A 114,621-nucleotide genomic window follows, 5' to 3' on the forward strand; every position below is an offset into this window, starting at 1 on the left:
AGCATAGAAGAAAAGGGGTGTGTCATGTGATCAACAGACAGAGTTACCAGGAGCTTCATCAATTAATCAGGAGCGAAGCATTCTCCATCCAGCCAATAGAAGTACACCTGCATCACTGGAAGGGTGGAGTCACTGTGATGCTCATTAATTATTCATAGATTTGACAAGTGAGTGTTTCACTATAGGTGATTATTAGTAATAAGAAATATTAAAATGAAATTCAATGATACAGGAATATCAAAGCATATTTATATTGCATGCAACTTACAATTAATTTATGTTCATTTAAATCAATAGCAGTGAATGCAATGATCTTCTATTTCATTGGTTACTGTCTGAGAAAGAAAAAAAAAACTATTTAATTTGAGACCAGAATGTTACATGAACTTTCAAACCTGTCAGTATGGATAATATCACACATCAAACTTCTACAAAGTTTTTTAATTTTATTAAGAAATTAAAAGATGTTTGGTCCATGATTCATCTCTTGTTTAAGAATTCATTCACAGAAGATTATTTATTTTTCCACATTATTTTCTCATTCTCTTTTATTGTGTTGCATTCTTTATCATCTGCTCTTCTCTGGAGAAAGACTTAGTTTACACCTAGCTGAAATTAACTCTATTAAATGTTTGTTTACCCAGAAATGTGTTCTCATGACACTTTTTAAATGTTATACATTTACACAACTTATTAATTGTATTTTGTGTTGGTCAAAACAATGGTTTTGGTTTCATTAATTGTATCATGTTTCATAACTGTGAAAAGCCAATAATAGCCTGTTTAATGGCATGTTGACAATTTGCCCAATATTATATGTCAAAATGTCACATAAAGTGTCACTGTGTTCAATGAATGGTATTTTTATTATTCTGAACTGACATCCAAACATGCATTGTAACATGGCTGTTAGACCACTTGAGGGAGCTAATTTACTAGTAATACATGTTTTATCTCAGGCACAAAATCATCCCCACATTACCATCACGTCCCAATAGCTCAGGAGGCTTTAAGAAGCTTCAACCATGTTAATATATTCCTGTGAACATAGTTCAAGACTATAGATAAAGCTAAGGAAAGGTCAGTTAACAAAATCTTTGTATTTTAGTTTTTTTCTTTCAATTTCAAGAGCAACCCACGTTTGTTTCATGACTGTAGAGTCTGTTTGTGATGTAGTGTATTTATAGACACCACACGAAAAGAGTATTTCAACACAGAATGCTTCAGCTGTGCTCATGTACATTACAGCTTAGATGAAACCACACACACACACACACACACACACACACACACACAAGGCCTAAAGCTCATCCATGTACAGTCTGCCTCAACCCCCACAGCAGCTGATGAGCTGCAGCCGTCCAATCAGAAAACCCGAGCCTCTGTAAGCCTTATATGGAGTCAATGCAGTGAATAACCAAGATTGGTGAGCAGTTATGAAGAGTAGCCATTTAGCTTTTGTTGTGACACAAAATCTTCATTGCTCTGAGGGGGAACTTTTATATTACCAATGCTTTATATATGCCTTACACCCACAAAGCCACAAAATCCCTAGGAGGCCCGAGGTGAGTGAATGAAAAGATGAGTGACGTGCAAATACATTAGGCCTACACACTCAACCAACAGAAATTTGAATCCTCTAATCTGTACTTTGAGAAGTAGCCTACATTTATGGAAAACCGCTGTAATCTGAGGCAGACTTTGATTTGTAAAATTTGTTTTTCCATACGTCAACAGAGAAAAGTCTGTCGTTTTAACAGTTTAGATCCAGTTATGGCGTTTTGCCAAATTAAAAAAATTATTAAGTCAAAAGTTTTGTTTGTTTGTTTTTAAATGAACATACAAGGATCAATCGTTCACAATAAGATCTATAACATGCATTTAAAGGGTTAGTTCACCCAAAAATGAAAATGACGTCTTTTATTACTCACCCTCATGTCATTCCACACCTGTAATCCGTTCATCTTAGGAACTCAAATTAAGATATTTTTGATAAAATCCGTTTTTGATAATAACTTTTTGTGCACAAAAAAAAAAAGACTTTATTCAACATTATCTAGTGATGGGCGATTTCAAAATACTGCTTCATTAAGCTTCGAAGCTCTACGAATCTTTTTCAACGAATCTTTGTTACGTCATAAGCGTTACGAAATTTCAATAGTTCACGTGACTTTGTCAGTTTAGGTGCATCCCAATTCGCATGCACTATTCTATGACATTTTTAAGTATAAATAGTGCAAGTAGTGCGTTCACACTGAAAATTTCAAAAAACACTTTAAATACCCGGATGATGCACTAAATTAATGGAAAAAACGTGTGGAATGTTGGACACTTCGTGCACTCAGCTGTCGCAGTTTTAATTATGTAGCGGAGGGGGAGGGGGGATCAGACTCCGTTGTTAAATGACAAAATAACCTTATACAATTCACGCACTACATGGATGAGTACATAGTGCATAAGTGCATAGTGTATAGTGCGTTGTTTGGGACGCAACTTTTGATACGTGCACCGAACCATGATTTGAAACAAAAGATTCGCAAAGCTTCATGAAGCAGTGTTTTGAAATTGCCCATCACTAGATATTGTTGAATAAAGTCGCTATTTACTTTTTTTTGGCACACAAAAAATATTCTCGTTGCTTTATAATATTAAGGTTGAACCACTGTAGTCACATGAACTGTTTTAAATATGTTTTTAGTACCTTTGTGGGCATTGAAAAGAGGAAATGATCTTGCTGGCAATGCAGGCCTCACTGAGCCATCGGATTTTATCAAAAATATCTTAATTTGTGTTCCGAAGATGAACGAAGGTCTTATGGGTGTGGAACGACATGAGGGTGAGTAATAAATGACTTAATTTTTGGGTGAACTAACCCTTTAAGTAAATGAGGAACATGCTAAATCGATGACTTAAAGGATTAGTCCACTTTTAAATACACTTTTCCTAATAAATGTACTCACCCCCATGTCATACAAGATGTTCATGTCTTTCTTTCGTCAGTCGAAAAGAATGAAGGTTTTTGAGGAAAACATTCCAGGATTATTCTCCTTACAGTGGATTTCAATGGCTACCAACAGATTGAAGGTTAAAATTACAGTTTCAGTGCAGCTTCAAGGGCTTTAAACGATACCAGATGAGTAATAAGGGTCTTATCTAGCAAATCGATCGGTCATTTTCGAAAAAAAATACAACCGTTTATGCTTTATAAACAAAATATCGCCTTGAACGTACTTTCCGCTTCCGCATTCTTCATAACGCTTACGCTGAATGTTCTACGCCTTCCCTATTCTACTTACGGAACGAACGCGGCGCCAGTTTCGTTTTTTTCCGTAACTTGAATAGGGAAGGCGTAGGACATTCAGCGTAAGCGTTATGAAGAATGCGGAAGCGGAAAGTACGTTCAAGGCGATATTTTGTTTATAAAGCATAAACGGTTGTATTTTTTTTTCGAAAATGACCGATTGTTTCGCTAGATAAGACCCTTATTTCTCATCTGGTATCGTTTAAAGCCCTTGAAGCTGCACTGAAACTGTAATTTTGACCTTCAACCTGTTGGTAGCCATTGAAATCCACTGTAAGGAGAATAATCCTGGAATGTTTTCCTCAAAAACCTTCATTTCTTTTCGACTGACGAAAGAAAGACATGAACATCTTGGATGACATGGGGGTGAGTAAATTTATCAGGAAAAGTGTATTTAAAAGTGGACTAATCCTTTAAAGATCCACATCAATGTGGATCAGTCTCCATAAATTCATCAAGTAACCATTCAGAAACATCCTGTTGCATTCTTGTCACTGCTTCTTGAGTCTCCGGTTCGAACATATAAGGCTGAACAAAGCTACTGAGAGTTTCTGACATTTTCAGTGCATGAGATTGTCCTGTTTTGTTGTTGCCAGTAGGCCGGAGCATGAGCTCTTGAAGCTCCGCCCTTTTCTTGAAAGGGGCCTGGGAGCAGCAGCTCATTTGCATTTAAAGCTGACAGAATAATAAAACTCGCTCACCTAAACTGTCCTTTCTTTTTCTCACATTTGTAGGGTTAAAAAGCCCTATTCATTCTAGTGAATCGGTTCATGGTAAAAGGTCTCTTTTACGCTGGAAATCTGATTTATTATAGTGAATCGGTTCATTCTGAGGGTTCTTGTGAATGAACAGATTTTTTTTTTTTTTTTTAATTGCGACTCAAGTCCATGTACAATGCTTTCGACTCGGTTATATCAGTTGAGGGGGTTTGCTGTATTTAGTGTAAATGTACCTGTTCAAGATTGATAGTGATGCACTCACATTTTGCCAAACAAAAATACAATTATTAAACCACTGAATAGTTTTAGTATATTTTTGTATATCGACATTTTATATACAGAAATTTGAGGGTGATCTATACTTTGGAGAATTACTTTTATGGCATATTTTTAGTGAAAACTATGTGTAATGTGAGGCAGACAGATTAGTAAAACAGGTTTTGATCTGATTTTTCAAAATCTGACTAGATGTTAAGCAAGGTAACTTGATAAGCATGCTTATATACCTAAATATTACTTAAATTGATTTGGTCATGAAATACTTTGGCCCAGTTGTCCCAGAAAAATGCAGGTAACCGTAAACAGCTGTGTTACCCTGTCATCAAACCCCATAGGTCATCTGTAGACTGATCAATCGATCATTATTTCATCAAAATCATGGGGCTTAAGTCATTTTCATTGATTTAGCAAACTGCCACCACTTGAATGGTGGTCATAGAGAGAGAAACTGAGCGGATATGAAGACACTGAACTACAGGAAGTATATTCATTAACACATGATCACTAATTTAGGGTCTTTACAAAGCTATAATCATCAGTACAGTGTGCTTCATGAATTAAACATGAGAGGGCACACAGCACCAGCTGTTTTGAACCCACGGTTCGAGTGATCAGAAGCACAGCCTGCAATTATTGCTGAATCTCCTTTACTTTTTATCTAGAGAGAAGTGTTTAAGAGGATGTGAATTATTAAAGGGGATGTACAGCACAAACGTTGTTCATTAATGCAAAATAAGATAAAAGCCAACTAGAAATTGAAATATTCAATTGCATGTTTGATCAAGGTATAAAGAGACCAGTATCCTGAAAAGAGTAACTTTTGCGTTAACCCCTCAGAGTTGATTGTCCGAGTGTTTACATGCGGCGTGGCTCATCCTTTAAATATGCAAAACCCAGCATCTCTCTAAAAGCTCTCTGTTGTCATGTTATTTTTATAAGTGGCCATGTGCAATGTGCGCTGGTCTGAAAGAAATGACACATTAGGTTTGGGCCTTTGCTCTCCCAGAGCGCTATATAGAGTGTTTGTGTTTTATCATGTGGTATTAGTAAAACTGCATGTATTTTTAGCTCTGTTGCTAGCATCCGCACAATGCTCACACTGGGGAAAATCCTCTCTCAAAAGGAGGAAGCAATGTTATTGTTGAAAGGTGGAAACAGAGATGTAATTTGGAACTGGAAATAAAACCGGTGTCCGAGACGTATATTTTTAGCAGACTGAAAATCTGCTAGGGGTTATTGGTGCATGCCTGTGCTTGAGAATGTATTCATGTGACATTAGTCATAGTTTTTAAATCACTTTGTGAACAGCAGTGTTGGGGAGTAACTAACTGAAGGTTGCAAGGCTTTTAGTAGCGTGACATTAGTTCAGTTATATATAAAAAAAAGTGTGATGTAAGACGACCAAACTCTGTCACTGTTTTTAAAGGTGTGATGAAATGGAAGTAGCAACAGATCTTTTCTTCAGTATTGTGATGGATTGTGAAAGGGATTATCAACAAAGGACTTGGTTTTTTGGCATCTGCTGTTGATTGGATTTTGAGAAGAATACACCTCTACTATCTTCACTAACATGCAACAAAGGCTTTGTTTAAAAAAGGGGTGGGGTTTCAGCAGTCTAAATGATTGGAGAAGTCGTGCATACAGTTCTCACCTAAACTGTCTCTTTTTCCTCACATTTGTAGCACAGAAAATCTGATTTGTTCTAGTGACTCGGCTCATCCTAAACGGTCCTCCCTCTCATGTGTAGGCCTAATATTAAAAAATCTGATTCATTCTAGTTCATGCTAAAAGGTTGCGTCTTTCATTTTTAACGTCGGAAAGTCATAGTGAATCAGATCATTCAGACAGTTCATATAAATGAACAGATAAAATAAATTCACGATTCGATTCGATTCTCTGTACAATGCTTTAGTCTGAGGTCCTAAAGGGACATGCAGAGAAAAAATATGCAATGGTAGGAAAAAATATTTTTAAATGCTTTTGTGTTCTCTTGCAAAATGTTTGCATTCCGTTGAGAAACTTTGCATGCTGATTTTGATGCTCCCAAACAGACATTCAACTGACTATAAGTAACTTTGCAAGTATGTCATTTTATTTTCCTAACAGTCTACTAATACTCTAAACTCTTAGTAAATCTTGTGCATGATTTAGCAAATCGAGGGAACAAAATAGTAAATCGTGCGCACAATTTAGTAAATCAAAGGAATAAATTAGTAAACTGTGCGCATGATTTAGCAAATCGAGGGAACGAATTAGTAAATCGTGCGCATGATTGAGTAAATCGAGGGAAAAAAATAGTAAATCGTGCGCACAATTTAGTAAATCAAAGGAATAAATTAGTAAACTGTGCGCATGATTTAGCAAATCGAGGGAACGAATTAGTAAATCGTGCGCATGATTGAGTAAATCGAGGGAAAAAAATAGTAAATTGTGCGCACAATTTTGTAAATCAAGGGAATAAATTAGTAAATCGTGCCATGATTTAGTAAATCAAGGGAACAAAATAGTAAATTGTGCGCACAATTTAGTAAATCAAGGGAATAAATAAGTAAATCGTGCCATGATTTAGCATATTGAGGAAACGAATTAGTAAATTGTGCGCATGATTTAGTAAATCAAGGGAACAAAATAGTAAATTGTGCGCACAATTTTGTAAATCAAGGGAATAAATAAGTAAATCGTGCCATGATTTAGCATATTGAGGAAACGAATTAGTAAATCGTGCGCATGATTTAGTAAATCAAGGGAACAAAATAGTAAATTGTGCGCACAATTTTGTAAATCAAGGGAATAAATTAGTAAAACGTGCATGATTTAGCAAATCGAGGGAACAAAATAGTATATTGTGCGCACAATTTAGTAAATCAAGGGAATAAATTAGTAAAACATGCATGATTTAGCAAATCGAGGGAACAAAATAGTAAATTGTGCGCACAATTTAGTAAATCAAGGGAATAAATTAGTAAAACGTGCATTATTTAGCAAATCGAGGGAACAAAATAGTAAATTGTGCGCACAATTTAGTAAATCAAAGGAATAAATTAGTGAATCGTGCACATGATTTAGCAAATCGAGGGAACGAATTAGTAAATCGTGCACATGATTTAGCAAATCGAGGGAACGAATTAGTAAATCGTGCACATGATTTAGCAAATCGAGGGAACAAAATAGTAAATTGTGCGCACAATTTAGTAAATCAAAGGAATAAATTAGTGAATCGTGCACATGATTTAGCAAATCGAGGGAACGAATTAGTAAATCGTGCACATGATTTAGCAAATCGAGGGAACGAATTAGTAAATCGTGCGCATGATTTAGTAAATCAAGGGAACAAAATAGTAAATTGTGCGCACAATTTTGTAAATCAAGGGAATAAATTAGTAAAACGTGCATGATTTAGCAAATCGAGGGAACAAAATAGTATATTGTGCGCACAATTTAGTAAATCAAGGGAATAAATTAGTAAAACGTGCATGATTTAGCAAATCGAGGGAACAAAATAGTAAATTGTGCGCACAATTTAGTAAATCAAGGGAATAAATTAGTAAAACGTGCATGATTTAGCAAATCGAGGGAACAAAATAGTAAATTGTGCGCACAATTTAGTAAATCAAAGGAATAAATTAGTGAATCGTGCACATGATTTAGCAAATCGAGGGAACGAATTAGTAAATCGTGCACATGATTTAGCAAATCGAGGGAACGAATTAGTAAATCGTGCACATGATTTAGCAAATCGAGGGAACAAAATAGTAAATCATGCGCACAATTTAGTAAATCAAAGGAATAAATTAGTAAATCGCGCGCATGATTTAGCAAATCGAAGGAACGAATTGGTAAATTGTGTCCATGATTTAGCAAATCGAAGGAACAAATTAGTAAATTGTGTCCATGATTTAGCAAATCGAGGGAATGAATTAGTAAATCGTGAGCACAATTTAGTAAATCAAGGGAACAAAATATTTTTAACTTTTATATTTTTATTTAACTTTTATTTATTTTTTTAAATATGTGTAACTTTTTTTGTGTGCACAATTTACTTTTTTTCTTGCACGTCATGTGCAGGGCTCCATAAATTTTTAACATAAAAGTGGCACGGACATTTGTAACTTGAATGTGCAAGACTTCTGGTGTCATCAGTTATTTTAGCTGTACAAACCAGTGCATTATGCTGCTTGATATTGCAAACTGGTATTTCTTATATTATCTTATTTTAATGCATTGTCGTGATCAAAAACACACTGGTTGGAGCGCAAACAGTTTTTCCATTTACTGCACTGTTATTTATCTGTAGCAGCTAATGAATCAGAAGTCTTGCACATTCACAGAAAATAACAGATTACTTCCACTTTCCAAAATAAGGTGGATACTAGAGTATCAGCTATCGAAATTTTCAGCTAAAATAGCTATTTTCGGGTTCAGAGGGCCGAAATCAGTGACAGAAACAGACATTTAATTAGCGCTAGTGAATACCCAGCACTGCCACTGATAAAACATTATTTTAAGAATGACAATGTAGCCTGCTAATGTGGGTTTGTCCTCTATAGTGCACTGATATATTGATACCTAAATATGTAAATTAACCTAAATTCATCAGTGCCACCTTAATGATTTGATTAATTGAGCAAACATCACACCTATTAAACAAGGTATACACACCATACGAGTCCCCCACTGTGATGTGTTGTGTCTGATCTATTTGTGAATATAGGTCACATTTAACAACCATTCTTTCTAAGCCTTTCTCAAATGCAGAAATACAATTTTAGGGAGAGCAAGGCTATAACTATTTAGCTTCAGGCTTCAAACCCAAGAATGACGTCTCTGGGATGTCTCTATTAATCTATTTGAATCAGTAGAAGCACAGCAAAACCAGATGCTGCAAGGCTAATGAGTCACAAAGCAACAGCCCTACGCTCTCATTGGCCCAGATGAATCGGTTGCCTCAGTGTGAATCAGGTGTTGCTGATCATCCGCTCGAGTTCAAGCCCTGCATACAGAATAACCCTTCAGGACACTTCTGCAAGAATTTCAGCATTAATCCAATAAAAAATAAATGTGAAAGCAAAGCGGTCCTTCAAATGTATACCCGTCCTATCCTACATGTCATGTTGGATGCTGTTTTTTTGTGAGGAAATGTAGTGCTGATCCTCACAGGCCCCAGAGCTTATTAAGGATGGTGAGAAGTGAGAAACAGAGGGGAGTGGGATATAAATCATTTATTCTAGTCATGCAGCAGAACCAGTTCAGCATACGCATTAGAAAATATGTTTCTTAAGTAGTTCTTCTTGATTAGATTTGCCAGTTAATTGTTGTGAGGCAAAAATTTGCATTGCTTTATATTATACAATTCATATAGTGCATGAAAACAGAAGAAAAATATTGCAACATGAAGTTAAGAATACTGCATGTCAGAAATATTTGCAACGGGGTTATTTTAAACATTAGTTTCCCTGTATAATAACATTTTTGCATTCGCCATGCCACAGATCCTGATGATAAGATTTTGAAGCTCCACACAAAGAACTGGATTCATCATGGATTGGAACTGGGCCAACAGGATGACTCAGTTTTGTATCATACCCTAAAGTGTGTCAGTGATGTTTCACATGAGTACACTATGAATACTAACATGTATAGTGTATACAGGCTCTTACGTAGGCTGATGCATCTGAATGCATTAGATGCATCACTGAACAGATGTGCTACCCTACTGTAAAGCATTTGCTGCATTTAATATAATTATTGTTATTATCATCACCACATTATTTGAATGTTTTCTGAAGGATCATGTGACACAAAGGCTGCTGAAAATTCAGCTTTGCCATCACAGGAATATGTTACATGTAAAATATATTAAAATACAACGATTTTAGTTGTCACTTGATCAGAATAATCATCTGCCGCTGTTACGGTAATCCTGTTATACTGCATCAGTAAAAGTCTTAAAATGTTAAAGAAAATGCGAGATGGGCGGGTGGTAGAGCGACGAGGTTAAAAGCTGTACGCTACGATTTCTGCTAGACCTCACTTGGCCTTAAACCAAATTTAATTAGCTGTACGTTTTTGCAGTGTGAATAAGCTTTGCATGTTAAGCCTGGCATGCTGAACTCAAGCCTGCTTTGGATAGCTGTGGCCTAGATTACAGTCATAATTAATTTAGTGGTCTATGATTTATGCTCATTTTGTCATCTAATATGGCTAAAACTCTGGGCTTTCAGAACAGTCATAATCCAATGGGTACTTGTGTTTCCTAATAAAAACTGTAATCATGTGGAGCCATGTCTGCTGCAATAATAAACGTAGATGCAGTTCTTTTAGGGCACAAAACAGTGCACTGAGTATAGGGGCATTTGTTGACTCTGTTCACCCACCCACCTGATTTGAGCTCATATCAGTAACTGATGATCAGGCCTGTAATTATGACCTCATAATTACTATTCCTCCAGACAGTCAAAAGATGTTAATAAGCAGCTTCTTCAAACCACAATGTATCCCATTCATAGGTATTCTTTCATTAAATTCAGTACTGTAATTATTCAAAACAACACCAGGCCTCTAAAATGAGGGGGTCAACCTGCTTTATGAAAAATGAATCTCAGAGTGATGCAATTCAAGTGTAAGAGCAGTAACTGGCTAGATTCTCCGAGCAACAGAGCTTGTTTCTGAGGCATGTGGATACATTTGTTTGATTGTAAAAAGAAAAATAGTGTTATTTTGCTATCTTTTTGACTAATTTTGTATAATTAATAATCTAATTCTGCTATATTACCATTGTTAAATGAAAACATAGTATATAGGGAACATTTTGTTCAGGTTAATAGTAATTTGACTGGACAAGAGGAGTTCCAACAGTGCTAGTGTTGCCAATTGCTTTCAATTGAAAGTAGTTAAAACTGGTCGTTAAATGACGTCATACTGGCGAGTCCACTAATCTATATATATATATGTATATATATATATATATATATATATATATATATATATATATATATATCAGTGGGCAAGTCACAGAATCTAGATAAGGTTTGTCCAAGTTGCTATATTTGCCATTAGGCTTTTGAAAAAAGTCTCAAAAGGAGCGGGGAAGTCGCTAAATCTAGCGACAAAAACGCTAAATTGGCAGCACTGTGAATGACTCCAATTCTTTGTGTTCATACTAAAAAAAGCAGTTCACTGTTTTGAAAGACTAATATTCAAAAATGCATAATATTTTATCTGAATTGTGACTTCGTAGAAGACCGCTAAATAATGGCAGGAAAAATATTTCTCTGAGTTCTCCTCCTGCACGCGATAACGAACATACAATGCGACCCTGACAGCAACTTAGAGTCGGCCCACATCTGGATAGCATGTAGTCCACATGTACCAGATGTGGGCCGGATCTGGGCCACACTGGCTGCGTCCGAAAACTGGAAAATGCTGCCTTCTGAGGACACATTTCAAGGTAGTAAGGCATCAAGGCACGTCCGAATCCAATGTTAGCTTCACGTCCTGTCTTGTGAGATGCCTTCCTCAGATCAACTTTTGAAGGAAGCATAGATGTATCCCTAGCTGCCTTTGATATCCCACAATCCTGTGCCAGTTGAGCTAGAAAAAAACAGATGGCGTCCGAAAGTTGCGTTTGCTGCTCAGTTTGTGTATAAATGTACGATTTTGACCAACATATTTCAATTTTGATATAATTTCTATCGAGAAATTACTACTGTAATAATTAAATATTTGTTTAGTTCTCACCAAAGCTCGCGCTATATTGCTGTAGATCATTAAACTGTTACGCTGCCTCAGAAGTCTGTCCGAAATCAGTTTCGTGAGTGACCTTCATGCACAAACGCTGCCGTACAAGTCATTCTCTTATAAGACACAGAGGCAGCAAGACAGCTACCTAGGTTTTCGGACGCAGCCACTATGTTGCTGTCTGGGGACCGAACCGATTCACTAACAAATGATTCTTGTGAGCTGGCTCTCTTGTGAATCAGAAACAGCCTGCGTGGCTGCATCTCAATGTGCAAACTATCCATCCTAAATAGTATGCGACTAGTAATTTTCAATATTATTTAGGGCAGATAAGGTGGATAGTATGCACATTGGGATGCATGCAGGGATATACCAATGTAGCCCAATTCTCGAATCGAAAACGAATGACTCTTATGAGTCAAGTGACTTTTTACTCATCCTGAAATACTGCCCTGTTCATTTTACTTATTTATTTCTATATCTAACAATATGTAAGCAAAATGGACAAAATGAATCAGAATCGAATTGAAGAACATTATCGAATTGACAGCTTGTGAACTGTATTGTTATCTGTTGAAAAACCCAGAATATGCTGCTTAGGTACGTTTTGAAGCATGGAAGCTGGTTTGAGCTGGTTTATGCTGGTCCTTGGCTGGTTTAAGCTGGAGCTAGTTGCTTAGGACCAACACTTGACTATCTTAAACCAGCTCATGACCAGCTAAGGACCAGCATAAACCAGCTTCCATGCTTCAAAACATACCTAACCAGCATATGCTGGTTTTTTCAACAGTGTACTTTTATCACCAACACTTACTGCACTAGTTAGTTATTAGATACTCAAACTCCATCAAATAAAAACTAAGGTATAGCAAGAAAAAAGCATTTTATTTTTAAAATTTGTGCATCTTTAGTAAATTTTTTTTGGGGGGGGGATATTCTACAAATATCTTTTGAAATGCAAATTATGATTGACCCACCTGATACTGGGGAGCAGGATAGACTTGCCAAAAACCGTTAGTGTTTCCACTTTTACCTGAAACACTCTTTTCCACACAAATCCCAACATTGCCCTCTCTTTTTACCTGAGCTGTTTTTGCAAAAAGTGAAACATAAACCACTTTAATCATGATTAACATTACATATTACCAGTGCCAACAGAAATACTACAGCCTTAAAAGTGAAGTCACAAGTAAAAATACAGTAGTTCAAAGTGCAAAGACAAAGGGTTGAGGTGTCAGAGGAACAACAGTTAATATATAAACAATAGACTGTGAGATAAAACAGAACACTGGTTTGCTGTGGGCGAAACAGAAAGTTCCACATATTGTTCTCATTCCTTGCATTCAAATATTATGACTGACTAAAGATTTGGTCAGGGGCTTTTCTGTTTTCTGTTCTTTGAGGGTGTTGTGGGTGTTCTAGTTTTACTGTGCTCTGCCCGCTGCTGCCTGGCTTGCAGCTCCTTTACCTCAGCCAAAATCTCTCTAGCTTCTCGCCAGGAGGAAATGGCCTCTTGTAAGAGCCGTTCAGCTGCCGCCCTCCTGCTGTCCCAGTCCAAAGCCTCACTGAGAGGAGAATCAGTACCCTTCATGCTTTTGAAATGGGGTGAGTAAGAGATTCGAAAAAAAGCACCGTCTGTCGACTTCATATGGGGTGAATTTGAGCCAGTGGACAGAGGCGAGTCTGAACCTTTGATGTGGGTCAGATCGATGCATTTCATTTGAGGTGAAATTGATTCTTTTGAATCAGGTGAATCGAAGCTCTTCGAGCGAAGTGAGTTTTTGGAATGAGGGGATTTGACAACTTAAAACGGGGCGAGTCTTTTGATTTCACATGTGGCGATTCTTTCCCTTTGGAACTAGGTGAATCTTTCGCCCTCACTGAGGGTGAGTCTGTGCCTTTGCTGTGAGGTGAACTATGAGAGCTTGAGCCCTTGGAGTGTGGCGAGTCAGAGCCCTTGAGATGGCGGAGACGGGGGGAGTCAATGCCTCTCAGGTAGGGGTAAGATCCCATCCTGCCCCGATGGGGTTCCTGTTCTTGAATCTCAGCGAGTAGCTCTTGAGTCCTCTGCAGCCGCTGGGTGATCAGATCCTGCAGGTGGCCCGTGGGACTCTGGGCCAGCGTCGCCTGGTGCCCATTCCTTCTAGTTGGTTTTCGCTCTCCTCGGGACAGAGCGTCATCCATTGAAGCACATCGGTTACGGCCCTGAGCTAACGTCTTCTCACTTTGAGGTGTCTGAGGCTGGTTTTCATTGCTCCAGGAGAACTCTGTCCTGCGTGGCAAGCTGCTGGTTTTCACCTTGGCCTCTGTAACGGAGGACGGCGGCCTGGATGCATCGGTGCCAGCGCGGCGACGGCCAGGAGCCAGTTTATCCAAGTTGACCCGATGGTCCTTCAACCACTCATCCTGATCGTCATCGAGCATACCAGCATCTTCCTCATTCACCAAGTCCAGCATCAGCATTCCATCAGAGGAGGCAGAGCCCTACAAGAAGAAAACATTTAATACCATTTTATGTTTTTCTGGTGGATATGCCAGTATCTTGACACCTAGCAGCATGAATGCAGTATGGCTGGGACAATATATCAATGCATCGCGAATCGAGATTCTGGATCGATTTTGATAATTTCCGCATGTATCACGATTCTCTCTCCAATCGATTCTAAGTTTAGTTTTTAACAGCAGATGGCACTGTGTGCTTTAGAAACAGCTGTACTCTGCTTCCTTCCAAATTCCTTAAACACACCACTTGAATCTTCAATAAAATAATCATTCATAAAGTTTGGAAAAGTGTGTTTTGCAGTGCTTACATTAATCTTGCATCATAAATGCATTCTGAGGTGCAAATACATTCTTAGACTCAACGCACGAGGACTCTTCTTCATGAGCATTTGATTATGCGGTTAAAAACTAGCCTAGAGCACCATCTGCTGCTAAAAACTAAGCTCTGAATCGATTTGCGGTGCATTTGGAAAATATCAGAATCGATCCACGAATCGTGATGCACTGATATATTGTCCCAGCCCTAGAATGCAGCATCATGAATTAGTTTTCGGTTACAAACACCCTCAAAGAAATGCACCAATATTAAGTGAGTAGTATTCAGGTGGTTATATGATCCCAATATGTAAAATGCATCAGATATCATTTTAATTATTTATTTAAAATACTGAACTAAGTTTATCTAAATATACACTACCCTTTTTTAAGTTTTGGGCCGGCATGAATTTAAATTACTCTCTTATGCTCATACAGGCTGCATTTATTTGATCAAAAATACTTTTTCTGTTTTAATACGTTTTAAAATGTAATTTATTCCTGTGATCAAAGGTGAATTTTCAGCATCAGTCTTCAGTGTCACATGATCCTTCAGAAACATTCTAATATGCTGATTTGTTGCTCAAGAAACATTTCTTATTATTATCAATGTTGAAAACAGTTATGTTGCTTAATAATTTCATGGAAACCGTGATATATTTTTTAAGGATTCTTTGATGAATAGAAAGAAACAGCATTTATTAATTCATTGTAACAATTTAAAAGTGTTTACTGTAAGTTTTGATCAGTTTAATGCATCCTTGCTGAATAAAAAAATTCTTTAAAAAAAAGAAAAATCTTACGAACCCCAAAGTTTTTAGTTGCAAAATGACAGATAAATCTACTAACCCAAACTCAAAATGAAATAAATTCAAAGATAATTATTATTAACCTAAAACTGTTCAGTTGAAATAATTCTCACAATTGTTGAGAAAATTACTAAGAGCATAACCAATAATTTTGTTGAGATGAGATTTAGTAACATCTATGAAAAATGAAAGATGTTGTGGACATCTTACCCCATCTTATACTATTCTTTATGTGTAAAACTTTTTAAATGAGGAAAAAATAAGAGTGCACCTTTTAAACAGAAAAGATTTCTGGACAGCACTGCCTCTCTGTTATGCAGTCATGTTATAAATAGCTGCATATAAGTTTCATCACTATTGCAGCGAACAACCACCTAGTGCCATGAAGTCAGTATATTTCCACTGGTGCACAAAAGTATGAACAGACAAACAACAACAGTCTACTGAATCAAAGTCAAAACAAGAATGCCACCCACCACAGCCATGAGATGACCCCGCGTAGGCAAACGCCGCCCAAGTGGGATCTTGGCCCGATCGCGTGTAGGGTGAGCCAGAAGACTTTCCTCCTCAATCGTGACCTGCAGATATAAAAAAACCTCTGTATTAATGCACTCATTTTCAGCAGCAACCTTATCTGGTTTCTAATTTACACAACACAAAAGGCCTATATGACAAAAGGTGTTAATTAGTCTCACATTCATCTCAGTTTAATCCAGCAGTTGTTAGCGTGAAAACGAATTTGCAGATTTATAAATAGAAAGTGCCATATACAGATGATGTTAAAGTGGGTTCCTGGTATATGAAATGCAGTGAAATTACAAGTGGAAACAAGACTGTACTTCCCAGTCTGTAAGTTCCTGTCTCTATGAAGCCCCCCCTTCTGAACAGCACAATATGCTCAGATTGGTCAGCTGGACCAGTGAGTTGTGATTGGTCAACCACTTTGAGCGTGTTTGGGAAATGTCACGCCCCTTACTATAACCGCAAGTTTCAACACACTACTAACTCAACCAGGCCCCGCCCCTTTATTTTGCACATGCCTTGGGTGGGAATTATTTAAATGAGGAATATAATGACATGTTCGTTCTCTGAAAAAAACTCGAGACTACAATCGATGCGTTTCAGAGAGTTCAGAGACAGTGCACACTGATATAGAGAATAGATATAGATACAGAGATAAAGAGATTTTTTAAGCTCAAACAACAACATTACACACTAAAGAAAGCTGAACATGTAAAAAAGCATAATAGGTCCTCTTTAAACCCTCATTTGAATTTTTGTGGCCATAGGAATAAAGCATGATGTTGGCTGGCTTAACAGTGCTTAGCCGAAATATTTTTAATTTATTTAAGGTGCTAAAGAGGATGTTTTGTTTTATACATTTTTGCAATATTACTTGAAACTGTCTTTACTAACTGATAAAAGACTATTTATTAGGTGCACTGAAAGGAATAATATTAATATACATCATCTGTGCACGAGGTAGGGCCTTAAAAACATCAGCCAATCGTTTACGCGATCATCGCGTAAACGATTGGCCCTCTGGCTTGTCAATCACTGCCATGACGTTCCTTGTGAGAGACGTGCGCAGCTGCACGCTCCAGTAACTTTCCACACTCCACAGGCGCCGCATGCAATGTTTTTGTCAGGAGACAGGAGTAACAACTGCAGATTATGAGTTACCTGCGGTGAGTCCGACATAATGAATCCACTAACACGACACAGCGAATGCCGGTGGTAAACACTCGTGTTCCAATACTCGTGCACGAGTTTTGGGAGGCGTTCCCTTGAAATAAGCTGTGAAGGAGGGGGGCTGTTCTTACGCATGCGCTCATTTCAAAAACTCAGTAACAGTCTTTGGTTTCTCAGTCGACGAAAAGATCCTCTGTAGCACCTTTAAAAGTTGTATTTTCTGCTTTTGTGAAAAAATTACACAAAGCATTTCCAGTATCCTAAAAGTGCAAAAACCAAATAATGACAAGAAGATAGAAAAATCTAAAAGTGAAATGGAAGAGGGTTAGCACTAGAATATGAAAGAGAAAGAAATATATACAGATAGAGACTGACTAATGACAGGAATGAGTGTGGGAGTGGAAAGCTAAAAGATGAGCATTAAAAAACAAGGAATGAATAAAGATCTGTCCTTTTTAGGGTCACATCTATATGAAATGTCTGTGCTCACCTCATCCAGCACACGATTCTTAGCTCTGGTAATCGCTGTATTTAAAACATTGATCCAAGATTCCTTCTCCTCTGGACTCACGGCCAGAAACACAAGATTGGGACTCTAAAGAAGAAAAAGCACTTATTAAAATATCAACTATTAGAGTTTTTCAAATGAATGATTATGGTATTTAGAATTTTCAAACATACATTTTAAGTGTCTTTGAAAAACCCCAAAACAATTTTTATATTTTTGATCTTATTATGAAAGAATCAATTTCTTAAGGCAAAATCTTCATGTTTGTGACCCCTCATCAAAAAGTAGTCTGATGATGACTGACACAGATTCTGATTATTGAGCAAGAAACAAAGATTAAGGGTGTGTTTACAAATGTAGTTTGGTTCTCTTGGAACTTTTCATTTTTCACCCTGAACAATGAAACTAAAGATCCAAAACATAAAACAGCTTTTATGATGTATATTTCGCATCGGAACTTACCAACATCCAAAATAATGCTGTGTGCTGGACTAAATACGCTAGTTGTATGTGTGTATATACAGTACAGTCCAAAAGTTTGGAACCACTAAGATTTTTAATGTTTTTAAAAGAAGTTTCGTCTGCTCACCAAGGCTACATTTATTTAATTAAAAATACAGTAAAAAACAGTAATATTGTGAAATATTATTACAATTTAAAATAACTGTACTATTTGAATATATTTCACAAAGTAATTTATTCCTGTGATGCAAAGCTGAATTTTCAGCATCATTACTCCAGTCTTCAGTGTCACATGATCCTTCAGAAATCATTCTAATATGCTGATCTGCTGCTCAAGAAACATTTAATGTGTACAATTGTACAAAATATTTGTGTACAATATTTTTTTTCAGGATTATTTGATGAATAGAAAGTTCAAAAGAACAGTGTTTATCTGAAATCTAATCTTTCGTAACATTATAATTGTCTTTACTGCCACTTTTGATTGATTTAATGCATCCTTGCTGAATAAAAGTATTCATTTCTTTAATTTCTTTTCAAAAAAATAAAAATAAAAATTCTTACTGACCCCAAACTTTTGAACGGTAGTGTATAATGCTACAGAAGCTTTGTATTTCAGATAAATGCTGTTCTTTTGAACTTTCTATTCATCAAGGAATCCTGAAAAAAAAGTACACAACTGTTTTCAACATTGAAAATAATCATAAATGTTTATTGAGCAGCAAATCAGCATATTAGAATGATTTCTGAAGGATCATGTGACACTGAAGACTGAAAAAAAAAGTACACAACTGTTTTCAACATTGAAAATAATCATAAATGTTTATTGAGCAGCAAATCAGCATATTAGAATGATTTCTGAAGGATCATGTGACACTGAAGACTGGAGTAACGATCATGAAAATTCAGCTTTGCATCACAGGAATAAATTACTTTGTCAAATATATTTAAATAGTACACAGTTATTTTAATTTGTAATAATATTTCACAATATTACTGTTTTTTACTGTATTTTTAATTAAATAAATGTAGCCTTGGTGAGCAGACGAAACTTCTTTTAAAAACATTAAAAATCTTAGTGGTTCCAAACTTTTGGACTGTACTGTATGATGGTATTTTGACCAGCCGAGAACTCAAGAGGAGCTTATAAAATGTGCAAAAGAGTAAAAACAGTGCCACAAATTCCTCTGTCACACACATAAACAAAGATCTGCTGCAAGAAGACGCGGTTCTGACGTCTGAACCAAACTGTAATGGGCAACATCGCAACTAGAGTATTCTTGAGCATTCTGTCCTTTTTAGGGTCACATCTTGAGACTTCACAACCTGTTTTTGGATCGTTTAGATGTCTTTGGTCCATGTTGCATTCATATTTCAGTTGAACCGCACCAGAGTTCATTTGGAAGCGGACTGACAGGGGTTTCAGTCCGCTTGTTTGGTGCGCACCAGGGTTCAGATGGCAGCGTTCGCACGTACTCAAATGAACCGCACTAACAGAACAATCGCACCAGAATTCGTTTTAATCAAACCAAACCTGCCAATTGTGAACACACCCTAAAAACTGATAAACTCATTGTAGTAAAACAGGCACGATATGAATTGAACTCATAAATAATGTCATAATGTTTAGTCCTTACCTTGTTTCCAGGGTGTTGGCAGCGGAGCAGGGTAAATTTACTGTGGTTCTTCTTGCTGTGGCTCTTGGCCTTTCGCAGTTCCTCCGAGCGCTCGTACTGTGCCAGGTCAAACACTTCATGAGTCTTCCCATTATTCTTCATCTGAACACAAGAGCAGGAGCATCAGCACACAGACACAAGCCTGAAGCTATAAACAATTGCTAACATTAATTGAAATTATCAGCAGCGCTTTCCCAGGCCAACTGTGTCGACAACAGTGATTCATGGTGGGACATATTGATTTTAGCTCGAAGGATAGCAATAATTAATGTTCAACAGAACACTGCTGTGAGATCAGTCCATGCTGACAGAACACTAAACAAAACACCAACATTTGTTTTACAAAAAGTTACAAAAACATCTGTACCCTTATTTAAGGATATATGAAGAACACAAAGGACAAATACAGCTATAAATCAAATCTGCAGTAACTTAATACTCTATGGAAGCTGGTTATACCTCAAGTATAACATTAAAAGGTACTTGTAACTTTATTCCTCATATTTGTTTGTTTATTAGGGGTTCAAGCGAGTAGTGCTGAAACCCTATTTTAATTGTTACATTTTCCAAGGATCAGCATTCTCCCCTAAAAGTGATCGGGCAGACCAAACCGTAAGTCATAGAGACTTGAAACTTTGAGGGCTGGTAGCAAGGGCGTAGATTTGATTTCAACTTTGGGGGGGTTGAACGTTGGTATGGTTGTATTGTATTGGGGGGGTTGTAACTGATGGATTTGAATATTGGGGGGGTTACATCCCCCCCATCCCCCCCACAAACTACGCCCCTGGCTGGTAGTACTCACACGGCCTACAACATCACCAAGGCTCGACCCGATCGGCCTGATGGGGGCGCTACAGCAGTCAAAAGTATGAAATGGCTCATAACTCCTGAACCGTTAGGCGTAGGCTCAAGTGTCTTGCGAAATTTTCGGATTGGATTTTTTGTTTATATTTTGTTTGTATTTTGCATTGTATTTTGGATTTTTTGAAAAACCTACTTTTGTGAACTAGTCCTAGGTTTCTGGCCCGATCAGAACCAAACCAGTGCAGCGAGATTCTTTGGAGTCTAATTGTCAATAATTATATATATATAAAAAAAAAAGTTTAAATTTCGATTCACGGTCCCTAAGGGCCACCAAAACATTACGAAAAAGGCTATAACTCGTGAATGGAGTTTTTCACCAAACTTAGCACACCTATGCAAGAGCTCATTCTGTGGTCACGTGAAAAAGGACCCGGCGACTGGCCACTTGGTGGCGCTATAACAGCAAAAAAGCATGAAAATGGCTATAACTACTTCAACGTTAGTCCAATCGACTTGAAAATTGGCATGCAGTGTCTTTGCCTGAGGTGCCATGATTGTCTATGAGTACACTGACGTATCTCGAAAAACATGACCGCCATCGGCCAATGAAGTTTGAGCAGCTATCAGACAACATTAAAGGAGGCCGATCGGAATGAAACTCGCTGAGCCTGTTTGACTAACGGCCTAGAGGCCTGTGAGAAATTTGAAAGAAATCGGCCACTGGGGGGCGCCTTCGCATTTTTCACGTACACAAACGATCGTGTATCGCACGATTTTTCGCACACACCTACGAAATTCATACCACATGGTAGAACTCCTCATTCTGAGGAACTCTGAATAAATATTCGTTAAATATTGGAGATTATTTAAAAAACCAACTTTGGCGAACTAGTCCTAGGTTTTTGGCTCAACTGTGATAACTGTTAAAAAGCTTTAAAAACCATACATTTCCTATGGTAAATTGCCTGTATTGGCTGTACATGGTCTTTTCAGGTGGTTACAGGCTTGCTTAATAAAACATAATACCTTTTTACGCATGTGCTTAAAGGCCTTAAAACACTTGAACCCCGTTAATTGCTGCTTGCAGCTATATTTTGTAACTGTAATTGCAACTATATCTGACAACTGCTAATTTATGTCATGTAATTGTGGTTTACCATTTTATAATATGACTTTATACTTAAAAGTTTTGAAAGCTAGCTAGTGTATATATCAGAGTGTTATATTGTACCTCAAAATTGCCTTATATCTCACAATGTCAATTATGAGGCTTAAGAGCATTATTTTTTGATTATGTTTCACATTTTACAATGAAACCTCAAGACCAATGCAAACCACACACATACATAACCAAGCCTCATATTCTCGATTCATGCCAAATAGTACAAGAGGAAAAGAACTGTGTTCTTTTCCATCAGAAATCAAGACAGATGTTCCAAACGGTTTTCAGTTAGTTCAGCCCCTCCTCTAATCATTCAGCCAGTGACCCATCTGTGAAAATGCTTCATTTTAAGGCAAGTCAGTCATCATTATAGATGACTGTGGTGAAAAAGAGGTAAATTTCACTGAACCTGAGGGGGGAAAACCCACAGTGGGACTTTAAATCCCACAGAGCCACAATGAGGGTCACAAGGGTTTCTGCTGAGACGAACATAAAAACATATTAGCATGCATGTGATGTCACACAGACCAAAAAACGTAGACATTTTAGGTCAGAGTTCTGCATGGTTACCATGCATTCACCATAGCAATGGAAATACGCAACAAAGGAATCTGGTGTCAGTGAGCTTGAGATTAAAGTACAAAGATCAAAGTGATCCATGATCACAGACCAAACAGCAAGCACAAGCAAACCAGCCTGTTCATATCATCTCTAGTTAATATGACTCTACAATATTCCGCTTAAAATTGGGTCAAACTAAGACAGTTCACAAAGCAACCAGCTTTACGATAAATAGCAGCATTTAGGTAAAATCCCCCGTATGCCACATATGGCTAAAGGTAATGTGTGTAACCGTATGCCTCCAGATGGCCTCCTGGGGTCACACATTTAAATGTGAGTGAGTGCACACTCTGAGAAAGAGCGTACTAGTGATGCTAATATGGGGCAAAAGACCCCTGGAGGAAAAGAGCCTGGCCTCTCTTCACCACATCAATATTTCACTCCCCCACTGTTGGCACAGCACGTTCCCGGCAGGGGGCCATCCTGATCTCTGGATTAACCACCTCCAAAAATAACTCACTAACCCACCATCTTCATTCTGACGGAGGTAACTCCATCCACAACAAGATGTAAGGACTAAAATGCAGCCTTCGTAAAGAGTACACTTATGAATATTACATTCACTTTTGAAACGAACAGAGCTGGTTTTCAAGGCATTGTGAATTGGTAGTTTTAGAAAGCTGGATCCGGATGCTTCACTTTGCTTGGAGCGTAAACTCAGTCTCAAGATGTAAGGACCGTACAGTGTAGTAAAGATGAAGTGAATACTGCGATTACTTGCCCAGTTGTACTTCTACGAACTGGCTGGAATTAAAGGCGGAAAATAGATTTGCAGAATCCCCTCGAATCACGTGTTCGGTGTGTTCTGTAATCTGGTTGACTGCATTATTTTGAGGTCAATTTTCCTAAAATAGACATAATTAAAATAAACACAAGTAAACCTAACAGCCCTGACAATTAGATGAATGTTATGCAAAGTTAAATATCATAATTCAAACAGACACCAACACATTTACAGACATATCGGTGAATCCACACTGTTTATGAGTAAATCCTCCGAACATGTTTAAATATGATCCATTTGCACACAAGATGCAGCCTCAACCGTGACTGATCAACCTGAATACCGTGAATACTAGACTAGAGCATCAATTATTTACACTAGATGTATAGAGTGAGAGCTTGAAAAGAAGCACTTTGAACCCAGTTATAGATGCTCAGCTGTCTACATGTATAAACTTCAAATAATTCACTTGGGAATCAGAAAGGATCGTAGCTTTTACGACTAGAGTTGCATGAAGTGTGTCTCACTACGCTGCATGAGTGAGATCAATTGAAGAGTTATGTCAAGTGACATAATTCTGGCAAGAACAGGGCTACCTTGAGCACTGAAGCAAAGTCAAGTGCAGCGGTGCATAACGCTATCAGTACTAAGACAGCCACAGCAAACTCTACGCAGAGCCTGAAGGCATGCGATCACCAGCGGACAGACCTGTAGCGCACATACTCAGACTGATGCAACCTGCTGACATTGTATTCTGATACTATAAAAATAACCTTGCTTGTCTGACTGGTCGGATGATTCACAGGGCTAGAAGATGGGTATACAGAATGTTAATGTGATTTGCGGCTCCTTTGACGACTTTAATTTCTCTGAATACCAGGGGAATCTTGTGAAAATATAATGTCATGTATGCCAAACCGAAATATTTTGGGAATTCAAGCAGTGTTGACAGTGGAAAATGAAAAAAACAAATTATTTTTCCACATATTTGACATTGTTGCAGCACCTTTTTTCCCAGTCTGTCAGTAACACTCTGTTTAGTTCCTGTCTCTATGAAGCCCCTCCTTCTGACAAACGCAGTGTGCTCTGATTGGTCAGCTGGACCAGTGTGTTGTGATTGGTCATCCGCTTTGAGCGTGTTTGGGAAATGTCCCACCCCTTACCATAACCACGTGTTACACAACACAACTAACTCAACCAGGCCCCGCCCCTTTATTTTGCATATTCATTGGGCGGGAATTATTTAAATGAGGAATATTGTGACGTGTTTGTTCCCAGAAGAAAACTCAAAACTACAATGGAGGTTTCAGGAAGTTCAGAAGCAGTGACACTGATATAGAGAATAACTCCCTTTGCAGTGACTTTGCAACTTTGGAGACCTTTTTAATGCTCAAACAGCAACTTTACGCTGCATTCAAGCGGGGCGTCATTGCATGAAGGAGTGCGTGTCTGAAGCTTGGTGCTGATGCAACCATCATAGAGAGAACAGCAAATCAAATTACTTTCCGGTGTTGTATGAAACCAAAGACTATAGAATAACACAAGACGTGTCACTCGTATTGTTTTGAATGAGAGAAAGTGTAATGCGCAATATGGTGGAATAAGTCCCGCCTTCTAAATAGGAGCCAATCGCGGACTGGTTAAGTCATCGCGTCACTTCAGCGGCCGTTAGAATCACCGGTTTCTATAGAAACAGTCCAATGCGCGCCTCCGAAGAGACGCACATTTAGGTTTGCGCATTAGCTTGATCCAGCCTGAAAAATAGTTTTTTTTTGTCATGATTCAAGCGTTTAGAAACTAAAATTATGAGCCGGTTGTTGTTAGATTTCATTAGTGATTTCAAATATGAAATTTAATCGTAAGGTTGGCGAACAGTTTTGGAGAATTTGATGTTTCCCCATTCAAAGAGATTGCATGATGCCCAGGATGCCCGAGAGGCATTTCAAAGATGGCCGCCGAGTGAAATGACTTGTCTTAAAGGGACTTTGATGAAACGCAATTGGCTAGCACCTGCGCTAGGGTATTTGCATAAGGCGATCTGATTGGCTGATTGGGGCTTGAAAAGTTGATAATAGGCTTGTTCGACTTCATGTGGCACCGCAAAGATTGGCTGCCACCTGACAAAAGCAATGCATTCTGGTTAGAAAATTTGTCCGACTTTGATCGGCGCTGCAGCCGATGTGCCATCATTGTACCGCGAGAGCAAAACGAGACCAGCCGCCAAGGTCAGGCACTGCAGTTGCTCAAAATTGGCTGCGAAAGCATTGATGACGACACATTTTATTCTCATTGGTCAGTTTCTGTAATGACAAGGACGACGTGTGTTGCGTGTTTTTTCTTAGACAAGTTCCTGTATTTAACCAATCTTGATATTGAATATCTGATATTCAAAACATGGGAATTTCAATCGCATCCACTTAGTCTGCTACAATCAATGCAAAAATCATGTGGTCTGCCATGAATGACGATGGTTCAGCACACTACGGAAAGCACAAGGTGTCCGACTTGACAGCCGTCTCTGTATTCTGTACTGTTGAAAATGCATAATAATTCATCTTTAAAATAAAAGTAATCATTTATAAAATATATTAAATTAATTAGTAATATAGTAAAATACATTAAAATATATTATTAAAATTTTTATGTTCCTTTAGTACTTTTAATATTAAAGTTACATGCATATATATATATATATATATATATATATATATATATTTTTTTTTTAAGCATAACACTTAACTCAGGGTGCCGACTGCATCAGTGTCAGCAGGTCCAGTTTATGTCCATGTGGTCTGTTTCTGTAAAGTTCATGTTTGAATAATCCACCACATGAATAGGAAACATCCACACTCATTCTACTTCACTGCAACACCACAAGCATTTGTGTGTGTACTTGGTCTCTACATGTAAATCGATGTCTCTGAAGCATAGACTTTTGTTCTTCATCCATTCATTGTTTCCAAGTTCATTTCTAAAAACAAACTAGCAAAAAGACAGAATGCAATAAGACTTTCAATTAAATCTGACATTGATTTGAATCTGTCACCCAACAGTAAAGACTGTGTATAGACAACAATAAAGACTAAAGATCTCATAGTTGCATTAATATTTCTGTTCATGGTGAACTTGACAAGCGTATCTGTTTCTTATTTGTGTCACTGACAGAACAAAGCACATGGATGCAAATTGCTGCAACACTTCATTTAGATGTTGTATGTGGTTTATTTACATGTGTTTCTTATCATGATGGCGTGACACTGGATTCAGCGTCCTGGACATCTCCAGGGAGCGAGAGAGGTGCAGCTGAGCTTTGAATCTTTTAATGTAAATAACGTCGCTCATTCGAAAGACAGCAGATGTGTGAATGAGCGATGTGCAACTGCTTTCTCAACTCTTAAAACCAATTACTTCACTTTAATGGGAAAACCACAGCACCCCTGTACAGTTTCCCTTAATGATATGCTGTTATCTGACGGCTCTGTGAAAGTGATGAAAGCCTACGGGCAATGACAGAAACAAGCTGCTGCACTTCCATGAAAATTACAACCATGCCTCCACATGAGCTTCAAGTGAGCAAATGATTCAATTATAAAGATTTGTTGCTACTACATCGAACCGGAAATTGAATATTTGTAAGCAACTTCAGGAAGCTTCAGGGATCTTTGGTAGTGGTACTGACACAAAATCCATGACACAGGGAAATATTGATTGTAGCCACAAACCAGGTTCATTTGGGGCCACAATTGGGTTTCAATTTTCAGTGTTTACATAATACCCTTCAGAAAATTATAGCTTGTCAAAAGGATTACTTTGATGTTGCAAGAGTATGTCCTTTATATCAAGGACAGGAGGTTTTGGCAAACAATCATTACTCCTATTCAGTAATCTCTGTTGTTTATGTTAAAATCTGAATGGGTAGTTGATACGATATACTTCTGAGAGGTTGACAGCATGAAATCATTATGAAAATGTATTATAATTGTCTTCATAACTCACCTCTTTTTCAAAGATGAACAGATGATCTCCTTTAAGCATCACAAAGCGATTTCGCCATATTTCCCTGAATATTCCTTTGCCGCTGAACCTGCGGATCCAGCCTACTTTGTCTGGTTGGGACGACGGCTGGTTGGCATCCTGAAGACCCTGAGTGTGTCAACAGTGACTCGGTCAGTGTGTCGACCGTCTTACATAATAGTATTCAAGTTCAAACAGATCTCTGTCACGTCGCACTATGCTAAGCCATCATAATGTTTAATCCATATCTGTTATTAGTACTAAATATTAGTAAGTTGTCCAACAGTGACTAATATATTTTCACAGGTCCTAGTATGTGTCTATTTGAAGTATTCAGTTTACTAGATGTAGTTTTGTTAGTAGCTATTTATTAGATACTAGTGCATAAAAAAAGTTTAGTAACACTTTACGATATTAGGTAATGCATTAAATAAAATGAGCTAACAATATATATTTTACAGCATTTATTGACCTTTGTTAATGTTAGTTAATAAAAATGTTCATGTTAGTTCACGGTGCATTAACTAATATTAACAAATACAACTTTTGATCTTAAAAAATGTCGTAAATAATGAGACTGACATCAGCTAAAATTAATAAATGCTGTGGAAGTATTTTTCATTGCATCATTGCATGTTAACTAATGTAACAAATGAAACCTTATTGTAGTTTACGTGTAGTTACTAACATTTTAAAATATAATTAGTAAGATTTTTAATTGAGCCCTTTGTAGTCATATGACAAGTAAAACTATTGTAAGTAACTACAGAAAAAATGTACTAGTAGTAATAGGTTTAATATGAATAGGTAGCTATCTACTAGGCTACTAAGATAAAATAGGCTACTAGTAACTATTGAGTCCATAATTTAGTCCATAGTGTCTAATTAATAAGATCTCTATTGGAATAAGAAGGTAAAAAAAGATGTAAAAGGCTGCTAGTCAGTATTGGATTACTTACTAGTAGGTTAATAACAAAAAACAGTAACAAAATAAATAGTTAACGTTAATACAGCCTGACATACTGCACCCTAAAAATATAAATTTCAAAATGTTTTACTGTCAGTTGGCCAATTAAGGGTGTGGTCAATTAAAAATTCAGTTAAATAAAGTAAAATATGTAAATAATACGCGCGACTGAAGCATAATGACAAATGCGTAACGGACGCGCTCACATTCGGCGTTTCATAACAAAGGAGTCATTGTTAAATTAATTTCTACATTAAAAAGCAGAAGCTTTATTACATTCAGTCACCGTTCAATAAAACTATCATTCATTCAACATTAGCCTTTACACACCAGAGACTCACTGTATGAAATTCTCACCCTTTTGACCAAATGGCTTTTCTTCATGCTGTTCGCAAAATGTCTTTTCCGACGTATATTCCGCGATCTGTCCCGCTTTCCAGAAGAAACTGAGGTGTTTTTGTTTATCTTTTGATGTGAATTTGCCGCGTGCAGGTGTTGTATATGGCACGAGCTGTTGGCTCTCAGCACTGATGGACTGCCAGTCTCTACATTGACGATTTGCAAACCGCGGGCACAGGCTCTCCATTGGCTTGGGTGAGTCCCTGAGCTGCTGTGCTTCTCACCGACACGGATTTTCCCGTTTATAGAGCTCGACTGCTCCATCTATTGAAGGAGCACAGCTGTCGGAGTGATGTCACGGTGCATATTGAGCTTCAGTGGAGCTCTGTTTCCCCTCATCAGCCTGAACACACCGCAAATCAGCAACGGATATAGTGATTTTAAGTGATAATCAATATTACAGTGTGTTTGTTTATGTGTGTAAGTGTAACCTAATGCATTCAAGAATATGTCATGTTTTTTTTTTTTTTTATAATGTGATGCATCCAACTAGTGTTGGGTGTAATTAATTACTTGAATAATCTAATTATTGTAATTTAATTACTTTTACCTTGCAAAAGTACTCTGTAATTGAATTACAGTTACTTCTGATGTAATTGCATTAAAGTATAGAACAGTTCTATATAAAACAATAGTGGATTTAATATCAAAATTTAATGTTAAAATGTATGTTTTTAATGTGATCTTTTCCCTTTACATACTTTGGTCAGTTCAAGAATAATTTATGCAATTGAAAATTGTTTATTTGAAAGAATCAGAAGTGCAGTTGTATTGATCAACTGGTCAGGTTGATATGAGATTTAGAAAGTAATTAGTAATAAGTATCCAATATCTAATTAGTACATAATCTAATTACACTGTTGAAAATGTAATTACTAGCTAGTAATTAAATAATTTTTTAGAGTAACTTACCCAACACCAGAACTGATTAACTTGTATTTTCAACTGAGGAAAGTTGTCCTAAAGACTATAACAATAATGTCGATTCATTCATATTTTAGAATAATTTTTGTGAATGTTGTTCTGCAAACTAAAATGACAATATCATAGTTTTAGTTTTTGGGGAACAAGTTAACACAATGAAACCGCTACAAATTCAGGCAAGGATATTGTTCATAAATTGCAGGTCGGGGCAATTTCTTACATGTTAGTGCATCACATTTCTGATGATTCAAGCATCACTTTTCTTCATAATTGATTATTAAAGGGTTAGTTCACCCAAAAATGAAAATTCTGTCATTTATTACTCACCCTCATGCCGTTCCGCACCCACAAGACCTTAGTTAATCTTCAGAACACAAATTAAGATATTTTTGTTGAAATACGATAGCTCTGTGAGGCCTCCATAGGGAGCAATGGACACTTCCTCTCTCAAGATCCATTAATGTACTAAATTTTTCATTTTTGGAGCGCCAAAAAAACAAAATAACGACTTATTTAGTGATGGCCGATTTCAAAACACTGCTTCAGGAAGCATCCAACCATAAATGAATCGGTGTGTCGAATCATGATTCAGATCGCGTGTCAAACCGCCAGCCATGCCGCCAACGGCTGAAATCACGTGACTTTGGCACTCCGAACAGCAGATTCAACACACTGATTCATTTATGCTCCGATGCTTCCTGAAGCATTGTTTTGAAATTGGCCTTCACTAAATAAGTCGTTATTTATTTATTATTTGGCGCTCCAAAAATATTCTCGTCGCTTTATAATATTAATATTGAACCACTGTACTCACATGAACTGATTTAAATATGTTTTTAGTACCTTTATGGATCTTGAGAGAGGAAGTGTCCATTGCTCCCTATGGAGGATTTCAACTAAAATATCTTAATTTGTGTTCCGAAGATTAACAAAGGTCTTACGGGTGTGGAACAGCATGAGGGTAAGTAATAAATGACAGAATTTTCATTTTTGGGTGAACTAACCCTTTAATGTTCAATATATTTCTGACTAGACTATTACTTGTGTAATAGCTTTGTTTCAGTAAATCTAAAACGAAGTGTGGAGCAAAAGTTAAAAAAGACACAATAAATCTGAATATAGCACATAAAATTATTAGAATTGCAATAAAACAAAATGCATAAACAAACTTTAAAACAGAAAACATCTATTATGTAACTCAAGTATATAGGGGGATTTCCTAGGATATTCCTATCTACAAGCTCTGAGAAAACCACACACACACGATCACTATAATTACACTGCTCTAAGCTTCTTTTCCGTCTACATAAATTGACCACATTATTCTAAAACGAAGCAAGAAATGTTTCCCTTGGATTGACAAATCTGCCCAGGAGAGGTTAAGATCTCTTTTATCCAAATCTGGAAATAACAAACGGACACATTTTAGGCCTGATTTTTGTTCCACTGTATGAATGCGTATTTTGGTACAAAACATCACACGTGACATAATGTGGCTGGAAATCTACCAGGCCCTTTACGGACTCATCATAAGCAACTGTTAATGTTTTTAATCCACACACAGAAAACTGTGCTTGATGCAGTAAAGCCATTAAGTCGTTCAGGTCTGCCGGTTCTCTGGATGATGGTGAGGATTAATGGACGTGATTAGTGAGGGAGGAAGGGGAGTTATAGTGGAGCAACCTGAACTTGTCTATGGGGGTTTAAGCTCTGGAGGTTAAAGCGATGACCTTAAAGGTCAGGGCTAATTGATACATTTCATCAGTGAATCATTTGTGAGGTGTTACACAGACTGCCAACTGAGGCTTTGGTGGTAATAAAAACATGAAAATGCGTTGGTCTGAATTTATTGGATGAATCAATTGATAAGCATTTTTTCTTTCATTTATTGAAGAACATCATGAAATATTGTCACTTATTATGTTGTCAAGTTAATCAAGCTATGTACAAAGGTAAAGATAAATTAGTAGGACTTACGAAAAAAAGACATGCACGGACACACAAAGATGTTTTATACAAGGCTTTAAAGCTCGCTGAGTTTTTGAAACTTTTTGTCTACCAAGAACTGTCAGATTAATTGTTAAAAGCCTTTGATGGACATTAATATTATAGTAATTGTGAACTGATGAGCACTTCTTCTCGAGTTCAAGACATTAATGATTTTTCCAGCTTTGTTGGGCACTTTTGATGCAAAATTTCACATTATTGTCATATATATATATATATATATATATATATATATATATATATATATATATATATAAAAATTGTATTTTTTAATTTATATTATATATATATATATATATATATATATATATATATATATATATATATATATATATATATAAATTATATATAATATATATATATATATATATATATATATATATATATATATATTTAAAAAAAAAAATTTTATATATATATATATATATATATATATATATATATATATATATATATATATATATATACTTTTTTACTGAAACATACAGTAGTCATCTATCCAAAAATGATTAAATGCAGCATCACCAAGCCAATAAATAAAAATGTTGTCATTGTGATCACTTTTGGGGTATTTACATGTGATCATAAAAGTTATGCACATTTACAGTGTTTCACATACCATTATCAACACTTTGCTTATATATATATATATATATATATATATATATATATATATATATATATAAAATAACACTTTACAACACATTTCAACTCATTTACATTAGTATTAGTTAGCACATTAAGTCTCATAAACTAACAATGAACAAGAATTTTACAATATTTATTAATTTACGCTAATGTTTACTACATATTTCTGCACATTTCCACATATACTAACACATTTTTTAACAATTCAGATTGTTGCTTGTCCTTATGAACAAACATTTATGAACAATAGTATATTTATTATATTATTTATATGTAACCTAGATTAATAAATGCTGTACAAATTGTTGTTCATTGTTCATTAATGTTAAAGAATTGAACCTTATTGTGCAGTATTACCATTTACCTCCCTAAAACTGAAACATTTCAAAGGAATGTTAGGAGAGAGAAAAAGAGGGCAAATGTGTTCAGCTCAGGGTTGAGAGGACAGACAGCGCACATTAATATGAGTGATGAGAACAGCTCAACGTCGGCTCATCTGACGGCCTCTTCCTTGTGTCCTGTCTCCACCTGAACCCACAGAGAGCATCACTTCCTCCAGGAAGCTGTAACAGAGAACAGGAACATATTTGGTTTATAATGCACAAGTACAGTCAGCACGTTATTTGGCAGAATCCTCAGTGGGTAACAAAATATGTCAGACATCACTTATGTTGCATTACCTGCAAGGGAGAAATTTTAAACAAACAGAAAGCAAAATGATCATGCACATATTTTTTCAGGAAGTTTATAGTAGGTAAACTAGTGTCTAATGGCTACAAAAGCCCCAGATCTGGTTAAAATAGGTGGAAATAAATTGAAGCTTCATGAAATTTAGCTAAACTAAATTCATTTGGTTGAAAATATTAAGATTCATTCAGAGTTTACATAGCAGACAACATGTAAATACTGAACTAAATTAAGTAAAAAAGTAATATTGTAAATTATTATTACAATCTGAAACACAATTGTATTACTAATAAGAGTTTTCTATTGTAATATATTATAAAATGTAATTCCTGTGATCAAAGCTGAATTTTCAGCACCATTAGTCCAGTCTTCAGTGTCACACGATCCTAATATTAATATGCCAATTTGCTTAATATTTTTATGAAAAACATTTTTTTTTAGGATTCTTTGTTTAACAGAAAGTTCAAAAGAACAGCATTTATTTGAAGTAGAAATCTTGTGTAACATTATAAATGTCTCTAATGTCACTTTTTATCAATTTAATGTGTCCTTGATGAATAAAAGCATTATTTCTTTCAAAGAAAATGTGTTGACCCTCAAACTTTTTAGCAGTAGTGTATACAGAAAATCTATAATTCATATATTAAATAAGTAGTGCACATATCTAAGAGAAATCAAAATCATCTTATAAGTCAGAGCACCAAGAAACAAAACTCCATATAGTCCAGAATGAGACCCTGAAGGATTCAACAAAGTTATATGTGCACAACAAGTGTATGTTCTTTACACAACACCATTCTAGGGCTGATGTCACTGTAACCGGGATCTTTCTTGAATAAGGCATAAAGGCGTGTGTGCCAGAGGGCTAATGGACAGAGGTGAGATGGTGAAAAGAGCGTTAAGAAGCGTTAAAAACACTGACCTCTTAGTGTTGTGAATGGCCGTGCCCCCGAGTACGATGCGTACCCCCGGCATTGTGCGGTTCAGGTTGTAAACAGTTAATGCCTCCTCGTAAGTGGCCCCGCCAATTATGAAGACAATAATGTCTTGAGGTCTGAAGGGTGAAGACAGAGTGTGAAGGAGCACATTTATTTAACTGCAGTCTGTGTTAGTGCTGCACGATTAATTCTGCTCTGGATTCAAACACCCACGAGATCTTATTCCTTAATGACAATGATTCGCCATGTCTATTAAACCTTTGACAAGCACGATCACAGCGAACATTCAGATCTGGGTTCTGACCCAGAGAGAGCAGTTGTCATGTATAGGTATGAAACAGCTTGAAAGCACAGAGTATCATTATTTCTGTCTTACAATAATTCAAAATGAGTGAATCACCTTTTGAAAGTAACTTGATGCTTCAAATAAAGATTGTATCGATTACTTTGTTACACCAGTAGGTGGCGACAAGTGACTGTTAAAAATGTATTTGTCATTGAATCATTCATTCAAGAGATTTGTTCAAAAACACTGGTTTGAATTAATTTTTTTTATTGGTTTGAAATGAATGATTCAATGACTCACTCATAAAGACTTCACTTGTTTCAGTAATGAGTCATTGAATCATTCATTTCAAACCAATAAAAAAAATTAATTCAAATTAATTAAATACTTATTATACAATATAGACTGCAGCAATTAACATTTTGTCAGAACCTCTAGTAAATTACATGTTATTTTGTTTAGTTGTCTGTTCAGAATTGTGGGAGAATTGTGTTTCAATCCAAACACAAAGATTCTGAATTGCACATTAAACAGCCTATTTAAAAAAAGCATTCCGTAGTCACAGAAACGACACACTTCACCTTTAAAGCAGCAACAAAATGCTCACATTAAATGTCTTTAAGTGTGCCTGTACATTATTAATGCATGAGTGTGAATGGCAGTCTATTTATGTATCTGTATCACCTGTCTCTCAGAGAATTTGGCCCGAGGTAGGGGAACTGGCTGTCCTTCAAACGACCCTTGATCAGCTGATCCAGCGTGTCATGTAGAAGCGGCTGATGCTGTGTGTACACATTTTCGACTCCCTATTCAAACACATAAACAAGTTATAATCAGCATGTGACTATGGCTATATGACATGTTAAAGTGTACCTATTATGCACTTTTACAGTGTTGATTTTGTTTTGTTTTACTAGAATATATTTTAATGCTTGAATGTCTAAAAAAACACACATTATTTTCACATATTTTACAGTAGCTATGTTTCCATCCACCTATTTTTATGCACATTTTGGGGTATCGCATTTTAAATATATATAATATTATATTTTATAATATATATATATAATTTTTTTAATTTGCTAAATTTTAAAAATGCACATAAAAAACTTTTTTATCTGATAAGATATTCGTATAAACTATGATGGTAACATTTGCTGAATAGTCTCTCGATGTGCAAAAAAACCTCACGTGACTTTGCCTCAACAGAGGCTGTGATTGGACGACTGGACAAGTTTTATTGCACAGCATCTCATATATTGGTTTGATCATTCTGAATTGCCTGAGCCACAGTCTGTCATCAGAATGATTTGGTTTAATTCCCTTTCCCAAAGCATCTCACACGACTGCATTCATTAACACCTGTGCTCTCTGAGGCGCAAGTCCATTATGAGGTAGAAAAAAAGAGACATGATTTCTTCCCTGATTGCAGCAACTTCCATTTTTATTACAGATAATTTGCACCAATTTCTCAGGAAGTGACCATTTTGTCCTCTTGAAAACATGGGATGGAAACACTGCTTTATTCACGAATGTTGTACGTGATATTCCAATTTTGCGCATAAGTTAAATTCAGAATTTTGGATGGAAACATATCTATCTATATCTCTCTTCCCAGTCTATCAGTAACGCTCTGTTTAGTTTCTCTCTCTCTATGAAGCCCCTCCTTCTGAAAAGCACAATGTGCTCCGATTGGTCAGTTGGATCAGTGTATTGTGATTTGTCAACTGCTTCGAGCGTGTTTTGGAAATGTCACGCCCCTTACCATAACAATGCGTTTCAACACACTACTAACTAACTCAACCAGGCCTTGCCCCCTTTATTTTGCCTTGGGCAGGAATTTTTTTAAATGAGGACCCCTTTACGAAAACACATTGGTAAACAGATGATCTACCTTGAGTCCTTTGAAAAACTGCTTGGTAATGGCCACAGCATCTGTAGGAGCGATGAGGTCACTTCCTCTGACTCGTTTTCCACCATATTCCACCATGGCTTGCACCATCTACAGCACAGATGGAGGCAAAGTTGCTTTCCTTTTTAATAATAGTACTAGTAATAGTAGGACTTTACCAATCAATAACAATACACTGTGCTACAGGACAGATCTGCTGGCCCGCACCTTGCGGTGTCTCTCTGACACCCCTTTGCGATTGAGCTCTTCCATAAGGCTGTGCAGAATACTGCTGCTGTGTTTCTCATAGCGAAGCGCATACAGCATCACCAGCCGCACAGCGTCGATTTCAGAAAGCCGAGGGTTCTGCAGTAGCCGCCTCAAGCTCTGCAGGAAGAGGAACAAGTTCATCTTCAGCAATGGTGCAAGATTTACAGCGCTTATACTGAAGGCGAACACAAAAATCTTTGTGGATGGACATTCACTCGGTTCAAAGTCTCTATGCTTATTAAAGCTGCGTTTATTTGATCAAAAAATACAGTAAAAACAGTGATGTTGTGAAATAACATACTCTGTACTCTGACCTGTTGTGCGTTGGAGTGGTCATTCTGGCAGGCCAACTCCTGCTCCACCTCTGACACCTCCATCAGCTGTCTTTCACTGACCAGACGGGACAGCTCCCCAACCACGGTCACGTGTTTTGAGACCGTGCCTGACATTTTCTTAAACTGGGGGTAGTTATCCACAAATGCCTACAAAGGGGGCCAGAAAGTGGTCATAATACTGTAACACAATAAAGGTTCTTGATCAGGGGTCTTCATGGTTCACTCTTCATATAAGATGATGTGCTTCGATTGTTCTCCTCATTTGTAAGTCACTTTGGATAAAGGCATCTGCTAAACGGTTAAATGTAAATGTGCTACAGTGAACAGTATTTAAAGGGTTAGTTCACACAAAAATTAAAATTCTGTCATTACTCTCCCTCATGTCATTCCACATCCTTCGTTCATCTTCAGAACACAAATTAAGATATTTTTGATGAAATCTAAGAGGTTTTTTTTATCCCTAATAGAAAGCAATGTAATTACCATCAAATTACACTGTGTCTTTACTACTTTTCTGGACCTTGAATGACAGTTATTATGTTGCTTTCTATTGGAGATTAAAAAAAAACTCTTGGATTTCATCAGAAATGTCTTAAATTGTGTTCTCAAGATGAACAAAGGTCTTACAGGTGTGGAACGACATGAGGGAGAGTAATTAATGACAGAAATTGTGTGAACTATCCCTTTGACTGGTTTCAGCAGTGGTTCGCTCACCTTCATGTCAGATATGGACTCTAACTTCTGTTGGTCCTTGGGCTTTTTCTTCTGAAAATCCTCCATCAGGTTCTTGATGTTTGTTCCAATCTCACCAAAATTCAGGTACAAGTTCTTATTGAGAGAAAAAGAACGAAAGCAACATATAGAGTGGGGTCCAAAAGTCTGAAATCACTAAAGAAATATATATATTAGAGATAAAAATTTTCATTTGCTCTTTCTTTTGCTGTAATGACAGTATGTAAGGAGTTAAAGATGGACAAGTCACCTAGAAACCAAGTAACCTAGAAATTGTAAACAATTTGTATTCATGTTGTAATAACGTTTCTTTGTTTTAAATTTTTCAAAACCCTAAAACTTTATTATCATCTTACAAGACCTCATTGTGTACACTACATTAGTTTCTTTGAAACTAAAAATTACCTGGTAAATAATTTCATGATGTATTACGCTCTTTAATGGAATCTGTTAATGTACTTCAAACAATACGTTACTCACATTTGCATAAAACTCATCATTTTCAGCAGACAAGACCACCTCCCGTAGGTCCTTACTGATTCCAGGCACTCTGGACAGGTCTATGCGGTTGTTATTGAGGCCCAATAGCTCATGAACCATAGCCTGATATGTCCACTAGAGGAAGCAAACACAGGCACATGTAGCAATTACTGCAATATCAGCACACTAAATCATTATGTAATAATTATTTTGCTGCAGTAACATTTTTCAGCAAATGCAAGCAGGGTGCACTGGCTCATGTAAATCTCACAGTAGGGAAAAAGAATAAAATGCATCTTATTTAATATCTAGCACTAAAATTGAATACTGTTTTAGCAGAATTTTCCACGGGCTCTATCTCCCTCTGGTGGTCATGTCAAGGATTTTGCATAGAGATCTTGTTCTGTAATATGAGATTTGGATGTAACATTGTTTCTTGCCTGGTTGAGAAGGGGAGTAATGGCATCATCGCTTCTGTCTAAAATCAGGAGAAGAGGAGGTACTTCTGTTTTTCTGAAGTCAAACAGTTCATACTCTTTAGTAATGATTTGCTGTGGGAAACACAAACAGATCATTAGTTGATACATTTTTCTGTAGGGTAAATCAAACTAGATTAAAAAGTTTGAAGACAAACTTTAAGTTGGCTTGAAAAAGCCTAGCTAGAAAGTTTGAAGTAGTTTTAAAAGTTTGAAAGTTTTCAGTTTGAAAGTTTTAATTTAGTAGTTTTGATAGATAGATAGATAGATAGATAGATAGATAGATAGATAGATAGAGTCTCAAGGCTTGGGTACTCAAGGTGGTTGCTAGGGTGTTGCTATACAGTTGCTAGGGAACACGGGGTGGTTGCTAAGGTGTTGCTATGCGGTTGCTAGGGTACTCTGGGTGGTTGCTAAGGTGTTGCTATGCAGTTGCTAAGTTATTTTGGGTGGTTGCTATGAGATAGATCATATTAGAGATAGATAGATAGATAGATAGATAGATAGATAGATAGATAGATAGATAGATAGATAGATAGATAGATAGATAGATAGATAGATAGAGTCTCAAGGCTAGGGTACTCAAGGTGGTTGCTAGGGTGTTGCTATACGGTTGCTAGGGAACTCGGGGTGGTTGCTAAGGTGTTGCTATGTGGTTGCTATGGTACTCTGGGTGGTTGCTAAGGTGTTGCTATGCAGTTGCTAGGGTACTCGGGGTGGTTTCTAGGGTGTTGCTATGTGGTTGCTAGGGTATTCTGAGTGGTTGCTAAGGTGTTGCTATGCAGTTGCTAAGTTATTTTGGGTGGTTGCTATGAGATAGGTAGATCATATTAGATATAGATAGATATATAGTTTAAATTTGAATTTTGACAGTTGGAATTTGAAAGTCTTGGCTCATTTGAACATTCCGTCAATGAAAGCAAAGTCCCTTTAAGACAAGTCATTTCACTCGGCGGCCATCTTTGAAACGCCTCTCGGGCATCCTGGGCATCATGCAATCACTTTGAATGGGGAAACATCAAATTCTCCAAAACTGTTCGCCAACCTTACGATTAAATTTCATATTTGAAATCACCAATGAAATCTAACAACAACCGGCTCATAAATTTAGTTTCTAAACGCTCGAATCATGACAAAAAAACTGTATTTTTCAGGCTGGATCAAGCTAATGCGCATGCGCAGACCTAAATGCGCGTCTCTTCGGAGGCGCGAGTCTGACTGTTTCTATAGAAACCGGTGATTATAATGGCCGCTGAAGTGACGCGATGACTTTACCAGTCGGCGATTGGTTCTTATTTAGAAGGCGGGACTTATTCCGCCATATTGCGCGTTACACTTTCTCCCATTCAAAACAATACGAGTGACACGTCTTGTGTTATTCTATAGTCTTTGATGAACGTCAATGGGATTTTTCCGAGCTTTAATAGTCATTTTTAGGAAAACCATAAGTCGGATCAGTTAGAAAAGATATAGCACACTAAGTCAGAACAGTCTGAAGGTCTGACCCGATTTTGGAGTATGTAGAGTTAAAGCTCTAGTAGGAGTTAGAGTTGGAAATTTTAGTCTCACAAGAAAATAGCATAACAGTAAGTTGGCTTTTTCAAGCCAACTTAATTAATTATAAAATAATCACCTGTTCACCGAAATGCATACTACAGATCTATGACACAATTACAAAATGAAGTCTTACTTTGACACTCTCTGCCAGCCTTTTGGACATGTCAGAAGAGAGCTGATAGCGGATCATGGGGCATTTCTTCAGGGACAGCAGCACTGATGTCAAACCCTGAGTGACACGAGGCAGTACACTGGGCTCCCAACTGCGACCCTATAAACATGAAACGAGATATTCACAGAGAGCCTAAAACAGAAGGATTCCTGTTCACAAGAGTCCCTAATAGTTGTGAGATAATGATTAACTTGATGAAAGAAATGAAATAAAAAGATGAAAGGAAATAATTCCAAGCAGCACAAGTAGATCTTGTGAACTAACTTACATGCTTTGAACCAGTTTTCGGTTTGGTATCATAACATACCTTAATCCCTAATAACTCAAACTATATTTAAAGGGTCCTATTATGCTTTTTTACACGTTCATCTTTCTTTAGTGTCTAATGTTGCTGTTTGAGCATGAAAAAGGCCTGCAAAGATACAAAGTTCCTCCAGCAGGAGTTATTCTCTATATCAGTGTCACTGTTTCTGAACTCTCTGAAACGCCTCCATTGTAGTCTTGAGGTTTCTTCCGGGAACAAATGCATCACAATATTCCTCATTTAAATAATTCACGCCCAAGGCATATGCTAAATAAGGGGGCGGGGCCTGGTTGAGTTAGAGCTTGTACACACAGAGAAGCGTTTAGCTGTATATGTAAACATTTTGTATCATATCGGCATTTCGTCCAGGCGGATCCGGCATTTTGGGAGCCTGAAACCCATATTTGTTTTAAACCGGGTCCCAGAGTGGATAAATCTGAAAAGGATACCCTTGCATTTTCATGTGTACAGCCAATCCTTATATTTTATGAAACCATGATTTCATCACCCCACGTCTTGTCTTCGTGTCGTTGTGTTGGGTTTGTTTACAGTGCGCAAGGTTTATGCACATGCTCCAAGTCTTCTTTTCCATTTCTAGTGTATCTCTGTGGCAGAATTACAGCGCCACATACTGGTCTGGCATGTATACTACATCGTTTTGAGTCGGTTTTCGTGTATGCGCAGATATTTATTAATAGTCAAGTCAAGTCACCTTAATTTATATAGTGCTTTTTACAATGTAAATACGTACGTAATGTAATACGACTCCATGTTTGTGGAATTTTTTTTTAGAATGAGTACAAAAAAAAAGAACGGATAGGGAAAGCTCTGGCTTCATGTGGATGTGGCTTTAGTTAGTAGTGTGTTGAAACTTGCAGTTATAGTAAGGGGCGTGACATTTCACAAACACGTTCAAAGTGCTTGACCAGTCACAACACACTAGTTCACCCGACCAATCAGAGCACATTGCGCATTTCAGAAGGAGGAGCTTCATAGAGACAGGAACTAAACAGAGTGTTACTGACAGACTGGGAAGAGAGGAGCTGCAACAATAAGGTGTTTTTGAACATTCAAGCATGAAAACATATTCTAATAGAGCCTAAAAACAAAACCAAGAATAATAGGCCCCCTTTAATGATTCATTTAGAAATAATTAAATGCAAGCCAAAACATTCAGTGCAATAAAATGCATGCACTAGTTCCATATTCAAATTCTTTTTAAATGATCTTACCCTGGATACTCCTTGAAGGTTGAGGGAGAAAAGATGAGGGTTCACAGCAATGAAATCTCCATAGAACTCCTAAAGTAACAAAATTATCAGTTTGACAACATTTTATGGACACTGTATATAAATATAAAGCATATTTATGAATCAATTATGAAGAAGACCCACCTGCACTTCTGCAACTACTTCCTGTTCATCCGCCTCAGCCAAAGCCTTTATCTCACTCTTGCTGATCACGTTACTGAAATCTGCACAGAATAAGCCTAAAGTCAGTGAAAGTGCATCTTCTGACCACCTTATTCTGCAAACTCATATAAATAAGTGGTAAACTGATGCTGCCACTCACAGATGAAATAGACACTATACTTGGGCCGACGAAGCTCTTGAATCAGATGCTCTACGTTCTCCTGAAAGCAGAGACATTTAAGTATGAAATCACCTGGAAATGCAGTTAAATCTATGCTATAAGAGACAATGATGAAACCTTGGTTGGCCGGAGAAAGCAGATGGCTTTAAGGTGCTTCATATTGTCTCGGTTTTGTGAGTCAATGCGCTCAAAAAGGTAGACCTCCTTCTGCAGGATCTCAGACTGAGTGTAGACCACACTCACAATACTGGTCTGTAAAGAAACAGAGGAAGAGTAAAGAGAACATGCTAGCAATGTTTTAACCACTGTTTGTCACTGTCTATGACTAGTTTACAACACACACATCTACTTTATTTAGAAACAAATGAGAGTTCAGTTCACATGACAGCAAAACCCATTTACACTGCACACAGTACTAGATTATCATTGGCTTAAGCACATTTGCGCTTTTGTTTGAACTGTTAAGGCGGTTTAAATTCACTTACCGTCTCCTTGTCCATCAGCAGCACCTTCATCCCGGGTCCGCTGCTCTCTATCATTTGGAAATATACTGCTTGACAGCCAGAGTCACGTTCATTTTGTCGTTTTATATATATTCTGATTGTCAGTGAGAATGGGTCAAATGATCGAATCCTTTCAAAGTTGTTTAACTAATGATAAAAAGCTCTTTTCATTAGTAAACTACTCCCGTATACAAATACTGTTGACAACGGGAGACAGACAACTCACTGCGCTTCCTGCTACTTCCGGTGTACGCGAGTATTCGGTCCGCATCTGATTTGGGATCTGTTGTAGTTCCATCGATCTGTCAGTCTTGTAGGTTCGATTTACTAGTTCAACTGATCTGGTAACAGTTCGTAGGGCATGAACAATATCCCATAATTCAAGGCTGCTACGTAAAACGGAGTAAATAAAACGCCATATTGGTGAGGGCGATGGAGGCTAGCCACAGACGAGCGAAATGAATCACTGAACTCTTTTTTTTTTTCTTCTGTGCAACCTTCGTTTGTGTTTTATAGCATGATTGCTTAATGTTATGAGTTCATTAAACTTTTAGTTCTCATCAGAATAAATACTAAAAAAAAAAACTTTCAGTGAGTCAGTGCTCGTAGTCGGATTCGAAAAGATTCGACTCAGAAGAACGATTCGGTCATAAATCTCAACCAGACGACCTAAAGCATTATTTATTCGTTTATGTGTTTTATAGTATGATTACGTAAAGTTATGATCTAATAAAACTTTTATTAAACCAATTAAAAGGTTAGTTCACCCAAAAATGAAAATTTTGTCATTTATTCATGCCGTTCCACATCCGTAAGACCTTCGTTAATCTTCGGAACACAAATTGAGATATTTTTGTTGAAATCCGATGGCTCAGTGAGGCCTAACCAACAATAATATTTCCTCTCTCAAGATCCATAAAAGTACTAAAAACATATTTAAATCAGTTCATGTGAGTATAGTGGTTCAATATTAATATTATAATGTGACGAGAATATTTTTGGTGCGCCAAACAAAAAGAAAAAAATAACGACTTATATAGTGATGGCTGATTTCAAAACACTGCTTCAGGAAGCTTCGGAGCGTTATGAATCTTTTGTGTCGAATCAGCGGTCAAAGTCACGTGATTTCAGCAGTTTGGCGGTTTGACACACGATCCGAATCATGATTCGACACGCTGATTCATAAAGCTCTGAAGCTTCATAAAGCAGTGTTTTGAAATCAGCCATCACTATATAAGTCGTTATTTATTTATTTTTTTATTTTTTTTGGTGCACGAAAAATATCCCCGTCACTTTATAATATTAATATTGAACCACTGAACTCACATGAACTGATTTAAATATGTTTTTAGTACATTAATGGATCTTGAGAGAGGAAATGTCATTGCTGGACTATGCAGGCCTCACTGAGCCATCGGATTTCAACAAAAATATCTCAATTTGTGTTCCGAAGATGAACAAAGGTCTTACGGGTGTGGAACGGCATGAGAGTGAGTAATAAATGACATTATTTTCATTTTTGGGTGAACTAACCCTTTAAGTCAGTTTCGTGAAAGAACTGATTCTAAAGATTTGGATCATTCAAGAAGAATGATTCGGTCAGGAATCGGACATCGTAACAATCAATCTCACCAGCATCTACTGCACTTTTTAAAATTAACAGTGTTGGGGAATGTTACTTTTAAATGTAAGAATTAGGCTATAACAATCATCATGTTTACATAGCTAGCGCACACAATGCCTCTGCACCTTACTCACGAGTTTTCTCATCATGGGGACAGAAGAGGTGTCATTCATTAAATGGGAAAACAAGTAACGTGCATTACTTATTTGAAAAAGTAACTCAAATATTTAGTTGTAAATTTGAAAGTATAGTTACTTGAAAAAAGCAATCTGATTACATAACTTACCCCAACACTGAAAATTAATTCATGGGTTTTTCCAAACATCATTGTTACATTAAAATTATTTCATTACAATTTTATCATCAAAATAAAATAAAATAAAATAAATTCATTACCAGCATTAAAATGCTGGTTCATGTTTAAAGATTTAGGCTACAATAAAGATTTAATGAAACCTTTATTAATCATCAAATTAAATACTTCAAAACAGCTTTAAAATGACAAATGATGAGATATTAAGAAGTTATCTTACATTTATACTATAATGTGCAAGACAAGGAACATGGGGATTACTACTGATCCAGACAAAAATACCATTTAGACAGAAACCACTAATAATCAATTCAATTAAATACATTTTCCATTAGAAAAAAAACTTGATGGAAATGATGATCTGAATGTTGATAGCTGCATACAAAGCATTCCTGTATAGGCATGTGGTATTATGAACAGAGTTTGGTGAGTGTTGTCAGTCCTCTTCATAGCCCACAAGCTTTGCACTTATTTTCCATAATCGCAGAGCAGCAAGATCATCTTTACCTTCAGGAGCTGGTTCCTTCAGCTTACAATCACTGCAAAAAGAATCATCCAGTGTCAAACATACACATCAGAACAGAAAAGGTTAAATTTTTAGAAAAGAGAGGTGCCACAATGTAAAATATGTGAAAAATAAGGTGTTTTTTAAATTAAAACCTATTCTAGTAGAGCCCAAAAACAAAATCAACACTAAAAAAGTGCACAGTAAGTCCTCGTTAACAGCACACCTGAAATAGCAGCCACTGTGAGACTCCAACCCCTCTGCAACCGCACAGAAGATGGACGTCTGAGCACCTTGTTTGGGGGTTTTCATCAGTAGGAGAGCAGGAAAAGACAACAGGGCACTGAGCAGAGGGTAGCGGGTCTGCACGTAACGTCCCAGTTCAGTGCGGATTACTCCAGGGTGAAGGGAGCACACCGTTACACCAGACCCTGATTTAAAAAAGAGCAGGATTAATGTAGGGAAAATACAACATTCAGGTGTAAAACAGCTTTTGCAGCATTTTCTATGTTTGAACGTGACTGATGTACTGGGGATGAGCGCACAAACCTTTAATCCTCCGTGCTAATTCGCGAGTAAACAGCACGTTGGCAAGTTTGCTCTGCCTGTAGCTGACCAAGGAATCATATGGTGCTTTATTGAAGTTAAGGTCATCAAAGTTGATCTTACCTATGAGAAAGGTCATCAGTCTGAAATATGTTGTGATTGGATATTTAATTGTGAAAAAAGGGGAAATGAACACGACATTTGCTTTCATCTAACACTCACTTCATCCTTAAAAACATTCATAATTTAATAACACTCTTTCCATTGCACAAAAGTTCTTTAATAACACTCAAGTTCTTTAATAACACTCTTTCCATTGCACAAAAGTTCTTTAGATTATTAAAATATTCTTGACACACACACACACACACACACACACACAAAACTGATCACTGACAGGTTCTTTAAGGAACCCAAAATGGTTCTTTTATGGCATCATTGTGAAAACCTTCTTTTGGAACCATTCGAGTTTTATGGATAGTCTTTCAACTAAAAGATGTGAAGCTAAAAGAAAATATAAAAGACATCATGTTAATGGGTTTTACCTCCTTTGTGAGCAATACTGGATACATTAATAACTCGACTAGGACTAGACTTCTTCAGCATGTCCAGGAGCAGAACAGTCAGGAGGAAATGGCCCAAATGATTGACAGCAAACTGGGTTTCATAGCCATCCTCTGTAAGGCTTTTAGGGCACATCATCACTCCTAATAGGTTTATCCACAAAAAAAAAAAAATAATGCAATAATTAACAATACAAGCTAAAAGCACAGTGTAATTTGTTGATTAACTAGTAATGAACTCAAATGTCTCACCAGCATTGTTAATAAGTATATCCAGTCGATTCTCAGTGGCAGTGTATTCATGTGCAAACTGCCGTACGGAGAACAGAGATGCCAGGTTTAAGTGCCGAACTACTATGTTGCCATTTCCTGTAGATCTGCGAATCTCTGCAGCAGCCTTTTCTGCTTTTGAAAGATCTCGACAAGCCATCACAACCCGAGCCCCTAAAAAAAAAAAAAAAAAAACAGAAAATATCGTCCATTAATCTGGTCCAGCTTAATGACTTGCCATGATGCGAAGTGAACCTGAAATCTATAGACTTCCTTCACTCATAAAAATAAAGTTTCCTTTAAGCATCGATGGCTCCATGAAGAATCTTTAATATCCATGGAATCATTCCATTGCTCAAAAGGTTCTTTATAGTGTAAAATAGTTCTTTAGATTATTAAAATGTTCTTCATATGAAGAAAAAGGGTTCTTTTAAGAACTGTTCACTGAAAGGTTCTTTGGGGAACCCAAAATGGTTCTTCTATGGCATTGCTGCACTGTAAAACCAAACAGTGAAATTAATTATATGAAATGAGTTTGTTTCACTCAAATAATAATGAAAGTTCATTGTACTTAATAGAAAAAAAGTTGAGTGAACTCAAAATTTCATTGTAGTGAGCTGAACTTAATTTAATTGAGTTACAGCAGATTTCTAATTCCCAGCATGCTTTGCATTAGACTGTATAAATAAATGTTGAAATTAAGTGTTATTTTAAGTGTTTTTGCACAAGATTATCATAGACATAAGTTGGTGTTTAATGTTATGTTGGGATTTCCAGAGTTCTGTTATAGTTTAGGGTTACCATTGAAAGTAGAGCCTGTAGTTAGGCTGTGGATGGGCTGCAAAACTTTTAAGACCACATTGTATGTTGTTTGAGTATATACTTGCAATATAATGAGTCTCTTTGATATAAATGTAATTAACATTACGATGAGAACTGTGGGAGTGAAGGGATGCCGGTGACGTGATTGTTAATGAGAGACACCTGTGCACCACACTGGCCTTGCTCCACTTCCACAGCTCTCGGCCCCGCCCCACTTGTCACAAAAATTTTAAGTTCTACAAACTTAAAAAAATGAGTTAGTTTACTTAAATGTTTTGCGGCAATAAGTTTCCTCAAATGTTTTGAGTATTCTGAACTTATTGAGTTTTACAGTGTGTGAAAACCCTTCTTAACCTTTAACCTTTTAAGAATGCAGCATGTTTACCTCTCATGGCCATGTCATGTGCCGTCTCTTTTCCAATGCCAGTGTTGGCACCAGTAATGACGACTGTCTTCCCATCCAGTCTCACGCGACAGCGGCACACTCCACCTGCAATCCATTTTCTCAGCAGAATCAAACCTGTTTTTGAAGAAAATCCATTATAGAGCACATTCTTCAATTCAAAAACAAGAACATTCTAAATACAGGTTTTTAAAGATTTAAACAAAATGCTTTTAGGTCAGATCTGGCTTGGAAGCACTGCTGGAGAGTTGGCTTGTTTCCCTCAGCAGATTTGATATCAAATCAATGAGATCCATGATAAAAAAAAATGTATTGGAAAGTATTACTGTAAATACAATCGCTGTTTAAACAAATGTCCAACTAAATCCAACTTGAAATAGCATCAGTGTTATAGCATTTATAAACATTTTTAATTAGCTTTTATTTTGATATTTTCAGTTTTGGTAATTTAGTTATGTGCTTTTTATTCTATTTAGCCTTAATTACTTTTTATTTCAATTTTAGTTTAAGTAATTTTAGCACTTCAACTTCAACTTATTTTATTTCCAATTTTTGCCAAGTGTGTTTATACACTCTAAAAAATGCTGGGTTAAAAACAAGCCAAGTTGGGTTGAAAATGGACAAACCCAGTGGTTGGGTTAAACTATTGTTTAAAAATGACTATATGGCTGGCTTAAAATAAACCAAAATATGTTGGAAATTAAAAATCAGACACATAATTACTAGAGGCAACAATAATAATCAAAAGGTGAACATTTATTATTAAGCAATTTAATGTATTTAGTTTATTGTATAATAATTATTCATTAAACATCAATAAATGTTCATATATTAAACATATTAATAAATGTTAATTTACAACATATTTTGGGTTCATTTTATGCAAGCAGTAGTCATTTAGCTGAGTTAGCTGAGTTAATAGCTGAGTTAAATAAAACTACCCAGCAGGTTGGGCAAACATTTAACCCAACCCCTGTATATATATATATATATATATATATATATATATATATATATATATATATATATATATATATATATAATGGATTCGATATTACAATCATGTGTTTTTTGTTGTAAAAACACAAGATTACACACAGCCTCTGAACTCTGTTAATCTGTAATACTGTTATCCCTTAAGCTACATCAAATAACTCTTGAGCCACAACATTGTACTGCACTGAAACTGTGCTGTTTATTATATTCTACAATATATATGAAAGAAATTGTATTAGTTTATAACTAACTGAAATATTGTTTCAGCCCAGCAAAAGTTAGAATGAGAGGAAATGACATTACGTAACTTACTAATAGCTGTGACCGCAGTTACTGCACCGTATTTGGCGAGGCAATTTTCCTTCAGTTCCTCCCACAGTTTCGTGGCTGGGATAGAGAGATACATTTCATCCACTGTGATGCGCTGTCAGCTCTGCTTTCATTTTATTTTCTGTCGTACAGTACTAAACTCTTTTCTTTGTTTTAAAAAATCTGCACAGCCACCATCAAGCTCAGTGCCGGCTATCAAGTCTAATCGCCCTGTGTTCAAGCCAGGGTTAAGGTTTTATAAGAAGATTAAGTCAAGATCATGTTAGATTCCATGGCTTGCGGTCAGAAGGAAATGTGAATAACAAAAACAACGATCAAAACAATTTCCACTTCTATAGCAGATAACAGTAAAGCAAAGATTTTCATTAGGAGTAAAGTCTAGTCTACATTTAAGATGTGACTTAATTTGTGCAGTCTGAGGCATTTGAAAACAGCTCTCTGATCTTTTAAGCTACAAAAAGCTTTTGGGGGGATGTTGTATGGGTCATGTGGCCCTCCCTCCCTCTTAAGGGCTTTATTCAGTTGTTTAGCACTGATTTTTATATATTACCTGCCAAGACCAGAAGTGTAGGCTTACGATGCTTTGGGAAACATTGCCCTGGAATCTTGAAGTTGTCAGGGACAGTGTTGATCAAATTAGATTAAATGTCATGTGTTTTAAATTGTGCTTTCTTATTACATATCAACCTATTGTTATAGCCATGTAAACAAGACACACTGCACTTGCACATGACCTACTTTTTATTTAATAAACTCCCAGGCTAAAAAGGTTGCAGTTTATCCACTTAACTAGTGCAAAAGAGCTGTGTGTGCAGCCTCACTATTTTTTATTCAGTGTTTTCAGATTCTTTTAACCGTAAAAATACATTAAAATAAATATACATTTATAAAATAAAGGTGTCCTGTAAGCACTAGTAACACTGGACTATCGGCTTACCATGGTACATTGTTAGCTGGGTTACTATGATCTTACTGCAAAGGCCATATTACACCATGGTTACTGGAGTAATACGATAGTTAACCATGGTTCATTATGTAGTTACTATGCTTTTACTACAAAAACCATAGTTTAACTATGGTTACTTTAGTAAAACCATGTTTCATTTTGTAGTTACTATGGTTTTACTATAAAAACCATGGTTAAACCATGGTTACTACAAAAAAAAAAAAAAAAACATGGTTAATTTTCATAAGGGATCAACTTAACTCAAAAGGTTAATTTTTTTTCTATAGGCTTTTAGAATGGTTATAAATAGTCTGTTAAAATTAGCCTACTTGAATAGAGGTTTTGTTAATTTGACAGCAATATTAAACGGTAAATGTGAATTTTGAAGCTGCTTTGTTTTAATACATAAAGTGCTAACAAATTGTTATAGCTAGGCTATGTTTAAAAAACAACTAAAGATTCAAATTTCACTTCTAAAAGGTATGACTGCGAGTAATTTATGTTATTAAATCTTATTTAGAATGTTTTTAAATCAAAACTGACATTCTTCTTATTAAAAACCCCAAAAGAAATGTCGAGGGGAAGCCATTGCTCTAAAATGCTAATTCTGTTCTATTGCTATAGCTAGGCTACGTTTAAAAAAACAACAAAAGATTCAAATTTCACTTCTAAAAGGTATGATTGTGGCTAATTTATGTTATTAAATCTTATTTAGAATGTTTTTAAATCAAAACTGCCATTCTTCTTATTAAAAACCCCAAAAGAAATGTCGAGGGGAAGCCATTGCTCTAAAATGCTATTTCTGTTCTTGGTTGTGGGATAATAAAGTGAGCAGCTCTATAAAAACATGAGGGATTTCTTTGTTCACTGCTAGTATATAAAAAGAAATGTGTTGTTGGAGAAACATGATCGTTTTAATATTAAAAAGTTGATGTTTCATTCGAGGAACATTTGAATAGAAACACTCAATATGTTACGTCAATAATGCATTCCTGCCTTCTAAACATCAGCCGCGCCATCTTGGAATTACTGAAAGCAACCGGCTAAGTTAGTGCATGTTAATTGTTTTACTACAAAAAACATAGTTTAACTATGGTTACTATGTAAAACCATGGTTCATTTTGTAATTACTATGGTTTTACTATTAAAACCATGGTTAAACAAAAAAACATGGTTAATTTTCATAAGGGATGATGTCAACTTGGTTAACACAACTCAAAAGGTTAATTTTTTTCTATAGGCTTTTAGAATGGTCGTTATGAATATGGTCCATGTTAAAATTAACTACTCGAAGAGACGTTTTGTTAATTCTACAGCAAAATTAAACGGTAAATGTGAATTTTGAAGCTGCTTTGTTTTAAAACAAAGTGCTAACAAATTGCGATAGCTAGGCTACGTTTAAAAAACAACAAAAAGATTCAAATTTCACTTCTAAAAGGTATGACTGTGGGTAATTTATGTTATTAAATCTTATTTAGAATATTTTTAAATTAAACCGCCATTCTTCTTATTAAAAACCCCAAAAGAAATGTCGAGGGGAAGCCATTTTGCTCTAAAATGCTAATTCTGTTCTTGGCTGTGGGATAATAAACTGAGCAGCTCTATGAAAACATGAGGGATTTCTTTGTTCACTGCTAGTAACGTTATAACAACAAAACACGAACTCTTGTTTATATATATATATATATATATATATATATATATATATATATATATATATATATATATATGTTGTTGGAGAAACATTTTAATGTTTCATTCGAGGTACATTTGAATAGAAACACTCAATATGTTACGTCAATAATGCATTCCTGCCTTCTAAACATCAGCCGCCATCTTGGAATTAATGAAAGCAGGCAGAAAGAACGCGAACACGCGGGAAACTATTAGTTATGGCGCGAAACTAACATGCATTGACTAAAAAGCCAATGTTTTTCTGATCGAGTCAAGTTCGCGGCGGGTTTGGATCACTAGACTATTTAGCCGGCTAAGTTAGTGCATGTTTAGCGTAGATAAATATTGCCGTTATAAATAAGCAATTCGTGAAGCAGGTAGGACGACAATGATCTCAAAATGTGCAAACATCCTTAATATTTTACTGTATATGGTAATAATTAGCATTAAAACGCATTTACGTTATTGTTTATTATTGGAAGTGATGCTCCTTCCATATCATAATATGCATGTAACATTGACCCTGCACTGACATTAAGTGTTTTATTTGCTTCTTTTTATTAAATATTGGATAATAACGATCATCCCGCGTTTCTCACAAAAGATCGCAACCAATCAGAGCGCAGGGAAACACGCGTGGAAGTGACGTTTTTAAATGTTTCGCCTACCACCGCGAGCAAAGAGGGAAAAACGTCTGCAGAACAGGGATCATTGTTTTTCCATCATGGCAAACCCCGCGAAGAACTAAAGGAAATAACGCGTTATAAATCTGTGTCCTATCTTGCGCATATGCAAAACTGTGCACGAGGTAAGACTTCCCCTTTATTCTCCCTAGAAACAACGCGTCAGGTGTTTGTAAAGTAGTTGTTAAAAGTTGTGCAGTCAGGTAAAGGCTAGCCCCTCTAGCTTTGCATACACAGCTGCACGGGGTCGCGCATTGGCAGGACACATGCGTGCAGTTAGCAGGGCGGGCTAATGTTAGCCTCGCGCGCGCTCTACGGGAGGATCGCGAGCGCGCGTCTGTTGCAGCTCACGTTTATTATTATGACAGTTTGTAGATACTGAGGGAAGAAATCGGTTTATGTCATACATATCACTGTTTTTTGCCCAAAGTATGACAGGAAGTAAACAATATGAACAGTGTTGGATGGGTTACCCTAAAAAGTAATTAATTACTAGCTACTAATTACATCTTCGACAGTGTAGTTGGATTACTATACTAATTATTCTTTCTAAAAAATTACTTTCTAAATCCCATATCAACCTCAAGTTACAAGGATAGACGTGAAACTGCTCTTTTAATTCCTTCAAATAAATAATATAAAATTGCTTAAAAGGATTAGTTCACTTTCAAATAACATTTTCCTTATAATTTACTCACCCCCATGTCATCCAAGATGTTCATGTCTTTCTTTCTTCAGTGGAAAAGAAATTAAGGTTTTTGATGAAAACATTCCAGGATTATTCTCCTTATAGTGGACTTCAATGGACTCCAAACAGTTGAAGGTCAAAATTACAGTTTCATTGCAGCTTCAAAGGGCTTTAAAGGATACCAGATGAGGAATAAGGGTCTTATCTAATGAAACGATCGGTCATTTTCGGAAAAATGTAAATGTATATGCTTTATATAAACAAATGATCGCCTTCTAAGTGCTTCCGCCAAAACCGCACTTCTGTATTCTTCAAAAAGCTTACGCTGTATGTCCTACGCCTTCCCTATTCTACTTACGGAACGAACGCAGCGCCACTTCTGTTTTTTCCGCAAGTAGAATAGGGAAGGCGTAGGACATACAGCGTAAGCTTTTTGAAGAATACGAAAGTGCAGTTTTAGCAGAAGCACATGCAAGGCGATTATTTTTTGTTTATAAAGCATATACAGTTTTATTTTTTTCGAAAATGACTGATCGTTTCTCTAGATAAGACCCTTATTTCTCGTCTGGGATCGTGTAGAACGCTTTGAAGCTGCACTGAAACTGTAATTTTGACCTTCAACCATTTGGAGTCCATTGAAGACCACCGTAAGGAGAATAATCCTAGAATGTTTTCATCAAAAACCTTAATTTCTTTTCCACTGAAGAAAGAAAGACATAAACATCTTGGATGACATGGGGGTGAGTAAATTATAAGGAAAATTTATTTGAAAGTGAACTAATCCTTTAATTATTCTTGAACTAGTATTTAAAGGGAGAAGGTTACATTAAAAACATACATTTTAACATTACATGTTAAATCCATTATTGTTTTATGTAGAATTGTTCTATATAGTATTTAATGCAATTACATCTGAAATAACTGTAATCAGATTACAGAAAAAAATGAGTAATCCCTTACTTTACTTTTTTCAAGTGAAAAGTAATTAAATTACAGTCATTAATTACTTAGTAATGCATCACACCAACACTGTTTATGATTTTTTTTAACTTTATGTTTGAAAGTATCAGTTGAGAGCCTCAGAACAACCACTGACAACTAAAATGTATAATATATATATATAAAGGAAAAATAAGGTCTTGTTACACATTGTCCAGACTTTAAATGTTATTGTTGATTAAAAGCTGCATTGCATATAACAAAATTATCACTTGTCCTGTTAGCTTTTCTATTTATTAATAATAATAGTAATGTTTTAATGTCAAATAGATAGTATATGTTTAGCTACCCACTGGCCATAGCCAACATAGTCTTGCTGACAGGAGTGATGACTGTATAATTGAATATTTTTGTTTACAGAAACATGGCAGATTCGGACCTTTACATGCAATGTGATGAAGATGATCTAGAGCCATGCCAGAGTATTACAGAAAACAGGAACCAGCGATTTAACAAAGGTGAATGTTTTTTGCCCTGTCCAAATACCCACACTTGCGGTCTTTGCACTTGACCACTTGTCTACTTACATGACATGTTTCCTGTATTTGGCCCAAGTGTTCAAGTAGACAAGAAGACCGCAAGTATGTAGAACTTTTTAATTACCCAATGGGACACCCTTATAGTATTGCAAAAAATTTTTATTTTTGATTTTCAATACTTTGCATTTTAAAATGTAATAAAAAACTTAAAATGAAAAATTTAAAATGAAATTTAAAAACTTCTAAGTGTCTGTTCAGTAGATGGTAGATCCCATTTAAAATTGTGGTGCTTCTAATTGATTAAAGGCAGTTGCAAATGTTGTATAAAATACACATGGCCTACTCATCTTTGCACCAATAAATAGCACAACACTTGTTTTACTCCCAAATTCTATGTAATATCTAATTAAATTACCTTACAGTGGAAAGTTTTCCTCAACATTTCACGATTTCTCGATTTAGAGGAACATGCCTGAACATGATGCATGATGGGATACGCAGAAAGTGTGGGTTTAGTGTGGGTTTAGCACTGCACTTTGGCATTTTGGCACTTCCTGTCGTGTGTACGCGCTTTCAGGTGGCCAAGACCACAAGTGTGGGTATTTGGACAGGGCATTTGTTAAGTTTTCACTATATGTAAAAACACTCATTATCATGTCTTGATCATTTAATCGAGCATTTAACCATATATTAGGAAAACGAGTGTAAATAAAAATAGAAATTTAATGCCTTTTGTTTATTTTTTTAATTTAGTTACTGTAGTCGCAAGTGGCAATAGTGCACAATCTGTTGGCACCGCTGAACCGACATCAGCTACAACTGACCTCGTAAATCAAGCTGTGCCTTTGGCTTCTGGTAAGAAGAAAACAAACATGCAATAAAGATCTAAACAGTATTCCAGTGCTATGCAGAATTGACTTTCCAGTTAGAGGGTTTCTTTCCATGTACCTAGTGGTCATTAGTGATCGCAGACATGCCACACTGCAAAAACACTGTTAAAAGAATAACTGTGAGATTTTGTATTTACCTCTAGCTCCTGCTGTTACGTTAGTGCCTAATGCTGTCCAGCCGGGTGGAGCTGCAGGTGGCACACTTGGCCAGACTATCTACATCAGTGCACAGGTTTCACTTTGCTCTTTTACTATCAATAAGGCATTTAACCTTCTGTTTACATACGTAGACATACCAAAGATGTTGTATTTAAGTGATGATCATCTGTTTTAGCCTAATCCAGGTCAGCCTTTGGCAGGGCCAATGAGTTTGGGAACATCACTTGGTTACATCTTGAATGGACAGCCTATTAGTTTTCTTACTGCTGGTAAGTCATAATTTGATTTAATTACATGGTTACTCCCTCCCAGACATATTTTGCAAGATGCATTGCTGAATTTTAAGCTGAATTTCAGCATGAAAGAAAAATTCCCCATATATTTTCTAAATGCATTTTAAATACTGTATCTCGCTGTGAGCAATTCATCTTTGCATTTATGTTTCATTTTCTAAAATTTTTGACCATGAAATGTTTAATCATTACTCAATTTTCCTGTGTAAACAACAGACTTCTCTCCGGTTCACTCTGCCTCTTTTTTATAGTCTATTGCAAGCGCTCATTCATTTTTGAGTGCAACGGCAGCATCTTAAAATCCATTCTACAACCAATGGATAGAAACAAGTCGCCGCCGTACATTTCTGCTTGTTTTACACTCTAATGTACGTCACAATGCAAAAGAAAAGATCTGTCGCTGCATTCATTTCATCACAATTTTAAAGGCACAATATGTAATTTTCGCCACTAGATGTCGCTTATTCAAAACAAGGGTGTAGCTTGATCACGCCGTGAATGAGCGTGGAATCATGGGATTTGTCGCCTCCGCACCCGATGGAAAACAATCCGACAGACTCGGGCAGAAATCATGTTCATGGATGAGCTAATGTATTAAAGTTTTATTAACATTACTGTGGTATGAAGCAGTAAGTACACACATCAACAAAATATATAACATTGTTCTAATGGTTTTTGGATATTTTAATCTAAAAATCTTACATATTGTGCCTTTAACATTTATATGCACATATAAGTGATGAATGTTCATGCATCCAACATAAACACAAGTGCTCAAGAGTCTCCAGTGTTGCCATGCATTTAGTTTTCTTTGCTGCACAAAAACAAATGTTTTGTATTTTTATTGGGGCATTACTCATTTTGCTGAAATACTTCCTCTGACCTCTTCAGCTCAGACACCCCAGTTAATTGCTCCGCGGATGGTCACCCCAGGGAGTGCAGTACAGCAAACGACGCCTGGAAAACTATCAGCATTGCAGATCCCAGTCACCTTGACCATCAATAGCCCCTCGAACGTACAAAGCATCACCTCATCGGCCCCAGGAGTGACCACTCTCAATGTGACACCCTCCAACGTCCTACCAGCCGCAGCTCCAGGTGACAATTCATGCAGTTTATCACACACTTTTTACATTGTGCATCAATTCTTGGGTCATTGACCTGTCTGTTTTATTTTTTGTTTACTTTGATAGGTGCAACAATTAAAGTTATAAAGTTTACGAAGCTTGCTGGAGCAGCTGCTGGTCAAGTAGTGAGTTCACTAGTGCAGCCCACCTCAACCGTCACCATCCAAAACAACATAAACAGAGCTCCAGCCCCATTCCTGTCTGGTGGGCTGTCTCAGACTGTGAGACCTCAAGCACAGATCTTTGCCCCTCCTGCCACAACAACTAACGGTCAGGACCTTTTTCTGATGAATCACTGATTCGGTTTCACCCTCCTATTTTTCAGATCTAGTTTTTAATTACTACTGATGCTTTATATGTTGACATCAGCTTATTGATTAAACATATTGATTGACATTGTTTGTGTTTTAGAGCTGCACGATTAATCGTTAAAAGATTGCAATCTCGATTCAAACACTCATTCCACTTATTCCTTAATAACAATGATTCACTATGTCTATTAAACCTTCGACAAGCACGATCACAGCGGACATTCAGATCTGGGTTCTGACCCAGAGAGAGCAGTTGTCATGTATAGGTATGAAATAGCTTCACAAACAGCCTTTTCAACCATACAGTATCATTATTTCTGTCTTGCATCAATAAAAATTATTAGAGAGCACTGGGATAAAAGGTTATAGCTTGGAATCGGCTATAAACACTGTCTACTGATGTCTACTGAAGCAATCAAAATAGACTAAATCACCTTTTGAACTAGTAAGTTGATGCTTCAAATAAAGATTGTGTCATTACATTGTTACACCAGTAGATGGTGACAAGTGACTGTTAAAAATGCATTTGTCATTGATTCATTCATTCAAGAAATTTGTTCAAAAATGCTCATTCATCCTATAGTGAGTGAAGTTTGTATGAGTGAGTCATTGAATCATTCATTCAAACCAATAAAAAAAAATAATTCAAGTTACTTAAATATTTATTATATAGACTGCAGCAATTAACATTTTGTCACAAGCTCTTGTAAATGACGTTATTTTGTTTAGTTGTCTATTCAGAATTGAGGAAAAATCGTGATCCTTATTGTAAACAGAAAAATGTTGTGATTCTCAGTGTATCCAGAATCATGCAGCTCTTGTGTGTTTAAAGTACTAGTTCACCCAAAAATTTAAATTTTCATCATTTAGGCTACGTTCAGACTTTCAGTCCAAATCCGATTTTAGTGCATATCTGATTGAAATCTGATCAGATTTAGCAAGTGGGAATGGCAAAAAATCAAATGAAATGCTACACATGTGGTTTGATATCCTTTTCAAATTGCATTTCTGGAAATCCATTTCAGTTTGACTGCTCTGATCAGATTTCGCATGGTTTGTAAATTTCTCTCACCACGACGTAAAACGTAGACGTCATATATTGTTATAGGAAACATGCTGAAAGTTGCTGCAGAAACAAGGTGTTGTTTGGATTTGGAGCGACATGAAGGTGATTAATTGATGACAGAATTTTCATTTTTGGGTGAAAAAATGAAAATTATGTCATTAATGACTCGCCCTCATGTCGTTCCAAACCCGTAAGACCTCCGTTCATCTTCGGAACACAGTTTAAGATATTTTAGATTTAGTCCGAGAGCTTTCTGTCCCTCCATTGAAAATGTTTGTACGGTATACTGTCCATGTCCAGAAAGGTAATAAAAACATCATCAAAGTAGTCCATGTGACATCAGTGGGTTAGTTAGAATTTGTTGAAGCATCGAAAATACATTTTGGTCCAAAAATAACAAAAACTATGACTTTATTCAGCATTGTCTTCTCTTCCGGAATCCTTTCCATTGAATTGATTCCATTGAACTGATTCCATTGAATCCTTTCAACTGTCGGCGTTGGTAATGCACTTTTACGTCGCCGTGGTTGTTTTTGGCGATTAGGACATCCGCGACATGCACACTTACGCACCATTTTAAAAAATATAGCAATACCAAAATACAAACAATGTAGAATAGCTTGAATACAGCATGCGTCTCCCTCAGACTGTAAACGAAGCTCGGGCGCACCAGATAACACGTCAGCAGCGTCACTGCGGAGTCGTGAACCACACTCCGGAGCAGAAGGGGGTGGTAATGCACCAATAAGCTGGATGCCAACCGCCGTAAAACAGGAAAGAAGAAGAAGAAGTGGAGTCGTGAACGCGAATTGACAACAGACCCGGAAGAGAAGACAATGCTGAATAAAGTCGTAGTTTTTGTTATTTTTGGACCAAAATGTATTTTCGATGCTTTAAAATGTCGCGGATGTCCTAATCATCAAAAACAACCACGGCGACATAAAAGTGCATTACCAACGCCGACAGATGAAAGGATTCAATGGAATCAATTCAATGGAATCAGTTCAATGGAATCAATTCAATGGAAAGGATTCCGGAAGAGAAGACAATGCTGAATAAAGTCGTAGTTTTTGTTATTTTTGGACCAAAATGTATTTTCGATGCTTCAACAAATTCCAACTAACCCACTGATGTCACATGGACTACTTTGATGATGTTTTTATTACCTTTCTGAACATGCACAGTATACCGTACATACATTTTCAACAGAGGACAGAAAGCTCTCGGACTAAATCTAAAATATCTTAAACTGTGTTCCGAAGATGAACAGAGGTCTTACGGGTTTGGAACGACATGAGGGTGAGTCATTAATGACATAATTTTCATTTTTGGGTGAACTATCCCTTTAAGAGGTCTCTGAGAAGGGATTGAGTGGCATATCTTTGTTCTACAGCATTAAAAAGAGGCGCCAGTTCTTCGAATTCCTGTGTCCGCTGTAAAGCCGTTTACCAAAAGAGTCAGTCCCTCCGTGGATACTTCTGTGTAAGTTTTTACTCATGCACTTTTTAGAATAAATATCTACAAACAATGCTGTACGAAGCCTTTCTTGTTTAAGAACCTCCTCTATGGTGGTCTTTAAACCTTTCACCAAGGTCTTACTCATGTCCATTCATCTTGTTCCCCATTTTCCAGCAATGCAATCAAGAACTTATCAAGAGTGTCCGGGACCTGAAGGCCCAAGCTAGAAAAAGGATCAAGCGCACGAGTGACAAAACCCACTCGAAACCCTCCACATCAGAGAATCCCGTTTCCTTCTCCACGTCCTCAGAAACATCTCTCAAACACGTCACCACTTCTGAGATACCTGAGGGAGTGCCTAATCCTCGCTCTGGAGATTTTGACGACCAAGGCAGAATGATCATGTTAGTTGAAGACTTCTTCTATGGGCAACATCCTGGCCAACCTGCATCATTAAGAACCAATGCAGATCCTGTTGCAATGAAATGCCAGTTCTGTGACAAGAAGGTGAAGGGCAACATCAAGTAAGTTGGTTTTCAGATTTGTTTTTGAGGGGCGTTGTTGGTATAGATAGATGTGTTCAACCCTCAATCCTCATTTTAAAGGATGATGAACCACATGAAACACCACATGGAGTTGGAGCGCCAAACAGGGGAAGTGGACTATCATTCTATGTGCCAGCATTGCTACAGAAACTTCTCAACGCCCTTCCGTCTGCAGTGCCACGTTGAGACAGTTCATAACCATGCAGAGTCCTCAAGTGAGTCTATACACCTAAAACCCTTTCATATGTATGTCAAAAACTAGATTTTAATCCATTGTTGATGCATGAGTTGTTAATATTTGACTGCCGGTATTTTAGTTCCTACTTAGAGGCCATATTATGCCCTTTTACAAAGTCTTGATTTTGTTTTTGGGCTCTGCTAGAATGTTTTCATGCTTGAATTAAAAAAAAAAAAAAAACTTATTTTTCCCATATTTGACATTGTTGCAGCTCCTCTTTTCCCAGTTTGTAACACTCTGTTTAGTTCCTGACTCTATGAAGCCCCTCCTTCTGAAAAGCACAATGTGCTCTGATTGGTCAGCTGGACCAGTGTGTTGTGATTGGATAACCACTTCGAGCGTGTTTGGGAAATGTCCCGCCCTTTACCATGACCATGAGTTTCAACACAATACTAACTAACTCAACCAAGCCCCGCCCCTTTATTTTGCATACGCCTTAGGTGGGAATTATTTAAATGAGGAATAATGTGACATGAAAACTACAATGAAGTCATTTCAGGGAGTTCAGAAACAGTGCACACTGATATAGAGAATATCTCCCTTTGACAAGACTTTGCAGACCTTTTTCATGCTCGAACAGCAACATTACAATGTAAAAAAGCAGGTCCCCTTTAAAACATTTCATTCTGCTTTACAGAAGTGTGCAAGATCTGTGAGTGGTCCTTTGAGAGCGAACCCCTCTTTCTGAACCACATGAAACACGCGCACAAGCCCGGTGAGATGCCCTACATGTGTCAGGTAACTTTGTGTACACGTGCTTCATGTCATTCCTCTCAGCAGCAACTGTTTTGTCTCGAAAACATTTGTGTAAATCACTTACTCTTTTTGCTCCTCAGGTGTGCGAATACCGATCTTCTTTCTACCAAGATGTTATAAGCCACTTCACAGAGCAGCACAAGGACACCTGCATCTTAATGTGTCCCTACTGCTTAAAAGTGTTTAGGTCGTGTGGTGGCTTCCAGTTGCACTACATTAGACATCAGGTAAAGAATGTGCTTAGCACTGAAGTGTCTGTGCTCAGAGGGTTTTTAATGATAGATAATAACACTTAATAACCTTCATCTAATGAACGCATAATTTAATATCACAATCTCATTATGAAATACCCTTTTGCATACTGTTGTGTGATATGTTGTGATGTCTACATTCATCTGTAGCAGAATATGTCTTCTGTATCATTCCTATTAAAGTTTGTTTATTCGTCCAGAAAAAAAAAGCGCATCATTGTGGCAGATGCCGACTTCAGTTCACTTGTGAGAAGGACGAGTTGCACCACAGACAAAGGTTTCACAGGACCTGTGTCAAACCCAAGCAATTAGAGGGCCTCACACCTGGAACTAGGGTAAGAGACTCCCAGTCATAGATATTGCTGGTTTACTGCTTGTTTGATGGCCTCACCATTTACTCCTCTCTGCTTCAGGTAATCATCCGAGCTTACGCTGACAGTACTGACAACAGAGATCAGTTAGGAGCACCTCCATTGAACACTTCCTCAAATGTTACATCAACACCTGCAGCATCTCACAGTGTCACCAATAAAGTCATTCCTCTCAAGAAAAAGCCAGTGGAAAGCATGATGGAGCTAATGGTCAAGTTTGAGAGTCAATGGTGAGTGTATACAGATATAATATTTTCTCTCTCTCTCTCTCTCTTTATCTGCTGTTTATATATATATATATTAGGGCTGTCAATCGATTAAAAATGTTTAATCTAATTAATTACATACTCTGTGATTAATTAATCTAAATTAATCGCATACATAATTTTTGCTGTGAAAGTATCAAATATTTCAATTTGTCTTCGGTGGTGACAGACATGGTCATCCACACAAACAGTAAAAAGTGCCCTACCCACGTGATTTGCAAGCCCGATACTGACAATAAAGTACCCGTCACTCTCACTGTAATTCTTTCTTGCCCTCTTTGAAAAACAAAAAACAAAAAATAGTGATTTTATAGCTTTGTAAGAGATGTTTTTTTGCTAAACCTGAAAAGTATTAAAAAGTAGCATTTAGAAGTTATATTAACTAATAATATAATTTTCTACCATATACAATTGAATGCACCTAGCTAACAACAACTTGCCTTGTTCTGGTTTCACCTCACTCCAGTCTAAACTAACTGCTTAATTTACTACACATTGTCATTTAAATAACCTGAAAATATTGTGGATTATTAAGGCTAATTTTACTAACCACTCTTGCTAAATGGGGTAAGCACACTTATGTTCTCATTTCAGAGTTGTTCGAGTAAATGATTTATTATAGACCGTGTGGACAGATCAGTTGTTGTCATGATTCATTAAAATGAATCTGTTCAAATGAGTCATTAGGTCGCGAATTGGACATTAGCGGATGTTGACGCGTTGCGTGCGAATCGCGACTGTTATTAGGACATCGCAAAAGATTTGTCAACACAGAAAACACTTCACCACTGGATAGGATTTTCTTTTTGTTTACTGAAAGTGGTTTATGTCAGCTGCACGTGCAGGGCGCCTGTCAGAGAAGATGAGGTGACGTTCTTTTGAGCACTATTCACACCCAGCGGTTACAGCAGTTATTCTCCGAATGCGCCTCGGGAAACATGGATTCGGTCTTACGAACTTTTAGCATTGTGTCAGTTGATTTAGATTATTATGTGTGAGGTAGAGAGAGTGCAAAGACGGTGCTTACTTTGAAGACAGAGAGAGCTCGCGTGCACGAGGGAGGAGCTCTGCTCGTTCTGTCCGTCAGCGCAGCAGTCGTCTCCCTCCTTCATTTTACAGTCGAATGGTGGCTAGAACGGCTCCAGGTTCAAAGGTCAATACGGAATGGATTAATCTGCGTTATTTTTTTAACACGTTATTTTTTCTCAGATTAATTAATCGAAATTAACGCGTTATTTTGACAGCCCTAATATATATATATATATATATATATATATATATATATATATATATATATATATATAATCTCTTCTGACCATCATATTGTTCTTCCAGCAAGCCAACAGAAAAACACTTCTGCATGGAATGCAACTTTGACATTCCATATTTTTCCAACCATTTCCCCACCTACGTGAGCTGTTCCCTCTGCCGATACTGTACTTGCTGTTCCAGAGCTTATGCGAATCACATGATCAGGTGAAAATCTTTTTTCCTCAGTTTTTGAGGTAGTACTATTTGAAAAAACAAAGTGTTTTACCTTAGGAATGGACTATATATCATATATTGATTATTTGCTAATGGATTGATATTGTTTGGTATTATTAATTAGTAATATTTAATTGTGCATGGTTATTTCCCTTATTTTTACATTTAGATTACCTTTACCTATCTGTAAAAAAAAAACAATTAATATAACATGATCGGGTGAAAAACCTTTCAATTTCATTTTTGTGAGGTGTTGAGTGTTTTCTTATTTCTCCCTCATGTTTATTTGCAGTGTACATGTTCCTCGGAGAAGCACCAAAAAATATATCACCCTATACAAACCCTGCCCAAAGTAAGACCTGAGTTTTTTTTTTTTTTTTTTTTTTTTTGCTCTGAATGTAAAATTACTTTTATTGTCAATCGTGATAACGAAAATGTTTGCAGGAAGGGGAGACTGAACTGTACCACATGTAGATACAAAACTCGGGTTGGAGATTCGATGGCCAAACATCTTGCTGATTATCCTAAACATCAAGCAAGCCGGTGCACCTTGCGGGGTAAGTTTGTTTATTTATGTCTAAAAATATCTTTTAATTGAAAAGTCAAGCACTTAATAATGATCCCAGTCACATTATTAATATTATTCCTCATGTTTCAGAAGGATTTTCACGTGGCTACAAAAGGTATGTTGACTTCTGCTTCTTTTTCATTTTAAAGGGTTAGTTTCTATCATTTACTCCCTCATGTTGTTCCAAACCTGTATGTATGTATGTCTGTCTGTCTACTGTGAATCTGTGAAACATAAAAGATATATTAAAATGTCTTCAGGTTTTTTGTTTTTGTTTTTTTTTCATATAATGGATGTCACAATAAAAGTCAGTGGGGTCCGAAACAACATCGGACCCCACTGACTTTTATTGTATGGACAAAAACGTTCTTCAGAACAACTTTTACAGTGATACAGGTTTGGAACAACATGAGGGTGAGCAAATGATGACAGAAAAGGAATGCTTATTGGGATAGTTTACCCAAAATAGAAAACTCTTAGGAAAAGGCTGTAGAAGCTTAAGGGGTTAGTTCATCCATAAATGAAAATTATCCCATGATTTTACTCACCCTCAAGCCATCCTAGGTGTATATGACTCTCTTCTTTCAGACGAACACAATCAGAGATTGTTTTTGTATTTAAAAAATATCCTGCCTCTTCCAAGCTTTATAATGGTAGTGAACAGGGGTTGGGATTTTGAAGGCCAAAAAAATGCATCCATCCATCGTAAAAATAATCCATACAACTCCAGAGGGTTAATGAAGGCCTTTTGAAGCGAAGCGATGGGTTTTTGTAAGAAAGATATCCATATTTAAAACTTAATTAACTATAAAAACTAGCTTCCGGCAGACAGCTGTACTCATTGATTTACGGCATGATGCAATGATGAACACGGAAGCGCAGAGGATCGAGCAAAACAAAACACTGGTCATGAATCAGAAGTCTAAAATGAGAAATTTTAAAGAGAAATGTCAGAGGATTTCAATATAAGAGAAGAGGAGCTTGAGTTTGTGGCACAGCCATATTTGTTTAAACCGCGAGAGGCGTCTAAGTTTACGATATTCCTATGTCCTACGTCATAGATCGCTTCAGGGGTACGGTAGTCTGCCAGAAGCTAGTTATTTTAGCTTTAAATATGGATATTTTTCTTACAAAAACCCATCGCTTCACTTCAGAAGGCCTTTATTAACCCCCTGGAGCCGTATGAATTATTTTTATGATGGATGGATGCTCTTTTTTGGGGCTTCAAAATCTCGACCCCCATTTATGGAAGAGCCAGGATATTTTTAAAAATATCTTTGATTGTGAAAGAAGATAGTCATATACACTTAGGATGGCTTGAGGATGAGTAAATCATGGGATAATTATCATTTTTGGGTGAACATTCCCTTCAATTCATGTAGAGCTCATAAAAGCAATTGAAAATCCTGTTTGGCAGAAGAGGTAACTTATAAATTACTTTCATTGTAGATTCGTCTTCATCCCAACGGACCTACTCCGAGGAGGTCAGATACTCAACAACGCATTCTTTTTGCCTTTGCAAGTGAAGCAAGTGAACAGGAGTTCACTTCCTCTGTCCTCTACACCCCTTCCTCGACCCAGCTACACAATAACGCTGCCTGCTAGTCCCGCTCACACAGCGTCCTTTCCCATTCAGGTTCAACCTATTGAACAAACTCCCATTCCAGACAAAAACTGTGGCGTCAAACCAGATGCTCCGAAGCAAACTTTGAACGGAGGGCTTTCTGAAGTCGATACAGGACGTACAGTGGAGAACACGCTCACCGTAGCTCAGCTGAAAGTTGTACTGTACGCCCTCTGCTGTGGGGTCCCACAGGCCGCCAATCACTTCGACACTCCTCCGGAAGAAGTCCAGTCGTTGCTTTTGAAACGGAAGCTTCAGCTTGAGCCCTTGAGAAGCAGAGAAGGCTTGACGCCACAGGCGGCCGATAGGTTAGTCGAATGGGTGCTGTGCCAACGTGAGCAACAGCTACCTATCGATGAAGCTAACCTTTTCGACTTCATGAGCAGTCATGGTGCGCAAGATATCTCTTACGACTCGGCGGTTGATTTCTTGCTACGCCATGATCTGGGCTTGCAGGCGTTTGCCACCTCCAGCAAGTTGCTACCGGGTAAATCCCAGGAGCTGGAGCGCTCCTTCAGCAGCTTCCTGAAAAAGCAAGTTAATTCACAAGCATTTAGACTATCTTCTATGGGCGCCATGGATGAGCTTTCCATATTTGTAGATATGCAGCAGCTGGATGAAGCTTCTGCAGATTCATCGTCCATGTTGTCTGCTTTTAAGTTGATGGGCACCACACATCCACTCGTAGAGGTTGTGTTCACAGCCCTGGCTGATGGGACCACATTGTCCACCATGCTTTTCCTCAGAGGCGAACCTTTCAAACCAGATGCACATTCCTTGCCAGACCTCATCATCCTGGAGGCTAGACCAGAAGGGTTCACGGATGAAGAAAAACTACAGCTTTGGTTGGACAAGGTGTGGTGTCGGCATGTCAACCCTAGTTCTGGAGGCAAAGGATTGCTGATAATGGACACATACAAAGGCCACACGTCTAATGAATTCTTGGCGGCGCTCAACAGTGCCAACACTCTTCCAGGTCTGATCCCTCGCAGTTGCTCTCGCCGTCTGCAGCCCCTCGAAGCCTGCCTGGGGCCTGTGTTACGCGAGTTTCTGCAGGCTCGATGGAGCGAGCATGTGACGACGGCGCCACAGGAACTGGTTGGAGCCAAATCAGCTGACCTTGCTCTTCTTCTTTCTCGCTGGCTTGTGGAGGTACTGGATGTCCTTAAAGCAGAGCCTAAGCTACTCTTCCGCTCTTTCGATCGGGTTTTGAGCTCAAACCCAGAGGTGACGTCTGAGGAACCTTCAGAGCTCGTGCGGAGTCTCACTGAAGCTCTCCTTGTCAGTAAATTGCAAGGAGATAAAGTTGAGGAGCAGAAAGCGGAGACCTCGAGTATTGTTTCTGCAGAATCTTTGTCCTCTCCGCAGTCCAGCATGCTTTCGTTGAAAAAGATCTTTGAGAAAGACAGCGATTTGGAGTCTTTCCATGGTTTTGAGGAATCAGAAATCATAGATCATTAAGTCAGATCATCAAAACTTGCAGGCGTTTTACGTGCCTTCTGCCACCAATAACTGATGATTTTAATTTTGGAGAATAAAATGAACTTCTCATTGAAGTGTCTTTGAAAATGAGTCATGCAAATGTAGGTTATTGCTTGCATATGTCTGTATGGTTGCATTTGTAAATATTTTTTTGCATTAATGGGTGCTAAAGATCCCTAGTTTGAAGTCCTCTGTAGTCAAGGCTTTTACTATTCTTTGAACTACTAATGTGCAACCTGTTACACCATGTGGTTTAGTTTATCACTGTTTTCCTTTTCATCAGGTTTGATCTCTATCATAATGTGCATAAATGTAAATAGAAATGATTTGAAATCATTACCTACTGTATTTAGGGTTATACTGTAACATAATTGATTCATGTTAAAGAATAAACACTTTTATAGGTAATTTAAGCAGTGTTTTTTTTCCTTTAAGAAGCATGGGGTGTTGTCTTTTTTAAGAAGGTATTTAAGTTAAAAGGGTGGTTGATTATGATTTTACTTTTTTAACTTTAGTGTATAATGTTGCTGTTTGAGCATAAACAACAAATGCAAAGTTATGATGCTCAAAGTTAAATGCAAAGGGAGATATTTTAAAGAATTCTCTGTTTAAGGACTACAACAAGCTTCTTTCCAGGTTAGTGACATCACTAACCCTAAAATTGACATAAACCCTGCCCCTGAGAACACACAACAAAGGGGGTGAGGCCATGTTGGGCTGCTTTAGAGAAGAGGAAGAGTTATTCAAAGACTATAGAATAACACAAGACGTGTCACTCGTATTGTTTTGAATGGGAGAAAGTGTAACGCGCAATATGGCGGAATAAGTCCCGCCTTCTAAATATGAGCCAATCGCCGACTGGTAAAGTCATCGCGTCACTTCGGCGGCCTTTAGAATCGCCGGTTTCTATAGAAACAGTCAGACGCCCGCCTCCGAAGAGACGCGCATTTAGGTCTGCGCATGCGCATTAGCTTGATCCAGCCTGAAAAATAGTTTTTTTGTCATGATTCGAGCGTTTAGAAACTAAATTTATGAGCTGGTTGTTGTTAGGTTTCATTGGTGATTTCAAATATGAAATTTAATCGTAAGGTTGGCGAACAGTTTTGGAGAGGCGTTTCAAAGATGGCCGCCGAGTGAAATGACTTGTCTTTATTGTAGTAGAGTGTTGTTGTCATGCCGACATGACAACAACACTCCACAGCAACTACATAAATGTATCCACTAACCATTCAGAAACATCCAGTTTCATTCTAAAAGTTGTAACTTCTTCCTGAGTCTCTCCATCAGTGTCAACTCTGGTTTGAACAATGTAAGGCTGAACACTGTTACTGACAATCCTCATTTTGGCTGCATGAGATTCTCCAGCTTTGTTGTTGTCGAGCAACTGAAGCTCTGCCCTCTTCTGGAAAGGAAGCAGCAGCTCATTTGTATTTAAAGGGACACACACAAAAACAGTGTGTTTTTGCTCGCACCCAAATAGGGGCAAATTTGGCAAGCTATAATAAATGATCTGTGGGGTATTTTGAGCTGAAACTTCACAGACACATTCTGGGGACACCAGAGACTTATATTACATCTTGTGAAAGGGGCATAACAGGTCCCCTTTAAGGAAATCTGACCAAGGGCCTCTAAAATAACAGTCAGTTTATACACGCATTGTATGCTATACAGATATACATTTTTAGACAAATTTGCTTTTAATTGGCATGTCAAAAACAGAAGTTTTAGTATAAACTTAATTTTGTATGTGCTCCTCTTAATCACAGGTAGCTGCTGTATATTATGATCCCTTTTTGTGTATATAGTCACAAAATTACGTACAGTCACAGTGTGCTTAAGGTAATTTTAAAAACGTGGTAAATTGTGGTCCGAATAAGTAATGCTAGTCCAACTGAGCCTGCAGTGGAATAAAAAAGTCACAAAGTATTTGCAATAAATATTTAGATTTTTCATCAAATTATAGGTTTTCTTTTATATATTTTTTTGGGGAAAAAATGAAGTTGAAAATTGAACAGCTACAATGTAACTAATGTAACAAATTCATAAACATTTTTGGTGGAAAACTATGGCATAGAATGCAAAACATTAGTTTGATTTTTGCAAATTTGAAAAATAAAAAAAAAACAAAAAAAAAAACCATGGTGACTAATCAGCAGAATTTGAAAATGTAAAATACATGACAAACTCAAATGTTTACATTTGCAAGTCATAAATTAATTTGCATTCTTGAACATCTATATAAAAACTTTATTTGATCTACCAACTATTTAATTATACATGAAAAAGGACAAATGAGGACACAGTAGACAACTTTATTAAGTTTATTTATGAATAACAAAAGAGCAAGAAACAAGTCTAACAGTAATCTTGGCAATATAATAGTGATCTGGTGGTACTAAGAGCATATCCAAAGATGATGTGACAAAAACAGGCTCAGCAGAACAGGATTCATTCAAAACCACTGCAATAAAACAAACAGCAGTTAGTGGGCCAATAAAATGAATCAGCAATCATGATTTAACTGTGATGTTAAATATGTACATTGAGATATACATCATACATATCCAACAAAATACACTACCATTCAAAGTTTTGAGGTCGGTAAGATTTTGTTTTGCTTTCATTCAATACATCACGATTTCCACAAAAATATAAAGCCGCACAACTGTTTTCAACATTGATAACAATAAAAAATGTATTTTGAGCAGCAGATCAGTATATTATGATTTCTGAAGGATCATGTTAGACTGAAGTAATGATGAAAATTCACCATATTACTGTTTTTACTGTATTTTAATCAATATTGGTGAGAATAAGAGACTTCTTTAAATAACATTTTTTTTTTAATCTTACTGACCCCAAACAAAAGTGTGTATATTATACTAATTCGAACATTTGTAGAAACCTATACAGTTATGATACTTCATATCAGAGTTTATTGATCTATCATAAATATCCATAAATGTCTATTAAACCATAAATTGTAAGCAAACATCATTAATTTCAGCCTACCTGACCAGATGAGCAATGTCCCAGTTTGTTTCAGAAGACAGTGGTCCAATAATCTCCACACCATCAGCTGTTACAATGGCGATTTCATGCTAGAACAAGAACAAAGAACACATTATTTTCTGTTTCTTGAAACGCATACAATGAAATGTTGCACCTGAGATATTTTCATGAAGGACAATAAGCTGAAAGAATAAAGAGCGTGTCTTACCCTGTTGTATGAGCGGGCGTCACGGTAGTACAGCACTTTAAGGCATCGCTCTATCAGTGCTCGTGCCTCATCTTTTGTGATTTCTACCTTGTTGTCCAGCACCTCCCTCATCAAGGGCTGCAAAAACACAAGCACATACGATAAGTTCACAGGATAAGGGTTTTAGCATCTGATGGGGGGGAAAAAGAAGAAGAAAACCTACCTGAGCCAAATAAGCACCAAATCCTGTTGCTACTGTTGGGGCTTCATATGCAACTCCTAACTTGTCCACATAACCAAGAAAGCTTAAGAGAGAAACAAGAAAAAAAAAATGTGTTCAGTAAAACTTTAATAACACTCAATTAATGCCATCATGAAATCAAATTGGTCTCTCTTTACTATATAACTGTATATGACAAGCCTAATTATTTTTAGTACCATATTTGTCACTACACCAAATTGTTATAACTTGAAAAACCTCAGGTTTCATAATTCTCAATATCACCAGATACTGAATTAATAACTCAAATTAATAACAAATTAATAGCAAATTACACAACTATTATAGGTATATCCAACCTTAACCAGATACATACAGTACACTCACATTATTTGGTATGTATTATTGTGTTATTGTATTAATATTATCGCCCAGCGACATATTAAAAGTTTGATATATAGTACATCCTACTTTACCTGCATACATACAAAATACTCTTGTAAAACAATATAAACTATAGAGCAAAAAATCAGCTGTATAACTGAATATAGCATAACAAAAGTGTAATTGTATTATCGCACAGTTCTTATATCTAACTTTATCTGCATACACACAGCACACTCATGCAAAGCTATACATGTACGTTTGTATCTCGTCGCTTCATAAAATTAAGGTTGAACCACTGCAGTCACATGAACTATTTTAACGATGACTTTAATACCTTTCTGGGCCTTGAAAGTGGTGGTTAAATTGCTGTCTATGTCAGAGAGCTCTTGGATTTCATCAAAGATATCTTAATATGTGTTCCGAAGATGAATGAAGGTCTTGCGGGTGTGGAACGACATGAGGGTGAGTAATGCAATTAATGACAGAAATTTCATTTTTGATGAAATTTAAGATTGTATTATTAACATCATGATTTTCTGTAAAGCTGCTTTGAAACTATGTACTGTGAAAAACGCTATACAAATAAAATTGACCTATGACATATTAAATTTATTGTGCATGTTATTCATCGTTTCAACAAAATGTAATCGTTTATAATAATGTAAACTTCACGTCACCAATCCCTCTTATTTTTTTAATCAATTAGAGACCAATTCACAAAAGATAAAATCAAAGTCCCTCCCTATTTTTTTATGTTTCACTCTTAAATAAGTCTGGCGGGTCGTGAATGTTGTTTAATGCTGACTTTCAGTCGTCTGGAAACTGTCCCACCTCTCTCCATTGTAAAATCCACCAATGACCACTGTGTTCCACAAGGGGTTCATCTTGCTGCGGCGGTTGTACATGACCCGTGTGAGCCAGGAGTGGATGGCTTTAGGTGTGTAGCTGTGTCCATCTCCAAGAAGCTCCTCATCGATCCTAAAACAAACAGAGTTTTCAACCTATTCGCGTACCAATGACAAAGTATTCAACCAAACGTGTGTGTACTTACACCATCTGCTCAATGATCTGTTTAAGGTACTGGTAGTCAGCGTAGTCTCCTGAGGCTCCCAGGATGGTGGTGTTGTTGACTTTCATGAGTCGGGAGATGTTGCGGAAACGCGCCAGGGACCCATAGGAGCCGAGCATGTCAGCAGCAATGATCACACCACCGGTGAACTTCACACCCAGCACTGACGTGCCCGTTACCATGGGGTTGCTGGAAATTAATCAAATTGAGCATAAATATACATACATCACCATTCAGAAGTTTGGGGTCTGAAAGATTTTTTAACGTTTTAGAAAGTCTTGCTCACCAAGAAGACTGCATTTATTTGATCAAAAAAACAATAAAAATGTAATATTGTGAAATATTACAGTCATCAGTGTCACATGATACTTCAGAAAACATTCTAATATGTTGATTTTCTGCTCAAGAAACATTTCTGATTATTATTAATGTTGAAAACAGTTGTGCTACTTCATATTTTTGGGGAAACGGATATATATATATTATATATATATATATATTATATATATATATATAGCATTCTTTGATGAAAATAAAGTTCAAATGAACAGCATTTATTTGAAATATAATGAAATTAAAACATTATAAATTTCTTTACTGTAATTTTGATTCATTTAATATGTCGTTGCTGAATAAAATTATACATTTCTTTAAAAAAAATAATTTACTGACTCCAAACTCTTAAATGATGGTGTATATGTATGAACATCATCATTAATATTCTAACTAAAATGTACCATCGTATTAGTACTTAAAGGGTTAGTTCACCCAAAAATGAAAATTCTGTCATTTATTACTCACCCTCATGCCATTCCACACCTGTAAGACCCGTTAATCTTCACCTGTAAGACCTTGAGGCCGTAGGGAGCAATAATTTCCTCTTCAGATCCATTAAACACATATTTAAAAATTAAGCTCAATATATATTTAAAGCGACGAGAATATTTTTTGCCAAAAAAACAAAATAACGACTTATATAGTGATGGCCGATTCAAAACACTCTTCATGAAGCTTCGGTGCATAATGAATCAGTGTGTCGAATCAGCGGTTCGGAGCGCCAAAGTCATGTGATTTCAGCAGTTTGGCGGTTTGAAACGCGAACCGAATCATGATTCGACACAAAAGATTCATAACGCTCCGAAGCTTCCTGAAGCAGTGTTTTGAAATCGGCCATCACTATATAAGTTTTTATTTATTTATTTTTTTTGGTGCACCAAAAATATTCTCATCGCTTTATAATATTAATATTGAATCACTGTACTCACATGAACTGATTTAAATATGTTTTTAGTACATTAATGGATCTTGAGAGAGGAAATGTCATTGCTGGCTATGCAGGCCTCACTGAGCCATCGGATTTCAACAAAAATATCTTAATTTGTGTTATGAAGATTAACGAAGGTCTTACGGGTGTGGAACGGCATGAGGGTGAGTAATAAATGACAGAATTTTCATTTTTGGATGAACTAACCCTTTAAGTTCACAACTTTCACATTTGCATATTGTAATATCTGATGTGTTCTTGCATCTATGCATTAACTGGATAATAGGGTGAATTCAGGTTGATTGGGATACTTTTTCCAATATACTTTTTCCAATTCATCTCAACAGCAAAATGTGTCCCAATCACCCTGAATTCACCCTATAGATTTATAAATTGTGTATTTTAGTTCAATTATTGTTTTTATTATGAGGGTTTTTTATTACTTGTCTCATTTATGTCCACAATTACGTTCATTATATACTATTGTACTATACTGTATAAGTCTATTAATTAAAAAGACACCGGTTTTGATATTTGCCTAATCATTAGCATTATTGCTAACAGGCTAACAGATCACTGGACCATTCAACGCTTACTTTCTCACTTTATCAAGTGTGAGTAAAAACAGATATAAATTATATTCAAAGTATATTTAAATTTAACAAATAGAGGTAAAATGTATATATTAGACAACATTCCGGGGTAAGCAGCAACTTTCCTCCATGATGATGCAGCAGAGAAAAAGGCAAATCGAAAGCACAACTTTACCGGCTGATAAACACAGAACCGAGCGGTCGTGCTGAACTTACAGTGTGTGTTTGATGGGTCCACATGATGGAGCCGCGCTGCTGCTACCCGGGAATGAATAAAACTGACCGGGTTTCGGTCCGTTCTCCCAGAAATTCAGCTTCAGTCCATTCGACTCCATGTTCAAGATTGACGGAAATGACGCAACGCGCGCTATGCATGATGGGATGCTGGGTTGTGTTCATTTCATTTCTATGGGTTATTGTCATTTCTAAAGGTTTTAGATGGGTTGTACTTGTGCTGAGAAATAGGGGAAAAATGTAGTTCATATTTAAAGCTAAATAGTAATAAATATTTAACAAATAAAAAAAGATCAAATTCATATTAATTAGCTGAGCAAAAATAAGCAGAGCATTAAAATTATTTTAAAATATATAAAACCTGGAAGAACATTTCAAACTATAGGGTCCCTCTGGAACTTCCTCTTTGTTTTTAAAATAGTGCTATTTATATATACGTTTTAAAAATCTGTACAGTCACCATGAAATCAAAATGGACAATTCTTATTTTTATGGAATATTGCAGCATTTATTATAAATTAGTTATTTGTGCAAAATTAATGTGCATGAGATCGACCAATAGCAAACCACAACCATCCAATCAATTCCCCGTGGACAAAATTAAGCCCCGCCCTGCATTTTCTCTTGTTCGAGAATCCGTTTCACTCGGATATACGTCACAAATAGGGAAGAAAAGACTATCGCAGCTTCCGTTATGACGACTTTAAGCTTTAGTTCATTGGTGAGGCCTTATAAAATGCATTTATAGTGCTGCAGGCCTGGTTAAGACTGAGAATATTCAAAGGAAAAAGTGTCTGCTAAATGGCAGGTAACAAATGATCCTCCTGCAAAAAGGTAAATGGAGGTGATGATGCTCTAGTAGTTGATATAATACATTTAAAAGACAACTTTTTATTTGTTAAAGCTTATGGCCATTAAATACATGCTGTACTACTGTGTCAACTCAAAAGAGACTCATTTAAATCTAATAAAAAGCATTGAATGGTCATGTTTACTGAAGCCATTTCTGTTCATGTGGCGCCTGAAATTTTCCATGTCAGCCTCACAGCGTGTAGAGAGTGAAGTTCTGCTCAAAAAACAAGCTCACCAGGACATCAGACATCAGAAAGTGAAGGCCATGTTTTAGCAGCTGAGTAATCGCTGTATGATCAAACCTTGGGAGTCACTGGGGCAGCTGGGCATCTCCGCAAGACTAACAAATAAAAAGTTAGCTGGATGCAGATACTTCACGTTTCATTTTGTTGGTAATGATGATAATCTTATACATCTTGGGCATGAAATTTTGACATGCATGTGATTAAGAATTAAATTTAGATAATCTAATACTGATCATTTCATATTTTAATGTGTTTAATAGCCATTTTGTGTGTTGCTAGAGCAACTTGAAATGTATTCAGAAGGTCGTCTGCCTCACAGTTGCTGAATATTGCTTAACATTATTGCTATATAGCCCTCTTGCATCTTAAATTTATTGTCACGTTGCATGAACATAGAGAACAACACAAACTATTGCAATAATGAAAACAGAACGTAGCAGCAACGTTGTCACAACATAAATACGTTTGTTGGGTTTTGTGCTTCTATAACACCTGTCATGGTGAATAGTTTGTGTTAAAATGATAATCTTTGAAGTATAAAATCTGTTTTGTTTTTTAATTATGACTGCTATATTTCTATTGATGTTTAGTTCTCTATGAACAGCTGATTGACTATTTTTTTCTACTAGGCTCCTCCTTAAAGATATTTGCATTCGTGTACAGATTTTTAAAATTAAATTTTGTTTTCCCAGAATGCAAAAAGCTGGTATTCACTGAAGACACTTAAGTTGTTTTGTTCTAAAAATGTCTGTAAGCTACACTCTAAAAAAAATGCTGGGTTAAAAACAACCAAAGTTGGGTTGAAGATGGACAAATCCAGTGACTGGGTTGTTTTAACCCAGTGGTTGGGTTAAATGTTTGCAAAACGTGCTGGGCAGTTTTATTTAACCTAACTATTGTTTAAAAATTTATGGCTGGCTTAAAATGAACCCAATGTATGTTGGATATTAAAAATCAGACTCATAATTACTAGAGGCAACAATAATAGGCCTAATCAAAAGGTAAACATTTATTAAGTTGCTTACTTAAGGTATAAGGTACGAGAGGCTGTGCTGTATTCGTGAATAATTCACGGCTGAAGGGCGTTGTTAGGCATGACGCAAAGCAGAGTAACCCCTTCAGCCGTGACTTATTCATGATACAGCACTAGCCTCAAGTACCTTATTGCTTTTATAAAACGGTTGCCACACAATACAAATATTAAAGCCAAAAAATATGTATCAATGCAACTTTCATGAAGTAAAATCACTAAAAGCCTTCCTTCCGCCAGAAAAAATAGCCCCTGACCGTGAAGCGCAACAGAAGTTACATTATTACGCCATTAGATGGCGGCAAAGACTGTCTTTAAGAGTGTGTCAGTCAGTAGCGAAAACTTTTATATTGAAAAGACTGAATTGTTGTGAACACGGAACAAGACGCAACTGACAAATGCTTTGACTAGCGCTGTCAGTCACGGGAAAACCCCTTAACTGTTAAAAGGACAAGATATTGCATTAAAACAGATTTTTATTATGAACATAGGACTGACCTGAAGGAAAATGCTAAATCTGAATGCAGGTAATAAACTCACTCTCTTGATCTTTTTCTCACAATACTCTTCTACATAATACAGTAAGCTTCAATGAACAATATCAATTGAGAACAAACAGTTTACATTGCTAAGAGTGGTTGCTGAAGCCGTGTTTTATCATGAATAAAACACAGCTATTGACCAATCAGAATCAAGGACAGGAACTAGCCGTTTTTTAATAAGCAATTTAATAAATGTTTATTGTTTAATTATTATTCATTAAACTTATTAATAAATGTTAATTTCCAACATATGTTGGGTTCATTTTAAGCAAGCAATAATGTAATTTTTAAACAATAGCTGGGTTAAATAAAACTACTAGGATGGGCAAACATTTAACCCAACTGCTGTTTTTTTTTTTTGTTTTTTTTTTTTTAGAGTGTACATCCATTATAAAGTTTGCTGTTATTAATTTTGCTGTTGCTTGTTTGTGTTTTAACGTTTAATATAAAGGTTGCAATTCAAAAGTAATTCTTGCATTTGGACTGAAAAGCAGCTTTATTTCTGAAGGCACGCTTTTGTTTGTCCAAGTCACCTCATGTCTTGTTTTCACCCGGAGGTTGTTTTTCCCGTGTAAGGTGCACTAGTGGGTCGCGTGGGACTAATTTACCACAGAGCTTTGATCTTCTACAGTCTCATTATGCGCGTGTCCCATTTAGACCAGACTTCACCAGCCGCGAGCTCAACTTAAAAAGGATTTTCAAACTAATCAGCCAATTCAGCTCAATGTAACATTGTTGGTTATCCTTTATGTTCTTCATCGTTTCTGGTCAAATGAGTAAAAGTAACACAGCAGCTGCTCTCGATCCATTCCAGACGATGTTGTTCTGCTCCAGCCTTTCTCGTTGTTTCAGGATTTTGTAACAGCGGAGCGCGCGGGGTGTGTGGCGATTCCGAACAGTCAAACCAGATCTGTCGCGAGCCTTGGAAAAAGAAGACGGCTGGAAAGTGGACATCAACTCATTTTGACATTTCTGGCTTTTAATGATCTGTTTTGTCTTGAACAGGTGGGGGAAGGACTTGCTTGAGCTTCTTTTTAAACCCAAAATATCATTTTGTTCCTAAGATGATGATGTTGATTAACAACAACAACAACATACAATGGCACGTGCTGCGTAAACATTTGTTAGCCTATTGATTTCTGTGAGCTTTCCTCAGGATAAAATAAATAAATAATGATTTTTAATTTTGCATGCGTTTAAATTCATTCTGATCTGTACACTTGGTCACTGTATTTTGATGGGGGTGTGAAGGCTCATTTTCCTCGAGACTTATTTTTTCAAGGTCGGGAATGCATTTCGATCAGCTGCTGGCCACAGTCGGTGGCTTTGGGAGATACCAGAAGCTTTTGTATGTGTGGATATGTCTGCCGCAGATTTTTCTCGCATTCCACATGATGGCGAGCGTCTTCACAGGCGCCACGCCACCCCACCATTGTCGGGGTTCGAGGATGGAGGACTGGTCCCTTACCGCCGCCAACCTTTCAAATGTGAATCTGAGCATCTCCCTTCTGCCAGAGCATGCGGACTCGTGCACAGTAGTTTCAGGAAAGAACGACTCAAGTTGTGAGACAGGATGGGTGTACAGCCACGAGATCTTCCAGAGCACCACTGTCACTGAGGTAAACACGGGCACGCGCTATACATTTTCCAAAAATAGCAATTTAATGCCGTTTTTATTTTCTTAAATGGGCACAATAAATATTATTTGACCCATATATTTAACCCAAATATACTATTATTTGATATTATTGCTGTGAAACGATTAATCGCGATTAATTGCATCCAAATAAAAGTTTGTTTACATAATATATATGTGTACTGTGTATATTTATTATGTATATATAAATACACACACATATATGTATATATTTAACAAATATATACATCAAATATTAATATTTATATATATATTTATTCACCCAAAATGAAAATAATGTAATTTATTACTCACCCTCATGCCGTTCCACACCCGTAAGACCCTCGTTAGTCTTCGAAACACACATTAAGATAGTTTTGTTGAAATCCGATGGCTCAGTGAGGCCTTCATAGGGAGCAATGACATTTCCTCTTCTCAAGATCCATTAATGTACTAAAAACATATTTAAATCAGTTCATGTGAGTACAGTGGTTCAATATTAATATTATAAAGTGACGAGAATATTTTTGGTGCGCCAAAAAAAACAAAATAACGACTTATTATAAGTGATGGCCGATTTCAAAACACTGCTTCAGGAAGCTTCTGAGCGTAATGAATCTTTTGTGTCGAATCATGATTCGGATCGCGTGTCAAACCGCCAAACTGCTGAAATCACGTGACTTTGGCGCTTCGAACCGCTGATTCGACACCCTGATTCATAACGCTTCTGAACTTCATGCAGTGTTTTAAAATCGGCCATCATTATATAAGTCATTATTTAGTTTTTTTGGCGCACCAAAAATATTCTCGTCGCTTTATAATATTAATATTGAACCACTGTACTCAAATGAACTGATTTAAATATGTTTTTAGTACATTAATGGATCTTGAGAGAGGAAATGTCATTGCTCCCTATGAAGGCCTCACGGAGCCATTGGATTTCAACAAAAATATCTTAATTTGCATTCCGAAGATTATCTATCTATCTATCTATCTATCTATCTATCTATCTATCTATCTATCTAATCTTTGTTACATAATAATCTATAACAAATATATAACCAAAATATAATCTATATAGCCTATACACTACCGTTTAAACATTCAGTACGATTTTTTTCTAGAAATTATTTTATTTTTTTTTTTTTTAAATTATTTTATTCAGCAAGGACTCATTAAATTCATCAGTAGTGAGAGTAAAACATTTATATTGTTACAAAAGATTTCTATCTCAAATAAATGCTGTTCTTTTCTGTTCATCAAAGAATCCTGAACAAAAATAAATGTATAAAGGTTTCCACAAAATATTAAGCAGCACAGCGCTTTTCAACATTGATAATAGTAAGAAATATTTCTTGAGCAGCAAATCAGCATATTAGAATGATTTCTGAAGGATCCTGTTGACACTCAAGACTGGAGTAATGATGCTGAAAATTCAGCTTTGATCACAGGAATAATTTACTTTATATATATATATATTAAAAAAGAAAACAGTTATTTTAAATTGTAATAATATTTCACAGTATTATTGTTTTTGCAGTATTTTTGATTAAAAAAATGCAGCCTTTCTGAGCACAAGAGACTTTGTAAGGTAGTATATTAATATTAAAGGGATTTGTAACCAGGCTGCTTTGGGCCACCATTGACTTCCATAGTAGGAAAAAAGTACTATGGAAGTCAATGATGGCCCAAAGTGGCTGGGTTACAGACTTTCTTCAAAACGTCTTCCTTTGTTTTCAACAGAACAGAGAAATGTATACTGAGGGTGAGTAAATGATGACAGAATTTTCATTTTTGGGTGAACATGCCTCTTTTCTTTGTCAGTTAGTATCCTAAACTGTAAATAATCTGTAGATTTGCAACAAAGCAAACAAGTGCAAGAACACCCCCCAAACAAATCAAAAATAAATCGTGAAATGCCAGTAATGATTTTTCATGTGCTAATATTAGTGTTTTGTGTGTTTATCTGTGCAGTGGGATCTGGTGTGTAACAAGGCAGGTCTAAACAGTCTGGGCTCGTCTGTCTATATGCTGGGGCTGCTGGTAGGAGCTGTTGTGTTTGGAGCAATGGCAGACAGGTATATGCATCCTCACACTTCACATGTGCTCACTCAGCCCTAAACAACCCGAGGGAAACCAGAAGTCATGCCCTGCTCATAGCTCACTCTCTCTCTCTTTTTCTTTGTTCTTTCCATTCAACTATTTCTGCATTAAATGCCCTCAGCGCATTTAATACATTTTTAATGTCAAATGCATGTTGCCTAGAGTTATTTATGCATTCATAGAAAGTAAATACACATCACTGTTTCCAACTTTGTGGTCTGTATACTTTGTATACGCTATAGAGGAAGTTTGAGGACCACTGCTATGAGACCTCTGCAAATGTCTAGTTGACCCCAATAAGTCTTATGATTTAAAAGTTGTTATATTAACATAACCTTAATTACAGTGCTACTGAAAACACTACCGACAGCATATTTTTGAATTTACTTGTTCTTATTACAACAGAAGTACTAGATGCACATATCATTCATCTTCGGACAAAGTGAGGCCTTGAAGTCAAAAAAATTGAGAACCACTGCTATTTGGGGTGAATTAAAGACCTGTTATGCTTTTTTACATTTTCACTTTTTTTATTGTGTAATGTTGCTGTTTGAGCATGAAAAAGGTCTGCAAATCCCTGAACTCCTGAAACGCTCCATTGTAGTCTTGAGTTTCTTCCTGGAATGAACACATCACTATATTCATTTTTTTTTCTCCATTTTAACACCTGTTTGCCACCTGATGTCACCTGTTGGAGTTTGGGTTCCTTGCCGCTGTTGCCTTTGGCTTGCTTAGTTGGGGACACTTGACATTTGACTTGAATTTGATATTCAACAGTGCTTTGATCTGCCTGCATTGACACTATTCTTTAAAAGCTGCTGTGCAGCCAAAATAATGTACCAGTTATCAATGTAAAGCTGCTTTGACACAATCTACATTGTAAAAAGCGCTATATAAATAAAGGCGACTATATTCCTTTTAAATAATTCCCGCCTAAGGGCCTGGTTGAGTTAGTTAGTAGTTTATTGAAACTCGCGGTTATGGTAAGGGGCGGGACATTTCTCTAACACACTCGAAGCTGTTGACCAATCAGCTGTTGACACACTGGTCCAGCTGACCAATCAGAGCGCATTGTGCTTTTCAGAAGGCGGGGCTTTCATTGAGACAGAACAGAAACTAAACAGAGTGTTACTGACAGACTGGGAAGAGAGGAGCTGCAACAATGTCAAAAATGTGAAAAATAAGGTGTTTTTGAACATTCAATCATGAAAACCTGTTCTAGTAGAGCCCAAAAACAAAACCAAGACTTAGTAAAAGTAGGGTGACCATATGCGCCATTCTCCCAGGACGCGTCCTGTCCAGGATTTCTAAGTTGCATAAAAAGTCCCAGTTTTGGTTTTGTTTTCATATTTACAGAAGGTAACGACTGAAAAATAATTTGACCAATAGCATGCATTATAAATAATCAACCGATCGTGGCTTGCAAGAAGGCTGGATCTACAGAGAACGGTCAAAGCATTGCAAATACGACAACATTTTAATGCATTGCATGAAGAATGTCAATAAGAACAGTGGCTTGCACAGACCTCCGTGTAGAAATCGTGTTCCTAAATCGCGTTCCGGGGGCACATCGATATGACCACTTTCACAATTAAAGTGGCAAGGGCTCAAGCCATTTTAGGCAATTTAGAAATCCTGGACAGGATGCGTCCTGGGAGAATGGCGCATATGGTCACCCTAGTAAAAGGCCATAATATGGCCTTTTTAAGGAAAACCGAGGCACTATTTAATGTTGAGATGCTCAAATTTACCCGAATCCACCCTATATATAATTTTATCAAACCCTCTACTGTATGATAAAAAACACCCATCCATCCACCAACATTTCTCATCAAATCTTTCTCATTCTTTCTCTCTCTCTCTCTCTCTCTCTCTGTAAGGTGTGGGAGAAGGTTTGCCATGCTCTTGTCTTTAGCCCTTCAGACAGTGTTTGGTGTGGCCGCTGCCTTCGCTCCAAACTTCCCCGTTTATGTCACCCTGCGCTTCATCATAGGAATGTCAGTGTCGGGTGTGATAATCAATGCGTTTGTGCTAGGTGAGCTTTGGCATTCTGGAGTAACTCTCTAGTCATTTATATCAAGAAAACCTCCTGTTATTGTGCCCTTGAGCAAGACACTGATGATATTTTAAGTAAACACTACATGATATTTTAAGTCAAATTCACATACCAAACTCTTGCTCAATGTGATGCTGACATATTTATATGCCAACAGTAATAAACTCATTTCTTCTTTGCCATAGACCTAAATACCCTAGATTGAGCCCTTAAACCCCAATCCCAACCACCCCCAAACACTTAACCTCCCTCCACAGGCACAGAGTGGACATGCACACAGAGACGGATGCTGGCCGGCATCTTCACCGACTACTTCTTTGGTTTCGGCTACATGCTGCTGGCGGGTGTGGCCTATCTCATCAGAGACTGGAGGAAGCTGCAGATTGCAATCTCTGCACCAGGCTTTCTCTTCATATTCTATATCTGGTGAGACAACACCAAGTTAACAAGTGAATATAAAATAATTTGATATTTTTTGGGGGTCTCTTATGCTCACTCTTATGCTGATTAATAATACAGTAAAAACAGTAATATTATGAAATATTATTACAATTTTAAATGTCTGTTTTGTATTTTAATATGTTTTAAAATGTAATTTATTCCTGTGATGCAAAGCTGAATTTTCAGCATCATTACTCCAGTCTTCAGTGTCACATGTTGCTTAAAGGGATAGTTCACCCAAAAATGAAAATTTGATGTTTATCTGCTTACCCCCAGGGCATCCAAGATGTAGGTGACTTTGTTTCTTCAGTAGAACACAAATGATGATTTTTAACTCCAACCGTTGCCGTCTGTTAGCCGTATAATGTGTGTCAATGGGAACTTCTTTTATAAGAGTAAATAAAACTTGCTTAGACAAATCCAAATTAAACCCTGCGGCTCGTGACGACACATTGATGTCTTAAGACACGAAACGATCGGTTTGTGTTTTACCTCTAATACACCACTATGTCCAACTGCATTCAGCACTTCGGTTAGTGATGTCTGATTGCGCTCTGACAATGGCAGTGATGTCTCGCACATATACTTCAATGAGTGCGAGACATTACTTCAGTTGTCAGAGCGTGATCAGACCTCACTAACCGAGTGCTGAACGCAGTTGGACATAGTGGTGTATTAGAGGTAAAAAATTATATAAATACTGTTCGGTTTCTCGCACAAACCGATCGTTTCGTGTCTTAAGACATCAATGTGTCGTCACGAGCCGCAGGGTTTAATTTGGATTTGTCTAAGCAAGTTTTATTTACTCTTATAAAAGAAGTTCCCATTGACACACATTATACGGCTGACAGACGGCAACGGTTGGAGTTAAAAATCATCATTTGTGTTCTTCTGAAGAAACAAAGTCACCTACATCTTGAATGCTCTGGGGTTAAGCAGATAAACATCAAATTTTCATTTTTGGGTGAACTATCCCTTTAAGAAATCTGATGCTGATTTAGTTATTTATTATTTTTTATCAATGCTGTAAACAGTTGAGCTGCTTCATGTTTTTGTGGGAACTTTTTTGTGCTAATTGTACGTTACATTATTATTTATATTAAGTTATTGTAACTTTATTTTGATGTTTAATTTTTAAAAGAGGATAAACAAATAGTTTTAAATCAGTTTTATTTTTGAACAGGACATTATTATTATTACTATTATTAACAATATTATTAATGTCAAAGGGATAGTTCACCCAAAAATTAAAATTCTGTCATTAATTACTCACGTTGGGGATTAATATTTTGTAAATAAAGTGGTAAATTATGTTTTTTTGCACAAACAAAGCACTCATAAAAGTAAGGTTAAACCGCTGGGGTCACATGGATTACTTTAATGATGTCTTTACCACCTTTCTGGGGTTTGAAAGTGGTAGTTGCGTAGACTGTCAATGGAGGGACAGAAAACTCTCAGATTTCATTAAAAATATCTTCATTTGTGTTCCGAAGATGAACGGAGGTCTTACGGGTTTGAGGGTGAGGGTGAGTGATTAATGACAGAATTTTCATTTTTGGGTGAACTAACCCTTTAATAATCTTATATAGATAGTAATAATAAGTTATTACTAAAATAATTACTATAAAGCATTGATGGTACAATTTGTATATGTATCTGACATTACACAATAAGGCTCAGAGACTCTTTATAAAAGTTGCCTCATAAAAAAGTACATAAAAACCAGTACTCAAGTCTCTCTTTCACTTACTTAACTTCCTCCCTTCCTCTGTTTTTATCATTCTGTCAACATAAATCTCCTTCCACTCTCCTCTCCTCCTTTTTCTCAGGGTTCTTCCACATTCAGCCCGTTGGCTGTTGGTGAATAACCGAAAGGAGGAGGCGATTGATCTTCTGCGTAAGGCAGCTACGGTCAATGGTCGCACCTTACCTCCAACTGTTCAGGTACCACAAACTTTCTCATGGACTTGCTTTCACTCTTTCTGGCTTTTTTTCCCCGTCACGCCTCTGGCACAATCTTCAAATCCCATAAAATCTCTAATAGCTTTGTTAGCATCACCATGACAACAACCATCCCCCACCCTAGGCAACCCAGGGGCTTTTGTTTATAGTCTTTAGGAAGTGATAGTCTGAAGCTTTGGTTCACATCACCAGAGCAACTAGATGACTTTCACACAATCAGATCATTAATTGCATTTACCAAGGTTTCTCCCATTGTCCCGAATGTGAGTGTTTGTTTTGAAAACAGGATGTTTTATAGCATTTGCTACAATGTATTAAAGCGTCACTTCTGTTATCACAGGTGGAGCGATACGAGGGCCCACAAGGACGCAGTCAGTATACGGCTGTTGATCTGCTCCGAACTCCCCAGATGAGGAGGAGAGCGCTCATACTCTTCTATATCTGGTGAGATTACTAGGAGTAGCTGTGTAGGTGTATAGTTTTGATAAATTACATGTTACACTTTTATATCCATTTATATATTATATATTTAGACTTCAGTGTTGTACTTTCTGTAATATGAAGGTCACATTAAAACTGTCTTGGAAACCTTTTATCATGCCTTCTTCTACATTTCAAACTCCCTTTATGTTAATGTTTTACCCTGGTCCCATACATGAAAATCCATCATATTAATAACATTAATATTAAAGGGTTAGTTCACCCAAAAATTAAAATTGTCTCATAATTTACTCACTCTCAAGCCATCCTAGTTGTATATGACTTTCTACTTTCAGCCAAACACAATCGGAGTTATATTAAAAAAATATCCTGGCTCTTCCAAGCTTTATAATGGGAGTGAATGGTAACTGAGATTTTGAAGCCCAAAAAAGCACATCCATACATCATAAAAGTAATCCATACGACTCCAGGGGGTTAATAAAGGCCTTTTGAAGTGAAGCGATGGGTTTTTGTAAGAAAAATATCCATATTTAAAACTTTATAAACTAGAATCACTACAATATATCAAAAGAAAGAACAGAGCCTCTGCTTTTAAACAACAACAACAAAAAATTCTAGCTTCATGCATTCTTTATTGAATGTGGGTAAGTTTCATTAAAAAAAAAAGCAATATTTTGAATAAAAAGCTGAGAAAATCATGTTTTTATGATTAGATTCAGAACGATGACCAAAACATAGATAGAGTAGATCGAGTTCATCAACACCCCCAAAGCTTTCGATAACGTTAGGCGGTTTTGATTTATATGCTGTTTAATGTTTGACAATTGTGTTTTTTTACATGTGCATAAGCAATGCTTTCATCGCTCGTTTTAACATCTTCTTCACCTTTGTTTTGATCCGGAGATTCTCTACTCTTTCAGAAGATGTGTAATAGCGCCCCTACCATATAACAGTGAAAACATAGATATCTGAATTGTGGTGGAAATAACACTGCGGTGAAAATTTACGACTTTCATAAAAAACAAGGACAGTCTCCAGTCAGAGTGTGAAAAGTGTCCACATGCTCATAGTTGAAGAATCACCCTCTAACTCGACTGTGTGAAGTGTATATGTGCAATATTCAGTGTTTGAAGTCATGCCCTTCACACGCACTTAAAGGTGTCCCTTAATTTACATTTTGTCTCTGTGTTTCTCCAGGTTTGTTAATGTGTTGGTGTATTATGGTCTGTCTCTGGGTGTGTCTGACCTCGGCGCAGACCTTTACCTCACTCAGTTCATGTTTGGATTGGTGGAAATTCCAGCAAGGTCACTGGTTTTGGTTCTCCTGCCCTGCAGTCGACGAATCCCACAGAGTGTGTTCCTGGCTGTGGGAGGTGGTGCATGTCTGCTTACCCTCATTGTTCCAGCAGGTGAGCAGTCAAACATGGCCAGAGGCACTTTTCTACAATTTATTTCTGTCTTTTATATTTATTTTTTTCCCCCAAGGGTGTAGTATTTTCTTTCACTATTGTGCCCACTATTGTGTACGGAAGAGGATTAGGGCCAAGCAATAATAAAAAAAATAAAACCATTTTGAGATTAAAGTTGTTAAATTATGAGAAAAAACTTGTTACATTTCGAGAAAAAAGTCGAAATAAAATGTTGAGAATAAACTCATTAAATTACGAAAAAAACGTGTTAAATTTCAAGAAAAAAGTCGAGATAAAATGTTGAGAAGTCATTAAATTACGAGAAAAAAGTCGTTAAATTACGAGAACAAATTTGTTAAATTATAAGAAAAATGTTGTTAAATTTCGAGAAAAAAGTCGAGATAAAATGTTGAGAATAAAGTCATTAAATTACGAGAAAAAAGTCGTTAAATTACGAGAACAAATTCGTTAAATTATGAGAAAAATGTTGTTAAATTTCAAGAAAAAAGTCGAGATAAAATGTTGAGAATAAACTCATTAAATTATGAGAATAAAGTCATTAAATTACTAGAAAAAAGTCGTTAAATTATGAGAACAAATTCATTAAATTATGAGAAAAATGTCGTTAAATTTCGAGAAAAAAGTCGAGATGAAATGTTGAGAATAAACTCATTAAATTATGAGAATAAAGTCATTAAATTACGAGAAAAAAGTCGTTAAATTATGAGAACAAATTCGTAATTTAACGAATTTGTTCTCGTAATTTAACGACTTTTTTCTCATAATTTTATCTCGTCTTTTTTCTCGAAATTTAACGACTTTTTTCTCGAAATTTAACAACTTTAATCTCGAGATGGTTTTATTTTTTTATTATTGCTTGGCCCTAATCCTCTTCCGTAATTGTGTCCTACTCTCGTTTCCATCATTTTCATGTCAAACTCTTTCCCTCAGACAGTGCTCATATTCGAACTGCTTTGGCCATGGTGGGGAAATTTGGAATTACAGCATCTTTTGCCATCATCTATATTTATTCTGCAGAACTGTTTCCAACTGTTCTCAGGTATTTGCATTTGCAGCATATATACAATGGATATGAAAAAGTCTACACACCCCTGTTAAAAAAAAAAAAGTTTTTTTTGTGATGTAAAAAATTAAACAAAAATAAATCACATCAGAACTTTTGCACCTTTAATGTAAAAATTACAATCTATGCAATGCCACTAAAACCAAAGTGACACATTTCAGAGAAAAAAAGAGAAATTAAAACTTAAATGAACCTAATGGCATTAGTGTGCACGCCCTTTTATAATTGGTATGTGGATGTGTTCAGAATTAACTAATCATAAAGCTTGTGAAATAGTACACAGCGTGACAGCAAAGACTGTGTATATATAAAATGTATTTTGCGGACAGGATATGCATTTTGTATAATGCATTGTATAATGCAATGTTTCTTTATAGGGGGCTCATTTATTATGCTCATTCAGCATAATAAATTCATAATTTTGTTTATGGGGTCTACTGAATACGTTTACATCATTTAAAGGGGACCTATTATGCCCCTTTTGCCAGAATGTGTCTGTGAAGTTTCAGCTCAAAATCCCCCACAGATCATTTATTATAGCTTGTCAAATTTGCCCCTAATTGGGTGTGAGCAAAAACACGCCATTTTTGTGTGTGTCCCTTTAAATGCAAATGAGCTGCTGCTCCCGGCCCCCTTTCCAGAAGAGGGCGGAGCTTTAACAGTTTGCACTTCGGTTGCTCAACAACAACAAAGCTGGAGAATCTCACGCAGCCAAAATGAGGATTGTCAGTAACGGTGTTCAGCCTTACATTGTTCAAACCGGAGTCGACGCTGATGGAGAGACTCAGGAAGAAGTTAAGTTTTCGAACTTTTGCCGTGGTGTTAGAACGGGTACACCATTGTCACTTGTGAAAACATGCAGATTAAGGGGCGGTAATATTATAATAAGATCCCCTTCCTTTGTCACAAGGGGAGCGAAATCTGAGCGGCTCATTTTTCACATGCTTGCAGAGAAAGGCTTGCCAAAACAAAGTTATTGGGTTGTCGTTTTTCATGTTTTCTGGGTTGGTAGATGCACCAGTGACCCGATTATAGCACTTAAACATGGAAAAAGTCAGATTTTCATGATATGTCCCCTTTAATGTTCACTATTTTTCATTATTTTACATTTTTGCAGCACCTGTTTTCACCCTCTGTCTTTTAGGAGCCATTTAAAACACCATTTTCAGATAAAAACAGAAAACTTTTTATGCGCTTTGGCTGTTCATTTACACAACAAAGGCATATTGAGGGCCTCAAAGTGCAAGTTTTTGAAAATGATACCGTTATCGTCTCCATGTTTGTGAAAATCGTGATGCCATGCACATGCGTATTATGTGTTCAGTCTATAAGCGCATTGTGTTTCTTTACAAAGTGACATCGCCAACTACTGGCCTGGCAGCAGAATACAGCATGCTTTTCTATTTTTAGTACATCATTGTCGTGTAAATGTACCCTTAGTTTCAGGTCCTTTAAAACCAGCCTACTGAAAAGCACACTCTGCTTTGATTGGTTAGCCGGCCCCAGTCTGTTGTGATTGGTCAACCATTTAGAGCATGTGTCAGAAATTTAACACCCCTTAACATAACCAGCGAGTATCAGCTGGTTACATCACGCTAACTATGGTTTCTTTCTTAACATGTTTGTAAAGCTGTTTTGAAACCGTGTGCATTGTGAAAGCACTGTATTGATTAATATGACTATAAATATCACAAAGCAGCCTCTGGTGGGACTGAAGAGCTGCTTGCACTCTTGATTTCAGCATATTGCCAAACATTATGTGGAAATAATTTCTGATATGCCTTTTGTGTCTACAGACAAACAGGTATTGGTGTTTCTTCTATGTTTGCACGGATGGGTGGAGTATTAGCGCCACTAATAAACCTGCTTGGACGCCACACACCTGTTGTGCCAATGGTGATATTTGGCTCCACCCCTCTGCTTGCTGCAGTGTTAGCCCTAGCATTGCCTGAGACTGCCAATCAACCACTACCAGACAGCATTTATGATACAGAGAGGTACACAATGACACTTCATACACTTAAAGAGATAGTTCACCCAAAAATGAAAGCCCTGTAATAGTTTCTCCTATTTTCTCCTCCTTTAGGTCTACTCTGAAATATGACGGACAGATTCCTATACATACCAGCCAATCACCAAGCAGCACAGAAGGACAGGAACTGCAGAGTTTAGCAGATGAGTCCAGATAGATATAAATGATCACACACAAACTCTATGAAGTCTCTCTTTGTAGTACATTTGATTATCAGTCCTGCTGATGAACGGTGAAACTTGCGAATGGTTTAGGTTTTGATACATTTTAATACATTATCTTTTTTTTTTTTTGGAATGGCTGTAGGTTGTGTATTTGACTGAATTACATCAGGACCAGGGCTGTAACCACCATAGACATTGAGGGGGACAAGTCTCCCAATAATTAGAAATATCCAATTGTGCCCCCCGATATTTGCTATTCTAGATGCTGCTCTGCTGGACTTTTCTGTTTGTCGTTCGGATGACAAAAAGTAAAAGTTAAATTTTTAGGCTGCTCTGCCTCAGCGCTCGTCAATGTCAAAATTATTGAGATAGCCAATCAAATCAAAGAAGGCGGAGCTTACTGTTCACTAAAGATGAGTGCGAATTCCAGCAAGATGCTTTAAAGGATTAGTTCACCCAAAAATGAAAATTCTGTCATTAATTACTCACCCTCATGCCGTTTTACACTCGTAAGACCTTCGTCAATGTTCAGAACACAAATTAAGATATTTTTGATGAAATCCGATGGCTCAGTGAGGCCTGCATAGCCAGCAATGACATTTCCTCTCTCAAGATCCATTAATGTACTAAAAACATATTTAAATCAGTTCATGTGAGTACAGTGGTTCAATATTAATATTATAAAGCCACGAGAATATTTTTGGAGCGCCAAAAAACAAAACAAAATAACGACTTATTTAGTGATGGCCAATTTCAAAACACTGCTTCAGGAAGCTTCGGAGCGTTATGAGTCTTTTGTGTCGAATCATGATTCAGATCGCATGTCAAACCGCCAATATTGAACCGCTGTACTCACATGAACTGATTTAAATATGTTTTTAGTACCTTTATGAATCTTGAGAGAGGAAATGTCATTGCTCCCTATGAAGGCCTTACGGAGCCATCAGATTTCAACAAAAATATCTCAATTTGCTTTCCGAAGATTAATGAGGTCTTACGGGTCTGGAACGGCATGAGGGTGAGTAATAAATGACAGTGAAAGTCGTGGTGAGATGGAAGTAGCTAAATATTAATATTTGAAGACTGTTTTATGATAGAAATGTTCAATGACCGACAGTAATATCCAGTGATGCAAACTACTTAACTTTATGAAATTTCACCATTTTGAATTAAAGGTGCCCTAGATTCAAAAATTGAATTTACCTTGGCATAGTTGAATAACAAGAGTTCAGTACATGGAAATGACATACAGTGAGTCACAAACCCCATTGTTTCCTCCTTCTTATATAAATCTCATTTGTTTAAACACCTCCGAAGAACAGGCGAATCTCAACATAACACGACTGTTACGTAAAGTCGGGGTGTACGCCCCAATATTTGCATAATGCCAGCCCATGTTCCCAACATTATGAAAGGGATTACACAAGGGTAGCCAGTTAAAGTCTGGAGCTGCACACAGCCGAATCATCAGACTAGGTAAGCAAGAACAAACGAAAAATGGCAGATGGACAATAATAACTGACATAATCCATGATAGCATGATATTTTTACTGATATTTATAAATTGTCTTTCTAAATGTTTCGTTAGCATGTTGCTAATGTACTGTTAAATGAGGTTAAAGTTACCATGTTTCTTACTGATCACGGAGACAAGAGCCGTCGCTATTTTCATTTTTTAAACACTTGCAGTCTGTATATGCATAAACACAACTTCATTCTTTATAAATCTCTCCAACAGTGTAGCATTAGCCGTTAGCCACGGAGGACAGCCTCAAATTCACTCAGAATAAAACTTTAACATCCAAATAAATACTTTACTCACATAATTCGAAGCATGCATGCAGCATGCATGACGAACATCTTGTAAAGATCCATTTAGGGTTATATTAGCTGTGTGAACTTTGTAAATGCGCTGTAATAAGTGACAGCTCGTGTGGCAGGGACACGCGATTTAGGGGGCGGCGCCGAGTGTATCAGTGCATAGTTAATGATGCAAAGGCAGTTAAATACAAATTAATTTAAAAAAACTGTGGGTATTTTAGCTGAAACTTCAAACACATTCAAGGGACACTTAGACTTATATTACATTTTGAAAAAGATTCTTGGGCACCTTTAAAAGTACTATGCTATAATTTACATGCAATTCATGACATTTGACGAGACGAGAAACGTTTTGCATTTTTGGTCAGCTTTGGTCCCCCCAATGTTCAAGACATGGTTACAGCCTTGGTTAAGACTATCAGTTTTAATAAAACTAAACTGTAAAGTTTAAAACATGGATGACTGGCCCTGAAAACAATGAAATTGGTGCATCACTTCTCTATATGCACTCAAATTGTTTATCTGGCCTCTCTATGCAAAACAGATATGCTCCGAACAAACATGAGGGAAACATTTGTGAATTAGAGAGCTGAACTAAATAAATTCAGTTCAGTTTTAACAGATTTTTTTTTCTCATCCTCGACTCATCCTGCACTACACAGATTTTTGTCCAATCAGACGCTGTTTAGATGAGAATGCCCCTCCCACTAACACCACTGGCAACTGACTTGCGACTTTTGTGAGCATTTCATCTAGTGGAAAGTAAACCAGTGCCTTCTTTGTAATGTAATCCTTTATGTACGTGTCCAGTGTTTGGGAATATTTGTCTTATTTGAGGACAGTGGCTTGCATTTAGTTTTGCTTGAAATGACAATTCCCAGAAACTTCTGTCTGGTTGAAATTGTTTTAATAGCATGTTAGTATCCTGAATAGTCTCAGTAGCTACAGGAAAAAGTATCTTGTTTAATGCTGATTTGGCTGAATTTAGTTTTTTTATTGCTTTCAGTGAAAAAAACGCCATCACACGCACAATTAAAGTGGTTTATTGCAGTATGTGATTGACATGCCATGTCTTTCCAATGTTGCTTGAGCCAATGCTACATACACTACTGCAGCCAGATGGACATGAGGTTATTGTGATGATGGACAGTCACAATCTCATGGACTTCAATCTCAGACAAGCACTGCCAAATGACACAATCTAGTTTTATCCTTTATATACTGATATTAACTTTTTAAAAACAGGCAATTGTAGTTTTACTGCATGAAATTGTTTGATAGAAATTAACTATTTTATTATTATCCAATTGGTCTAATGTTGTAAATGTTAACAGGCAATCAGATCTTAAAGGGATAGTTCACCTAAAATAAATAAATCTGTCATTATTTTCTCACCCCCATGTCAATTTAAACCCTCATGCTGTGTCCTATAAAATTTGTGAAGATCAATCACGCTGGTCTTTTTTCATACAAAAGATCATTCACCACTGACAACGTTTGTTATGCTCAGAAGAAAATAAAAGTTTTGAACTACGCTCCAAAAGCCTTGTCACACTACGCTTAATCCCAGGTTATTGTGGTTCTAAACCCTGCTTTTAACCCCGGGTAAAGGAACATTTCACACTTGGGTTAACCCTGCATTGCTGTGCCAAATGTGTGCAGCGTGAAACAAAGCGGTGCTAAAATATTACGACTAAACACTTAGAAACTGACAACAAATCGTGCTTTGGACAGTGACACGGAAGAAATCTGATCGGATTGGAACAAAATCCAATCTTGGTTTTGATCTGGATTAAATTACCAATTTGTGTTCAGATCTTTTTGTAAGATTGGAATACATTTGATCAAAAATAAAAAACATTTAGGATTATACCAGCAGAACGGTGAATTTCAGGAACAAAAATTTAATAAAGGCTTTAAAACCGAAACCCCCAAAAATACAACATTTGTATAATGTAATACACACTCATTTTTTATTTTGCTCTTGATTAGTTTAAATGTCAGAGTAATAAATTAGTAATAAAGTAGACATTAGGCTACCTATTAAGCCTTTCGCCTACAATAAAGTAAAAAAGAGATTTTGGCACCATAAAATAATGCCCAAACGGCTGTAAATATCAAACAACAATATTATATTTAATTTAAAGTGTTTATTATCACTGTTTGTTAAGTACATTCGGCACAATCATAAGAGATGAACCAGTCAAAAGTTCTTTGCGAGCGAACGCGAAGTTTCTCGCTACACAGAATTTTTTTTCTTCCCCCATCTCATATTTTTTCATCATCATGTCCCTTTAGGGGCTCCGTAGAGCACTTTTAATACAGATTTGGTCATCTGAAAAAGTGTGTAATCTTGATTAGGGTGATCCAATCCAATTTTGCTTTGAAAACTGGTGCCGAATTTTGACTCCCTGCAAAATTATTACCCCCCTTGTTGAAGTCACTATCTGATTGCCTAATCCTAACCCCACCCCTAATCCTAAACCTACCAATACTAGGGGGGTAATCATTTGGCAGGGGCAGGAATTCAGCACAACACTGGCACAAAAGATGGATTACCTGATCCTGGATAGCAAAACATGAGATTTCCAAATCCAGATCATTCTGATCCAGATTAAACAACTCTTATTAGGTGGTTTGGACTGAATCATTTCTTCAGATTGTAAGAAAGATCTTACAAGATTCACACAAGTTTGTTTCACACAAGTCAAAATGCCATGGTAACAACATGAAGGTTAGTAAATGATGACAGTACTATCCCTTTAACCAAACCATTTTTCATATCACTGCATGAATATTAGGAGGCTCTTACTCTGTCATGAGACGTTAACTGATTTGTAACTGCCTGGTACTCCTGTGAGAGGTAATGTGATGAAATGATGACATGAGAATAAAGCAAATAGCATCTAATGAGACTGTTATAAAGGCCTGCTAGCTGCTGCCTGTGGACAGTATGAGTGAGTGTTACTTTTGCTGCATGATGGAATGCAAGTCTTAATGTGATTTTACAATGAACAAGCATTTTATGACTTTCCATTTATTGACATTCCAACTGAAGCACAATAAAACTGTGAATAATTGTCCAGCATCCAGGATCTGCAATAAAACCAATGAAAACCATCCTTCTGTTGCCTTGTGAGATTTTCTTTGAAAGACGTACGTGTATTAGGCTAACGTCACGTACGTCGCATCAGTGGCCACACCACAGTTGTTGTCTTTCATGGACATCAGTACATAACCATCATTGCCCCAGTAAGTGGACCAGGAGTTCTTCACCAGCCAGTAGGGCTCGCCATTCAGTATCCCATAACCGACTGCTAACACGGCATGATCCAAGTCATCAGTCCCGTTTTCTGCGGATATAGAAAAATTAAACATGAATTGTTGGTTTCTACAGAAAAAGAGTACTGTATACATGATTTAAAGCATTGCTATGTTAAATGAATGCATGAGTATGTACTTGAGTATGATATATAAACTGTGCATAATATTATCATATATGTTTTTAGGATGTAATGAGTGAAATTACTGGAGTATACAGGCAGTGCTTACATGTAGTAGGAAATGTACAGTTTCCCAAAATGCAACATTTCCAGCAGCAAAATATTATTTTATAATAAAATAATGATAACCATATAATATATAAATCCATTTGCAGATGGAAACAAATTAATTGTTGTTAATTTACTATGTATATCAATGTGTAGTTAATATAAAAATGAATATACATATTTCCCAAAATGTTTCCATGTGCAAAATGTTATTTTCAGATGTTTGTAATAATAATAATAATAATAATAATAATATAAAACAATTTAATATATAAAAATGACTTTGCAGATGGAAGCATATTTTATGTATTATATATTATATACACATATATATATATATATATATATATATATATATATATATATATATATATATATATATATATATATATATATATATACACACATATATACATACATATATACATATATATATATATATATATACACATATACATATATATATATATATATATATATATATATATATATATATATATATATATATATATATATATATATACACACACATATATACACATATATATATATATATATATATATATATATATATACATATACATATATACACACATATATACACACACATATATACACATATATATATATATATATATATATATATATATATATATATATATATATATATATATATATATATATATATATATATGTGTATATATGTGTGTGTATATATGTATATATATATATATATATATATATATATATATATATATATATATATATATACACACAAACACACACAATCGGTAATTATTATGCATAGTTAATATAAAAATTAATATATACATATTTCCCAAAATGTTTCCATCTGCAAAATGTTATGTTTTTATAATAAATTACTTACAATATATAATATAATAAAATGAATCATATAAAATTAAATATGAAACAATTTAATATATAAAATAAATTTGCAGATGGAAAAAATTCCTATTGTTATTATTTTTAATTATGTATATTACAGTGCTTTGGCACATTTCTCAGATCAAAACTGAAATTCTCAAAACTACTTGTTCAACCACCACATCATCTAGTCACTTTTGCACATCATAAAAGCAGTTTCTCATTCTTCTGAACAAATTGCAAATGCTTTAGTACATTCAGGCAATTGACTATGTACAATTGTCTGCTATTTCCTACATTATCAATTGCAAATGTCATGTTGCTCAAAATGTGTTATATAGTTCTCTGTTGAATAATCTTACCCCTCAAAACATCTAGTCATTAGTTCATCGCACAAGTCATTAAATGCAAAATGGTTGACCTAGTTATCATAATGTCAAGTATATTATCTATACATTTTACTTTTGTAAATGTGTCCTGAATTGATGAATTTTGCAGGTGAATCCTGAATTTCACTAATGTATTCAGGGAATGTAAAGCATTAGATCAACCAATGATTCATGCACGTCATGAATCTTCAACTGGAAAGCATATATAGGCAGAGTACAAAACAAGAGTTTCAATTTCTGATAATGGAAGAACAGGGTCAACAGCTGGGAAGAAGAAGAAGAAGAGTAAGGATGTGTGGTAGAGGGGTAGGGAGGCAAAACAGAGGAAGAGGTAGATAAGGCAAAGGGCGTAGGCACATTTCTGTTGAAATGAGGCCCACTATGAGGCCCCACTACTGTGAACTATGTTCTCAATCATGACCGTACAATGGCTTATGCAGGTCTAAATGTGCAGCCGAATATTTGGAGAAAAACCTTTTCCTCGATCATTCAAGCATTTCGTAGACATAACAGGCATGTATTTCAGCAATGTGCGATGTACTCTAATATGGTATGCATGCTATAATCTTAATATTACAATGGCATTTTTACACTTACAGTAGCATATTACACTTGCTTTACACTTACAGTATAGTAGGCTAAATGAACTTTATACAGATACATACTATATCACACACATACCCATCTGAAATATTCTTCACCGTTATATTGACAACATGGCTAAGCATTCTGACAATCTTGTTCGAGAACAATGACACAAGAGGTGCATCCCAATTCGCGTACTTATGCACTATTCTATGACGTTTTTAAGTATAAATAGTGCGAGTAGTGCATTCACACTGAAAGTTGCAAAAAGAAAAAGTACACTTTAAATACTCGGATGATGCACTAAATTAACGGAAAAAACGAAGTGTGGAATGTTGGACACTTCGTGCACTCGACTGTTGCAGCTTTAATTACGTAGTGGAGGGGAAGTGAGGATCGGACTCCGTTGTTAAATGACAAAATAACCTTATACAATTCGCGCACTACATGGATGAGTACATAGTGCACAAGTACATAGTGTATAAGTGCATAGTGTATAGTGCGTCATTTGGGACGCAACTAAGGACTTGTCATTCTGACTGCACTGATATGTTCATTGATACATTGATATTTGAGAGATGAACTAAGGATTCTGAGCAAGTTCCAGGCTTTTGCAGTTCTAATCCAATATGTTGTGCTGTTTGTACAAATTATTTCGAGAAATGAACAGTTTTGCAAATTGTAAGGATGATTTGAGAAATGTACCAAAGCAACTGAGAAAAACTGTAATATGTATAGTTTATATACATATTTCTGCAAAATATGAAAAAAATTATATAAACAAATTATAGATAGAACAATAGAATGATAGAACGATAGACAGAACGATAGACAGATAGAACAATAGATAGAACGATAGATAGAACGATAGATAGAACGACAGATAGATAGATACAATAGATAGAACGATAGACAGAATAGATAGAACGATAGATAGATAGATAGATAGAATGATAGATAGATAGATACGATAGATAGATAGAACGATAGATAGATAGATGGATAGATAGAACGATAGATAGAACGACAGATAGAACGACAGGTAGAACGATAAATAGATAGAACAATAGATAGATAGAACGATAGATAGATAGAATGATAGATAGAACGATAGAAGATAGAACGATAGATAGAACGATAGATAGATAGATAGATAGATAGATAGAACAAACGATAGATAGAACGACAGGTAGAACGATAAATAGATAGAATGATAGATAGAACGATAGACAGATAGAACGATAGATAGAACGATAGACAGAGCGATAGACAGAGTGATAGACAGATAGAACAATAGATAGAATGATAGACAGAACGATAGATAGAACAGACAGATAGCTAGATAGAACGACAGATAGAACAATAGACAGAATGATAGATAGAACGACGGAACGATAGATAGATATGAAGATAGATAGAACGACAGATAGATAGATAGAAGATAGATAGAACAGATAGACGACAGATAGAACAATAGACAGAAAGATAGAACAATAGATAGATAGAACGACGGAACGATAGACAGAACGACAGATAGATAGATAGAACGACAGATAGATAGATAGAACGACAGATAGAACAATAGACAGAACGACAGACAGAACAACAGACAGATAGATAGAGCGACAGATAGAACGATAGATTGAACAATAGATAGATAGAACAATAGATAGATAGAATGATAGATAGAACGACAGATAGATAGAACGATAGATAGAACGATAGATAGAACGATAGATGAGAAATGATTGATAGATAGATAGAATGATAGATAGAACGACAGATAGATAGAATGATAGATAGAATGATAGATAGAACGATAGATAGAATGATAGAACGATAGATAGAACGACGGAACGATAGACAGAACGACAGATAGATAGATAGAACGACAGACAGAACGACAGACAGAACGACAGACAGAACGACAGACAGATAGATAGAGCGACAGATAGAACGATAGATTGAACAATAGATAGATAGAACAATAGATAGATAGAATGATAGATAGAACGACAGATAGATAGAACGATAGATAGAACGATAGATAGAACGATAGATAGAACGATAGATGAGAAATGATTGATAGATAGATAGAATGATAGATAGAATGATAGATAGAACGATAGATGAGAAGTGATTGATAGATAGATAGAATGATAGATAGAACGACAGATAGAACGATAAATAGATAGAACGATAGACAGATAGAACGATAGATAGAACGATAGACAGAACAATAGACAGAACGACAGATAGATAGATAGATAGATAGATAGATAGAACGACAGATAGAACGATAGACAGAACAATAGATAGATAGATAGATAGATAGGCAGACAGGCAGATAGATAGATAGATAGATAGATAGATAGATAGATAGATAGATAGATAGATAGATAGATAGATAGATGACTTCAGATGCAAAAGCCTCTAAGTGCCTGAAATTTTCTTCTAAAATGATGTTTTTGTTCAGTTATTTCACATTAATGGCAATGAAAAGGACCTATTAATTGCCATTAAACTGAAATTACTCAACCTAAACATACAAGCTCGATAGAAAAGCTCATTTTTAGAATTTATTACGTTCTGAATATATATTTATATATATAAAATTAATGATGAGGCAACTTATTGGATAGTACAAAACAAATTATATGCTAACAGACCATGTAATGCATCACAAAATCATAACATTGCAGTATGTGGTATAAAGATGGAGGAAAGGACAACTGAGTTTGTTTTAGGATTTAAGTTAGTGAGACTGAATGTGTGAAGACTCACTGCAGGCCGGTTCGTAGTAGACTCCGTTGCTGTAGAAGGCGAAGGAACGGTGAGCAGCGTCGATGCTGACTGCTGCAGGGCCGAATTTAAAGATAGCGGCCTTCAGTGCCTCAATATCACCACTGGTCACGTTAGTGTACCCGCTCAACTGTGCCACCATGAAGGACTTATCATAATGACACAAACCATTCTGAAACACACACAGTCATCTGATTAGTGACCACCAGTGTCTGAGAAAACAAATTATATGCCATCAGGAAATATTGTTTCCCATTATTGAAGTCAATTATAACCAAAAAGACTATCTGAAACAGTCAGAAACTGGGCCAGGTGGAGATGTGTGGTGTATGTACACACACCATGCCCTTATATCCTCCATAGCTCTCTGCAGTCGAAATGCCTCCATGCTTCATGATCCACTCAAAAGCTCTCCACTCCTCTCCTCCATCACAACCATTATTCCCAAATCCCCACGTGCAGTCGACCAGCATCTGCTGGGACAATGATGTCAGCTGTCCCGTCTAAAGGAGAGAGAAAGACAAGGACTAGTTTAAAGCTAGTAAAAAACTTAATTCAGTTGGACATTGCAAAAAAATGGGGGGCAGTTGCACTAGCTTTGGGTAAGTTACAACTAAGCCTAGTTTTGACATAAAGGGGCACTAAGTTACAACTTAGGCACTACTAAATATTTTTGGGTTGCACCATTAGTTGAAACATAACTGCAAATATAAATTAAATATTTACAGAAGCCTCTGACCAGAAATAACAGTTAGAAGATTAACTGAATTGCATCAATAAGCTCTTGTTTTACCCAACAGACATCAATAGAGACAGCGCATTTAAGCCACGCCCACACCGGGGAGGAAAACAATCCAACACTCTCCATTGATTTTGTACTGCGTGAAGCTGCCTCCTCGTCCTTTCTTGCTTCTAATAAAAGACAGAACAATGCCTAAAAGCTGCTGTGTGACAGGGTGTGCAGCAAACAAGCTAAAAAAAAAACAGAACTAAGTTTTTATAAGCTACCGAACCGTAAAAACCCAGACTTTAAAGGTGCCCTAGAATCAAAAATTGAATTTACCTCGGCATAGTTGAATAACAAGAGTTCAGTACGTGGAAAAGACATACGTTGAGTTTCAAACTCCATTGCTTCCTCCTCCTTATAGAAATCTCATTTGTTTAAAAGACCTCCGAAGAACAGGAGAATCTCAACATAACACCGACTGTTACGTAACAGTCGGGATCATTAATATGTATGACCCCAATATTTGCATATGCCAGTCCATGTTCAAAGCATTACACAAGGGCAGCCAGTATTAACGTCTGGATCTGTGCACAGCTGAATCATCAGACTAGGTAAGCAAGCAAGAACAATAGCGAAAAATGGCAGATGGAGCAATAATAACTGACATGATCCATGATATCATGATATTTTTAGTGATATTTGTAAACTGTCTTTCTAAATGTTTTGTTAACATGTTGCTAATGTACTGTTAAATGTGGTTAAAGTTACCATCGTTTCTTACTGTATTCACGGAGACAAGAGAGCCGTCGCTATTTTCATTTTTAAACACTTGCAGTCTGTATAATTCATAAACACAACTTCATTCTTTATAAATCTCTCCAACAGTGTAGCATTAGCCGTTAGCCACAGAGCACCATCAAACTCATTCAGAATCAAATGTAAACATCCAAATAAATACTATACTCACAGGAATCGATGCATGCATGCAGCATGAATGACGAACATCTTGTAAAGATCCATTTGAGGGTTATATTAGCTGTGTGAACTTTGTTTATGCACTGTATAACTGCACTTATAGTCGAGAGCTCGGGAGGGCAGGGAGCAAGAGATTTAAAGGGGCCACGCAGCCTGAATCGGTGCATATTTAATGATGCCCCAAAATAGGCAGTTAAAAAAATAAATTAAAAAAAATCTATGGGGTATTTTGAGCTGAAACTTCACAGATACATTCAGGGGACACCTTAGACTTATATTACATCTTTTGAAAAGACATTCTACGGCACCTTTAAGGAGACAAAAGTGGTTACAGGCAGTAAGACGTGAAGAATCAGCAGGAAGAATGGGTAAATTGTGGGATCCTGACACTATGCCTACATGTGCAGTAAACATTTTGTCACTGGTAAGTCAAATATCCAAATGTCAGTTTTATATATTATATTTCCTATATTAGGTTCCCCTCCAGTGAGTGTAGTTCTCTGAGTAATATGACACGTTGCACTCTGTCTCAATTGCCTTTATCCACTTTTGTGTCCTTAAACGCTTGTTTTACGGGTTCAACAGCTTTTAAAAATGTAGTTCTGGGTTTTTTAGCTTGTTTTCTGTACACCCTGTCACATAGCAGCTTTTAGACATTGTTCTGTTTTTTGTTTTAAGTCAGGAAGCAGCTTCATGCAATACAAAGTCAATGGAGAGGGTTGGATTGTTGTCCCCCCGGTGGGCATGGTTTTCAGATTATGACGCATGTCGCTCTGTCTCTATCCTTTAGACCAGGGGTGACAAACTCCGGTCCTAAAGAGCCTCAGTCCTGCAGAGTTCAGTTCCAACCCAGATAAAAACGCACCTGCCTACAGCTTTCTAGCAACCCTTCAGACATTGATTAGCTTGTTCAGGTGTGTTTGATTAGGGCTGGAGTGAACTCTGCAGGAATGTGGCTCACCAGGACTGATGTTAGTCACCCCTGCTTTAGACATATAAGAGAATGCTCATGTTTACACTCGCTTAAAGGGATATTTCAACCACAAATTAAAGTTCTGTCATAATTTACTCACTCTAAATTTGTTCCAAACTTGTATGAATTTCTTTCTTCTGCTGAACATAAAAGAAGATATTATGAAGAATATGTAACCAAACAGTTGATGGCCCTATTGACTTCAATAGCATGGGAAAAAAATACTATGGATAAGGCCCATCAACTGTTTGGTTAATCACATTCTTCATAATATCTTCTTTTATGTTCAGCAGAAGAAAGAAATTCATACAGGTTTGGAACAACTTTTAGGTGAGTAAATGAGGACAGAATTTTCATTTTTGGGTGAACTATCCCTTTAAAAATGGCCATGCCTTACAAAATCAGGTGGATATGTAGTCTGGAGTTTGTTGTGTAGATTTACCTTGAGGAAAAGAGCTCCCTCTAGTGTTCCAGTGGAGGCAAAGCTCCAGCAGGATCCACACACAGCCTGGTCTTTCACTGGTGTCACAGCACCTGAAAATACATATATGTCTGTGTATCATCATCTGAATCACTTCTGCAACACTAAACATTCGTAGAAAGATTCTGACTTCACATTTAACAACTCAACAAATACAAACAAGGATTACACACCAAACAGCCTCCAGTCTATTGAATCAGGGGTGGCTATAGAACGGACTTCAGAGGGAAAAGGTTGAGCCTTTCTGTGAACATGAGATCTTTTATGTCCTCTCATCATGGTCAGCTCTTCCTGTGACCGATCAGCCAGGTGATTGACCGAGAGGGAGAACGAAAGACCGGCTCTGTTCATAGAGTGCACATACCTGGAGAAGAAAAGATGTAAAAATCAGACAAGATCATTCTCATTATATAATTGTGTAGGCTCCATAGTCTCATTTGTTTCTAGATAGATGACGTCTATGTACAGTAACCAAAAAAAGGCCTTTTCTTCTTATATTTTTATCATTTCATCAAAGATACGCAGTCTTTATTTCAAATGAAATACATTTTTCCTGCAAAATTTGCTGTTTAAAAGGCTAGTTGCCACAGACAGACTCAGAATATACCATTAAAAGCTTAAAAACTAGCCTTTCTAAAAATGCCAGTCACTATAAAATTGTCAAAATAATAATTTGGCAGCAGATTCTGCTTGTTGTCAACATAATAAATGTCAAATACTTAAAAAATCTCCCAAAAAGTGTTCCTTTAATATTTTTAATAATTTCTCCATTATAAAAGCAATCAAGGCTGTGCGATATTGAGATATAATCATGGCTATAGGGGTTGCATGTTGTGCCTAACAACTATTCACATTTCAGCAGTTTTTCATACCATGTTGCTTAATAAAAATAGATTTGCAATAAAGTAATTGGGGTATTTTCTCAATTTCATATTTTCAATTTTATTACAAACCACCAAATCTCTAGTAATATTTGTTGTTGTTTTTTTCCCTCACCGAATATTATGTACAAAGTTGTGCTCGCGCTCCTCATGCTCCTTTTCGTTTTCATACTGACGCTCAAACTTCTCCTTAAAGTGGCCAAACATACGGTGGGCGTGGCCAACGGGGGAGGTGTGGATAAGGTCTTGAAGGGGATTGGCCGATAAACGATGCTCCGCACCAGGACCAGGAAAGTCACCACAGGTCATTCCTAAACACAAAAGTGAGCATTTGATTGGATGATCTGTCAGTAACAGAAACATGCCATGCATTTTAAGTATTTACCTCCAGGTAGTTTGAAAATGTCAGACTCAATTCGAGTACTGAAGTCACTGTAGTCAATAATGTACTTGTCGTAGTGGGACCCCAAAAGAGTGTTGAAGCCCATCATCTCATAGTGGTACGGGACGGCTGGGGAATCATTTCCCTCTGGACGTGTGACCCACAGACGATATGTGTTCTTCTTATTACCGACTTGTGTGACGTTTTTCCAGACCTCACACAGAACGCCTGCGTAATACTCCATCTTCTCAAACTGCATAACAAACAATGATTTTATACACATTTCAGCCCTGTTGCATTGGTTTGCTTTTCACGTTTGGGTGAACTGGCCCTTTAAGTAGTACATACTTCAAATTCCTGCAGATCAGGAAGTGCCGTCTGTGGAAGTATTGGATCCTCCTTGGTACCATTAAGCTGGAAACACTTCATAGTATTGAATTCTGTCTCAGTGGTGACTGGTGTGATCTTGTAAGTGGCACCATAATCCAAGTCGTTTCCAATAAAAAAAGTGCACACTGTACCTGTATAGGAGGCAGCAATTAGGAAAAACTACATACATTTCAATACTGCCTGATTTTATCATCTGACGATCACTGACCATGATAAAAGTCGATACGACTTCTGTTCCCCTTAAGATCGTACCAAGCTTCAAACGGTTCCTTTATCTCAGCATAAGGCAAAGACAGCATACCTATATAAAAGAGGCACATGTAACATACTGAAAACGAAGTGTACTGTACTGGGATGTACTCAGAAATGTACCTTTGACATGATACATCTTTCCAAAATCAGGAACTGTTCTGCCACCAACTGGTGTGGCATCTGGGGATGAAAACAAAGAATTATTTTCATCAACTTTTACGTATCAACTAATGCACAAGCATAATATACTATACACTACGAGTACTTAAAACATCACTAAGCCTAAATATAGTATTGCATACTCCCTCAACATGTTTAGTGTTAAAAACAACACAGGAAATGTGTCGCAGCCATTAAATCACGAGATCAGCTGTGTTTTCTTCCTGTTATCTTGTTGTTTTCTTTTTACCTGCAGCACTCAGCAGAAGCACAAACCCAGCTAGAAGACGCCACATAGTGCAATCTGAAGAAACCAGACAGACTTTCCACTGGAGATGAATAATAAGCTTTCATCCGTCTGAAAGTCAATCCTGAAACAAAACTACGTGAGTGTTTGTGCCAATGACGAGACGAGACAACAGAAAGTTCCAATAAAAACTCGCGAAGGAGGGACTGAATTGAAGTCATATGACACGAGGTTCTATTGCTGTCACATGACTGTAGTCAGCTGCTTTCTTTGAGCAACTTCCTTTATGGCGGTTAAAATTGCTGACTTAATTTCTAACAAGTTCATAGTTCACAACTGTTTTTTACCACACGAATCACAGTAAATCAGATTTAAGCGTCAAAACGAGAAAGATAAAGCGTAATGAATGTGAAGTGCTTTGAAATGAGAGATGGAAAGTAACTGCAGAAATGCTTGAAACACGAGATGAGCTTCTGACAGCGACAGAAATGTACACCAACACATGTGGATAATGCAAATGAAAGTAAACACTGGTTTTAATGTATTATTTTTTTTAACTGCGACTAAGTCCATAGACTCATCCCACACAAGATGATGCACTGTTAAAGGATTAGTTCACTTTCAAATTAAAATTTCCTGATAATTTACTCACCCCCATGTCATCCAAGATGTTCATATCTTTCTTTCTTCAGTCGAAAAGAAATTAAGGTTTTTGAGGAAAACATTCCAGGATTATTCTCTTTATAGTGGATTTCAATGGAGCCCAATCGGTTGAAGGTCAAAATTACAGTTTCAGTGCAGCTTCAAAGCGTTCTACACGATCCCAGATGAGAAATAAGGGTCTTATCTAGAGAAACCATCGCTCATTTTCTAAATAAAATTAAAAATTATATACGTTTTAACCATAAATGCTCATCTTGAACTAGCTTTGAACTAGTTTGACCGAATGTTTGAACTAAATTCTCATATACAACATGCAAGTATATAACAATTAGTTCAAGCTTTGACCTGTGGAGGGCAGTAATACACTTAGCAGTGTCTACACTGCCGGAATTCTAATAGAGAAGAAGAAGAGAGCTAGTTCAAGATGAGCATTTATGGTTAAAATGTATATAATTTTTCATTTTATTTAGAAAATGAGCGATGGTTTCTCTAGATAAGACCCTTATTTCTCGTCTGGGATCGTGTAGAAAGCTTTGAAGCTGCACTGAAACTGTAATTTTGACCTTCAACCGTTTGGAGGCCATTGAAGTCCACTATAAGGAGAAAAATCCTGGAATGTTTTAATCAAAAACCTTAATTTCTTTTCAACTGAAGAAAGAAAGACATGAACATCTTGGATGACATGGGGGTGAGTAAATTATCAGGAAATTTTAATTTGAAAGTGAACTAATCCTTTAACTAAGACAAATATGTACATATTCGGTTTTTTTTTGTTTTTTGTTTTTTTGGTAGTCTGTTGACATTATTCACAAGGTTTTCCCCCTACTTTCTTATGTTTACTGAACGTGATACAGCAGCATGTGCATGCGCAAGAGCACCAGGATCAAAACAACAACAGGGTAGGGGGGAGTGGGGTAAGATGAGCCAGTGGGTAAGTTGACCCTCCCCCTGTATCTTGGCAACCGTACCCATATTTTAAAACCACCCGGGAGGAGTGGAAGTCGCTTATTTACTTTAAAAACAGTTTTTGGCTTGTCAAAGTAAAATTTTAACATAGCAGATGTAATGTCTGTTTCATCAAAGCAAATTTGTCCAGGTCTAAAAATATTTATGAAGAATATTGGTGATTTAGCAATGTATAAAACCATGCAAGTCATTTAGCTAAATATTATTCTGAATTGGTAAGCTAGCTAGCTTTTCCTAAAATGGCAGCTATGGGGCAAAGTGAGCCAAATGCTGTGGGGTAAATTGAGCCAGTGTTTATCTTTATTTTCGAGTTTATTTGATAGCAACAGTGTACAAGCACACCAAATTCTTCTCTGATACGAACCAGAGGATGTTTAATTATATATATCTTTCCACCTGTAGTCTCAAATGGCCTAACATGGTCGACATTGCAGAAAAACTACCATGTCAAGAACCTTTTGACTAAAATGTCTATTAGTTTCAGTGACATTTATTCATTCTTATTTAATTTTACTCAACAAACTCTCTGTTTAGTCTGTTTATGGGAAGGTTACATCTTTGGTGTTCAACATATTGTTTCAGAAATGCAAACAATTAAACATACTGAAATTTCAACTTCATTTGGTTGGTTTTATGTTGTTTAAGTTAGCTTTAAAAAAAGAAATATTTGTAAAATATTTTAACAAACATGTCAGTCTATACCTGAATGACTTTTCTGCAGGGCTAATCTCCCTTTAAAGGTATACATGTGAATTAAATGTGGGACAATGGCCTTCATCCTCTCTATGCTAATGCCTTTCTGATTCAAGAGATTCATCAATATGCTGATTGAGGACTGTTGGGACACTCCAGGTTCTGTCTGGGGATGCAGGAACGTTGGTACACAATTTCCTTCACTACATACTATTTACTTGTGTGTTCTAACATGTGACTACTGTATGTCATGTTTGGTCTCTTCTGACAGCTTATAAACTGAACTGAATTGTGGTGAACTTAATAGAGATATTACCCTTAACCTGTTGCTTAAACGATAATTGAGGAGAATGTTAATGTAGCCAACTTCTCCCCCTCCTGATCACCACACCTTTCGGTTTCCTGTCAGGTGGTTTTGTTGTTTGTGTTCCACTCATGTTTAACAATGCTCTGCTCAAGGTGTGAGAAGGAAAGGTAACTGTTGATCTTGGAGAAAAGGCTTTAACCCTGCCACTCCCGCACCCTACATACTATACGCATACTACAAGAAGGCTTTACGGCCTTGTCTGCACAGCAATGCATTAATTTGTTACAGCTAAATTTTTCTATACAGTATTTTGTTCCATTCTACTGTCTGTATATTTAAACACGTAACTTAATTAATAACCTTGTCTACTTTAAAGGCTTTGAGAATCTTTCCTTTTACCACTGATAATACTGATAATATCTAAAAGTTCAGGTTCAATCCCATGTTTTCCTATCAGTTCTAAGAAATACTTTACCTTTAAAGAGTAAGAGATTAAAGCAAAACAACAACTTAAGTGGAATCAGATAAAATAACTGATTTTATGCACATTATCCTTCAACTATTTTTTGTTCTGATTATTGGTTCAAAATAGCAGCGTAAGGTTCCAGCCTTAGACTTACAAAAAATAAATAAAAGAAGATATTTGATATTTTTGCCCATACTGTCACGGTTGCTGATCCGCTCTCTCACCCTGTGGTCTTGTGTACGTGTGTTTTGTCACGTAATCAGTTGTGTGGGCGTCGCCGCTGATTGTCATGATCAGCGGCAGCTGTTTGTCATCATTACCAGCCTATTTAATGCCCTGTCTTTCGTCTCACATTTGTCAGATCGTTGTTTGGAGTGTCTCGTGTGTTTCCCCCGTGTTCCTCGTGAGTCTTACCTGTGATTGGAGTTCTTCGTGTCTACATGTTCCTGTCTCTTGTTTCCTCGTTGGATTTGATTCACCACAGACCTCACAAGACTCTCACTCACCACGGAACACCACAGATCTTCACCCACCATGGACCAGATTCCACGATCTCCACTCACCTGCTCCACGGCCCATCGAAGTCCCTGCGATCACAGCAGCAGGGGAGCATTTCATCCACCAACCGCGCTGTACAAGCCCTGGTGACGCAGGTGTCCGAGCTCTCCCAGCAGCTACAACAACTACGCAACCCCACTGCGCCACCCGCACCGTCCGTTCCCCCTTCACCACCGGACCAAGGCGATCATCCAGAGCCTCGACTGCCTGTCCCCCAGCCTTACTTGGGTGAGCCGAACTTCTGTAGAGCCTTTCTAAATCGGTGTTCCATGCATTTCTCTCTCCAGCCTCGCACCTTCGAGAGAGAGGAGACCAAGGTGGCATTCGTGCTCACCCTGCTCACGGGACAGGCAGCCTTATGGGGAACGGCGGTGTGGGAGAATCGGGATCCTTGCTGTTCCTCGTTCCTGGCACTCGCCGCGGAGATGAAGAGGGTCTTCGATCGTGTGGCCGCGGGCAAGGAGGCGGCCCGCCAACTCACGGAGCTCAAACAAGGTCATCGCACTGTTGCCGAATACTCGATCGAGTTTCGCACCCTCGCGGCGGAGTGCCGCTGGAACGAGGAGGCACAGTGGGACGTCTTCCTGCATGGGCTGGCTGACCGTGTCCACAAGGAAATCTACGTCCTGGACCTACCACCGGATCTAAACGGCCTCATCGAACTGGCTCTACGGGTGGATTCCCGACTCAATCGTTCAGAGCGCCTCTCCCGACCACACGGTGGAGCTAGTGGCTCAGAGGTTCGGGCAGTCGGCAGAAGAGACACGGTCAGTCCCGCTCTCGATCCGGAGCCCATGCAGGGTGGGAGGGCTCGGCTTTCCCGGGAGGAGAGAGAAGGGCGGAGGTCCCAAGGACTTTGTATATACTGCGGTGGCTCCGGGCACTTTCTGAATACATGCCCGGTAAAAGGGCCGAGCCCGGTAGTAAGTACGAGGCTACTATTGGGTGGGATCTCCGCGGAAAAGTCCTCTCCATCTACTCTCCTTCCGGTAAGACTTAGATGGGCCAATCACTCTGTCACCTGTCAAGCCTTGCTGGATTCCGGAGCAGAAGGCAATTTCATGGACACTCAGTTTGCACGCAGATTTCAATTATCCACTGTTCCACTCACCAAACTGATTACTGTCAACGCACTCAACGGCCAGAACCTTCCTGACATTTCATTCTCCACCGAGAAAATAACCATGATCACCTCTGGCAACCACACCGAACGCATTCAGTTTCTGCTCATGGACTCTCCCCTCGCACCCATTGTACTTGGACACCCCTGGCTCACGGAACACAATCCCAGGGTGGACTGGCGGCAGCACTCGGTGTTAGAATGGAGCACACATTGTCATGAGTCTTGTCTTGTCTCTGCTTGTTCGTCTGTTTCTGTTTCTGTGTTACAGGAGAACTCAGCGGATTTGTCAAACGTGCCCGTAGACTACCTGGACCTGAAGGAAGTGTTCAGTAAGTCCCGTGCTGCTTCTCTCCCTCCACATCGTCCCTATGACTGTGCTATAGAGTTAGTGCCCGGTAAGTCTCCGCCTAAAGGCAAGTTATACTCTCTCTCGGTTCCGGAGAGGGAGGCCATGGAGAAATACATTTCTGATTCTCTAGCAGCGGGGTTCATCCGTCATTCCTCTTCTCCAGCGGGGGTGGGATTATTTTTTGTGGGGAAGAAGGACGGTTCCTTGCAGCCTTGTATTGATTACCGGGGGCTGAACAACATCACGGTAAAGAATACTTATCCTTTGCCGTTGATGTCTTCAGCCTTCGAGAGGCTGCAGGAGCGTCCATTTTCACAAAGTTGGATTTACGTAATGCATATCATTTGGTTCGCATTAGGAAGGGGGATGAATGGAAGACCGCCTTTAATACCCCAGGGGGCACTTTGAATACTTGGTCATGCCCTTCGGGCTGTCCAACTCCCGGCGGTCTTCCAGGCACTCGTCAATGATGTGTTGAGAGACATGGTAGACCAGTTCATATATGTTTACCTGGACGACATATTGATTTTCTCCTCGTCTCTCCAGGAACATGTTCAACATGTCAGACGAGTGCTTCAACGACTGTTAGAGAATGGGCTTTTTGTCAAGGCGGAGAAATGCGATTTTCATGCACAGTCTGTTTCCTTCCTAGGGTACATCGTGTCGTCTGAGGGAATTCGCATGGACCCTGACAAGGTTAAGGCTGTGGTGAATTGGCCAAGTCCAGATTCCCGTAAGGCCCTACAGCGGTTTCTGGGGTTTGCCAATTTTTACCGGCGTTTCATTCGCAACTTCAGCCAACTAGCCGCGCCTCTGACCGCCTTGACCTCCCCCAGGACGACGTTCAGGTGGTCTGACGCAGCCGAGGCTGCGTTTTCCAAACTTAAGAGCCGTTTCGTTTTGGCTCCCATTCTCATTGGCCCTGATCCCCAACGTCAGTTCGTGGTGGAGGTCGACGCGTCAGAGGTGGGGGTAGGTGCAGTTCTGTCCCAGCGTTCTCCTTCAGACGATAAGATGCATCCCTGCGCGTTTTATTCCCATCGTTTGCCTCCAGCCGAACGTAATTATGACATTGGTAACAGAGAGTTGCTGGCGGTCAAGTTAGCGTTGGAAGAGTGGCGACATTGGTTGGAAGGGGTTCCGGCAGGGGTTCCTTTCATCGTCTGGACTGATCATAAGAATTTAGAATATATCAGATCTGCTAAAAGACTCAACTCCAGGCAGGCTCGGTGGGCACTTTTTTTCGGACGTTTTGACTTTTCCCTCTCGTACCGCCCAGGTTCTAAGAACATCAAACCCGATTCTTTATCTTCGTATTTTTGATCCATCCGAGCGCCCGTCTACTCCCGAGTGCATTCTTCCCGAGACATTAGTGGTCTCCACTCTGACGTGGGAGGTCGAGTCGAAGGTCCAAACGGCCTTAGAAGGGGTAACGCCTCCGCCCGGGTGCCCACCGAACCGGTTGTTTGTGCCGGAGGGGTTAAGATCCGACGTTATCAGATGGGGGCACTGTTCCAACGTGGCCTGTCACCCAGGGGTTAATCGCACCAACTCTTTGGTCCAAGCAACGATTCTGGTGGCCTGCTATGGCTCGTGACATTCGCAGTTTTGTCTTGGCTTGCTCGGTTTGTGCCATTGGTAAGACTTCCAATCGCCCTCCTCATGGGTTACTTCAACCGCTGTCTGTCCCTTCGAGACCCTGGTCCCATATCGCTCTAGATTTTGTTACTGCCCTCCCACCCTCCCAGGGGAACACAGTCGTTTTGACTGTGGTGGACCGGTTCTCGAAGGCGGCTCATTTCATCCCTTTGCCCAAATTACCCTCTGCAAAGGAGACAGCGGTAACTGTCATAGATCACGTCTTCCGGTTACATGGCCTCCCGATGGACGTGGTTTCTGACAGGGGTCCCCAGTTTGTGTCCAAATTTTGGCAAGAATTTTGTAAATTGTTGGAGCGACTGTCAGTCTGTCCTCAGGGTTTCATCCCCAGAGCAATGGTCAAACCGAGAGAGCCAACCAAGATTTGGAAAGAATGTTGATATGTGTGTTCTCCAAGAATCCTTCCTCCTGGTGCCAGCAACTCTCTATGATCGAGTACGCACATAATTCGTTACCAGTGTCTTCCACGGGTCTTTCACCGTTCGAGTGTAGCTTAGGTTACCAGCCACCTATTTTTCCCAGTCTGGAATCCGAAGTCGCTGTCCCCTCCGCTCACGCCTTTGTCCAGAGGTGTCACCGCACATGGAGTAGAGCCCGCGAAACTCTCCTCCAGGTGAGGGCGTGCACCAAGGCTAAGACCGATCGCCACCGGTCGAAGCCTCCCGTATACGTTGTGGGTCAAAAAGTGTGGCTTTCAACCAGGAACATTCCTCTCCGCTCCGTTTCTAATAAACTTGCTCCTAAATTTATCGGCCCGTTTCCTGTCACCAAGATCATTAGTCCAGTGGCAGTCCGCCTCAAACTCCCTCCAGCGTACAGGAGAATTCATCCCGCCTTTCATGTTTCCAAAATCAAACCTGTGTTTCATTCACACGTTAATCCGCCTGCTCCGGTTCCCCCACCGCCGCGACTCGTAGACGGGGAACCAACTTATTCGGTTAACCGTATTCTGGACTCGAGAAGGAGGGGACGCGGATTCCAGTACTTGGTGGACTGGGAAGGTTACGGTCCGGAGGAGAGAAGTTGGGTACCTGCTAGGGACATTCTGGATCACTCCCTTATCGATGATTACAATCGACAGGTAGGTGCTCCTGGGAACGCCATGAGGCGTTCCTAGGAGGGAGGGTACTGTCACGGTTGCTGATCCGCTCTCTCACCCTGTGGTCTTGTGTACGTGTGTTTTGTCACATAATCAGTTGTGTGGGCGTCGCCGCTGATTGTCATGATCAGCGGCAGCTGTTTGTCATCATTACCAGCCTATTTAATGCCCTGTCTTTCGTCTCACATTTGTCAGATCCTTGTTTGGAGTGTCTCGTGTGTTTCCCCCGTGTTCCTCGTGAGTCTTACCTGTGATTGGAGTTCTTCGTGTCTACATGTTCCTGTCTCTTGTTTCCTCGTTGGATTTGATTCACCACGGACCTCACAAGACTCTCACTCACCACGGAACACCACAGATCTTCACCCACCACAGACCGGATTCCACGATCTCCACTCACCTGCTCCACGGCCCATCGAAGTCCCTGCGATCACCGCTCTCCTGCTGTCTGCCCAATACTACCTGTGTTTTCCCTGGTGTGAAACTCAATAAATAGAGATTTACTTGCACTTGCATCTGCCTTATTTTTCCGTGACACATACAATGACATCCAATGGATCTAACAGTCCCAAGGTCAAAAAAAGGACATAAAGGTAGTGTTCAAGTCATCCAAACAACTCCAGTGGTTTGACTTTGAATGTACCAATAGGAAAATTTGAAAACAACACTGTAAAAAAATATTTTCATGATTTATCATCACAACATTTTTCTTTTGTCAAATCAGCTTAATTCATGTGGTTAAGGTAACATAATATTTTGAGTTTCTGTTGATTAAACCAATCACCTTCATTGTATTAACTCAAATTTTTAATTTCAATGAACTCAAAATTTTAAGGCAACAAGAAGTCAAACACTTTGTATAAATACCAATAAAGAGTGGTATATTATTTTGATAAACATAACACAATATAACATTAAAATGACATGAAAGAGTTTTTACTGTGTAAGAAATTATACTCTGCCCGGACCCAGATTCCACTCCAAGATAAATGGTTGATCATGCTCATTCCCTAAAACGACTTAATTATCATAGAGAAGAACAAAGGGTTT

General features: G+C 37.3%; 7 protein-coding genes across 9 annotated transcripts; 2 read left to right on the forward strand and 5 right to left on the reverse strand.

The window, feature by feature from the left end:
- Positions 1 to 12,902: 12,902 nt before the first annotated feature.
- Positions 12,903 to 28,970, reverse strand: plekho1a (pleckstrin homology domain containing, family O member 1a). The gene is given in 7 exon segments (XM_048201625.1): positions 12,903 to 13,839; positions 13,842 to 14,520; positions 16,139 to 16,240; positions 17,845 to 17,949; positions 19,962 to 20,102; positions 27,308 to 27,454; positions 28,650 to 28,970. Coding segments are annotated over 7 exon segments (1,911 nt in total). The 5' UTR covers positions 28,956 to 28,970; the 3' UTR covers positions 12,903 to 13,408.
- Positions 28,971 to 32,048: 3,078 nt separating this feature from the next.
- vps45 (vacuolar protein sorting 45 homolog) lies at positions 32,049 to 42,760 on the reverse strand. The gene is given in 16 exon segments (XM_048201626.1): positions 32,049 to 32,833; positions 33,880 to 34,011; positions 34,866 to 34,987; positions 36,076 to 36,183; positions 36,301 to 36,459; positions 36,657 to 36,824; positions 37,392 to 37,505; positions 37,890 to 38,024; positions 38,330 to 38,440; positions 40,056 to 40,193; positions 41,631 to 41,699; positions 41,793 to 41,872; positions 41,971 to 42,031; positions 42,109 to 42,243; positions 42,477 to 42,532; positions 42,535 to 42,760. Coding segments are annotated over 16 exon segments (1,704 nt in total). The 5' UTR covers positions 42,569 to 42,760; the 3' UTR covers positions 32,049 to 32,751.
- Positions 42,761 to 44,561: 1,801 nt separating this feature from the next.
- On the reverse strand, positions 44,562 to 51,477 carry zgc:153441 (retinol-DH_like_SDR_c domain-containing protein). Of its 2 annotated transcripts, XM_048201629.1 has the most exons (8): positions 49,417 to 51,477; positions 48,849 to 48,923; positions 47,523 to 47,657; positions 46,298 to 46,489; positions 46,028 to 46,189; positions 45,486 to 45,605; positions 45,163 to 45,367; positions 44,562 to 44,970 (listed from the first exon to the last, which is right to left on the reverse strand). In XM_048201629.1, the coding sequence occupies exons 3-8, from the start codon at positions 47,533 to 47,535 to the stop codon at positions 44,868 to 44,870; spliced, it is 795 nt and encodes a 264-aa protein (XP_048057586.1). In that variant the 5' UTR covers positions 47,536 to 47,657; positions 48,849 to 48,923; positions 49,417 to 51,477; the 3' UTR covers positions 44,562 to 44,867. The 2 variants fall into 2 exon arrangements, with proteins under 2 accessions (XP_048057586.1, XP_048057585.1); XM_048201628.1 differs by lacking the exon at positions 49,417 to 51,477 and having other exon boundaries at positions 48,849 to 49,410.
- A 779-nt stretch (positions 51,478 to 52,256) lies between these two features.
- pogza (pogo transposable element derived with ZNF domain a) lies at positions 52,257 to 67,633 on the forward strand (the record flags this gene model as incomplete). The annotated part of the gene is made up of 19 exons (XM_048201627.1): positions 52,257 to 52,294; positions 54,217 to 54,314; positions 55,089 to 55,190; positions 55,369 to 55,457; positions 55,560 to 55,653; positions 56,569 to 56,775; positions 56,871 to 57,074; positions 59,575 to 59,663; positions 59,814 to 60,163; positions 60,245 to 60,399; positions 61,060 to 61,160; positions 61,259 to 61,405; positions 61,630 to 61,764; positions 61,843 to 62,030; positions 63,402 to 63,542; positions 63,844 to 63,903; positions 63,996 to 64,108; positions 64,210 to 64,234; positions 65,569 to 67,633. Coding segments are annotated over 19 exons (3,972 nt in total), but the record flags the coding sequence as incomplete, so codon positions are not given.
- Positions 67,634 to 69,532: 1,899 nt separating this feature from the next.
- psmb4 (proteasome 20S subunit beta 4) lies at positions 69,533 to 74,331 on the reverse strand. Its single transcript, XM_048201630.1, has 7 exons — positions 74,174 to 74,331; positions 72,083 to 72,289; positions 71,863 to 72,009; positions 70,648 to 70,729; positions 70,446 to 70,562; positions 70,238 to 70,326; positions 69,533 to 69,686 (listed from the first exon to the last, which is right to left on the reverse strand). The coding sequence occupies exons 1-7, from the start codon at positions 74,290 to 74,292 to the stop codon at positions 69,674 to 69,676; spliced, it is 774 nt and encodes a 257-aa protein (XP_048057587.1). The 5' UTR covers positions 74,293 to 74,331; the 3' UTR covers positions 69,533 to 69,673.
- A 2,898-nt stretch (positions 74,332 to 77,229) lies between these two features.
- On the forward strand, positions 77,230 to 90,705 carry si:dkey-166k12.1 (solute carrier family 22 member 13). Of its 2 annotated transcripts, XM_048201631.1 has the most exons (10): positions 77,234 to 78,479; positions 80,471 to 80,574; positions 82,480 to 82,634; positions 82,913 to 83,081; positions 84,926 to 85,040; positions 85,399 to 85,502; positions 86,697 to 86,908; positions 87,860 to 87,968; positions 89,789 to 89,989; positions 90,079 to 90,705. In XM_048201631.1, exons 1-10 carry the CDS (start codon positions 78,150 to 78,152, stop codon positions 90,179 to 90,181), a joined length of 1,602 nt encoding a protein of 533 aa, XP_048057588.1. In that variant the 5' UTR covers positions 77,234 to 78,149; the 3' UTR covers positions 90,182 to 90,705. The 2 variants fall into 2 exon arrangements, with proteins under 2 accessions (XP_048057589.1, XP_048057588.1); XM_048201632.1 differs by lacking the exon at positions 90,079 to 90,705 and having other exon boundaries at positions 77,230 to 78,479; positions 87,864 to 87,968; positions 89,789 to 89,978.
- A 4,325-nt stretch (positions 90,706 to 95,030) lies between these two features.
- On the reverse strand, positions 95,031 to 105,897 carry zgc:110239 (uncharacterized protein LOC550326 homolog). The gene is made up of 11 exons (XM_048201633.1): positions 105,695 to 105,897; positions 105,406 to 105,465; positions 105,242 to 105,334; positions 104,992 to 105,164; positions 104,647 to 104,896; positions 104,377 to 104,572; positions 103,554 to 103,744; positions 103,342 to 103,433; positions 100,566 to 100,727; positions 100,207 to 100,396; positions 95,031 to 95,362 (listed from the first exon to the last, which is right to left on the reverse strand). The coding sequence occupies exons 1-11, from the start codon at positions 105,738 to 105,740 to the stop codon at positions 95,175 to 95,177; spliced, it is 1,641 nt and encodes a 546-aa protein (XP_048057590.1). The 5' UTR covers positions 105,741 to 105,897; the 3' UTR covers positions 95,031 to 95,174.
- Positions 105,898 to 114,621: the final 8,724 nt, after the last annotated feature.

This window comes from Megalobrama amblycephala, linkage group LG9, assembly GCF_018812025.1.
Source record: "Megalobrama amblycephala isolate DHTTF-2021 linkage group LG9, ASM1881202v1, whole genome shotgun sequence".
Lineage (NCBI taxonomy): Eukaryota > Metazoa > Chordata > Actinopteri > Cypriniformes > Xenocyprididae > Megalobrama > Megalobrama amblycephala.

What these genes read in the sequence shown, in the direction of transcription:
- zgc:153441 (XM_048201628.1), bottom strand. Translation starts at nt 48,942, where the DNA reads ATGTATCTCTCTATCCCAGCCACGAAACTGTGGGAGGAACTGAAGGAA. An exon ending in ACATGACATGGCCATGAGAG is followed by an intron (nt 46,490 to 47,522) that starts GTAAACATGCTG and finishes TTTTTTTTTTAG; the next exon opens with GGGCTCGGGTTGTGATGGCT. An exon ending in CACAGTGGCTGCTATTTCAG is followed by an intron (nt 44,971 to 45,162) that starts GTGTGCTGTTAA and finishes TTCTTTTTGCAG; the next exon opens with TGATTGTAAGCTGAAGGAAC.
- psmb4 (XM_048201630.1), bottom strand. Translation starts at nt 74,292, where the DNA reads ATGGAGTCGAATGGACTGAAGCTGAATTTCTGGGAGAACGGACCGAAA. An exon ending in CAGATCATTGAGCAGATGGT is followed by an intron (nt 72,010 to 72,082) that starts GTAAGTACACAC and finishes TGTTTGTTTTAG; the next exon opens with GATCGATGAGGAGCTTCTTG. An exon ending in GGATTTTACAATGGAGAGAG is followed by an intron (nt 70,730 to 71,862) that starts GTGGGACAGTTT and finishes TTCTCTCTTAAG; the next exon opens with CTTTCTTGGTTATGTGGACA.
- si:dkey-166k12.1 (XM_048201631.1), top strand. Translation starts at nt 78,150, where the DNA reads ATGCATTTCGATCAGCTGCTGGCCACAGTCGGTGGCTTTGGGAGATAC. An exon ending in AATCAATGCGTTTGTGCTAG is followed by an intron (nt 82,635 to 82,912) that starts GTGAGCTTTGGC and finishes CTCCCTCCACAG; the next exon opens with GCACAGAGTGGACATGCACA. An exon ending in AGCATTTATGATACAGAGAG is followed by an intron (nt 89,990 to 90,078) that starts GTACACAATGAC and finishes CTCCTCCTTTAG; the next exon opens with GTCTACTCTGAAATATGACG.
- zgc:110239 (XM_048201633.1), bottom strand. Translation starts at nt 105,740, where the DNA reads ATGTGGCGTCTTCTAGCTGGGTTTGTGCTTCTGCTGAGTGCTGCAG. An exon ending in ATGGAGGATATAAGGGCATG is followed by an intron (nt 100,397 to 100,565) that starts GTGTGTGTACAT and finishes TGTGTGTTTCAG; the next exon opens with AATGGTTTGTGTCATTATGA. An exon ending in CTACTACGAACCGGCCTGCA is followed by an intron (nt 95,363 to 100,206) that starts GTGAGTCTTCAC and finishes CTATATCCGCAG; the next exon opens with AAAACGGGACTGATGACTTG.